This window comes from Saccostrea cucullata, unplaced genomic scaffold (assembly GCF_032062105.1).
Source record: "Saccostrea cucullata isolate Sc308-1 unplaced genomic scaffold, CSIRO_AGI_Scuc_v1 ctg1500, whole genome shotgun sequence".
In the NCBI taxonomy this organism is placed as follows: Eukaryota; Metazoa; Mollusca; class Bivalvia; order Ostreida; family Ostreidae; genus Saccostrea; species Saccostrea cuccullata.
Genome location: NW_026941724.1, coordinates 5443 through 134512, shown reverse-complemented (window position 1 = coordinate 134512; position 129070 = coordinate 5443). Strand labels below are relative to the sequence as shown.

The 129070-nt window shown below is 33.7% G+C and overlaps 4 protein-coding genes and 1 pseudogene across 6 annotated transcripts; 4 read left to right on the top strand and 1 right to left on the bottom strand.

The window, feature by feature from the left end:
• Positions 1-8672: 8672 nt before the first annotated feature.
• On the top strand, positions 8673-98015 carry LOC134258298 (multiple epidermal growth factor-like domains protein 10). 3 transcript variants are annotated; one of them, XR_009990137.1, is made up of 10 exons: positions 8673-9020; positions 11351-11614; positions 12234-12371; positions 12484-12624; positions 13405-13545; positions 15385-15513; positions 15654-15772; positions 15879-16019; positions 16197-16328; positions 16461-16611. XR_009990137.1 is itself a non-coding variant. In XM_062740827.1 (8 exons), exons 1-8 carry the CDS (start codon positions 8903-8905, stop codon positions 97991-97993), a joined length of 1245 nt encoding a protein of 414 aa, XP_062596811.1. In that variant the 5' UTR covers positions 8673-8902; the 3' UTR covers positions 97994-98015. The 3 variants fall into 3 exon arrangements, 1 of the variants encoding a protein (XP_062596811.1); XR_009990136.1 differs by having other exon boundaries at positions 15373-15513; XM_062740827.1 differs by lacking the exons at positions 12234-12371; positions 12484-12624; positions 13405-13545; ... (3 more) ...; positions 16197-16328; positions 16461-16611 and adding exons at positions 95582-95719; positions 95807-95947; positions 96604-96744; ... (1 more) ...; positions 97574-97705; positions 97824-98015.
• Positions 56560-57297, bottom strand: LOC134258301 (uncharacterized; annotated as a pseudogene).
• LOC134258300 (multiple epidermal growth factor-like domains protein 10) lies at positions 60993-72673 on the top strand. Its single transcript, XM_062740829.1, has 7 exons — positions 60993-61026; positions 62054-62194; positions 66992-67132; positions 69692-69832; positions 71496-71627; positions 72296-72401; positions 72496-72673. The coding sequence occupies exons 1-7, from the start codon at positions 60993-60995 to the stop codon at positions 72671-72673; spliced, it is 873 nt and encodes a 290-aa protein (XP_062596813.1).
• Positions 87723-95514, top strand: LOC134258299 (uncharacterized). The gene is made up of 3 exons (XM_062740828.1): positions 87723-87900; positions 93342-93572; positions 95222-95514. Exons 1-3 carry the CDS (start codon positions 87846-87848, stop codon positions 95512-95514), a joined length of 579 nt encoding a protein of 192 aa, XP_062596812.1. The 5' UTR covers positions 87723-87845.
• A 9721-nt stretch (positions 98016-107736) lies between the features above and the next one.
• On the top strand, positions 107737-109869 carry LOC134258303 (multiple epidermal growth factor-like domains protein 10; the record flags this gene model as incomplete). Its single annotated transcript, XM_062740830.1, has 5 exons — positions 107737-107800; positions 108842-109018; positions 109124-109261; positions 109345-109485; positions 109729-109869. Coding segments are annotated over exons 1-5 (661 nt in total), but the record flags the coding sequence as incomplete, so codon positions are not given.
• Positions 109870-129070: the final 19201 nt, after the last annotated feature.

Sequence of the window (129070 nt, the reverse complement as noted above, 5' to 3'; positions counted from 1 at the left end):
GGTGGACTGCGAAGTACAAATACAGAGGGGGGCCCATGATTCTGAAGCTTTTATTATAAGGGTTTTTGTTTTGTTATCTGCTGACAATTTGTTGATATCATTATTCTTATCAATGTAAATTAGATCCCCGACCTTGGTAACAGCGTGTGCACCTCTACCACTGTCATAATCCGTCAGAGAGTCCAACGTATCACCCGAGGTATTCGTCAAAAGAAGTTTTTCAAAATAATCACTGACCCATACTCGATTTCCACCTGAACATGAAATGTGATGACCGTTACGAATACCTTTTACTGTGACAGACTTCTGAAACACCGCCTTTGACAACATTTTTAAGAACTGTGTCCAGCTTTTTTTTTTGTATTTTCATGAGTCTGTAAATATTCAGAAATTTGAATATCTTATGTCTGGAATTTTTTTGATCTGCTAAATTTATCAAAAGTTTGTGTCTTTGTTTTCATGCTTTAGAGGATTGTAAGGGCATATTTCTGTATGACACAAATCAAGTAGTTATATTAGGGGCGGAAAAGGATATATCAGATGCAAAATCTCACTATCTGAAAAGAAAATAAATATGAATTAGCACTATAAAACTTACTGTACAAACCTGTTGCATATCGTAAAAAGATATGTAGGGAGATAAAACAAACTTCGTTTTATTAGCAATACGTTAGATTAATCTATTAAAAGTAATTTTGCTATGTTACTGTATAATATCTGACAAAATAAATATATTCCTAAATTGTATGTTTCATTTCAAAGGCCTATAATTTGTCAGTTACATGTAAGAAATATTCATTAAAAATTTTCAACCCACTTAAAAAAGTTTATCCTGCAACTACCCCTTGCACTGACCTAATAAATGTAACCTAGTAAACTAAAGTTTTATTTGGTCAATGTCCTAAGAAAGCTCGTGCATTTCCTTAACAAAAATACTCTTGTTTAACTTTTGTTAACCATAGTTAGATAAATTATAGTTAACTATAGCGAACACTTTAAACTATAAAAACTTTAATTTACTATAGTTAACACTTTGTATTATTATAGTGGATACTTTGATTTACTATCGTGAATACTTTGACACTTTGATTTACTATAGTGATAATCATGAAAACTTTAATTTGATTAAGCATGGTGATCACTATGGAAACTTTGATTTACTATGAACAAACTTTTATTTACTATGGTGATAACTTTAAAAACTTTGATTTATTTCTGTGATAACTTTGACACTATAGTGATCACTTTGATTTACTATAGTGACCACTTTGACACTTTAGTGAAAACTTTGAAAACTTTGATTTACAACAGCTTACTATAGTTAACTATAGTAAACTGTAGTATTTTTGGTACGGTTATTCCGACGTTCTAAAAGCATGGTGACGTCACGTTTTTTGCAATGTTTACACTATGGCGTCTTAGTTTTTTAGTTTGTGTTGAAAATAGTTCATTTGGGAGGGCAGATGTAAATATATTTTGCAGGATAAACAAAATACATGGTCATTGTCTAGAAATATAAGCAGTATTTGGGATCGGGTCAAAAACGTTTTCTTACCCTCACTCAAATATCGCAAATATTTCAAGACAGTAACCATGCATTTTATATACATTTTTGCATTGGAATACTATGTGTTTTTGAATAAATACATGTGTAAGCTTATTGTTTATGCCATGGAAAAAAAGCCATGAAAAAAGGAAATGGAGTTCATGATTATTAGCAGCATTACATACGAGGGACGTTCAATAAATAATGTCATTAGCTCGATGACATACAACATAGAAATCATATGACATTAACCTAGACTTTCTCTCATTATTGAATCTTTAATGAATTGATAACAGTTTATGTGACCACTTTTCATCACATAGTTTAATCGTGAGAAGCTGTGGGAAACATGGGCTATTCGAGACACTGCATTATAAATGAATGGTAAAGAATCAGTAAACTAGAGTGAAAATAAAAGCTACATTAAAGCTGCTGTAAAAAGTGTTAAAAATCCACACAAAAAAATTCACTGAAATATGTGACATTTACAGCAACCAATGCCTGTTTTATAGACAAAGGAGCAGGTGGATTTCAATGATAAAAAATTATATAATGGGCATCAAAAATGGGAACCCTCCTTGCCAACAAAAATTATAACAACTTATGTACTATTTGCCCAATTTCAACAAATAATATCTGATGATGTATGACTGACTTTAAGACACATATCAAATTTGATATACATCGTATCGGGAGTAGTTTACAATGTTTTTAAGAAACGTTTGATGGTAAAAAAGCTTGGTACTCAAAGATCACCCTATATTTTGAAAAATGAGTGAAAACGACAGCGTGTAGGAATGTCTTAACAATTATTTTAAAATATCAGTAACTGTTTTTATCCAAGTTTGTTTCATATTCAAACAGATAATGGAACATGAATCTATTGCTTAAACACTCAATACAACATTTACAATAAGATGTACTTGATAAAAACATCAATGGTCCGACAAGAGCAAAGGTATGCAAGAACACAAAGACAGATTTATATGCAATTTTCTTAAATATTAGTGGTTCTGTTGTTCAATTTCGTGTTCGGGGAGACAGTTTAATTTTTGGAGGAGTCTAGAAAGCAATCTTTTTGCAAAAAAATCGAAAGGTTTATTAGAGGTAGGACCTAAAATCAGGAATCCACTACATTAAATTTCTTCATGACAGCGTCCAAACCCTGCATCCCTGAAAAGTAAAGGGGTTTTCGGGATAAAAAGAAAGTTAATATTTTTTTACATTAACAATATTCGCTAGATCTTTTACCTTTTGACTTGTTTCTATTTCCAAACTTGAAAAACCACCTTTCAGAAAGAAAAAAAAAACAAGTCCAGGAAATCATTGGATCTGATATTTTCCAGTATACCAAGGGTCATGCCCAAAAATGTGTTCTAAATACAATCAGAAATGAAATAAAAACTTTAACGGACATCTATTTTAATCAAAAGAGATTAATAAGTAAAATCATGAAGACTAAATCATTAAAAGACGTCTTTTGCTTCTTTCCGAGCCCCGATGACATTATTTATTGAACGTCCCTCGTAGAAGGGCAGCCTGTCGAATGGGCTTGGAAACCAAGGAGATGTGGCTAATATGGCTAATATGCGTGGATATAACATACGGATATATAAAATTTACAAGTTTAAGAAATTTTTCCCTTTTACAAAATCTTAACAAAATCCAGATTAAGAATTCAATCTTTCGAATAATGAAGAGAAATGCTAATAATCCAAATACTACTTTCAATTTTAATAATCATCTAACGTTAATTTTGCAGCTTTGATGATTTTTAAGATAACTTAATAATTAAATTCTGGTTGTAACACAGCATTTAATTGGATGAAAATTTTACTTTTTATCATATTAACCGTGTTGCCTTCATCACAATGGCCTGAGTCAAAAACGTATCGATCAACGTAACCTTTGGTACGATTTGACGTTATTTCTTTTAGGTTAGAAATATCATTTTATTACATATGATTAAGAAAGATTTAATTATAAGGAATAAATTTAATAGCTACCCACTTTTTACATTATTAGCTGAATGTGAACAGATTGTGTATTTTTTTTTAATTCCATGGTTTATACCGTGTTAGGTTCTACAACCTTGTCAATACTGTTAAAATTGAGTGTCAATTAAATCAATGAAATGAATTTGATGATCACAATATTTTTGAAAATTTTCATCCTAGCTTCATTCAAACAGTCAAAAACGTCAATAAAGTTTTTAGTATACAATGTTTTTTTTTTTGATTATTTAGATAAATCATAAGTTATAATGTAATTCTAGGTCACCACTCCCTGCATAGTATGCATTGTATACAATCATTATACATTTTATGCCAAAATTTCATTAGTAAACAATTCTAGTTTTCATTTTTAAATTCAGGTTAAAACAGAAAATCTCCGAAAAAATGAAGTATTTTTTGCCCATTTCAATCCCTAAATTACAAAAACCCTTTATTAGGGTACATGTACGCCATTTAAACATGTTCTATATTTAGTATGATTACGAGACAAAATGCTGCCAAACACATAGATATTGTTTTTATTTATGTATCTAATGTACCGTTATCTTTACAAATAAAATACTGATTAAAGTTTTTACTTACCACTATGACTCGACTGCGTGCTAAAGATCTCAAAGTTAGCACAAAAATACCATAATGCATAACGTAAATTCTTTTTCAAACTTCCTTGTTCAAATTGTTGTTTAACCACAACCGTTCAAGCAAAACTTCGCCATGTTCTGGAATAATCGTTCAATTATTCAAACTAGAGATTTAAATATATTTTCTGCCTTAAAGACGTGTAACATTGTTTTCTTAGCTAATAGAAGGAGTCATTACAACACTCTTATACATGTACGAGGACTGTTCGGAAATTATTGAGACATTTGCCTTAATTTTATAAATAGCTGAGATAGATTCTGGAAAATTCGTCAACATTTGAGAAAGAAAGAATAAAACAAATATGCAAAATTTCTAATTTGAAGGATAATTAGATAAGTTTTGGTAATATTATAAACATGCATATGTCCATCGACCTGGAGCAGCATCGCTACGTCATTTTCACGCCACGTCAGCCGGAGATGTTTTCGCATGTGAAACGATCGGGAAATGTTTTTTTTTCCTTCATCATATATAACATTAGAAAAATGGAACTTTCTCTTTTCTGAAATGATTCGTTAAAAAATGTGTGCTGTTACTTTTCGAGTGCAAAATCTTCAGTTGTCATGTATACGGGATGAATTTGCATCATGCGGTGCCGATTTACGCAACGCGGGTCAACGTTATCGATTCCATTAGGTCAAAATTGATGGTCGTCCGGAGCTTTTGATTTTACTCTGGTTGAATAATTGGTCAGAAAAAAATATAAACCAATAAAATAGAAACCCTATAACATGTTTTGCAATCTTGTTGCTATTGTTTTAACAGGTTGGTCAGTCTGGAAAAGAGTTTTAAATAGCGCTGCACAAAATTATAAATCCTTCGCAGCTCAGCCTTAACGTCAAATTGCATTTTTTTGTCGTTATCGGAATTTTTACTACGCTTAATATTTTTTTAATGATCTTCAAATTTCTAATCAGAATTTTAACAAACTTACATAACATGCAGTCAAAGTAAAATTGAAAAATTATAAACAATAAATTGAATTATTATCGCCTTTATTATGGGTCCACCAGGGGCCTGAACATTGTTGTACATGTAACGTATTTTTGATATATATACACAGTGTCTCAATAATTTCCGAACAGCCCCCGTATACAGTGCTATTCATAAACAAGAGATCAGTCTACGAAGATTAAAATAGCAGAAATATTTGTATCAAAAGAAATTATTTATTATTTATTAATTTATTATTTATTAATTATTTATTATTTATTAATTGACTGGTTACGCATTTACATTTATTTCTCTTTCAAGACTAGGAGCACACGGCGTGTGTGACCGATTGGCAGGGGATGCTCACTTCCCCATGGCACCTGTTCCCACCTCTGATGTTTTTGAGGTCCGTGTTTGCTCTGCTCTTATTTTGTATTGTTTATTGGACTTTTGATCCTGAAAACTGATCGTTATCTCACTTTTTTTGTTTCATTACATGTATGGGGCTCATGCAAGTTGGAAATTACGCATATAAAAGGATGTTTTTGAAGTGCGCTATCGTTTGGTAAGTAATGTAAAATGAATCTAAAAATAAGAAAAGCAAAGTCTGTTGAAGTCATATATCAATTAAATAATCCCCCCAAAAATTATAATAAATGCATGTATGTGAAAAGGGAAAAAATACGGACCCCTGCAAAGTTCAGAGGTGGAAGAGATGTCTAGGAGAAATCAAAAATATCCCCGTATTCAGGCTATACCCGCTTCAGGTCATTGGCAACGCAGAGTTTCCGGAGAGAAAAAGGCTTATACCAGGGTTGTTCGAAAAGTTCTTGGACAACTATCCTATCTTTTTTATTTGATGTCATATGTTGTCCAAAGGTTGAAATATTTTTACACTACATTTAAATGATTTGAATCAAATTTTTCCAAAATAGTGCGATTTATGCAAAACTTATACATGTACAGATTTTACAAATGCAAAAATCGGATCGTGGAGCATGTCAAAATTTAGTTAAGTCATAGACCATACACTATATAATGTCTGTAGTCACATTCTCTTTAAAATGGAGCAATAACGAAAAGCAACCTAGAGATTAAAATTAAGAATTGTGACATCGATCCGTATACCAAGTTATGCCTTCATATTTTGCTTTGTTGAAAAGAAATAAACTAGACAAGATAGCTAGTCCTTATTGAAAACTACAAAAACGATGACGTTTAAGAACGTCACTGAGCAGCAGATAACGATGCAATTTTGTGATTAACTCAGGAAAAACCCTGAATAAACTCCAAAAGATATTGGAGGAATCAAGAAAATATGTCAAAGTCGAGTTGTGCATGCGTGAACAAATACTGTTGTTCACTTATTTTTCACGACACCTTATTTTCGCGAGATAGTCATTGACTCTTTATTAGCGAAACAAAATTTTCACGATTTGTTGTCATTTCTCTATATAATCTTTCGGGATTCTATTATTCGCGAGAATGAAATTTTCGCGAACATACCTTCTCGCGTAATTACGCGAAAATAAAGTTCTTGCGAATAAAAGGTGATTTACAGTAGTACAGGCAGTATTTGAGTGACAGAGACTCTGTATCGGATGAGGACAATTTGTGAAGCTACGCTTTAAGTGTAAAAATCTGAACAAAAATTTTTAAAAAGTTGGAACGTCATGGAAAGACATAGGTGCATCAGAGTTGCGTATCCTATAAAAGCAGAGTTGAGTGATAGAAGAAATGAAAACCTTAAAAAAAGAAATTATACAATGAGATCAATTCTTTAAAAAACTGCCAATTATTAGAAAAAGGTTTTAATGAGTGGACATGGATTAAACTGTGTGAATTAAACAGGGATAGTATTTCTTAGAAATTCTTGACGCTATAATTTTGACGTTACATCCCCGTTAAGTGTACTCCGCGGGTAGAAAACATATTGATTTTAAAATGAAATAAAATGATTTCTGTTGAATCGAATGGAATAAAACTTAAAACATAGACAAATCAAATATTTTTACATTTTATATCGTGCTTATCTTTAATTTCGAATGAGTAATACAACGAAGATTGGCATCGTCCACGAACTTTTCGAACAACCCTCGTACATACTAGGTTTTTTTCCACTTATGAAAACAGTCATTGAGAGTGATCTTTTCCTTTTTATTCTTTTCTTGTTCGAGACAGCGTGGTCAAAATAAATTTTTTGATTGATTGATTGTTTAATGTACCATCCGAGAATTTCAAATAAAGACGTCAACTTATGTTGATTAAGACCTCAAATATAGACCCATGCTCGACACTCAGGGTCATTGAGCAATGAGGGTTCTTGATCGTACCATAACCCGGGAACTCAATGTTTAAGATCGCTCGTCAGGACTCTATTCACTAAGAAAATGAAATGTTTGGTATCTTCCCCAAAGATTTTATTGTAAATCTGACATTTACAGATAACTGGTCTCACATACAGAGTTTTTTAAAAGTATCTCTACAGATTTTGATCGTCCATTTCAACTGCAATGATGCAATACTCCTTTTCTTCTTTTTGTTAGTCCATCTGAAAACTGTCAAACGTGAAATGTTTAATGTTCGCACTTGAATTTTAAAACCACATATTTCAAATTGTTTCTTCACGTTTGGTCATGTTTGGTTATGAAGTGCAGATTCTTACAATATTTCCATCTTCTTTGCATGGACATACAGTTTTCAACATAATATAGTGACAATGCTTAATTTAAAGTAAATTTCTTTGCAAATACTTTAGTAAGAAAGTTTTATGAATGTGATTTCCACAATAGTTCTAGATTAAAAAAATAAAATAATGCAATTCTATGCATGTATGAAGATCATTAGCATGTATATTGACTTTTGTGAGAAGCACTAACTTTTACATTTGACAATGTACTTTGACCTTTTGAACTATCAAGTACGGAGGTACGAAAAACGAAAGTAGTTTGAGATAAATAAAAAAACATGTATAATTGTATGACTTCATATTGACTTTATCTAACTCGTTGAAACGGTGTATATTTACTCGATAAGCCTTGCGAATATATACATCATTTATAACTCGTTGGATAAAGCCAAAATCAAATTACAAAATATAGATATCCTCTGTATCTTTTGTATCAGCTTCTCCTTTATTTTGAAATGTCGTTCGTTACAATCTTCACAGGGTCAGTCATGTAGTTATACTCTTTATGAAATTAGAGCAGGAATTTTTTAAAAAACAAATTCACGGTAATAAATAAATTTCATAAAGCCCGAAAGAAAATAAAATTTCCGTATGCAAATAGTATACAGAAGGTAAAATGTCAAATACATCACTTAAGATGTTTTTAAGCGGACATGTTTCTAAGATGTTTGATTCTGATAGTCGGAATTCTTAAATGTTCAGCATATGGTATGTATGTTGAGTTCTCAAACATGTTACGTAGCCTTAAAAATCCAGAATTCTAGGACTATGCTGATTTTCATCGTATTGATAATAAAGGGTCTAAATGTTATGTATTCAAAATTGATTAAATCACTGATTACTTAGAGCTAGCTTTTAGTACAAATATGAAATCACTTTTTTAATGAAATTCAAAGATGAAAATTGAAAATAAAAAATGCATATGAAGAAAATCAGTGCCAATGTGTTTTTTTTTTTACAGAATCTTTATCGCAAGGAAAACCAACAAAGCAACACAAGACATGGACGTGTCCAAGCGTAGATATCTGTCGGCAGTGGGAATCACAAAATGTCGTTGATGGAAACACTGAGAGTTGCATGAGAACAAATACAATTAACGCAAATAGTTACAGATTGACGTGGTGGTATGTGGACCTTGGTGGAATAAAAAGCATATACAACATTAGAGTATTGTTTAAATCGTATAAAACAGATGGTAATACATTACATTATAAACTTTTGCTCACCTTCTCTGTTTGAATTAAACCGTCAACCATTGCTCTTCGTTATGGCTAAAATATGTCACATTAAGGTATTAAAAGAAGGATTGAATTGAATTTTTAAAAAAATTAAGAAGATAAATGAAATATATTGAGATGACAAACGGAATCCACGTTCAATAGTCCATTAAAAATACAAAATTTGAGCTGAGCACACAGTGAACGCTTAAAAGAGGTAGGACCATTTACCATTGAGGAGTTAGCTTCTGCCAACAAGTCACATCTGCCAGTTGCTCTTTGTCAAGATCGCAAATCAACAGAAAAATCCATCGGCAATTCGATGTGTATATATTGACCCAACAATAAGTATGAAAAATATCAGTCAGCATTTGACATAATAATAAATTGTATATGCTGACAAGGTCATTGTATCGACAATAGTACTGAATTACGAAATGATAACGAAATACGAAATGAAATAATCGAGATTGCTGATATTCTTGTTTCAGCATAAACGACACAATAAAAAATACATATAAAGAAAATTTTATTTAAAGAAAATTATTAACTAAAACATGCTTTTTTCCTTTCTAATAAAAATATTAATTGTTAAACGACCCACTCGAGAATTTTTCACTCAAATGGAGACGCCACCACTTGCCGATGGAAAGCTGCAAATTCTGTCCTACACTCGGCACTAAGGGCCATTGAGCAGGGAGCGTTGTTTTTGTGCCAGCACCTACTGTGTCAAGGGACCTTTGCTTTTACGTATGGATCAACTCCTTACTTCGCGAGTCTAGAGCAGACGCTCTAACCACTGTGCCACGCGGGCGATGGTGAGGATAAAGAAAAGGATATCCTAAATCCTACATTTAAAATATTTATTTAAATGATGTCTAAATGACTTTTGTAAATTGTCTGCTCATTTGTAAATTTAAAAAGATTTAATTACTAACACTCTAATTGATAGAATGTCAGTAATGCTCTCTATTTAAACTTAGTATTTTATTACTTCTAATTTTTTTCCTAAATATATATATATATATATATATATATATATATATATATATATATATATATATATATATATATATATATATATATATATATATATATATATATATATATATATATATATATATATATATATATATATATATATATATATATATATATATATATATATATATATATATATATATATATATATATATATATATATATATATATATATACTGAAAGGAAAAAGAAACGCAGGGTAAACTTTTGAGGTGAATTAAATTTGTTTTTCTTAAAATACTTTTTAGTTTTCCTATCTACCTTTTAAAATCATCTTTCAAAAAGATATAACCAAATTCTCATATGATTTTGTCTAATCATTCATAAGTTATTGAAGCTCAAATGACGATACCCCCCAAAAGTGAAAATCGAAAACTCTCATTATCTTCAATGTCTGTCTCATGCATTTGTCAGAGCGTTATTTCTCCTTTGCATGGAATTTCATCAGAGTGTTTATCTGTCAAATCCTGGCTATATTAAGCATGGGTAACCATGCAAAAAATTAAGTCAAACGGCGCGCGCATGCGCCAGTGAGAGGAATACAACCGTAAGTTGACTGGCACAAAAAACCAAATTGCAGAAATGTTTTCTTTCAAATTTCGTACGAATGTATTGATTATAATCATCTACTCTATAAATGGCTGTTTTTGTGGTAGTAAGGTGGCGATTTAAGAGACAGCAGGACGAATAACTCGCTCGTAACATGACTCTGTTTCGCGTTACCGTCATCGTCACGGTTGATTGAAAACCACTCCAGACCCTCTCTGACAACGGCTAAAACGTTTTATGGGGGAAAATTTACAAGAGACTGCTTAGTAAACCGTTGTTGCCTTTTTCATTAATTAGGCAATTCGAAAACAAGACCCCATTGAACTTCCGTAAACTGTGCCAAGATTGCAATAAATTCATAATGTCTCTTAATAATGAAAAACGATGTGCATACCTCATATGCATCAAATAATGCAACAAGATTTGTTTACAAACTCATCGTTATCAAATTGCACGTGTTTTGGGCTTTTTAGCGTTTTCCCTACGTGACGTCATAAATTTAATGGTTGAATAGTTCTGAATACTGATTTTAATGCACAGTAACTAAATTTCCCTTCCGACCAATTTTCGTAATTTTCGGTCATATGGTCAAATTTTTATCGAAATTTATGCTACCCTGCGTTTCTTTTTCCTTTCAGTATATATATATATATATATATATATATATATATATATATATATATATATATATATATATATAATGTATAATTTTTTAAAGATAGACGAAAAAATGGACGCTTTGCTGGATTTTCTCCTTATTTCTCAAACACCACAAATAAAGAGGAAGGTTTTCGTTGCTACATCAACGGCCCAGAGTTACCACCCCTGGACTTTAATACAACATTTATAGGTCATGCGCGGTACGTTATCTACTTTAACGAGAAACTTCCTGAAGGGCAATATCTAGAAGGATATCCAGATGGTTATCCTGAAGGTTTCCAACCATACTCTACTACAGAGTTATGTGAAATTGAAGTACAAGGTATACATAAACATTTTATAGTTTTTTTTTTATTTGATTCTTTGTTATTTATTTATTGAATAAAAGTGGTATTCTGTTGCAGCGTGAAAGTATATCAAATTGATTGTTTTTGGAGAATACTAAAAGTTTTGGAAATCTCCAGATTTTTTTTCTTAAAAAAGAGTGTTGTAAAAATACTCCCTGATGTGTTAGAAGATAAAAAAAGAGTAACAGAAACTAATACCGACAAAGTTTCTCCAGATAAGCTTTTGAAATCCATGTATACATGTACTAGGTTTCTCATCTCGCAATCTATTGTCTATTATTACCTCTTTATTGCTCAACTATAACGACAAGGTTTGTTACTAACAAAGTATTTCAAAAAGACAGAAGAAAAGGGAAAACAAAGAGAAATGCATAAAAGAGAAACTTCATTATTTTATACTCGAATAATTGTTTTCCAATCATGTGAAAGAATTTTTTTAACATTTTTTTTTGCTTCGCACGTTTGAAAATATCTAATAATCCTGTATCATTCGTGTCATATTTTCCACATGCAACCACAAGATATTGAAAATATTCTGATTACTTTTTTCTGTGAAACATGAATTATCTTACTTTCCCCCTTTTGATTCATAAGGCTGTACTGAAAGTGGAACATACGGTCCAAATTGCAATATTAAATGCCCAGAAAAATGTCAAGAACAAAGTTGCAATATTTTGGACGGAACTTGTGTTGGATGTAGGCCAGGATGGATTGGGGATCGATGTGATAATGGTATATATCAACAATTCTTAGTTTATTCCACGAAGTTGTCAAAGAAACTCATTTTTACTAATGATCCGATTTTTTTTTTTTTTTTTACAAATCATTTTATATTCATGATTAGTGTGTCCAGTCGGGGAGTATGGACTTGAATGTAGGCAGATTTGTGAGGGACATTGTGAAGGCAATACCCACTGTAATCATGTAACAGGTCAATGTGACGATGGTTGTGCCGCTGGTTGGAGAGGACCTCTCTGTGAAAAGAGTAAGATATAAATACGTGGAATCATAAAATATGGAACCGTTCAAATAATATTTTCACCATTTTAGAATTCTTAATTATTTTTTTTTCAAAAGGGAAATCAAATCTGTTTTCTACGGAAGGAAGGAAAGGAAGGAAAAGAAGGAAAAGATTAAAATCTTTGTGCAATTTGTTTTTAAATCCAGGGGTTATCTGAGCAGGATTAATTTTGACAGAGATTCTCAACAAAAACAGCACCTTAAACAAACTAATTACCTGTTTGCCGAAAAGTTATTTGAAAAAGCAAACAAATTCCCATTATCAAGAATACAAATAAGGAGGTCCATGGGCAATCTGCGGGGAAAAATAGTATAAATTGGGAATAAAATATAAACACATTTGAATAAATATAAAAGACTTCCATAAGAATAAATATTCTCTATTTTAGAGAAATTTTCTCGTAGTACATTACTTTTCAAATGTTAAAATGCTGGATTGACAATGTGTTAGTAAGTATACATTGTATTATTATCTCAGTTTAAAAGACTTTTCAGTTAAACAGTGTATGTTTAGTCTATACTTCACCTTTTCAAACTCTTTTTTTTTTCTAAAGATAAACAATTTCCTTACTTGAGTTTTTTATTTTTAGCCTTGAGTTGTATTCATATAAGTTTTTTTTTTCTTATAAAAGGGGTTACGTATACACGTCTAAAAATATTCTTGATAACCTTTGAAACATAATCGTAAAAAAATTTCAATTGACATTAAAAAAACAATATGTAATAGGATATAAAATTTTGAAAGGTTGCCTTAATGGGACATATGGTGACAATTGCATGTTTAACTGCAGTGGACACTGTCTACATGAAAAACCCTGCAATAAAATAACTGGGAAATGTGATGAAGGCTGCCAACTGGGATTCACCAATGACAAATGTGATCAAGGTACATGTAGGGCATTTATTAAACGGATATTACAAATTGCTTATTCTAATTAATATTATAAGCGTTTTCTAACTTATTAATAGTTTCTTTTACTGGTTCATTGTGATTCACATATAACATTTAAAAATAGATTTTCCGTAAATACTGCTAAAGTCTACGTAATTGTGATTCTTTAGAAGTATCTGATTTTGGTGATCTAGCTCATTTAAATATGCGTGTTGTAATTTTTTTCATTTAATATTAGATATCTTGATCTTCCTGCGTAGACAATTTATTGGTTGACATTCATTTAAATCAGATGTTATCATTTCAATCAATTTCAAGTCACAATATAAAGGGGTCTGAACACCGTAGTTAGAACACTGGGTTTAACGTATAATACAATTGGATCATTTTCTTGTATAAGCAACTTGTTAATATCTCTTTCCAGCATTATCACATTTTGTAAGTTTTCAATGAAACAAAATAGATAGTAATATTTAAATCAAAATATGTAATAAAGAGCTTGATTTACTTTATGCATAAAACAGCCATGTAGATTTACCAGTTTATTGACTAACACTTTATGTTCCATTTTAAACATCAGAATAAAGTAGAGACCTAGTACTTTCATTTCCTATTAAAATTTATTCCCCTTAAACTCCAGGTCTTAGAACACAGGTTTTATTTGCAATGTTCTTGAATTTTAATGTAAACAGGCATATTTGAGTACTTTCAGAGAAGAAATATAATATGAGCGCACCCTCTGATCTAAAAAGTATCAATCATGTCTTGTGCTGCTCAGAAAAAGTTCTATCATTGACTGGTTGCATATTTTAGATCAGAGGTTGCGCTCTTTGAATATTTGGAAAAATCTTAAAAACTGGCTGTTTTGTAAACTTTTTTCAGAATATGAGGAAATTGACGCATTTCGTGACGTCATAATGCATTGACTAGCCAGAAAATTACGTCATTTTTTGGTAGACATGCAATCACCAACGGTCTAAATGATAATTGATGCATTGTTCACTGAAATTGAACAGTTCCAGTTTTTCAGAAATTCACAGGTGCAAAAAAGCCAGAAGTGAACCTTGTTCTTCTACGTTTACAATCTTGACAATTTTAAGACAGCAAACACACGTCCTGGGTGTATTGTATAAGCAACATACATCAACCATATACATGTAAAATGGTATTTATCAGAGAATGTACTTCCTCCCCAATCTTCAGACTAATGACTGTAGAATCAAGGGCTACTCCCTGGAACATTTGCTTCTTAATATATTCAAAATATTTTAGAACAATCGAAAGTTCAGACAGCAGAGCTTTAAGAAATCTAGAGTCTATGACGTCAAATCATTCCGACATGCGATGTCAAACACCATGCTGGAAGTAAATCAGTCTGAAAAGCACGATAATTGTGAAATCTGAGATTATTTTACTTTTTATATATGTAACTGTTTTCCTAAATATTAATGAATTAAGAATAAAATATGTTTAATTGGATGAATTTGCATTTACTCGAATGGCCCTATATAATGAATTATTTAAAACGTTCTTAAGTAAATCTGGTTTTATAAATCTCCTTAAAATGGTTCTGTTTACAAACTGTATAATAAAACGTTCGGGATATAGCAAATATATGTTTCCCCTCGACAGGAAACAATTTTCTTAACTGATTCTCCGCCTCGAGAAATAGTTTCCTCTCTCGAGAATCATAAATTTCCAATTTTCCTCATACATATGTCTTAACTATTGTATATATTAGAACAATTTGTCAAGATACAGTTTTTTTTTTCAACATTAACAATACTCTTAATCAAACTTGTTCATATTGTCAATTTACAGTTTGTGCGTCAGGATATTTTGGGAACGAATGCGCAGAAAAGTGTAGTCAATATTGCCATAATGAGAACGAGTGCAATCATATTAGTGGAATATGTTATTCAGGATGCAAAGATGGATATGTCGGCGGAAAATGTCAAAAGGGTAAAACTAACAGAAAATGCCATTGATATCAAAAGTAATTTGAATTCCTGCTATTAATCCATTCAATTAACCTATTGAAAAAAAAGTTTGGATTTTACTTATCGTTATTAAATTAACTTTTTATTTTCTTTATAAAAAAGTATGCGATAAAGGGCACTATGGACCAAATTGCTCGAAGCAATGCAGTAGCACATGTTCCAACATTTCCGTTGCATTTTTGGGTGCGAACCAGGTTTCCTGGGCTTAAACTGTTCAAAAAGTAATGCCTAAAGATTATGAATTCCTCTTACTTTGGAATAGAGTGAAACCTCTGATAAAAAATCAGACTTTAAAAACCAGTGCATGATATGTTATTTTATCTGCAGAGTGTACAGCATTAACATTTGGAAAAGACTGTGCAAGGCAATGTAGTAGACATTGTATCAATAACGAGACTTGTCATCACATCACTGGGATTTGTGCTAATGGCTGCTCAGATGGATTCACAGGACCATTGTGTGACTTAGGTTCTTTTTCAATATACATAAAAAACAATTGTGATACTTTTTAATGTCATTTTTCAGCCGAGTATTCCAATGTTTTATACTTATTAAACTCTGTCAAAGATATATTCATTTAACAATTCTCGTTATAAATTAAGTCATGTCAAACATTCGATCATTATTTTTCCTCTTTAATAATAGCATGTCCGTCTGGTCATTTTGGTAAAAATTGTTCCGGGATATGTTCACAAAAGTGTATCAACCCTTGTGATCATGTTGATGGATTCTGTGAATGTACACCAGGATGGAAAGGGACTCCAAACTGTGATAAAGGTAAATGTTTAATCTTTAATTAAAAGAGAAATAAAAGGTAAAAGTGTCAAATATAATTTTTATAAATCTTTTGATTTTAGTTTTGGAATTATATGGTGTTGTTCGAAAATGATATTATTTTGAAATGTACAGAATGTCTGTCAGGATATTTTGGAGTGAATTGCGATCACCAATGCAGTAGACATTGTGCTTATAATGAAACATGTAACAAAGTCAATGGAAAATGTCCACGTGGATGTCAGAAAAACTATATGGGAGACAGATGTCAGAGTAATGCTTTAGAATGTGAGTTTGTGTAATATTGTTAGGAAGTTGCATAAAGATGTAGAGGTGCTATTGTAAACACATTGTCCATCTTACTGCCTTCCTTTTACATGTACTTAAATTCGTCTTTAATTTTTGCGTCATCAAAATCAAAGTTTTCGTTTTATTTGGTCATTATCAAAGGTATAAGTTTTTATCATTCATTTAATGACCACAATATAATATGAGTTACATACTGTGATATGCAGTGTATCACAGATTTTTGTGGGGGGTAAATTTTCGTGTTTTGAGACATATGAAGAGACCTTCGATTTTACGTATACCATAGAATGTAATTTTTAATAAATATTACTATATACGAGGGTCATTTCGTAGACTTTTGTCCTAACTTTTTTATTTAACGTCATATTATATCAAAATGTGATACAAATATTTTAACAACAGATTCAAATAATTTGAGTAAAAAAATTGGAATGTATCTTCATATTTATTAAAATTACCAAGGATTTAAAACAGCAAAAATGGGGTCAAGGAGCACAGTCAAAATTGAGTATTTTTCTAATTTTCACTTTATAGTATTTACAGCTATACCTCTAATAAATGGAGCTGAAACGAAATAAAATTTACATGTTTAAATAAAGTATTGTTGTATTAATTAAAATGAAATCAGGTTATGTAATACCTCGCTCCATTTAAAAGATATCAGCTTCTAAATACATAAGGACTTGATTGAAAAAGGCAAAAAACCATGACGTTGGAGGACGTCACGGAGCAGCAAGTAGCAATAAAATTAGACTTTATAATCGGGAAACTTTTTCTACAAGCTTAAAAAATCCTTTTAAACCAGGATCTGTATGAAAAATAATCTGTGTATTTGTATAAAATTAAAAATACAATTTTGAGTGGTAGCGAGTTTGAATCGGACGATGGATTGTCTGCAAAGAAACAGGTTAAAGATAAAAATATTGTCAAAAGAGTTAGGAATGTCATTGAACGTAATGTGCGCTTCAATGTTGCAGAAATAATAGAGTTGCATAGTAATTTAAAGAATTTGAAAACAATAACATTCTGATTCAAGCTATATTTACAATTGTTAGCAAACTAGGTGTTAAGTGTTGTGGATATGTGTTTTGAATGGAGAAGACACTACAAACCGTGTTTGAAATTAAAAAAAATGAGTATACTTTTGACAAACTTTCTCAGCGTTGATGTTGACGTTACAATATAAGATAACCGTGCTCCATGGTAACAAAACATGTTGCTTTAAAATATGGCTAACATGAGTTCTATTTAATCAAATGGAATGAAACTTCACACTTCGCCAAATAAATGTTTCATTTATCTTTCAGAAATTGTCTATGCATTAAAATGTATCTATTTTTTATTCAGAACACTTCTCATCAAGAGAAAATTCCACAAAGGCACAAAAGCAATCCTTGACACAGAAATCTATCAGACTGTTAAAGATGTCGATCAACAATACCAAGATCTTGAAACAACAAATCAAACTTCCAGTTACCAGGAACTGCGTGCCACGGATAATGAATTTGTTTATCAGAACTTATCGATTAAATAGACTGTGTAAGGATTAATTAAGTCTCTGATTTTATACTTTGAAAGATTAGATTCATAGATAATGTCAATTTTATTGAATATTCCTGTTTGAAAAAATATCTTCCTCTACAATACAACAAATATTAAGTATTTAAACAAGAGGCCCCTGGGCCTTATAGGTCACCTGAGCATTATTCAACAACTTCCCAGTGACTGAATTTGATCCATTTTTTAAGCCAGATGCAAGAGCATTTACAATCTGGTCATCATAACTATACACTTAGCAGTTCCTTAGTTTGGTTACTTTATACCCATAGGCAGGGTAGGGGAACAAAAAATGCATTTCAACTAATCAGTAATATTCAGCAATAATCAGTAATGCCGCTACCACACATGAACCCTTGACTCTTAGGCCTAGATCCACACATTGCACTATTTTTGGAAAGGCATACTTGCTTTTCAAAAATATTTGATTAATACCAAGGAGCACATTTCAAACAATTCATTCATTTTCAGTACATAAGTACAGCCTCCCCCCCCCCCCCACTATGATACAACTGACCCTGGGGCCTTGAATTTTACAATTCTTGAAGATTAGGGATTGCTCATAACTATATGGGTAAATCATCTGCTTAAAACCTAGGAGCAAAGAAGAAAATATTCAAAGATTTAATGTTTTTTCACTATACATGTATACCGGTAATCAATACAGCCCCGCCCTAACACCAGAATCCCTGAATCTGGGGCCATAAAATTCACAATCTTGGCAGAGGCACTCTTGTTCATCATAACTTTGTACTTAGTTAGTTTATTTAATACCCAGGAGTAAAGAAGAAGATTTTCAAAGAATTCATGTATTTCCTCTATATAATCAATAGAGCCCTACCCTGACACCAGAACCCCTGACCCTGGGGCCATAAAATTCACAATTTTGGTAGTGGCACTCTTGCTCATCATAACTATGTACTTAGTTAGTTTATATAAAACCTAGGAGCAGAGAAGAAGATTTTCAAAGAATTCATGTATTTTCACTATATAATCAATAGAGCCCCGTCCTAAAACCAGAACCCCTGATCCTGGGGCCATAAAATTCACAATGTTGGTAGAGGCACTCTTGCTCATCATAACTATATACTTAGTGAAATTATATAAAATCTAGGAGCAGAGAAGAAGATTTTCAAAGAATTCATGTATTTTCACTACATAATCAATAGAGCCCCACCCTAACACCAGAACCCCTGACCCTGGGGCCATAAAATTCACAATTTTGGCAGAGGCACTCTTGCTCATCATAACTATGTACTTAGTTAGTTTATTTAATACCCAGGAGCAGAGAAGAAGATTTTCAAAGAAATAATGCATTTTCACTATATACTTATTTAGCCCCGCCCTAGTACAAGAACCCCTGACCCCAGGGCCATGAATTTCACAATTTTGGTAAAGGACTCAACGCTCATTACAATCATGCAAACAGTTTGACTGCTTGATGTCCAGGAGTAAAGAAGAAGATTTTTGAAGATTGCATTAATTTTAGTGGTTTTGGCCCCACCCCCCAGGCCCCAGGGGGGCAGGGATCATGAAATTCACAATTTTTGTTCCCCTTCACCCATAGATGCTTTGTGCCAAATTTGGTTGAAATTGGTTCAGTGATTGCAGAGAAGAAGCTGAAAATGTTCAAAAGTTTACGACCGATTGACGACGAACGACGTACGACGTACGACGAACGACGGACGACGACGGACAAAAACAGATAGCAATAGGTCACCTGAGTGACTCAGGTGACCTAAAAATATATTATTTTTACATTGTCTTAACCAATGTTATTTTTTAACAGAGTGGAAAAAATGCAAGCTTAGTCGTAAGATTTTGTTGTAAAAAGGGCCACAACTTAAGTATTTTTAATTAAATGAGTACTCACCTATGTATAACTGCATTGGAACTGCTTTGCAATAAAAACAGTTATTTTCTTTAAAACATCCTGCAAACGATTGGGTTACAGTTCTAAGGATTTACTGCATGGTGATCGTTGAATAGTGGGGTATCGAAAACAAGTTTCAAAAATGTGGTTCAGTTTTAAATTTGTGCATTTTGTTTTTATTAAGGACAGAAGCAGAGCAAGGTAAATTCCTTTTTATATCTATATTAGCGGTAACAATAATTCAATTTCCCGCATATGCGAGAGATTTCATCTACACCTGTAGTATTGTTTTTATATACACAGCATAAAACACCACAATTTTAACTTATTTGCGGAATGCCTTTCTTCCTTTGTTTAAAACTTTGTCCAATGTTGTTGTCCAATGGTCCAATCCAGAGTAAATAAATTTTGAAAATATATTTCAAGCTATGAAATTTAACTTTATCATGGTCACTTGTCAGTGTATATTTGAAAAGAAAATATCCTTCCTTATTCATAATGAGCATTCCTACCATGCAGTGTGTTTTCTTTCTTTACGCTTTAAACACAGACGTGTTGTCGTCCAAAGATCTAACCCAAAGAAGGTCATTTTTGTAATTGTAAATTCAGTTATTCCATTTTCAGTCGTCAGTAAATATTGAAGAAAATACCCGTCCTTATCCAGCATGCGGACAGTGTACGTGGTCGTATTACAAATAAGGATATGTAAAAGAGAGTCTGTGCAAATACCTCAAGGAGAAAGCTCTTCATGTCGATTATCTGGGTAGCAGAAGCGAATCTCTCTCTCCCGATCCGTCACTACCTTACGGTTCCAATCCGACTCTATGACATATCCATTAAGATTCTCTGCTATATACACAGGATATGTGGAGAGTTTCTTATGTACCTTGTGTACTGGAAACTTTGGGTTTCCTGACCCTCAACGCTGAAATTATAATGAACCACCACTGCACCTTTTTCTTCTACAGACCAGGACAATTTTCAAACATTCTAGGGATGTCAAGGAGAGGGTGTACATAGGTCTTGCCTGTTGCCAAATCCTCATTGTATTATTCAATAAAATATGTTAAAAGTAAACTTACAGTCTAACCAGCACTTATCTGGCAGAGTGGGATACACAAATACACCGAGCGGTCCATGGCTCTGATGCTAATGTGAATTGAATTTTTGTTTTATTGTGAAGCAGAAAGTTTGTTGATGTTACAGTCCTCCTCAATATAAATTAAATCACCCACCCGGGTAACTGCATGTACATGTATACCTCTATTGCTATTTACATCTGTAAGACAATCTAACTTTTCTCCTGATTCGTCTGTTAGTATAAGATTTCTAGATGATCCTGTTACCCAATAGCAAGCACTTTCTGCATCCACATGAAATGTGAAATCCTTTTAAATTTCTTTTACTTTGAAAGATTTCTGTAAGTCCTCTTTACATGACATCTCAAGATCTGTATAAATTTGTTTTAGTTTGAAGGTCATTTACGAAATGCAGACTTTAACCCCCTTCCCCATTTAAGGCATATACCATTTCTTATTTCTAATGCAAAATCACGCATATACTATTTCCCCGCAATCACGCATTTTCACGCTCTTTAAAAGGTCAGTTTAATCTGCAATTTAATGCCAATTTCTCTTTTCTATGTTTGCTAAAATCTCATTAAATAAAGAAGAGTTATTTTTTTTATTTACGCCACTAAACTTTAGAGAAATTTGTACCACGCTATAAAGTGCTTGCGGGGAAATGGTAACATCGTTTCTTTTATGACAGGAACGTTAATTGTATGTTGCATAACAGTTTAGTAAGTTGTAAAGAGTTAAAAGCCAACTACCTTTATTTCGTTTACAATTAATTTAACACCTTAACTCTCGTTTTTGGTCCATTAAAAGTATTATATTTGTCTTCACCATATAATCAAAAATAAAATAGCTATTAAAATATTACAGTGAAACCTGTCAAATCCGAAATGCACTGAGAGACAAATTTCTTTGTCGGAAAAGACAGGGAGTCGGATTGAACAATGTTAAAAAGATGGAAAATAGTAAAATGGGAAAGAAATTCAGTGTCCGAATTCACAGTGTGTAGGATTATTCAGGTTTTGGATCAGATAGTTTTCACTGAATCAACTGCATTTTTATTTGTGAGGAATTTTATTTTTACATAGGTTCTGTATTTGACCTACTAGCAAGGATTACATTGAAAAGTCAACGATGGAAAAACAAATTATTGCAAAGTTCACCTATAACTTATTCATTTTTACTGAAGAATTTTTCTTTTCCTGGTCCATTCTAACAATGCAGGTAACAATATTGTCTTTGTTTGAAAGGATCTTTATTTCTGTATAGTAGCGGGTAGTTTGCTCTAAGAGTCGGAAGTAAGGAGAAATACAACCTGGGTCATATTTGGATATTTTACTAGAAAAAGTCGGTAATGGTTATCAGGAATCTACGCTTTATTATAAACGTGATGGCTTTAACTTTTCAAACGCCAACTTCCCTTACGTATGGAACAATAAACATGTACCATTGACACCTGCATATAGAGTTTGTATCTCTCAGTTGATTCGATACCAAAGAGCATGTTCTCTGCATGACCAATTTCGAAAACAAGAAAAGTTGATGAACCAAAAATATAAACTGTCCCTTTTAAAGTCATCATTTCGTATGATCTCTGGCTGATATAATGACATTGTTGTCAGCAAATATAATGAATCATTAAGACAAGTACTGACGAACTTTTTTTTCATTCTGATTGCAAAGGTTTTTTACACACAGAGTTGTCAACAGATTTTTCCGTTTCCCCCCTGAACATGATAAGATACACACGACAGGTGTGACCGCTAGACTAAAGATGCTCACTACTGTATAGCGTCTGATTGCACCTCCAAGTTTTCGGATGTACGTGTTTGCTCCGATCCTATTTTGTAATGATGACTTTAACTTTTCTATATTCAACTTACTTATGCAGCTATATACACGGTTATTTACTGCACATGTTGATTGCAATTGATTGATTGTATATCTGTTAACGTCCCTCTCGAGAATTCTTTACTCATATGGAGTCGCCACCACTTGCCGGTGGAGAGCTGCAAATTTTGTCCTATACTCGCCACTCAGGGCCATTGAGCACGGAGGGATCTTTTTCGTGCCAGCACCTACTGCAACACGGGACCTCGGTTTATACGGTTGGCAAGCAATGATTTACATGTATATTTTTTCAATTGATTAGGTTGGCAAACGCGTGCTCAAAGTGTGAGCAATTTCTAAATAGAGTAAAATTTTGAAACAAATTGCTGAAACAAGAATGTCATCATTAATGTTTCTGAAGTTTATTATGGCCGATACAATGACCTCATCATCAAAAATATTCTAGCTTGAAATCAAATTCTGACATTTTTCATAATCATTGAAACAATTAAGTGCCGAGAATGTTTTTACGACAAAGAAACACGGTGGATATGGCCGGTGGACTGGGGATGCTCATTTCTCCATGGCAACTGATCCCACCTCTGATGATAAGAGGTCCGAGTTTGCTCTGCTCCTGAATTGAATTGTTTTATGGTCTTTGAGCTAAAATACTGTTCGTTATCTCCTTACATTTCCTAACAACAATTCTAGATTTTATAAATTAAAATTTCGACCGTGTGAAAAAGCGCATTCCAAAAGGAAGAATGAATAAGAAAGTCCCAGTTGACAATGTACATGTTTTGATTGATTGATTGTATACTGTTTAACGTTCCTCTCCATAATATTTCACTGATATGGAGACGTCACCATTGCCGGTGAAGGGCTGCAAATTTAGGCCTATGCTCGGCACTTACGGTCTTTGAGCAGGGAGGGATCTTTATCGTGCCACACCTGCTGTGACACGGGGCCTCGGTTTATACGGTCTCATCCGAAGTACCGCCCCATTAAGTCGCCTTTTACGACAAGCAAGGGGGTAGTGAGGACCTATTCTAACCCGGATCCCCACGGGGTTGTACATGTTTTGATGTACATATTCTACACTGCAAATCAATTGCTTTCAAATAAGATAAGCTGGTAAAGTTATATAAGTATAAATAATGCGTGCTAACCAGCTTAATTTATAATACACAATGACAAGCTGGAAAATTTTTACCGACCCAAGTTAAATCTGGAATATAGAAAAAGGAAAATGCAACCAAAGTAAGGCGCCCAAGGTTTATTTTTTTAAAACGGGGCAATAATCAGCTAAAATACCTGACAAGAACGACAATTACTACTGAAAAGCCAAAAAAAAAAAACACCTATGAAAAACTTTATTTTCCTTATATTTGTTGACATATGACAATTTGTTATATGATAAAGTTGCCAATAAGAGTTTAAACCAACAAATTTTATAAATCATTACTTGGCTTTAATTTAGTTTTTTTATGATGGAAAGAGTGTTTATATTTTCACAAGTCAATTTTCCCATTGACAATTCAGTAAAGTTTTTTTTTGTTTTATCTGTGATTATGTCTCCCTTAAACTAACTATTTACACGTACGTAGATGAATACAAAGGTTGAATACTGTTAAAAATTTGTTCCTTACAAACACGAACTTCCTCATGTAAATATATACCCCGGTAATGATCATTTGCAACATTTATAATACCAAACTAATATTCAAGGATCATGTTTTTCACAGTTTTGATTATTTTACTGAGAGCGCATTTTTGCAGATGTTACGGTATATATATATATATATATTTTTAAATCTATTGACTGTCTTGTAGAATATATTTTGTCTACTTTTGCTTTTATATCAACACGATATGTATTGTTTCATTTACTAAATGATATCATAATCAAGGAAAACAACATGTAAGTGTTTTTTATTGGAAGGAAGGTCTTTTTAAATTTTACTTTTGAGAAGTGAAATCAATGTTTATGTTTTATAAAATACAATCATTAAGAATGGATAGTAGACTACCTGGATATGCAAGTCATTTTAGATTAAGAGTTCTTTTATTAAGTTCATTTTTTTTACTTCATGAAAGGCATTTTTTCTCAAGGATAAATGATACAAAAAATGGTTGGCTGGATAGGTATATATTCTTTGGCCTATTTCTGTTGTAAATGATGCACATACATGTAATAAAGAGCAAGAGCCATTTAGGCCTAGTTTTGTCTTGACAATTTCTGAAATAATCAAAACTGCTCAGTTGGGGTCAAAAATGCAATGTTTTTCACTTGGAATGTTAGTGACGTTGTATCCATTGAACATAAAATATTTTTCCCCCTAGTCAATGCATTATGGCGTCATGAATTACGTCATTTTTACCAAATCCTGTCAATTCCTTTAAAAATAGTCGAAAATTAAAGCATTTAAAAGAAAAATTATATAGAGCACAACATCTGATCTAAATTATGGAATTTCATTATGAAGATCTATTTCTGAAAATAAAAAAAAGATGTTTAAAATTTTGGATCGTGGGTTGCGCATGTTTTCTGCAAAATTCAAAAACACTGCATTTTCTAAAAGCCTGTTTTCCAATAACTAGATTCTCAAAAAGAAATTTTTGTCAAATCCCTTTGCTCTCATTTATTTTGGCTCTGTTTGATTTTCATAAATCACTCAGACACAAATTAGAATTGAAAATGGTCATTTATTAATTAGATGACGTAATATTGGAACAAAACACTAACTACAAAAATTATAAATAAAAACATAACCCGGATGTATATTAAAAAACATATATTATCACATCCGGGTCAAAAACATCTCTGCCTTGTGAAAATCATTATGCCAACATGAACAAAGAGTATTATATAAGATATTCATCGTTATGTTCTTGAAAATCAAAGGTGGGGGACCAAAAATTGCCCCAAACCACATTATGACAAACCAAAAATAATAACACAGAAAAATATAAAATGATTGACTAGAGCAAATTTTCAAAAATAAACAAATATTACAACTGATGCCTAAACGATATTATGAATAAGAGCTATAATTAACACAAAAATAATTAAAAGATACTAGTTTACACATTGCGTAGCGTGGTTAGGGAGGGTGGTGGGCTGTAAAACACTTTCAAGCTACAAACAGCGTGACTCTTGATCTTTTGTTTGTGTTTGCAATGCCCCCTAGCGGTGAGCAAGATTGGATAACTCTTTCCAATTAATTCTAAAGTAGGAGATAACTCTCTTTTAACAATGCCCTAACAAAAAAATACTATAGTAAACTATAGTTAACTATAGTAAACTATAGTAAACTATAGTTTACTATAGTAAATCAAAGTTCCAAAGTTTTCACCATAGTAAATCAAAGTTCCAAAGTTTTCACCATAGTAAATCAAAGTTCCAAAGTTTTCACCATAGTAAATCAAAGTTCCAAAGTTTTCACCATAGTAAATCAAAGTTCCAAAGTTTTTACCATAGTAAATCAAACTTCCAAAGTTTTCACCATAGTAAATCAAAGTTCCAAATTTTTTACTATAGTAAATCAAAGTTCCAAAGTTTTCACCATAGTAAATCAAAGTTCCAAAGTTTTTACCATAGTAAACCAAAGTTCCAAAGTTTTCGCCATAGTTAATCAAAGTTCCAATGTTTTTTTGTAGATACTTTAACAACTTATATATTTTAATTAAGTTTTTGTTAATAATTAAACTGTTTTAAGGGGGATTATATTGGGTTTGTTGGGGCTGATTTTTATTGTTCATCTTAATTTAAATATGAAAAGTGATTAATTTAAATGCAATTTGTTTATTTAACATTAGAAAAAACATGTTGACTGAAGTAAATGAAACAAATATTTTGATTCTAAACGACTCAATTTTTATCTTCTAGTAATTTTTTTCTCCATAAATAAAAATATTAAGTTTTATCCGCACAAATTAAAATTGAATAATTTAAATAAATACTGCAAATTAAAATTGAATAAATTAAATAAATACTGCTTATTTATCGGTGCAAGAGACATTTTTAAAATTAAAACCATTTCTTGTACTTTGTTCTATTTGGGGGACGATTCGGGTTTTTGAAAAAAAAATATTCTGAAGCTTTAATGCCTCTTAACCTTGAAATTGATATATGTACAGAATGGGGAGCAAAACCATAATCCCATGGGTTTATAGTGCTTAATCAAAGTCTCAAAGTTTTCTCTAAAGTAAATCAAAGTTTCAAAGTTTTCACCATAGTAAATCAAAGTTCTAAAGTTTTCACCACAGTAAATCAAAGTTCTAAAGTTTTCACTATAGTAAATCAAAGTTCCAAAGTTTTCGCCATAGTAAATCAAAGTTCCAAAGTTTTCACCATAGTAAATCAAAGTTCCAAAGTTTTTACTATAGTAAATCAAAGTTCCAAAGTTTTCAGCATAGTAAATCAAAGTTCCAAAGTTTTCAGCATAGTAAATCAAAGTTCCAAAGTTATAACTTTGGTACTATAGTTAACTATAGTAAACTATAGTTAACTATAGTTTACTATAGTATTTTTTTGTTAGGGTGATTGCCAAAAACACATTTATGTTCATAAATGTTATTTTTTGTCAAATCTCTTTGCTCTCATTTATTTTGGCTCTGTTTGATTTTCATAAATCACTCAAACACAAATTAGAATTGAAAATGGTCATTCATTAATTAAATGACGTAATATTGGAACAAAACACTAACTACAAAAATTATAAATAAAAACATAACCCGGATGTATATTAAAAAACATATATTATCACATCCGGGTCAAAAACATCTCTGCCTTGTAAAAATCATTATGCCAACATGAACAAAGAGTATTACATAATATATTCATCGTTATGTTCTTGAAAATCAAAGGTGGGGGACTAAAAATTGCCACAGTATTACTTGTAAGGCGTATTGCAAAGTAATACCCCCACCCCAAAATAAAAGAAATTTTATTACAGAAAATGTAAGTACTAAGTTTCCACTTTATTTTGGTAGCTGAAATTAAAAGGAGGGTGAAAGTCAGTTAATTGATATTAGGACAAGGCCATTTTATGCATAAAGTGAACTTAGCTCTTTCTAAAATATTAAGAACTGTAAAGCTTCTAGGATGATCAAAATAGTATCTTTTGCCAACCATCCTTCATAATCTATCCAAATTTTTGTCTCCGTCAATCCCATTTTTTGTGAAACTTAGAATGAAAATTAAAAACTATATGGCTATTTTCTTTTGTTCAGTTTTCTTATGCAAACATGATTCGAGTTGTTATTTCAATTTTTTAAATAAACACGTGTTAATATACTTTGTATCATATGTCCTTAATGACTATCTTTAATACTACTTAACGTTAGCGACTATTCCTTTAATAATGAAAATCCCCCCTTCTGGATTTGCTATACTCATGAGCTGTACAATTCTAAGAGCCATATATTTCAAACCAAGTGTTGTTCAACTTAGGATGTATATAAAAAGTACACTCTGTAAAGTATGAAATGGGATGGTGTACATGTATCATATAGTTCTGGAGAAAATCGATCGAAAGACTACTAATTGTGCAAGAAGAAACGCATTTATTCTTTGTGTGGTCTTTTTTGCTCTGGAGTCGCGTAGTAAGGGGTTGACCCTTAAGTCGCGGGCTGGAATTTCACCGTGGGAGGTGGAGACTGGTCCTTCAGCTGATACTTTACGGCCCGAGGTCCTGTGTCGCAGTAGGTACTGCATGAAAAAGATTCTTCACTGCTCAATGGTTCTAAGTGCCGAATATAGGACAGGAAACGCATAATAATTGATTTACATGTCATTTTAATTTTCACATTGTTTTAATGAAATCGTTCGATACTGAAAATATAATGGGAGTCATTCACAGGGAATAATGCAGTTGGAGAAAGTACGGGGAACATCTTGTAACGAAACCGAGGATATCGTGTAATAATTAACCTGTGGGCCGCTATTGGTTTTCTGGGTCAAATCTTGCTGATAGTGCGGACAGAAGGTGATAAAAATTATTCCGATATTCTGGTTGTAAGTCACTTAAAACGCTTAGTGCCGGGCTGCGTAGACTGGTAGCCAATTCTAATACCTTTGTTTCTTAATTCCAGTAGTATAATTGGGCGATCATGTCGAATTGCACTACGTGTATATAGTCGTTCCAGTTCATTGTACCATAGAATGTTGCGCTGGTTTTCTCTCTTTAGGTTCCGGGGTACGCCTTGATCCATGGTCATGGGCTTGTCTTGTGTGACCATAATTTGGTACATCATAATCGAAGCTGTACATGATCGGCTGAAATTCTTTGGTCCTAGCATTGGTAGTATAACTGCGTGATATTGTCGGGTTTGACCAACTTCTCCTTGAATGTTCATAATCATGAAAGTCGTCTTACGAATTTTGTAGAGATGTATTTCTGTTTGGTCTATGTTCACTGCGTATTACTTAGGTCATCTTCAGAAGCAGTACTGGTACCGAATTGCACGCCGTTTTGGTCAACATATTGGTTGTTTGCACTTGTTGGTCTCACTTGAGATTGTAATTGGTTGATTTGGGTCTTCAAAGTTTTTAGTTCTTGTAGAATTACGTGTAGACTGTCGTTGATACATGCGTTGACTCCGCTGCCGTCTCCTATCTGGTCGTTGTTATTAACCCGAAAATAACTTTTTTGCTTGGAGTACCGTCCAAAAACTGTAGTTCTTTTGGTTCTGTATTATGGTCATCTTCCTCAACCACTTTTTCGTTCCTCGACATCTTTGAAAAGGTTTTAGGTTCACACTTTACAGTCTTATTTGAATAGCGGATCCCACCGTTGCCAACAATGTAACGAAACTGAGGGTATCGTGTAATAATTAACTCAAATCGCATCATCTCGGGTCTTTCCGTCAGAGGTCTGAAAAACAACCTCAAATGTATTAAGATCACCGGATATCAAAAATTTGTACATTTCCTGTTTATTCAAATATAGGATATACGGAGTTAGAGATCCCTTCTATAGTATATTTTAGGTAATATCATTACATTGAATAAAGTTAAACTCCATATTCCACAGATAAAAGGTCTCCATGCATTTACTTCAAAGATCGTGAAAAGGTAGGGTTGTCATGGCGTCTACCATATGCATTTGAGGTCGTTTTTCGCCTAGTCTGAAAGGCCCGAGAAGTCATAATTAACTCGTGGCCTGCTATTTGTTTTCCGTTTCACGAAATGTACCTGTAAATTCGGGTTAACGGTTGTTTACAAGTTCGGAATAGGTGGACCTTGAACCCGCTGTTTATAAACTACGGTAATATTTGTCACTGAACAGTTAACGAAATTGATGTAATTTTTTTAAATTTTACATGTATAATTTAATGACAAATTGGTGCATTTTGTATGTTTTATATGGGTACAACGTTATTAATTTAGTAGGTAATTTTAATGGTCAAAACCTGCTTACTTATTGATTGTATTGATTGATGATAGATACATGTATCTGACGTCGAAGGGTGGGGGGTGGGGGATGAGGGGGGGGGGCTCGGAGCACACAGCCTATCCTGGTGAGGATTAAGTGACTTGAGTGGACAGTTGTGGGAGCGACTCCGTATACCTCGGTTATAAGAGAGTGGTTTGAGCAATCCTTACCATGTCTATTTATACGAAATCATTAAGGGGACCAATTAAGTTTGCTGGAATCCTGGATTGACCATTAAATGCTCACCTTTTTATTAGCTAAATAACGTTGTACCAACCAAGTTACACATGTTACAGTGTACCATTTTATGTGTTTACAAGTGAACCATTTTATCGTTAAATAAATGTTATACATTTTCAACAAGTTTTATTCTTAACAAATCTGATAAAAACATTATTTAAAGGTGACCGTAAGTTCGTCATTACGTCAACCCATTAAGTGACCGAAAATTGGTCAATAAGTGACCAAAAATTGGTCAGTAACGTCAAGCAAATAAGTAACCAAAAATTAGACATTACGTCAGCCAACTAAGGGAACAAAAATTGGTCATTCCGTGAGGCAATTTAGTGACCATAATTTAGACATTATGTCAACCAGTTAAGTGAACAAATATTGCTCATTATCCATTACATATATGTAAACTGTAACCAGCGTAACCATCAAATTTCGACCAGTGAACAGAACACCAATATCGGCCCACGAGTTAATTATTACACGATATCCTTCGTTTCGTTAAAATCCGTAATGGTCCCTTTTACAAAAATAAGCACGATTCATTGTGGTTTTATCTTATCAATGATTTGTAAGACAGATATGTATTCTTATAATAAACAGTACACATAATATTTAGCTCACCTGAGCCGAAGGTTCAAGTGAGCTTTTCTGATCAAAAATTCGCCGTTGTCTGGCGTTGTCGTCGTTGCATTTGTCTTTGTCGTCGTCGTTAGCTTTTTACATTTTCAAATTCTTCTTAAGAACCACTGGACCGCAATTTCATTCAAACTTGGCACAACGTATCCTTAGGTAAAAGGGATTCAAGTTTGTTCAAATGAAGGGCCATGCCCATATCAAAGGGGAGATAATTCAGAAATAGTGAAAATTTGGTGATATGTTTTAAAAATCTTCTCAGGAACCACTGAACCAGGAAAAAATGAAACTTATAGGGAAGCATCCTCTGGTAGTGTAGATTAACTTTTGTTCAAATCATGACCCCCCAGGGTTAGGGTGGAGCCACAATGGCCGATCAAAGTTTTACATAGAAATATATAGGAAAACTCTTTAAAATTCTTCTTCTGAAGAACCATTGTGCCAGGAAAGATGAAACATATAGGCCAGCATCCTCAGCTGGTAGTGTAGATTCGAGTTTGTTCAAATCATGACCCCCAGGGGTAGGGCGGGACCACACAGAGGAAGAAACAAGACCTTTCAGTTAAAACTGAGAGGCGGCTTTCATTGACTTTTTAGTGGCCATTCAGCCACTGAATGGCACATACATTTCAGTGATCTTTCAGTTGCCCTTCAGTAACATTTCAGGTACCTTTCAGTCACCATTCAGTGGACACATTTCCGTCAACATTCAGTGACCTTTCCGTAGACTTTCAGTGACGTTTTCGTCAACTTTCAGCGACCTTTCCGTCGACTTTCAGTGACCTTTCTGTCGTCTTTCAGTGACATTTCCGCCACCTTTCAGTGACATTTTAGTCTCAATTGAGCGATTTTTTTTCACTAGCTTATTAATTTACAATCAGATATTTTCCTTGACAATTAACGAGGCCCGATCTAGTTGAAAATTACGAAAAGGAATGATAAAAAATTTTAGTTCTTGGAAATATACTTGTATGTTTTTTGCTTAGAAAAATTAGAATGAAATTTTGTTACCTTGCCTTTATTGTAGTGAAATGGGGGCACTGTCAAGATATGGACCATTTTTCGTGTTTTTATACACAATTACATACTAAAACTATTCAATAAACAAAGAAATTTACAAATTAAAAAAAAATACATGATGAAATTCTTTGTTTTTCATACATATCATGCAATTTTCATTCTTCTTATAAAAAATGAAAAGAAAATTGGAGGTAGCCTTTATTGCAGTGAAAAGGGGGCATGTCAAAACACAAACTTTGGATTTATTCTATCCAACTTCATATTTTAAAGGTCGCAATGGGTTTACATAACGCCAACAAACGATTACAGTCATGTATTAGTTTCTAAAGAAATAAATAATTCTTACATTATGAAATAATTTTCTTGCCATACTTTATTTTTCTCTTAACACGCGACGTTGTTTTACGTGCAAAAAAGGGGTAGAGGGATGTGGGGGGGGGGGGGGTAAGGGCGACAAAATTGCAATTTTTACTAATATCATAGAATATATAGAAAAATAAAATATTTCGGCGGTTCAATTTAAATGGTTTATAGACATATTTTACTTTTTAAAACTGAAGATAATCCATACATATTTAAGTCCGCAATAAAAAGAGTGTGTATAAACATGTTTAAAGAGAAAGACTAAAATCGTTTACTTTTAGTTGCAGTGTTTGTTTTTTAAACTCACAAATTGAAATAAAACAGAATAAAATTAATGAATCTGTACCAAAAAATTATTTCCTCAAAATTAATTAGGTTCCTAAGTTGTTTATTAATTTGAATATTTTAAAAAAAATAATAGAAATGCCAGCTTTCAATTAGGGAATAACTATCTTCTAATTTGGTATTTGCGACCGTTAATGCTGATTTAACGGTCGCAAACTGAGTTTTACCGGCGACGCGTAAGCGGAGCCGGTAAAACGGATGTTTGCGACCGTTAAATCACCAGTAATGGTCGCAAACACCAAATTAGAAGATTAGTTATTTCCATTCTAATGCAATCCGTGCATTTTGTTTGTTGTTTACGTCTTATTTTGATGAATTTTGTTACATGAAATACGTCACGGAGCATTGTGTTTTTGCGTCGCTCTATTATGACGTCACAATGAAAAAGCTTTCACGCTCGTTAATGCTCATTTTACTGCTTCAAACATCAGTGCATTAGCCAATCAAAAAGTGTTTTACAAAACAAAATTGCATTAGAATGCATATTCTATAGAGCTACCAGGTAAGCAAGATCAGCGAAACATTTAAGCGCAATTTGACGTCATTTTAACTGTGACGTTATTGTGTTCAATTGTGACGGTGTTGTAGCATAGACTTTCCCCCCGCATAGACTTTCCCCCCGGAAAAACGGGCCCGGGTTAGAGTTTCCCCCCAGAAAAACGGGCCTAGCACAGAATTTCCCCCCCCGGAAGAAACAACCCGGGCCCGATTTTCCCCCCTAGGAAAAACCGCCCCAGTATAGAATTTCCCCCTGAATGCCAGTACGCTTTTTCCCCCTCCTTGCATTTTTTTACTTTAAAAACCGTGTTTGGTTCGGCTATTAGATTTCTGTATTGTCCGTATTCTTAATAACTTATCAAATGTGCAGCATCAAATCACATATTTTCATTACTAGCATTGTTAATTTATAGTATAAAAAATAAATGAGTGTCATAAAAAGGAATGTTTGAACACTATATGAATTCATATTAGATTCTATTTCCATGACTAAAGCAAACATTTTGGATTATGCATGCACTTAAAGGGGCATAGACACAGATTCAACTGAATTTTCAAAACTAATTTAAATGCTCACAATTTCAAATTAAGGCATCGTCTAATGATTAGCAAAAATTTGAACATCCTTTTTTGATTAACAAATGAGATACAAAACTAAAAGTTCTTCAAAACGTAAACAAGGTTAGCGCCCCGTTATTGTTTACATATTGGAAATGTCATATTAATAACAAAATGAAATTCATTAAATTACTAGAAACTGTCTGAAAGTATTTATAATTGACCTCTTTATTGAAATTATCTACTTTAAACAAATATATTTTAGTATTTTAATCCATGTAATCAAAACATGACACAGGCCCTGTTTACATAACATATTTTTGGAGCTCTAAATCTTGTATTTTTACAACTGATTTTTAAAATTTAATGATCACTAAAATTACCTTATTCAAATAATCATAAAAATTATGAGAGATAATTTTTTTTATTTTTTTTCCCTGAAACTGTGTCTATGCCCATTTAAACTAGAAATGTTTAAAAGCAAGCAGTGCATCCATAATATACTGGGTTTTTTGTTTAACTTTACGATTTTATTGGTAACCTTTGTTATATAAAATTGATATTTGTTTGATTTTGTTTTGTTGATTGTTTTTTTTTTTTTTTTTTGCAAATCATATATTATATATATGATATCCTAAAACGATGAAAAACAAATCTGTATTACATTTATTTTTGGCATAAAAAAAATTTGGTATATTAATTGTTAGAAATTAATTGGTCTTTCAAAGAACACGCACTTAAACGCACGTACAAGTACACCATGTTTTTACGTTGATTTTTGTTTCCGTTAAACAAAGCAACTATATAGTTTTCACAACAAGGCCAGTTTTTATAAATTATGCTCTTGATTCTTTTATTTTTAATTAAACGCAATGCTTGAAGATTGTAACATCATCTGCCTTAACTGAATTTAAACTAAAGCTTAAAAAATTAAGAGGAAGCAGATTAATTTATGATTTTTTTTCTCGCAAATAAAACAATGTTAAAGTCGGTTAATCATATCATTTGTAAAAAAAAAATGACAGAAATAAAGGAATATCAAAATTTATTAGATTACTGATTACTTATCAGCATCGCAAATACAATTCACAGCAAGTAAAGCATTTTTAACACACTTGCTAGATCAAAACTGTAATAAAATGCAAAGTCCAAACAGTGCAAAACTGATAACAAAAACCATCAAATTCAATTGCCATATATGTATTAAAAGAAACATAAATTGATATTCATAGTTCTTCAATTCTGAAAATAATTCAGCCACTTTTATGTGTGTCTGTGTTCTCAACTAAATTCTATGTCTTTGTCGGGAATTTTAATTGTTATTTAAATATCTTCTACATAGTTGAAATGAACTCCACTTTCGTTGGTTAAGTATATACACATATTTGTGAATTTGAAGTTTCCAAGGGTTTCGCTTGAATATTTTACCCATCGCATAGATTTGCCGTACTGACAATAGATTTGAATGTCAGTATTCAACAAAGCTGCTGTCGCTAGAATTTCGGCTTCTGTTGCCCATGTTCCGTTTATAATCATGTTAGAGCAGTCAATATAGCGGGTACCAAAGTGCCGTTCCACTTTCTCCGAATTGGTTTTCATCCATTTCACGACAGAGTTTCGTATGGCTTTATGCTGGGCCTGGCATCCTGTAAGAGGGCCTGGCATTCTGTAAGAGCATAACTAATACATCTGAAAAAACAGTTGCCGTCTCCTCTGACTTCCATAACTTTTAATGGACAATGATTTGCTAAAGGTTTTTTTTATTTTTCCACGGTGTCTTTTTCTCAAAGACACATTAACGTTATGCTTTGAAATTTGGTTTTCTTGCCAAGTAGCATCAACTGGAAAAAACGTATTTTTTAATTCAAAGCTTCCAGATACAAGTACCTCCTCCTCAACCCTTTTGCCATTCCCAGAAACATCATCAGAAGCAACATCAGCATCTGCTTCCTTGACACTTTCGTCATCCTTAGAAACCTCTTCGTCATCATCATCTGTTTTCTCTTCCTCTTCCTCCTCCTCATAGTCATCAACTCTTTCGTCATCCCTAGGAACCTCATCATCATTCCATGACACTGTCGTCATCCCCAGAAGCCTCTTTGTCACCATCATCTGTTTTCTTTTCATCAACATCAACGATTTCTTCAACATCATTTGTGACTTTGTCATTAGCGTCACGTTCTATCCCTCCGATACTGTTTGATATCTTCTGATCAATGTCTGCATGGTTGTTAGCATTAAGACGAAGTTTTTCTTTTCTGTCAACACACTTCTTCAGAAGTTTCACATTGTAAGAACGCTTAATGAGAGAACCTTTAAGATTTCTCAATTTAACGCACCCTTTGCTTAGAACACTGGTAACAATGTACGGTCCTAACCATTTTTTTTCCTTTTTACCACCCTTTCTTGTTGATTTGTGGGTGTTAAATACAAATACCTTTGTTCCTTCATGGAATTGTCTGAGCGGTACTCGTTTGTCTTTGTAGTACTTTTTTTGCTTTGCTTGGGATAGTTCAACATTTTCTTTTATCTGTTCGTTAATGCTGTCTCTTGTGTTTTGGAGCTTTTCGATCACCTCTTCAAAAGCTGGTTCTGTATTATCCGTAGTATACTCGCTTTCAGATTGTTGTTCTCTTTGTGGAAACGCATTCCGTCCAAATATTGCCTCAAATGGCGAATATTTTGTCGTTTTGTGCTATAAACAATAAAATAAAATATGTAGATTAATTTGCTTTAATATTGTTAAAAAGCACAGTTCCAAAGCTTAAATCAAAGTACTGAAAGTACTGACAGTTGGTAAAATTATTTAAACATTCTGAAAGTAAACAGTCTTCTAAAATTTGTCGCCCCCTAGGTTTAAGCCGAAATTACATTAAAAGCATATTTGACTTTGGAGTGCTTATAAGTGCAGCCGAACAAATTATAGGAAACCATTTTGTTCCATGTATTCTTTGATCTTCATCTATTTGAATGAGTTATATCACTAGTCTAGTAAAATTATAAACAAAATTTAAATGTAAATTTAAAATGATACCTTGGTTGATCTGTAGGCAAACAAAACATCATCAATATGTTCGTCCCAATCACACAGATCTGCGCTGCTTATTTTAACTAGCGACTCCTGCAGAGTCCTGTTGAATTTCTCAACTAAACCATTAGTCTGGGGATGGTAAGCCGACGACAATCTTTGTGATCCAGAGTACTGGTTGATTAGTTTTTGTAATGTTAGATTAACAAATTCTCTCCCCTGGTCACTAGAGTAGACTGTGGGAAACCCCATTCTTTTGCAAATCTTTAAGAGTTCAAATGCTATAGTTTCTGCTCGTTTATTTGAAATTGCAGCTGCTTCGGGCCATTTTGTAAAATAGTCCATTAATGTTAGGATGTAACAATTTCCGGATGACGACTTTGGCATGGTTATGAGGTCCATTCCTACGTGATACCAAGGTTTAACAATCGAAATGGGGAAAAGTTCTGCATCCGACTTTTTAAAAGCTCCTCCCTCTTGATATTTCAAGCATGAATTGACATATTCTTCAACGTCTCCTGACAAATTTTTCCAAAAGTACATCTCTGATATGGCCCACAGTGTTTTTTCCCGGCCAAAATGGCCGTTTTTGTCATGCTTGTCTTCCAAGATCCTTTTTCTCTCTGACAAATTAATGACCACTTGTCTTAACTCCCCCTTCTGGTTTTTCCAGTACAATATTTCATTTTTTATTTCGTATGCTTTACTCCTCGATCTGATTTTTCGTTTTGTGTCCTTACATACATTTGGAGGGTATACTTTACATTTTAGGTAATTGAAGACATTTGTCATGTCTTCGTCCATTTCTACTCCGTTGAGGGGGCATCCGAAAAACGTCCGAGGTTTCCTAGTCCATATAAACCATGTAGGAGTCGAAACTTTGACACACAGATAAAATATTCAGTTGGAATATATATTTGATCAATTGTGTAGTCTAAAAGTTTTTCTTCTACCTCACTGAACAAGTCAAGCAAAAAATCTGGGGCATCAACACATTCTACTGACCCTACCAATAACGTCTGTACAACATCTTGGAGTATAACACTAAAATGAATGTTAGTTTTCAGAATATCTTCAATTTCATACACACACTCCTTTATCTGTAACTTATACTGATCAGTTCCCGTAATGCGCAAAATATTATTCAATACTTGTATCAAGGCGTTACTTTTTGGGAGCAAACCTGCAATTTCTCGCTTTTGAATTATGTTGAAAAGCATGGTTTTATCAGAACTGGAAGTTTTCGTTTAAAAAGAAAACCAAAACCAAAATGCATAACAAAACGAATTCCGGAAAAACGCAATCCGGAATTATAAGGGGGGAAAGTCTATACTGGGGCGGTTTTTCCCCCCAAGGGGGAAAGTCTTTACTGATTTTGTTCAAAGGGGGAAATTCTATACTGGGGCGCTTTTTCCGCCAAGGGGGGAAAGTCTAACCCGGGCCCGTTTTTCCGGGGGGAAAGTCTATGCGGGGGGAAAGTCTATGCTACAACAACGGCAGTAAAGGGTATTGTGACTTGCCTGAGTCGACGCTGCGTTAAAACGTATGCGCAGATCAAGCAAATCGGGCCTCGTTTAGCAATATTTTGAATAAAGATTTATTATTCAATCTTAATTGTGTTTTTTTTTTTCTTATCGTGATTAAATTCGGATACCTTAAAAATATGTCTAAATAATAATTATAAAGAACAAGGTTCACTTTTGCCTTATTTGGCCCTGTGAATTTCTGAAAGACTGAAACTGCATAGTTTTAGTTAATAATGCATTAAATTTCACTTAGATCTTTGGTGATTGCGTATCTATAAAAATGACGTAATTTTCTGGCTAGTCAATGCATTACGACGTCACGAAATGCGTCAATTTCCTAATATTCTGAAAAAAGTCTACAAAAATGACAAATTTTTAACGCTATTTTTTGATATTTAATATAGAGCGCAACCTCTGATCTAAAAATGCAACTAGTAAATGATAGAACTGTTTCTGAGGATTAATGGACTTTGTTTTAATTTTTAGATCAGAGAGTGCTCTCATATTATTTTTCTTCACTGAAAGTACTCAATTATACCTGTTTACCTAAAAATTCAAGAACATTGCAATTTCATAAAGCCAGTTCTCCTAGACCTGGACATTAAGAAGAAATTTTTTAATAGGATATGAAAGCACCAAGTCTCTATTTTACTTTAATGCTTCAAATAGAAAATTAAGTGTTGATTAATTAATTGGTATATCTACAGGGCCATTTTATGCATAAAGTGAACCGACTTCTTTATAAAATAAATGGTACTAATTCAAAATGATTTTTTAATTTTTTAATTAGATTTAGAAAACAAAAATTCTTCAAGTGATAAAAAAAGATGATCCGATAGTCGAATCAAAATTTAAGTAAATCATTATAAAAGCCGTGTAACTTATTCTATAGTGCTTATACGCGTATTTTTCATGGAAATATCTATTTACACCTTTTTTTGGAAGAACACAAATATCATAAATTTCGTTTCTTAATTGTCAAAACCGCAGGATATTTTAGCTTTCGAAAGACATCATTTTACATGATTAGAATAAATCATTTATACATGCCTCTTGTAGAAAAAACTAAATATTGTAGATTTAAGCTTTTAAATAATATTGTTTTATAATAATTCTACTGTTTCTAGATAAGGAATTTACCACGATCTCAAATCTCTGACACAGGAACAGGTGCCCGTCGCTGATAATTGTCATCATCCCGAAAGGAAATGTGTAATTAAACAGTCTGTCCCCAAAATCCGCGCAATTAACATAGAATATAATAAAGATATATACACATCGCAGCTCCTCGACATAGGGGCTTGTCTTCCGGATTGTGTAAAATTATTTTTAAAAAAATTAATCTAATTTATATGCCATTAAAAGTTGTTAAAGTAAAGATTCTGACACTTTCAGTCAAGAAAAACTACGTTTAAAAAGGACGTACCACACCTATACAAAAACGCCGATCAAAGTTTTACAATGAAATATGTAGGAAAATTCTTTAAAAATCTTCTCAATAATAACAAAGGCATGATAGATCATATTTATATGGAAGAATCCTCAGGTAGTGGAGATTCAGGTTTGTTTAAATCATGATCCCTGAGGGTAGGGCGGGGCCACAACATGGAATCAAAGTTTTACATAGAAACATGTAGAAAAAATCTTAGTCATATTCATTTTGAAGCATTCTCAGGTAGTGTATATTCAAGCTTATTCAAGTGATGACTCTTGGGGGTAGGGCGGGACCACAATATAAGTACAAATGTTAAGGGCAATAAAGTCACAGGTAGTCAAAGAAATATGCAAGCATCCTTAGTAAGTGTACATTCAAGTTTGTTCAAATCATACCCTCTCCCCTTTAAGGATTGGTTGGCACCACTATTGTGTTTATACTTTTCAATACTATACAGATTTCTGCTTTTTGTTCAGGTGAGCGATGTGGCCCATTGGCCTCTTGTTTGATTTTCTTTTCAACTTATCTATCAACAGCCTTTTTGATTTAGATAATTTGTCCTTGAATCTGGCTGCAGAAGAACACGTTATATATGACTGTATCTCGGAAGTTTCCTGCAATTTCTATAAAGCAGATAATGCAGTCGATGGAAATATAGCAACGTGTGCCAGAACAAGAGGTATTTCACCTACCGGTCCTGATCAGGTGACTTGGTGGCGTGTAGACCTCGGTAGCGTAGTCAGTATTTTTAGCGTCAGGATACAATTTAAAGACTATGGAGAACAATATGGTATGGTTACAATGTAGTTAACAAGTAACAAGACATTGAAATATTTTGATCAAATATCTTTTATTCATATTAAAGAATCACTTAAGATCTCAAATATTTAAGAAAATTCTTATGCATTCTATGAATTATACATTTATATAAGAAATAAATAACAAGTTTATAAACTTCAATGGGAATTGAAGTAGGTCGGTCACGTGATCAAATCCTGTGAAGGCCGAAGGCCTTCTCAGAAGATTTGATCATGTACCGACCCACTTCAATTCCCATTGAAGTTTATAAACTTGTTATTTATTACTTATATATACATTTGAAACAGACGATTGAATACTTTCAAATTTAAATTATTGCACTAACCGTCCGTCGTAGATTTTGAAAAATGACGCAAGGTGTAAATCGGCTTGCATGGCGGTTACGCTTCGAATTCATTAGGCTAAGGAATCTATTTCGAAGGGAATATTTTGTGAAAGGCTACTTGTGATCAGTAATAGTGAACAGATTGTTGTCTGGGAATATTTTATTCGTGAAAAATGATAATCGATCCTGAAAAGACACAAGAAACACGTCCGAAGTTTGATGATAAAAAGTTGGAGGAATTTCGGTCGCTGGAAAGGGATGGATGGATCCGATGGATTGAGACACTTGTCCGAGCCAGTTAATTTGCAGTTTGATCAAAAACATTCCACGGTTTCAGTAACAAAAGGCATACTTATAGTAAAACACTGATAAACACGGAGACACTGGTGACAGCTTTACATTGAACTACGAAAACGCCGAGGTGTTTGGCAGCTGTTCATGGCATGATTGCAAAGATATTTTCCAACAGATTTACACATTTATCGTGAGTAAAATTTAAAGATAAAATAAAAGTTTATCATGAAAACTTAACCAAAGGTCTTTCCAAAAAATAAGGATGAACGTTAGAGACTGTGCAGCTGATAAAAGTGAAGAAAAATGTAAACAAATGCTAGGCTCCTAGTTTTCTCTATGTACACGGGTTGAATCGATAGCCCCAAAACTGTATGAAATACTTGTTTACATTTAAAATAAAATAATTATCATTATACTTGCTTTTTTTATTCATTTTTGTACATGAAAAGCAAGTAGAGCAGGTCATTTTATAATTTATGTACCGGTAGATATTATTGCGCCGTGTGATTAGGTCACGTATTGACCTCTGACCTCTGACAAACTTCATACAGAATTGAAGATATTTTCTCTCTGTATGTTTATATAATGGAGAGATACCACAAATGTATATATTTATTTATAGATAATTAAGAAAAATACTGAAAGTATTTCATTAGTAAATACTGAAACAAAACTAGGAATCGAAATGATAAATTCCATTCTGTCCTCCGGAAGCTTTGTGTGTAATAAATACTTCCTGTTTAGTTTACCCTTTCGATCCTCGGAGATCACGTGATAGTTTAGGGTATATAAGAAGCGATATCAGAGCTCTAAGTCAGTTCCAGACTGAAGTCGACACCAGTCAGTTGTTTCTAGTGAAGGTGAGAAACGTAAACTTGCTTAACAGGTCTTATGTGCCTGAATAAGGCTTTCGAGACTGTTGTATTTTTGCTGCAAGTTGGTAACTATTGTTGTTTTGTCTGCTTAGCTAGGAAGCGCACGCGCTCCAGGACAGAATAGGATATTGTATATATTGATAATTAAAATCTTTGATTGAGAAATTTATACTATTGATTCATTCCTTTAATTGCTCAGGCAGAGCAACCGAATCTTCGAACCCAGAAACGTTACATAAATTTGGTGGCAGCGCGTTGGATTCGGTGAGGAATATTTTTTTATAATCAATTGTTAAATTACATTGAAATCATTATGGACAAGATGGTAGATGAGGAAATTTCATTCCTGGAAAAGAGCTGCGAACAACTGCGCAAAGAAATAGAGAGGTACTCAACACCTCTAGATAAACGTATGCAAGCGCGCGATTCGGGGATTGCGACCATGGTAGGTGCAAGTGGAGGCCACGGTCATCCAAATTCATCTTCAACAGATGAAACGGTAATACAACAGAGTAATGAGCAGAGTGGATCCGCCACCGCGGAAAGTACAAACACCAATCATGTTACCATGAGGTCTGCGAAGGCGCAAAAGAAAAGGGACAGAGATGATACTGAACTTGCGGATGCGATGTTTAATTACTCTCTAGGTGATGATGAACATAGAGTAATGGAAGATGCACAGCAGACAGCGCATGCGCCGTCAGTAGCGATTGCGCCACGACCTAGCAGTGAAACGCCGCGCCTTTCATCAAAAGCACATCTTCATCCAGTTCATTTGCTGAATAACACTCTTGCGCATTCTCCTTTTGAATTTCCACGGGGTGTGCAATCGCGAGTACCACCGGAAGAACAAAATAAAATTAATCCTCCTGCGCAAATTAGAAATGATGAATTACCTCATGGGGGTCGGGCGCAAAGGAAAGCAAGCGTTCACTTCAGAGACAACCCTTTCTTGATACAAGAGGAAAATATCAGAGAGGAAAAGGTTGCAAAATGTAACATCAAACCTGCAACGTTTGACGGTAGTCATTCCTGGCTGGACTATAAGTCCCATTTTGAAGCATGCGCTACCATTAACAACTGGTCAGAGAAAGAAAAAGGTCTTTACTTAGCTGTTTCGCTAAGAGGAACCACGCAGGGTGTGCTTGGAAATGTTTCAAAAGAAACAGGACAGCAATATAATTTGTTGGTTAAGGCCCTTGAAGAACGCTTTGCGCCGCCAAATCAGACTGAACTTTACCGTGCGCAGTTGAAGGAAAGAAAACAAAGAACGTCTGAGACATTGTCTGAACTGGGACAGGCCATCCGTAGATTAACTTGTTTAGCTTATCCTACAGCACCCTCAGAAGTAAGAGAAACACTGGGGAAGGACGCATTCATTGATGCATTAGTCAACTCAGATATGCGCTTACGTATCAAGCAGAGTAGACCTGGAAGTCTTAATGATGCTATTCGGCTTGCGGTAGAGTTAGACGCTTACTATAAAACAGAGAGGCGAGGAGATTTGCGACTGATTGAGGGTGTAGAACGCGACCATGTAAAACCCGTACCGCCATTAGAACTAGTAGACCTGATGACAAAGATGCAAACCCAGTTGGATAGATTGGAAAAACAGGTACAAGATCAAAACTGGAGACCAAGAAAATACACATCGCAGTTGACAGACAAGAAAACAAGAGATGGAGTGATTTGTTATTATTGCAAGAAAAGGGGACATATTCGTCGGAATTGTCCTAAACTTAAAAATAAAGACACAGACAAAAACACCAATCCCTCATCAAAGAGCTCAACTAGTGGGAATGCGCGGCGAATCCGTAGTAAGCGCCGGAGAAATCAACGTAGGATGCAAGGACACGTAGGTGGAAGCACCATGAGTACTGAGGCTGGAATTTTTATTGAGGCAGAGGTTAATGGTACACCTGCAAAACTGTTAATCGATACAGGGGCTTCATTGACATTAGTCTCAAGAAGGGTGCATGATATGATAACGCAAGAAAAGCGACCTGAATTGGAAAACAGTGCACAGAAAGTTTTAAACGCAAGTGGGAATGCACTTTCACATTTTGGAAAAGCAGATTTTCAGATCAGAGTAGGGCAATTTGAAACAATTATTCCAGCTATGGTAACAGATATCACAGTAAATAGTATCCTTGGCCTAGACTTTTTGAAGAAAGGTAGTGGTATTATAGATCTCAACAATAAAACGCTGAGACTAAACAATAAGGACTACCGCATTTTTTGTGAAGGAACCATAGGTTGTTACCGTGTCATTGCAGCTGATGACATTTGTATACCCCCTAGGAGTGAAGTAGTTACTGTCGCTAAAATTCCAGGGCAGAATACATTTGGAGGCTCAGATTACATAGTCGAGCCAGAGGCAAAATTTCTGGAGAAGGGTCGTGCGCTGGTTGGCCGAACATTTGTAAAAGGTAGCGAAACTGTGCCTGTGCGACTTATGAATATTACAGATGTTGCCCAACAGATATATAAAGGAACAATGATTGCGAAAATGACAGCTGCTGATGAAGAGAAAACACAAGGGACATCGAGAGAAACAAACGTAGGACTCCGATCTGACGTTCAAGAGTTACTTGACAGATGTAAGAAAACTCTTTCAAATGCACAAGCCTTGCAAGCTGAAAAATTCTTGCTTAGATATCAGCATTTGTTTGCAAATTCAAATTTTGATCTGGGTCGAACTACAGTTGTTAAACACAGAATCCAAACTAACCCTACAGAGAGACCAATTAAGCAAGGAGCACGGAGAATCCCGTTACATATGTTACAAGAAGTTGATAAACAGGTGAGTGAAATGATTGAAAAAGACGTTATAGAACCCTCAAATAGCCCTTGGGCTTCGCCTGTAGTTCTAGTGCGTAAGAAAGATGGGTCGATGCGCTTCTGTATTGATTATAGGCGACTAAATGCAATAACAGTAAAGGACGCATATCCCCTCCCAAATATAGAAGAAGCTTTTGATCACTTGTCCGGACATGCCTTATTCTCTACACTAGACCTCAATAGCGGATACTGGCAAGTTGCTATGGAGGATGAAGACATGAGTAAAACAGCTTTTGTAACACGCAAAGGTCTTTATCAGTTTAAGGTGATGCCTTTTGGTCTTACCTGTGCGCCTGCGACCTTTGAACGTTTGATGGAGACGGTTCTTGCAGGTCTCTAGTGGGATATATGCCTGGTATATCTCGATGATATAATAGTAATTGGAAAATCATTCGAAGATATGCTCAGCAATCTTGAAAAGGTTTTCGATAGACTGTAAGGGGCAGGTCTAAAGTTGAAAGCAAGAAAGTGTCACCTTTTTGCCACGAAAGTCTCATACTTAGGTCACATCATTTCGAAAGAAGGCATTGCGACAGACCCAGAAAAGATTAAAGCTGTTACTGAATGGCCTGTACCTTCAAGCGTATCCGATGTTCGTTCCTTCCTCGGGTTATGCAGTTATTATAGACATTTTATTAAAGATTTTGCTATGGAAGCAAAACCTTTGCACCGTCTTACAGAGAAAGGGCGTAAGTTTCAATGGACTAAAGAGGCACAGGATGCTTTTGAAACTCTTCGGAACAGATTGATCTCTGCGCCGATATTGGCACTACCAGACGTATCTTTACCTTTCATTCTGGACACAGATGCGAGCAATCACTCCATAGGTGCTGTGCTTTCCCAAGAAATATGTGGAAAAGAACGAGTGATAGCTTATGCCAGCCGCACATTAACAAAAGCAGAGAAACGATACTGTGTGACAAGGAAAGAGTTATTGGCTGTCGTTCACTTTATAAAGCACTTTCGCCATTATCTGTACGGAAGACAATTCCTTCTTAGAACAGACCACGGATCTCCTAGTAGGCTACTCAACTTCAAGAACCCAGAGGGCCAATTGGCTAGATGGCTTGAGGTAATTAGCACCTATGACATAAAAATAGAGCATCGCCCAGGACGAAAGCATGGGAATGCGGATGCTCTTAGTAGAAATCCGTGCACACAGTGTGGATTTGAACCTAACTGGGAAGAAGAAAAATCTAACCTATCAGTGAGATCTGTGCAGTCATCCATGAAAGTAACAAACAAAGAATTTGATAAGGAAAATAAAAGTCTTGTAGAAGCACAAAAGGCCAACAAAGATATTCAGCTAGTGCGCCAGTGGGTGGAAAAAGGCAAACGACCATTATTTGCTGATGTCTCACAGTATGGTTACGTGGTCAAATCACTATGGAATCAGTTTGAGAGGTTGAGCATTCGAGATGACTTCCTAGTGCGACAATGGATTTTACTCCCCTCAAATCGAGAAACATTTCAGGTTATAATACCAGATTCAGAGAGGAGAAATGTATTAAAGATGTGCCACGATAATAAAACATCAGGACATCTTGGTGTAACAAAGACGTTAGCCAGAATAAGACAGAGATATTACTGGCCGGGATTACAAAGGGATGTCCATCAGTATATTGCAGGATGGGATACTTGTACAAGAAGAAAGAATCCCATTCCTAAAAGACGGGCTCCAATGCAGATCGTTGCATCTGGCGTGCCTATGGAGAGAATAGCTTCAGACATTTTGTGTGAATTACCGGAAACCGACAGAGGGAATTGTCATATTCTCGTCGTGTCGGATTATTTCACAAAATGGACGGAAGCGTTTGCTCTTCCAAATATGGAAGCAGGAACTATCGCCCGAACGATTATGGAACAAGTAATAGTAAGATTTGGCGTTCCTTCCGTTCTCCATTCAGATCAAGGGCGTCAGTATGAAAGCAAAGTATTTTTGGAGATGTGTCGGTTGCTGGGAATCACTAAAACAAGGACTACTCCGTACCATCCGAAATCGGATGGTATGGTTGAACGCTTCAACCGTACACTAATATCAATGCTGAGTGCTTATGTCCTGGAAAATCAAAAAGATTGGGATTTACACCTGCCCTACATTTTAATGGCTTATCGCTCCACAGTACATGAAAGTACGGGATTCTCTCCCAACATGTTAATGCTGGGAAGAGAGGCAACAACGCCTCTAGATTTGATGTATGAAATGCCGTCAGAGATGAAAGACATTCCAGCGCATCAGTGGGTATGGATATTGCGCGAACGTTTAGAGAAAGCACATGCAGTTGTGAGAGAAAATATGCCTGGAGAGATGTTGCGACAAAAGAAGTATCATGATACCAAATTATCTTGGTCGTCGTTTAAGCCAGGGGATATGGCATATGTATACTTTCCAGTGAGAAAAAGTGGCTGCTCCCCAAAACTGACATCGTTTTGGAGGGGACCATTCAAAGTTGAGAAGAAACTGTCTGATGTATTGTATGAAGTTGCTTGTGATTCTAGAGGGAAAAGCACCGTCATACATTGTGATCGGATGAGAAAAAGTCATGCACAAATACTACAAGGAGAAACCGAGGAAGACATATGTGATAGGAATGATACTCCAGCTGGAGATCATATGTCTCCCATAGATGTTCCTGTGGCTGAATTTGATGAACCTTGGGCTTTAAGTGAAGAAGCTGGTGTAAGCGAAAGCAGTAGACCGCGCCGAGCTAAATACATACCCAAATGGCTTCAGGACTATGAAGTGGATTACAGCGCTTAGAGCTTTAAGATTAGCTATTGCTTATGTGTAAATATGTAGATAACCTGTTGTGATAATATTGAAATATGGGTAATTGAAGTTTTTGTCTTATTTTGATAGATCATGGTTAATACAAAGATTACTCCCAGGAAGGAAGGTCATCGATGTCCGATGTGTAATCTGAGATATCTAGACGAGGTTGAGTGGGAGAGACATGTGGTGGAATGCGGTAGACAGCGTAGACAGAAGAAATTCGAATGCGCCGAATGTGATTATGCTACTAATAAGAAAAGTGACATGGGGAGACATCGCCGCACTCGACATAGTGAAGTAGTTTCCGCTGCAGCTGATAGCGGCACAGATGACTGGGAACAGTTGGACCCAGGAAATCTGTCTGATGTGGTCGGGAGCACATCACAGAGTCGTCCTGCGGAAGCCGTCTGTCAGAGGAAGCCTACCAGACCAGCTCCAGTCTCTGCGCCGATATCCAAGTCCATAGCAAGCCAGGACCCCTTGACGCCACGTGCCCCATCACCATTCCGACATCCAATGACAACTCCCAGAAAACGGTCCTCTGTTCATTTGGATGCACCTCCCGTGCAGTTGTTATCTCTAACTCGGGAAGCCAGTACGCAGACAGACATGTATCATCAATTAGTTGATGCGAGTACCCTGACGGATAAAGACTGTGAAGAGAAAGGCACCCAAACAGAGAAAGGCAAACGGCGAAGACTAGACAGGGTACAGGAGACATACCATAGAGACGGGAAAACAGTCGTTGAAGTGCATGAGGAGGAAAGCTGGTTTTGAAAAGAATATTCTCAGTTGTTATTTTTCTGACGTTGATATTGGATAACGATTTTATGTTATATTGGATATGTTTGCACATTTATGAATCATTGGTTGATTGTTTTCTTATTTTATCAATGACAGTGTTTGATGATATTTGGTTACTTTGTGTGTGCAACATTTGTTAAATCTTATGAACAATGAAAGCCAGGTAGCTTTAAAATTTGTAGTTATTTTGTTTTATACCACGTTATATCTTAAGCCCAGGTAGTTATTGATTTAATGCGGGACGCATTCCTGGAGGCGTGGGTACTGAAACAAAACTAGGAATCGAAATGATAAATTCCATTCTGTCCTCCGGAAGCTTTGTGTGTAATAAATACTTCCTGTTTAGTTTACCCTTTCGATCCTCGGAGATCACGTGATAGTTTAGGGTATATAAGAAGCGATATCAGAGCTCTAAGTCAGTTCCAGACTGAAGTCGACACCAGTCAGTTGTTTCTAGTGAAGGTGAGAAACGTAAACTTGCTTAACAGGTCTTATGTGCCTGAATAAGGCTTTCGAGACTGTTGTATTTTTGCTGCAAGTTGGTAACTATTGTTGTTTTGTCTGCTTAGCTAGGAAGCGCACGCGCTCCAGGACAGAATAGGATATTGTATGTATTGATAATTAAAATCTTTGATTGAGAAATTTATACTATTGATTCATTCCTTTAATTGCTCAGGCAGAGCAACCGAATCTTCGAACCCAGAAACGTTACAATACTAGTCCCTACCGGCGAGTGTAAATTCAATTTACAAATAAAATTGCCGTAGTTCTGTAGAAAATAACATTGTGACGGGACGTAAAACATATGTGATCATATCAAGGTTAGATTTGCGTTAAAAGAACCGACTCAGTATCTATTTACGAGCATTCTGAGAAAACAATAACTATCAAAAAGATTGTTTTTACCTGAAATTCATTGAAATAAAAACCTGATTTGTAACTCATCAAGAAAGACTTTCATACTAAATATCAACTCAATACCTGCATGCATTTGACAAAAAGAAAAAAAGAGCGAAAAACACTTGAAAATATAAAGGCCATTATCCTCTCAAATATCATTGAAGCAAAATGTGATATTCAACTCATCAACATATACTTACATACCACAAATCACTATACAATCTCCACACAGTTAGGGAAAAAGCAGAAAAAAGTGGGATAGACTTTAATATAGACGAGGGGATAGGAAAACAGACAGGCATTCAGACAGATAGACAGACGAACATACCAGCAAAAAACCTACAGTCTTCGTCTTCTAGGTGCTTCGTTGGATTTTCTTTATCAATATCAAACACAACCAAAAGATGATAACACTTAAGATGGAATATGCATCTTTTCGGTCGCCTCTGCTGCTTTTTATTCTTAATCTTATTTTAAGGGTGAATACCTACTATAGTGGATCTCTGTCAATTTGGAACCAAATTTAATTGTTTTAAATAAAATTTAGGCTACAATAAATTCCATGTTTGTTGTCTTTTATGTTTTCAAACAAACGGATAATTCGGATAATTTACATTTACTGGGCTTTGATTGAACATTTTTTATGACTGAGTGGAGCTTACAGTGTAGAAATGGGTGTAAAATAAGACTAGATAAATAACAATGACATATACGTGTATTAAAATATCACTATTTTCCATCTCTCTATTCATTCTGCATTACACCAGCATATTATTTTACGAAGGTTTAAACCGTAATCAATAATATGAGCTCGTCCATGTAGGTAAAACAGTTTGTAAATCAATGCCTCACAATTTCAAGTGTTCGAACATTTAGTGCCATAGTTAGAACAAAATGCACAGGTCACGCGAAGGAATTTTGTATTCACAAAGTAAACTGTGGCCTGTTCAACTGAACAAGTACTCGCGGATCATGATTATTTCTGTTGGGGGTACGAGGGTTGTTCGAAAAGTTCGTAGACTTCTGTCATATCTTTTTTATTTGACGTCATATGTTATCAAAATTTGATAGAAGTATTTCCACAATAAATTCAGATGATTTGAATTATTTTGTTATAAAAAATTTTTTGCTAAATATTTTGCTTCGTTTAAAAGAAATTCACTTGAGAAGTTAGGTAGTCCTCATTGAAAGCGACAAAAACGATGACGTTTTAGAACGTCACAGAGCAGAAGATAACGATGCAATTTTGTGTTTTACTCGGGAAAAATCCTGAATAAACTCGTAAAATATTGGAGGAACCAAGAAAATATGTCACAAGCGAGTTGTGCATATGAGTACAAATATGAGAGGCAGTATTTGAATGACAGAGACTCTGTATCGGATGAGGACAATCTGTGAAGAAACAGTTAAACTGTAAGAATCTGAACAAAAAAATTAACAAGTTGGAACGTCAAGGAAATATGTAGGTGCTTCAGAGTTGCTTATCCTTTGAAAGCAGCGTTAAGTACTAAAAGAAATTAAGTGCTTAAAAAAAGGACTTATTGAAAAAGCGATTCTAAAAAAAATAAACGTTAAGTATTAGAAAAGGTATTAATGAGTGGGCGATCATACTGTGTGAACTGTATAGGGATAGTATTTTTTCTTGATGCTATGTTTTGACGTCATATTGCCGTTAAGTGTGCTTCGCGGGTACCAAACATGTTGATTGTAAAATGAAATAAATTGATTTTCTATAAAATGGATTGAAATGAAATTTTACATATCAACTACACAAATAGTTTGCATATTATGTTATGTTTATTTTATATTTCTAGTGAGTAATAAGTATTTTTTCGAGTGCGCGCTAACTTTCCCTCTATTGAACAGGCCCCCGAGGTAAGAAACCACGTGATGACGTATACTATTCAGCGTATTGCAGCCCTTGGTTACATCAGATAGAGCAAGTGAAAAACAAGCAGTTTTTTTTAAATCGTGTTTCTTACATGTACAGTGAAACCCAGTTAAAACAAAGTCACTAGGACCTATGAAATTACTTTATCCCAATTAAAGGGGATCCAAGATAACTTTGCTACATCCATGAATTCGCAATATCCATGTTAGAAATAAACGATTATACTGTAGTCTTTATTTGTTACAAATTAAATTATGATCAGATTTTGCGAAAACCTGACATCATACCTTAAACATAAACGTTATCGAATATTTCTGTTATACAATTCAAGTAAAACGACAAAGGGGACGGGTTGCTGGATTCTCCTTGTACGCATCCAACACAACCAAAAAAGAGGATTGGTTCCTGTGTTTTAAAAACGGACCTGATTTGCCACCTTTGGATGTTACCATAAACTGCTCTAAACATGGCCGATACATCGTGTATTACAACGAGAGACTCCCGAACATAGACTATCCTGACGACTATGAACAACAGTCGTATAATGAATTATGCGAAGTAACAGTTAAAGGTATGAAATTCTGTATAGATACATTTATGACTTTTTGTGTCTTCTTTATAGATTCATATTTTTTTAAAAACAATTTTCCACCTCAAGGTTGCAGAACAATCGGGCGTTATGGTACTAACTGTTCTCTTCAATGTCCAAATAATTGCCAGAATCAGAGATGTGATATTGTGAACGGATCCTGTCTTGGGTGTAGGCCTGGATGGACAGGGACATTCTGTGATCAGCGTGAGTATATATAACGATTTTCAAAATACATTAAGTCTCTAATAAATTGCTACAAATACACAATTTTCTTTAAAATATTAAATAATGATGTCTTAATAGAATACTAAACCACGCCATTAGAAAAAAAGGCTTTTATATTCATTTAAGTAATCTTTGAAGAATGCCTGCGTTGAAAAGTTTTGGACGTAATAATTGACATGTTTTGTTTGTTATCTTGATGTTAGTTTAATGAATTGAAAAACTTTAATTTCCTTCATCTTTGAAATAAACCGCACTGAATACAATAACTGGGAAATATTTAGTTATCGTTGTACATAAATATAAAGGTGTCAAGGCACTTCGAGATAATTGTCTTTTTTATTAGATATTTACAAAGCATTTTGTTAAACTTTAGTTTTAATGAAAGCGTTTTCAGTCACTGTTATACATCAGGGTTATTTGTACTTTTATCTCATGATAATAGACAATGCCATCAGAAGGGGAGATAGCATTTAATTCCACAACTTTAGTTTTGTTTTTTTTTATGATGTACAATTGCATAATTTTAAACACTCATGTTTATCAGACCTACGCTAACATTGCATCATGTTTTAAACAAGTAAATGATTATAAAAATTATCCTTTCCAAACGAGAACCAGACATCCATAATCTAAATTATGATGAGGAATAGAAAATTTTCTTTAGATACGCGGGTTAACGGTCTCTCTCTTAAACCTGTTAATATTTAAATTTCCAATAATACTATATCGTTTTCCAAGCACTTTTCTCGTACAAAGTTATGCAATGAGTTCATTTAGTAAAGAAAGTTTTAATCTTGGCGATCACCGATTTATGTGATTCGAAATTGTAACGTGATTACAAATGTAATCAAATTCTGATATCACTGCATATAATTATTTTGTCTAAATATATACCTGAGAGAATGCTCAATGCAAAATCTCTGCATTTGTATATGTTCTATATTATCTTAGATGTCAGAAAGAATTAACAATACTCTTTTTGTAAAGATGGAATTTATTGAATATTGGCGGATCTGGTCGTGGTGAATCTTTGGGGCGGTCGCCGGGTCGTCCCCCAACAATGAACAATACAAGTGGCGACCCGAAATGGGCTGAGTTGAACACTGGGTATAGTAAGTTCACAAATGCACAACACCACGAAAATAAAATGCAGTACAGGTATATACAATGAACCAATATCCCATCGACAAAGTTATCAAATATAAATGTACAATATAGGCCAATATCCCATCAAATGTGATAAATTTTAAGTCCGAAAGTTTTTTAACGGGAAAATCCCATTAACATTAGATATAAACTGAATTAGCGATACATTACACAATTGTTCAAATATATGTTGAAATCTATAAGATACAATAAATTGCGCAAATAGCGCCACAACAAATTGCACAAACAGCGCCACAACAAATTGCGCAAATACGCCACAAATTGACACATCCATTTGAGGTGGGTTCCGACGATAACGACGACCAGACCTCGTGCCTTTAGGACCACGTCTGACGATACATCGCGACAAGGGATGCTATGGTTCTGGCAAAATGCTACCTCAAGATATAAAATATAGCACAGCAGTATCATGGTTATAACGCAAGTAAACATAGTTCAAGTCTGTACAGTTGAGGAGGGAGGGTGGGTTTTTTCGGTTTAAGCTCAAATACTTCAAAATTTTACAACATCAATTTCAACCTACCAAATTGTTCGGCTGCTGGATTAGAAAGAGAGATATGACGTCACGTCATCTATTATATACCCAGTGATAATTCTACTAAAAAAAAGTATGCGCAACCCGAATTATTCCGGGAAGTACAGCCGTAATTAAAAGTACAAAATGTTCACAAAGATAATTGCGCATAATTTTAGACTGCGCTTGAATATGCGTCATTATCTTAGAAGTCAGAAAGAATTAACAACACCCTTTTTGTAAAGATGGAATTTATTGAATATTGGCGGATCTGGTCGCGTTGAATCTTTGGGGCGGCCGCCGGGTCGTCCCCCAACAATGAACAATACAAGGCGACCCTAAATGGCCTGAATTGTACACTTGGTAGTAAGTTAACAAATGCACAACGCCACGAAAATAAAATGCAATACAGATATATACAATTTGCCAATATCCCAACAACAAAGTTATAGAAAAATATCGTAAATGTACAGTATGGGCCAATATCCCATCAAATGTGATAAATTTTAAGTCCTAAAGTTGTTTAACGGGAAATCCCATTAACATTAGATATAAACTGAATTAGCGATACATTACACAATTGTTCAAATATATGTTGAAATCTATAAGATGCAATAAATTGCGCAAATAGCGCCACAAATTGACACATCCATTTGAGGTGGGTTCCGACGACCACATGCATGCTAATGAATCCACCACCAATGAGTGATCCACATATTGGTGACGGCGTCGCCAACCTACCTCAAACTGTCACCGCTGACCAGTGCCTTTCCGAGAAAATCAATATGGCCCCTACTTATTGTCCCCCACTTTCGCGAAAGCGAGGGGACATTAAATCTCATTCGTCTGTCCGTCTGTCAGTCTGTCCGTCAGTCTGTCAGTCACAAAAACTTTAACCTTGCCCATAACTTTTGATTTAGTGGAAATATGACTTTCATATTTCACATGTGTATTCCTTGTGACAAGACCTTTCTCTGGGTACCACCAAATTTGACCTTTTGACCTTGACCTTGGAGTTTGACCCACTTTTACACAAAAATTCCAAACTTTTACTTTGGTCACAACTTTTGAACGGTAGATACTAGGACTTTTATATCTCATATATGTATTTTTTGTAGCAAGACCTTTCATTGGATACCAACAACCTTGACCTTTTGACCTTGACCTTTGAGATTTACGTACATTTGAAAAAACTTTAACTTTGACCATAACTTTTGAACGGTGAGGGCTAGGGCATTCGTTCTTCAAATATGTAATCCTTGTGAGAAGACCTTTCATTGGATACCAAGAACTTTGACCCTTTGACCTTGACCTTGGAGTTTTAACTAGTTCAGACCTTTAATTGGATATCAACAACTTTGAACTTTTGACCTTGACCTTAAATATTTACGTACTTATGAAAAAACTTTAACCTTGATCATAACTTTTGAACGGTAAGGACTAGGGATTTCATACTCCACATATGTAATCCTTGTGAGAAGACCTTTCATTGGATATCAACAACTTTGACCCTTTGATCTTGACCTTGGAGTTGATCTACTTTTAAAAAGCTTTAACTTTGGCCATAACTTTTTAACGGTCAGGATAAGGGTTTTCATCCTTGAAAACAATCGACTTCTAATTTCTAAATAAATGACATATGATAGGGTGTTCATATTAGACACAATATGTCATAAAAATAACATCTCACCCAGAAAGACACCGAAAGCGGGGGACCACAATTCTTTGAATTTGCTTGTTAACATTACAAACTAACAGGAACAAACAGGTGTTTAATAAATGACCCCCCAATGCAGCTATTGTTCTAATCTTGTTCTGGCTTTATTCATAGAGCGCATATTTGAAGAAAAGCGCCACATTCTTTTCGGAAGGGTGCAAGACCATACTAGTTTAGCATCAGGAAATAAAACTTTACATTCAGACAGTATGTGTTTGATTAAACGCAGCAGGCGCCTTAACTGTGTTGAACCTATATTTTTAATCCCACAATGAATAATGATAATTCCCGGGGAGTTTTCTATATTTAAATTCTTTAAATACTCGAGCTTAGGAAGGAGATTCAAAGGTTTCATGCCACTGTAACCCTCCACCAAATGTTTGCTTGCGGTATGGAAAGGTTCATACCACCCCTCCTTCAGGTGGCAGCGACTGCAGCCCTCTTGATGATGGAAGATCCTAGGATCCACACGTTAACTGGCTCTGAAGCCACTTGATCTATATCAGCTTTATGTAGATAAGCACCCAAATAAACACCGTAAAATTATCTCTCAATACAGGTAAAATGTTAAATAACCAATGTGGGGGGGGGGTTACTTATTAAGCCTTACCTGATGTAAGATTTATAAGTCCGCGAGCGCCAACAACCTGAAGCTTGTATAGCGTCTTCCGATGTACCCTGTTGGGCTAACATTGTTGCGGCCCCTATTCTGAAGGAATGGGATTTATAATGCTTACTATCTATGCCCAAAATGTTTAAAAATTTTTGATAATTCAGCGGAAAACTGATAACGAGTTAAGATTTGGCCAGAAATGACAGAACAGCGGGCCTGGGACGCTTGGACGTACCTGTAGATATCTACTCATTGCTTTAACTGGGCAGGATAATTGCTTAGTAGCATTAATGGACAGTGATGTTCCCACACCATATTGGTCAGTTTTTGAATACCTGATAAGCAAATGAATTACCGAATCTTGAATAACCAGATGCTGGACTTGAATAATTTTACTACTTGAATTTCCTTTAGAGAAAGTAAATTCCCCTACTCTTAACAAGACTTGGAAAGCCAGTGAAAAAGCAGCTGCAAATAGGTTAGTTTCGTAAGAATCGTGATACGAGTGTCTCTTTCACAGTTTGCCCTTTTAAAACCCTCCAAAAGTTTACCTACCAAGAAATGCTTGGTGGGATCACTACACCCTAAAATTTGCACTGAAAGGCGATTGCGGATATATATGCCCTTGCTGTGGCTTGCTTATACCCTTTAATTGATAAATATGCTATAAACATGAAGATATGTCGGTTTGGAGGTGGCAACAAAATGCACAATTCTTGTGCTAATCTAAATTGATTAAAAGCTTGCAAACCCACTGAATAAGATTGGGCTGTGTTGCTTGCTAATGATGAGGTGAAGAGGCTGTTATTTCATCTGTGAAAGCACACTGTAGAAGGAAGCTGGAATTGTCCGGGGTTGGTGTTCTGCTGTTGGGGCTAGGCACCTGAGTCTGTGCCATTGTTGACTAGATATTGCATCAGCTATAACATTACGTTTGCCAGGAATGTGGTGAGCCTTAAACTGTATATTGTTTTTTAAGATGACAAGCATAAGTAGTCTAATGAGGCACATGACTATCACATGACGACGATTGTTTATTAATAATGTGAACAAGAGCTAGGTTGTCTATGTGTCAAATTATTTTCTTATTTTGAGGCCCTTCAGCCCAGATTGTAAAAGCCAAGACAATCGGTACCAATTCCAAACAAGTTATGTCTGTGAGAATCGATGTACCAGCCCAACATGTTGGCCATTGAAAATAAGCCCATTGTCCCCTGAAGTAGGAGCCACATCCTAATGAGGCAGCCCCTGAACTATCCATGAAAAGCTGGAGCTAGGGTGTCTTGCGAAATCCATTCAGTATCAGGGAAATAAACTACCCCATGGAAGTTGCTTAAAAAATCTAACCACATCTGCGTGTCAAGTTTCATTGGTTTGGTGATATTAAAGAGGCTGGGGGATGGCAGCCATTTTCAGACTATTTCGATCTCCTTTAAAAGAAGAGATCCATATAAAGATATACAAAAATGATCAAAATTTAAAACTAAAATATATAATTTTTATCTTTGCCAAATGATAGTTGACAGCTTAAAATACCATATCTAAAAAAAATTAAGATAAATCTGATGGTTACTTTGTGGTTAATTTGTTGACCCCCCAGCCTCCTTAATATGGTGATAAGGTTTGTATGTGCGCTTGCCTATCATCGCATTATAAAAACGCCTATTAAAAGCTCGACTACCTGGAATGGCTTTAGCAAAGAAATTCAGTTTCCCCACTATGCTCTGAAGAGATGCTATTGTAATTGTTCTTTTTACAATATTATATTCTAGTATTTCTGAAATTTCTTGGACTTTAGCAGATGGAATGTGGATTTGCATTTTGACTGTATCTATTTCAAAACTCAAAATTATCAGGCATGTAGTGGGCCCCTGTGATTTATCTTGATTGAGGGGGATGCCCATTTCCCAACACAGACTTTGGAATGTATTTAGCTGAATCATGCAGACATTGACTAGTGCCTGCCCTTCCCGCAAAAATAAAGTCGTCTAAATAATGGTTTGCCATATTCAATCCCGATTGTTTCCTAACCAGCCATTCCAGGAACATTGAAAATGTTTCAAAGATTTTACATGATATTGAGCAACCGAAGGGCAACATTTTGTCAATATAATAAGCTCCCCTAAAAAACAAGCCCAGTAATTCATAATCCCCTGGATGCACAGGTATTAGGCGGAATGCGCTTTTGATGTCTGCTTTTGCTATTAGGGCCCCCTTCCCAACTTGCTAATTGTCTGTACCACCGTGTCAAAAGATGTGTATTTAACAGTTGAATTGCTAGGGTCTATGTACGAATTAATGCTGGATGACGGTGGATAAGATAAATACGTAATCATACGCCAACCTCCGTCTCTTTTAGGTACAACACCGATGGGAGATATATGAAGATTTGGCAATGGGGGATTTAGAAATGGACCCACCATTCGACCCTCGAGCACTTCCTTAAGTATCATATCCTCTAAAATATCCCCATGTTTATTAGCAGACACCAAGTTATTTAAAAAAAAAACGGGGGTTCTGGGCCCTCTGTATAACAACTTAAAACCTTGTTTAAAACCAATATCTAGCATTGTTGCAGATTGCTTATCCGGATATTCATAGAGATTATTTGAAAGTGCATTAGCTATGATTGAGGTACTTCCCAGGGAGCACAGTTGTTTGTTGTTGTTTGCCATACTAGTATCTATTGAACTTTGTTGGAAAGCATTGGGCTTTGTTGTGAAAGCGGTATTTGACTGTTGGGTTTGACCTTTTCTACTTGAGGGGGAACGAAAAGGCTGAAAGGAACTGTCTCGCGTTGTTGCTGAATTAACAAGACAAGTGTTGGATGGGTGGACATTGTTACATTTAAAGCACCTATGAAGATAGGGACAATTTAGCTGATGACATGAGCCTTTGTACAGTGTTGTAGTTATAGTCAAAACATTTTTGAAATTGAACCTCTCTTAATTTCTGAATCTGGAGTGTAGTGGGTGTCATGTAAAGCATCCAGAGCTCAGCATCAACCACACCCCAATCATGAGTCGTATTGATCGATATCCTAAGACGGTATTGCTCGTCATAAGTGAGCCAGCCCTGTGATTTCTGTGCACCTAGCCCAATGTCTTGCATATATTTAAGAAATTGCTTAACTTTCTCGGGGTGAGCAGCTGTATAAACACTCTTATGAATAATAAAGGCGTCAGTCCAGCGATCAATTGTTTGAATTTTATACATTCGTTTGGGTCGTGCAATTAATTGCCCATTGGGGTCTATTGCTATGGTGGAGGAAACCTGAGTTTTATTTGGGTCTCTTACCAATAATATCCCCAAATTAACAAATTTGCCAGATATTTTTTTTTGCCTGATACTGGCCTCGACATAGTAGAAAAGGGAAAACTCTGTAGACGCAATTGCTTGGGACATAGGTGCTTCAAATGAATTAATACAAGATAAATTCAACAATGTAGACTGGGTTTAATAACCTGCATTATGAGTATTGCTTGTCACAGTAGCAGTTGTGGAGGTAATACCTGGTGATACCTCTGAGATATTTGGGACGTGCAACACGTGGGGGGGGGGGGGGCAATCTGAATGGGCTGCAGAGTGAGACTTGCGTAGTCTGTAATGGCTGTGGTGGAGTCGACGCTTGCAAAATCTGTAATGACTGGGATCCTACTTGCGTCTCAACACTTTCGGAGGTAGACTGTGTCCGCTTGGGTTTATTTGCCATGGACCTTGTAGACCGCCTATTAGCGACCGTTTTGACCTTCGGCATCGTGTCCCAGAAATTTCAGAAAAATATAAAACGAAATAAAAAAAAAAATTAGACTTATAATACGATAAGCAGTAGTTACTTAATTATTATACCCCCCCGCTTGAAAAGTGGGAGGGTAAATAGTAATCGGGTTTTCCGTCCGTCCGTCCGTCTGTTACGCTTTATCTCTTATCCGCAACTCCTCTTATACTACTGAGTAAAATTTAATGAAACTTTCACAAAATCTTTATTACATATTGCCATTGTGCACCTCTTATTTTACTTTTTTTATTTGACTCGTATTTTAGGTTTCCCATAGCAAAACATGGACATTGCCATTATATGTTTACCTATGACGTCACAAATAGAAGCTTCTGGATAACATTTGATAGGACGAGTTGTTCCTCTTTACACATTACCGTAAAACAATATATAGCAACACATGGATATTACGGGAGGGGGGGGGGGGTTTCATTTAGTGAGCTCATTGCTCACAGTATCTTTAGTTTGTAGATGTTGTAAGCGAGAGACTTAATCGTAACAATAAAATTTCTTGCACCACGTGCTTCGATGCTAAGAAATCAAAATGGCGCTAGGCCGACGATTGTATACTTGGAAACCGAATAAAATATGTAGGCCTAATAATCGACACCTGAAGTATTCAACTATCTATGAGTAAACGTTATTGATGCGCAAATGCGCCAGGAATATCCACGATATCTTTTTTTTCGGTTTAAGCCCAAATACTTCAAAATTTTACTACAGTTTGAACCTACCAAATTGTTCGGCTGCTAGATTAGAAAGAGAGATATGACGTTACGTTAAATCCAGTGATAATCGTACTAAAAAAAACCCGTATGCGCAACCCGGATCATTCCGGGAAGTACAGCCGTAATTAAAAGTACAAATGTTCACAAAGATAATTGTGCATATTTTTAGACTGCGCTTAAATATGCGTCATTATTAATAATGTTTAATTTTAAATCCATATTTTTATTCCAATCTAGTGGTTTGTTCAGAATATTTTTTTTCGTTGCAGGCAGGCATACAATATTTGAGTGCATATTTTATTTAGTACAATATTATGAGGCCAAATAATTCTTTGAGACAAGTTCTGCTCCTAAATTGAATTAGATGATCTGTTTTCTATATTTTTTTATGCAACAGATCTAGATCTGAAAAAAAAAAATAAATCGGCTTCCAAATATATTGATGACGTTTTATTTAGTAAAAATAATACGGAAAAAGTTTGACATTTCAAAGTAAAAATATTTAGAATTTAACGCAGCGGTTTGCCATAAACAATTTTAAAAGAAATCAAGAAAGCAACAGTTCTCCTTACATTAAAGTTAAAAACGTTCCAATTGATTTTGACTCAATAAATGTCTGTTTTAATTTAAGAGGGTTGGTTTTGAGAGTATTTATATCACATTTTTCGGTTCCTGCTACTGTACCATGTAAATGTACGGAAAATCTTGAAATATTTCTTTGACCGCTCGACAGTAAATGCATATTCCCATTAGGAACCTCATTTTTCAGTTCACTTTTCAAGGAATTAATGTTTCATACCCTGTTTATAGGTTTATTAATTAATTGTGCTCGTTATTTTTGCGTTAACATTTTTCGTTCAAAATGGTCTCAAGCACATCTCTCAATTAAGGCTCAAAAGCGTTTTGTTCAGTATGATGTAAAATATGTTAATACTGTGAACAAACTTTATTCATGTTATTTGCAGGAAAGTAATTTTCGAGATACACAGCAAGTCTATTATAATTCTATTGTGTATTTATGTATTCATGTATTTTCACTTGCAGTCAGTGCAGTCATGGATGGAATCTACGCAAATAAAAGATGACCGGAATAATAGTTTCGTTAAAGTATTATGTTGTTAATCGCAATTTAATATTTGTTTTCTAAGAATGTGAGGTTGGTTTGTATGGACTTGAGTGCAATCAGACTTGTTCTAGGCAATGTTTGGATAATACGACTTGCAGTAATGTTAATGGAAACTGCAAAAGTGGGTGTGAAGAGGGATTTGGAGGGATGAAATGTGAAGAAGGTAAATGTATTCATTGAAGCTATTTCATGGAAGGGTTACCATTTTATTTTTTTTTATTTTGTCAGCATACCTTTGCTAGAGAGCTTATGGGGCAAAAAAAAGGATCCAACGTTTTCATTATCCCTTGATAATCGCTCATTTACACGTGGATACATTTAACATAATATCAACTTCATAGTAATGCAGTCGCCCGTGTGGTGCAGTGGCTCAGCGTCTGCTATTGAGTTGCGGAAAATGAAGTTAATCCATACGCCACTGGTTCGAATCCCACTGTGGGACGTGGAGACCTGTCTTTCTGATGAGAACGTACAAACCGAGGTCCCGTGTTAAGGATTAATCAGTGCCTACTCAGAGGCATAAAATTCAGCCCCATTTTCAATTGAAAATAAGATAAGTTTCTCCCAAAATGTCAGTTTTTCTTCCAATTGGTAAACAATGCTTTTGTATTTAATTATCTTAAAAAAATCAAAGTACTGAGACAGTACTGAAAGACGGGGTCACAATTAATTTGAAGTAGAAATTTCAATAATTGCTAAGTCTAGAAACCTTTTTGAATTGTCCGAATTTCATCTGGTCTGAATTAATATTTTTCGGAAGTAAACAATGTATGATGCGTATGCAGTCGTAATACTACGCAGGAGAGTACTTTGTTAACTAGTGTGTTTTCAATTAATATTTTGAGTTTACACTTACAAAATGCTTCATTAATATGATTTAGAAAAAAGTTTATATCACTTTCTTCAGTTTGATACAAAAATTTTATATTTTGATCAAAACAATTTCTGCACTCTTTCATGTAGCGTAGATTTAATTCATGTGTTATCACCACGGCTTCCTTTTTGAGGGGCTCTGACAGTAAACTAATAGACGGGGTCACGTGACCCCGTCTAAAAACAAAGTGGAATTTCGCTCTGTTTAACCCATTTAGCAAAGTTACAGTCATAACACATGTTTAAAAAAACTAAATTATTTTTCTTATATATTCCAAGCTCTCTGATTGGCTCATACTTGATCACATGATCAAGTATATAACAGCATATAGACTTGAGTTACTATTTATAGATTCTGAAATGCATATTGACTTAATGCTTCTAAATATGAAAATTATTTTCTGTAAAACAACAATGGTAATGAAATCTAAACACGTGATTTTTTAAAATTAAACTTCAACTCCAATTTTTTACATGATGTTCTGTAATGGTAATGTCTTGAAGAAGGATCTGCTTCATACTGAACCATAATAAATATGTTTTTTTTTTCAAAAATCGATACAAAACTTAATTAAACAAGTTTAGCACTTTTACATTCGCTTAAAAAAGGAAATCCACTAAATCACTGTATCAGTAAAAAAAATTAAAATACATTACATGAAACAGATTTTTTTATCACTAGTCTTTCGGTGTTAAAAAAAGAGACGAGAAAACTTGTGGAGATTTTGTCAATCTTTGAAAAAAAATATAACAAATGTAGCCCTTTGATGAGGTCAATTCATAGATATATCGACTTCACAGAAAAGCATATCGACATCGCACTTCAAGCTCGGTTGATATGCTTTTCTGTGAAGTCGATATATCTATGGATTTGTGCGAGGTCGATATGCTTTTCTGTGAAGTCGATATATCTATGGATCGACCTCATCAAAGGGCTATATTAATATAGTAAACATCACCGACTTTTAATCCGAATTCCCTCCTTATTTAATGTTGATATCATATAATTATTAGATTAATTAAGAAAATTCAATCTACTCATTTAATCCCAAAGTGAATGGTAAGAACTGTAGGCGTTATTTTAGATACAAAAATATAATTTTAATGCATTTTTATGCATTAAATTTGACTTTAAGAAAATGTCTTCTAAGTATATTTTTGCATTATTATATTTTTTAGAAGCAGATTATAAATACATGTACCGAAGGCTCGTAGTAACGGGGGAGGGGGAGCATTACTCTTACTTTTGGAAGTGTTCATTGAAAGACTGGTTGCCCCCCCCCCCCCCCCCCCACAAACCCACTACATACTACAGGTAATTGATATCTGGGAAATGTAGTATTGAATACCAAAAAACGGTATTCAAAGAAGTTGGCCTTGAGAAACAGTAGGCCTCTAACCCCCCCCAACTCATCCCCTCACCCCCCCCCCCCCCTGCTTGTCAACTTTTTCAGGTAAGTCAAAAAAAATTTCTGGCTTTCCCCCCGTCACTTTCAAAAAGGATGCTACGTGGCTGGTACATAAATTGAAATCTCATTGGAATCTTATACACATATACAATAAGTTGTATAAATTCTTTATACTTATCGAGATATTTTATCATTCCTTTATTCATAACTGATCTTGTATGATGACGTTGGATCATATTTAATTTTTCTTGATGGTTGCCCAAATTTGAGTTGATAATGTTGTTTCGAAAAAAAATAGGCCGATAAATCCCTGCCGTGTCCCAGTGGATGCTGGCACGAGGAAAGACGCCTCACTGCTCAATGGGTATGAATGCCATGAATGGGTCAAAGGATGTATTCGCTTTGACAAAAGAATTGACCTATAGGAGAGAACAATTTCCCGGAAAAAGTGACATTTAAATATTTAACTTCATTTGTTGTTTTCTACCGTATATATGTCTAAATTTTTTCAAATTTGTATTTTGTTCCTAAAATATATTATTTATAACTTTACAATAAACCTCCAAAGTTGACCAAAACACCATTTTGTCCGTTAAAGCGTTGATTTTTACATGTATTCTGGCCTAGAAGTCCTTCAGGGCAGGCCTACCCCTAAATAAAACTGTGATATTTTGATAGGTTGGGATGTAAAGAATAATTTAAGATGGGATTTTTTTATTGGCACCCCTGCCCTAGGGTCGAAATTCCCCAAAAAACCACAAAAAATAAGGAAACCTGATTTTGATAATCTGCTTAAAATTTATGCCATTCAAGTTTATAGTCAGACTAGCTCAGTTGATATATGGGCTATCTTTTACACTATCGATACTTTCTTTTTAAAGTCGGGGGTTCGAATCCACCTGGTATCACACTTTTAAAGTTTAAATTTTTCGCCTTTTCAAAGATTATTTTATTTTTTTATTGACTTGTAGATTTTCTTTCAATTATCTATCCTTTATGCATGCCCATTCTTGATATAAGAACACTTAAGAGAAATCAAATCGTAACAATCCAATGTACAGTCTTCAGTCAGGCGGAACAATATAAGCACATTTTCTCCGAGGACAAGAATAAGTCACTTTGTGTTACTCGATACAGGTATTCTTGGCAGTATTGACATGCGATGAATTTCAATTGTATATATTCTTTAGAATTTAATCAAATTGACTTTGGCTACATATCTCAGTAACTGTTTCCCCTTGGATTTCATTTAGGCCTATATAATTTGCACACATTAATGGCATGCTTTATTATATCCACGGATAAATAGCCTAGACATAAAGAAAAGAATTTCAGAGACAGTAGACATTAACATTATGCACAATGAGAAGTAAAGAAAAATATCAGTTATTACATTTGGAGATAAAAAAAAATCAGAAAATCAATGAAAGGGTTCCTCTGTACTCTACTCACTGAAATAAAGATTTAGGAAAAACAAATTGTTATATGTATTCAGCCTAATGTCATTAACCAGAACGGATATCGACAAGTTTTTTGTAGAGAATAAAACCAAGCCCGGTCCTATAGGTCAGATCCCTATTTATAATGTAGTGATCCTTTGCCGCTCTCCATCGATAAGTGGTAGCGTCTTCATATGAGCGAAACATTCTCGAGAGGAACTCTAGAGAAATATGAGCTGCAACTTTGAAGTCGGAATTTTTGTTGCCAAATTTTTAATAACTATTTCAATGACGGAATCAACTTCTGTTGTTCATGTATGCGATATGGAAGAACCATACAAGACGTCCTGTACAATAACGGTTTTTTTTATATATATAAACTGTATATTGGATTGTATGTAGAAGTCTTTCTTCTCCTTTATATAGAGAATAATACATACCCTTTTTCATATCACATCCTGTATCAGCCCGAGACACCAATATCAGCCAGAGTGCCGAAGGCCCGAGGGCTGATATTGGTCGAGGGCTGATACAGGATATGATATGGAAAAGGGTATGTATTAATATGTTTATTACATACTTAGTAATAAAATACAGCATACATTAGGTTGAGAAGAAAATAAGTAAATAATTATGCATGGACTTCTTACATAAATGTATATGGTCTATCGCTCATACGATTTGCGTTTGTTTCTACTTCTATTTCAATGCACTCGATCCGTAATTTGAAAATAATCTATTACATGTATTTGTAAATTAAGATAACCTTATTTTAAAAAAAGTAAAAATTAAGAGAATATAAACCTACCAAAATTTGTGTATGATCACAAGTACTGTTTTTGTGGTTTAATTTACAGAGGGTGTGATTTTGACGTCACAATAGCCGCATCAGCCCTGCAGGGCTGATATGGATTTGCGGGGCTGATATAGGTTATCAGCCCTGCAAATCCATATCAGCCCTGCAGGGCTGATACGGCTATTGTGACGTCAGCCATATCGCATATGCAAAAAACCTGTATTTATTACTAAGTGTGTAATAATTTATTCTAATTGATCATAAAGGTTTAATTAAGTTACATACAAATTTATCATAATAATTTATCATAATAAAACATTTTAACAACAATAAACTTTTCAAGTGTGCGTGAGTTGGCTCATTTAGTATATTTGGGTTTTGAATTCAGATATTGCGTTTTTGTTTCAAATAATAAGAATATGCAGTCTCGCTTAACATTGTAGAATGTGAACTTGGAAATTATGGGATGAATTGTGCCTTTAGCTGCAGTGGAAACTGTTTACGTAATCTAACCTGCAATCGATTTTCCGGTAAATGTGAAGAAGGCTGCATTGCAGGATATACTGGTGTTCGTTGTGATGAAGGTAAATTAATATTTGCTTCAAAATCCTCAACATCCTTATTTTAATGTCTTAAAATATACCGGAATTTGAAGTAAAAATATTTATATAGATTATTAAAATTGGCTGGAGAGAGGTTTAATTTTTAACATCAGAGAAGGTTTACAATTGTTTGATATTTTTTAAATCTATTAGATGCTTTCTTTATTTGCAACAAAAAGAGACTTAGAAATACATGTACTATAGTATATAGCAATCCATGCGTCCATTTTCTTGTTTGTATCATCTGTCCTTAATGTGCATCAAATCGCTTTGATTGTAAAATGATGATAATTCAAATCGAGTTTTGAGGCATGTAAAATACTTATAGAACATGGGAAATGCAGGAGGTGAAGTGCATTGTTACAATGCACTTTGAAAAATGACGCACTTTGAAAAAAATTTTCAAAGTGCGTTAATTTTGGGACCAAATCAACTCACTTTGAAAAAAATAAAATTTCTTTTCAAAGTACGTTAACATGGACCATATCAACGCACTTTGAAAAAAATGTGTATGGCTTGGTCAATATTTTGCAAATATTAGGTATTACACCTGTATATATAATTGAACCTGTTGGATAATTTTTCGATGATAAGGTCACTTCAGGATGTAATTTCATTAAAGTGAGCGATTTTGATTTTTCTATATTTTGAAAATTCTTCTCTCTCTTAAATGTTGTACTGTACTTACATTTTTATGGTTTGCATGTTTTTCATGCAAACTGTTTTTTTATTGAAAATTTTAACGTCATACCAGTTATGCAAACAATGTTTTGCAAAGATATACATGATATAGGCATTGACAATTGGGGCTTACCTTTGGAGGGGGGGGGCACTTTCAATTTGTACCGAATACTATGCATAAGAAAATAAAAAGTTTGGCTGAGAGACCCTCTGTTCTTCTTCGCCTTGTTCTCAATATATGTAAATTTAAGTTTTTCGAAAGATATAATAATTACAAATTGATTTCAAATCAATTACTAAAATCTAAGTGTAGAATTTTTGTTTTATTTTTTCAAAGTGCGTTGCCACAGTGCATGTTTCTATGGTATTTTTGAAAATAATAATAAAAAAAAAACAAAGGGTCCATCACTAATAGTGAGCAGACACCATGGCATAATGTCTAATGAAGAATATGGAGATAACGAAAAGTATACAATATCAAAGTTCATCAAACAATACAAAATAAGAGCAGGGCAAACACGGACCTGCGAAACATAAGAGGTGATTGAAGGTGTCATCAGAGGTGTCTAATCTAAATCTGCCATATATAAAATGATGATGCATTTACCCGGTATAAGAAAATATAAGAAATAAAATGTTCATTCTTTGCATTAATTTGCTGCTAATTTGTGTAAAGGGCATATATTTTGTTTCTTTAGAATGTCCCTTCGGATCTTTTGGTCAGAACTGTTCAAAAAAGTGTAGTTTCACCTGCAAAAGTGGTTGCAATCATGTGACAGGAAACTGTAATGCTGGGTGTAAAGCTGGTTACCATGGGGAAAAATGTGATAAACGTAAGATGCCTTACAAAATTATATATATATCCACAAAAAATTATTTATCTATTTGTTTATTTATTGGTGTTTATTATTAATTTTTCTTTTACATTTTTTTCTAAGTATGCCGCTTTGGACGATACGGGAATAATTGTTCCAAGGATTGCAGCTTAAATTGTGTAAACCAGTCTTGTGACCACGAAATGGGCACATGTAAATATGGATGTATTCCAGGTTGGAAAGATTCTAAGTGTTCTGAAGGTACGGTTCGTTCTTTGTCTGTTTGATATCTGTTTCTCTTGTTCAAAGTAAATACGTATTGCACATGCAAGCAATTTTTACTTATCCCTAGCTTGAATCAAACAAACATAAAGCTTTTTTCTGTCCAGCGTACATTTGTCGCGTGTCATATGTCGCCAATGCCATCGTCCGAAAACTTCATACCTTTTTAAGGCACTTGAATAAACTCAATTGACCTATTCTTCTCCGTTTTCGTCCGTCATTGTGAGTCGTTAACATTAAAACATTTTCAGTTTCCCCTCTGCAAACACTCAACCAAATTTCAACCAAATTTGGTATGAAGTATCTAAGGGTAAAAGTGAATCAAACTTCTTAATTCTATGTTCCCTGCACCCTGAGGGCCTGAGGATAGGGCCAAAACCACTAAAATTAATGCAATATTTAAAAATCTCTTTTCTTTACTACTAGACATCAGTAGTCAAACTGGTTGCATGATTATAATAAGCATTGAGTCATCTACCAAACTTGTGAAATCCATGGCCCCATTTAATTAGAGTTCTAATCTTAGGGAAGGTGTCGAGTTTTCAAATTATGTAGTGAAACTGCCTTATTTTTCATTTTGGAAATTCTACTTCTCTGCTCCTAGATATTATATAAAGTAACAGTGTTCATAGTCATGTTAAAATTGCTGCCTTTTCCAAAATTGTGTAAACCGTATCCTGCATAGTTTATTAAAGTTATCGCAAAAAAAGTTATTCATTGAGTCATGCTTATACATTTTAGCTTATATAACATGAATTTTCAGAATGTTCACCAATGACTTTTGGACCAAAATGTAAACACATATGTAGTGGTCATTGTGCAGAATCGCATACCTGTAATCACGTGACTGGAATTTGTGCAAATGGATGCGCAGACGGATATAATGGATCACTTTGCGACGCAAGTACGTAAGACATAACTTAAGAAATGGCATATCATATCTAGAATTTCAATGAAATATTGTAAATTTATTTATAATATAGGTGGCAACGCAGCTAGGATAAGGCTGCCCGTAAAATATCAAACTGTTTAAAATGTAGTAACTTCTCTGAACTACATAGATATGATAGAATATGACCTCAAGTCACTGCAGACTTGAGCTGACATAACGGGGAAAGTGTCATAATAATTACATAGCATGTAGATTTATTTTTGGGACTTGTTTAATTCAAGTGTAAGGATTTTTTTTAAAGCTCGAGTGTGCTGTTATGATGTTTTTAAAACATTTGAATTTTAAATATCCCTATTATTTTTGCTTGTCCGATATGGACATATTCAAACAATAGCAAAAAATGAAGTTTGAAACGCTCCCCTTACACGTCCGTAGACAGAGTTAGAATTTATGAATCGTGTTTATATTGGACTGACACAAGTGATAAACAAGGACAAATTGAAGGTATTCTGTGTGAATCAACAATAGAAGTATGTCCTCTAACTGAATTTTGTTGGGGGATTGTGGTTAGTTTATCCATTTTGAATAAATCACAATAAAGAGTAGAAAATACCCCTTCTTATGTTGGTAAGTTGAATTTCGCGTAAAATATTTTCTAAGCGAGTAAACATTAAACCTGCCCCAGCACTTTCTATGTACCAGAGATCACGATGAATTTATCTATGTAACAAACTTTGCATAATATTTTTGTTTTGCACTTGTGCCGAAGCGATTTTTGTTTTTTTTTTTGGAAAATCATGAATCTCCGTCACGTGATCAACACAGTCATGTAACATCACAAAAATGCTTTAAAATAAAACCTGATTAAACTATTATCTCATATTGACTGCAATTTCAAACAAGGATTACATATTAAAATAAAAATCTAGTTAAAATAAAATGTATATTTTCAAGGCATTTTAAGCCTTCGGACAGCTTTATCATAACTGCGAACACAACATAACGTTAATGACGACGTCACGTGACGCCACAGTCTATGGCTAAACTTCGAATATCGTTATCTAGTTTGCTTCAATCATGCAAGTTTAATCACGTGATCAATTTATGACAATAAACGTTGAAACTTAATTTAATTAGTATTCCTATATAAGGAAAATATTGTTTCTCTTTCGAGAATGTGTCACTAAAGAAAGAATTGGCAAATGAAATTGTTTTACATGGAGTTGCATTTCTCATAATTGTTTTTACCTTTACTCTAGCTGACCTTTCTACTCTGCTTATCTTATTTTTGATCGCTTGTAAAATATATCATTGTATTGGTAAAAAATAGGATCCATCTGTTGTAGGTCATATTTTAAATATCTTAAGAAATATAAACAACATAAACAACATAAACATGCGACGAAATATTACATAAATTCCACCATCCTTGAAATATTCATACTGTCTTTGGAATGAATGTTTTTTTTTCAAATAAGACTTCAGAATATTAAGAATATTAAGCTCATTCCCGTAGTGACCACTATACATAATTTTGCATCATAATTACTATGTCGATGATAAAAATGTTTATGATATATTATATATACAAACTATCTTTTAATATATTTTGCTTGAGTAGATTTCTGAAATTAATACAAATATTTCCTAAAATATGCATTTTAAATTATATCAGAATGTGTGGAAGGATACTTTGGTACAAATTGCATTCGTCGGTGGTCGCAAAACTGCAAGAACACATGTAACCATGTTAGTGGAATATGTTTCTGTTCAACAGGTTTCTCAAGTGATCCTTATTGCATGAAAGGTTAGTATTTTTAGCTCTTCGATAATTTGAGTATTCTTTTTTTTTAATAAACCCAGAGAGGAAAAAGCAATCCTTAATGTCCTAGTAATATTGATTACTACCCATAGTTAGAATAACGTATTTTTGGTTAAGAAAATGCCATGATGAAAAGGCTAAGTATGTTTGTAGCAAACAGATAAATATCATTAAATGAAATGCATCATGTTATAAAGAGATTAAAGAGCAATGACTAAATATCTTTGTTTTTCAATTTTCAGAGAAAAAAACAACAACAAAAATTTGTTAAGATATATTGATTATAGGTTTCCCATATAGGGTTCTGAATGTGGGTAGAAAGATTAAAGCCATTACAAGAGTTTATTATTGTTTGTTTCTGTATGCTACATGTCTAGGTGCGATTTCGTTCGCACTTAAATACATGTAAATGAAAAAAAAATGAACATTTGGGATTAAACTTGAAAAATTATATTGCTCCAACCATGCAGCATAAAGGGAGAATATGACTGATTTTATTTACTAAGGGGAATAATGAGCTTCTAACTAAAAAGACACCCACCAGCACAATTGCAGTCTTTCAATAACAGCATGCTATTCCTGCAAACATAAGAAATGCCTACAAAATTATAGGCATATATATTATTCATATTACATACCTTGTGTATTTTTAGTACTCAAGGGGGAACAGACCAGCGAAACAAATAGCAAACCAGTCGCACTGATTTTCTCTGTTGGGTTAAATGTCCTACTGCTTTGCTCTGTAGTCTTCTTGATCAGGTTAGACGGGAAAATTTTCTTATTATTATGAAAGAAGTTTTTAGACACTACTTTTTATTTCATAAGCATCAAATTCGTTATTTTTCCTATTTAGAACGATTCAAATCAAGAGAAAAACAGAATCAAGGAAAAGAGTACAAAATGTGGAGCCACTTACTATTGAAAATTCTATGGATGTACACTATCAGGATTTGGAAACAGTAGATCAATCTTTCTGCTACCAGGAGCTACAGACGAAAGAAAATAAATCCTTCTATCAAAATTATTCATAAAAACAACAAAGCTTATATAACAAGCGTTGCAGAAATATTATTTTTTATATATTTGAACTAAAGACTAGTGTTAAGGGTAAGGTAGGACTAGCTTATTTATTTTATATGCAGATATTTTATAGTTCTAATGTAGATTTAGGCATTAAAATTGTCATATATGATTTCAACAACCGTAGTCTAAAATACTAGCATTGCTTTCAATTTCACATTTAGAGCTAACACGGACATATTAAATCACTATCCTCTTTGAAAAGATAAAATTCTTTAAAATCCCATGATGATTTTAAATACGTTTAAATGTCCAATCATTAGAATTAATTTCTGTTATCAATAGCTGTAGTGAAATTAAAAACTTTACGAAAACTTTTAAAACTGTTATAATGATTTTTAACTTGTTAAGATGCGGTATTTTGTTTTGCAGCTAAGCCATTTTCCTTTACCTTTTAAATTATTGTGATAAGAAAAATGACACAAGTAGATATGTTTCAAAATATATAAATAATGAAAATCATTATTTCCTATGTTTCATGGTCGTTTTGCTTGTCAGCAAATACAAAATACTATTGAGTCAATTGCTGACTGACGTTTTTTATACGAATTGCCAGGCCATTATTCTCAAAATACTTCACACAATGCATTGTTGACGGATTTTTCATCATCTCCCGATCATAATAGGAAGTACACAGTCGGTTGGCAGGACATTCAACCTCGTCTTTGGTACCTAATCCCACTTTTTCCCATGCTTTTTCCCATGATCCTTGATCCCATGTTTTGGAGGTCCATTTTGCTTAACATAGAACCTAAACCGTATGACATCATACCTCTTGAATGTATTTAGCCTGTGCTGTATCCATTATGACGGCAGAATTAATTTAATATTACTTTTTCCCGTACTTTACAGCGTCAATAAAAATTGTAAAAAATAAAGTATTTTAAAACTCTTGGAATTCAATATACCCCGTGTATCCATATTTCGACAGTCTTTCAATGTGTTGCAATATTTTATTTTTTGTAAACAAGAATCCATTAAAAAAAAATTGAGCGGTAAATACATCATTCAAATTGTATTCTTTCCTGTGTAAAGATTTATCCAAGTCTTATCTACTTCCATTGGTGATGAGTTCAAAAGTGACACATAAACAATGGGCGCCGCCATTACCGGGTCTTAATTTCGACGGTTACGTCATCGATTGATATGCAAGCAATCAGGAAGGCCAAGAAAAACAAATTTTAGTAGAAATGAAATTAGATTATTTTTGCAATATAAGGTTAATTAATGGTAACAATTGTAAATTTAAACTTCGATTTCAGCCTTTTGTCACTCCTCAATGCAATGAGGACAGAGGAATTTGTCATACTAGGCAGACAACCTGCTTGCTGCAACAGTATTTCAGGTGACTCAATATTGACAAGGCACCCCCAATCTTCATTCTATCATACTGGGCCCATTTTGTGAATATAATTATGTCACTGTTGAACATTTCTTGTTGCGTAAACTTCCAATATACACACCAATATGGCGTGTACAACATGAACTTTGACGTCTTTTTATAGGATCAGCCAACAAATATAAACAATAGGTAAGCTAATATTTAACCTTACTTTTTGCAAACCGCATTTTATTTTTCATTATTTTTTTTTACATATAATATCAAATAGAGTTATTAAATATTATTTCTAGTACTTTTTAATATAAGTAGTAAGAGAATGAAATAATTTTGTTTTAAAAAGTAAAAATGGTGGAAGAGATGAAAAGAAACAAAACATAATATTCTAAGCATTGAAATAATTCTATGTGAAGATTCATTGTAGTACTTAATTAAAAGGGAAAAAAAATGTATTTAAAAACTAGATGCTGTCATGAGACAGTAATACCCGCACTAAGGTGTTTGCCTCGAAATGCACACTCCTTCAAATTGGGCTTTACCAAGGAAAAAGTCAATATAATTCAATAAATTACATAATACATGTTACTGTTTTCATCAAATTGAGCATAATATTCTCAGGTGACCATGTGACCCATGGGCCTCGATCTTATAGGTATTTCATATTCTTAATTCATTACTAGTCTGAAATTAAACAATAGAATTTGATTAATGATGTAAATTAGGTTTGATAAAGGGGGGATATAAATTTTTGGCCCATAATTGGAACTTTTTAAATCTATTTTCTCATATAGATCAACAACAAATAATATTATTCAAATTAGTGTAAAGCGTTTTTGATGATTTTTTTCAAAATGTACTTTGATTAGGCAGAAACACCTTGAAAGCTGCCATATACCCAATCAATCTAGTCAACCCCCCACCCCTCTCCTATCAACACACACACACACACACACACAAACACACCCTATTTGCCTGTTTTGGAAATAGGCCTAGATGACAAAGTTAAGATAAAACATCTTTTGTAAATGATAATTTTAAATTTGTTCTTGTACTATAAATATATCTGAACATCTGCATCACATTGGGCTTGCGTCACGTACCTAACTTAAGTACTAGTTTTACCATAATCATTTTTAGATAGCACTGCACGTGCAGTACTAGTGTGGTGTAACATCATTGCATGTATGTCAGTTGGAATTATTTTGTGTTTTAATTGGATTATATTTCGTGAAGTTGAAGGGACTTATGACAGTCGGTAAGTTCAAGTTTTGGTATAGATTTGGGTTAAATAGTCTGAAATGCAACTGGTTAGGTTAAAGTTTAAAGGATCAAAGGTCATCCGATGCTCCAATAAGACGCATTTCACATTCTGAAGAGTTATCGCCCGTTATCGACGTTACATTCAGTTACAAGATACAGAATTTTTTTTCTGGGAGGGAGGGGGAATTTCCAGACCAGAATTTCCTGAGAAGCAACAAAAAAGAGAAGTTGTGGTGGGGTCTGTTTTCTAGGGTGGAGGGCATCCAAAGTCATTTTTATTTGCTTCAGTATATATTATAGTCCTGCAAATTCCGAAGGGGGGGGGGGGTCTCCCAATCCACTCCCTTTCCCTGTAATGACAAATGATCATATCATGTGACTCCTAAATAGTAGGAAACTTTTTCCATTTGACTATACATAATTTTGTTTTTTGTGTTATTATGTTATGTAAATTTAATTGTATAAAGGTTATGAACCCCAGGCGGTCATCCCCACTCTCCTATAATGAACTGGAAATGTTCACAATATGACTGCATTAAATTAAATAAAAGTGCATCAATGATAAGATTGCTTGACATTATATTCATCAACCTATCCTCCTAGAATTAGGAAAATCATTCAAAGAGATGGACCACATTAAAGTATTTGTATATATTAACATTTTTTTTTAAATGTAAAACAGGTCGTAGTTTGCATACATAAATAAACAGGGGACTGGGAAGGGATGAGGGGAAGGATTGAGGTCATATCTCTTTACGACTTAATGGATGAAAACTCCTAAAATGAATGTTGACCTCAAATCTGACTTGTCCTCATTATTTTTCAAGTGGTGGTGTCTCTATTTGAGTGAAAAATTCCTGAGAGGGATGTTTAACAACAAACAAACAAATGACATAAAAACACAATATTGATTTGCGTTAAGAAAAATGCAGGGGATTTTTTTCCATCATAAATCTTCTTCTCGAGAACAGCAAGGGCATTATTGTCTCCCGTTTTTGGGAAAGGGAGGGAACATTAAATCTTATTTGTCTGTCAGTCTGTCCATCTTTGACAGTATGTGCATCTGTCACAATAAATTAAACCTTGGTCATAACTTTTGAATAATAAGAGATAGGGCTTTCATATTTCACATGTACATTTCCACAAAACTTTCTAAATGTACTATGATTTTTTAACCCAAGTGAGACCTTGACCTAAAAGTTTCACCTACTTTCCAAAAAATATCATTTTAAATTAATCATTTTGAAAGAGAAAAGATAGGGCATTTAAATTATACATGTATATTACATGTGAAAAGACTTTTCTAAATATATCATGACTTTTGACTCTATGACCTGGACTTAGAAGTTTAACCTACTTTTCAAAAATATTATATTATATATTTATATATATATATAACTTTTGATTGAAAAGAGATGGGACTTTCATATTTGACATGTACATTAACTGCAACAAAATATTTCCGAGCATGCTATGATTTTTTCCCCTTTTACCTAATTTTCATAAATTGACATATGATATGGGTGCATATTTGACGCACAATCTGCCATAAATAATGGCATCCCATTCATTAAAACACAGAAAGCAGAGGACCACAATTCTTTGAATTTGCTTGTATAATCTTGATATGGAAACATCCTCATATAATGTAGATTCAAGTTTTTTTTATGCCACGTCATGATTAGGAATACATGTATAGTTTTTGTCATGTCCATCCTCCACCCTTCCATCTGTCTTTCCATCGAGCTCAAAGAAACTTTCTAGATATTTTTATCAAAGTTCATATGTTGATGCACATACTGATGTAAACTATCCAACTGCAGCAATATTTTTTGACCTTGACTTTTCCTTTGACCTTCACTTAACTTTTCTTAAAATTAGTGTTTAGCTTTATTTTAAAGAAACCATTCAAGTTGTGTAATTAAACTTCACATGATGATACATACTGATGTAAGCCTTACAATGCTTCACTTTTTTTTACCTTGACATTTCCTGTGACCTTGACCTCACTTTTCTAAAATTAATGTATAGATTAGTTTTGAATAAACAATTCAAGATATATTTATCAAACTTCATATACTAATACATACTGCTGAGAGGTATTAATGCATCAACTTATTTTGACCTTGAATTTTCTTTTGACCTTGACCTCACTTTTTAAAATATGTGTTTATCTAAGTTTTAAAGAAACCATTAATTATATTTTTTTCAAACTTCATATGCTAATAGTAAATTCACACTGATGTAAGCTTTTCAACTGCAACAACATTTTGACCCCAACCTTTCCTTTGATCTCTCTTTTCTTAAAAAAAGTGTTAAGCTCAGTTTCATTAAATCATTCAAGATATTTTTATCAAACATAATATGCTGATATGTATTAGTGAGAGCTATTCAACTGCATCAAAATCTTTACCTTGCACATTCCTGTGACCTTGACCTCTCTCCTCTTTAATTTGAATTTCGCTTAGTTTTAAAGAAATAATTTAAGACATTTTTTTTATGTTTAGCATGCACTTATACATAATTTGGTGAGAATTTATTATCTATATCCAATTTATTTAGATTTTAGTTTCAATTCTAAAGAAACTGTTCAAGATATTTTCATCAAACTTTATACACTAATACAAATTTTCATGTAGCATTAGTAATACATATTTGGCGGGACATTCATGTCCTATAGACATATTTCTAGTTTTTTCAAATCATCACCTCAAAGGCTAGGGTCAGGCCACAAATAGGGATCAAAGTTTTATTTAAAAATAGAAGGAAACACATGTATCTTCAAAATTCTTCTTTTCAAGAACAACAAGAGCATGATTGAAATAAAAACATTCTCAAGAGGTGTAGATTCAAGTTTGTACAAATCATGATCCCCCCCCCCCGGGTTATGGAGGGGTCATCTTTTTCCTGCCCCTTTTTGCCATCCACATGAAAATTCAGATGTTGAAACCATTTTACACATACGCAAAACAAACCAATCATTTTCCAAATGATCATGGTTTAAAGCTATTGCATAAAATATTAGGGAAGTTCTTGAAAGCAGGGTGATTAAAAATATCAAATATATATATATATATATATATATATATATATATATATATATATATATATATATATATATATATATATATATATATATATATATTCTATATATTTGACCCCCCCCCCGGGCAGAATGAAAATTCAAAAATCTACATGACATCATCAACCATCTCTTAATAGATGATTAGGCTACTGAGTAAAATGTAGAATGAGTTCAGGAAAGACGGGGCTTTTAGCATAAAAAACGTCATTTTTCGACCCCCATTTGACCCCCCAGGGCAAAATCAAAATTCCGAAACCTTAAATTACTGCACATCAACATAACACCACCAACCATCTCCCGAAAGATGATAAGGCTGCTAAGTAAAATGTAGAAGGAGTTCAGGGAAGACGGGGCTTTTAGCATAAAAAAACGTCATTTTTCGACCCCCATTTGACCCCCCAGGGCAAAATCAAAATTCCGAAACCTTACTGCACATCTACATGACACCACCAACCATCTCCCAAAAGATGATTAGGCTGCTGAGTAAAATGTAGAAGGAGTTCAGGAAAGACGGGGCTTTTAGCATAAAAAAAACGTCATTTTTCGACCCCCATTTGACCCCCCAGGGCAAAATCAAAATTCCAAAACCTTATTACACATCTACATAACAACACCAACCATCTCCTAAAAGATAATTAGGCTGCTGAGTAAAATGTAGGAGGAGTTCAGGGAAGAAAAGTGTGACAGACGGACGGACGGACATGAGTAACAACTATATACCCGAACTTTCTTTAGAAAGTGCGGGTATAAAAAGAAAATACATTACATTTTCAGGAAATTGCAAATGATTACCAACAAATCTAAGTATAACAACACATTTAGTCATTGTGTTTTTAATTCAAAATATGATGAATCCATTATTTTCTTTTTTTAAAAATATACATGTAGTTCTGAGAAACTCAAAATAAAATTAGCTTGGCCTTGTTCTCCATAACTTTGTCACGCGAATTTCATTACTGAATTGGCAGTCTATTCAGACGGCATTTTGTCAAGTTATTTGTAGCAAACATATACAGGTAATCAGATTTCATATTTGTATCAAAAAGTGATTTAACGCAAGGCAGACATTTTTTGCGCCTAAAACTATATGAAATGAATGCTTTCCAGTTTGAAATGCATTTTCATCCATCATAAAGGTAATATGATCTCGCGAGAACGAACCAGATATAAACAAAATAACAAAACCGTCGAAATTCGGACCCTGTCGAATTTAGGACCTTCGACCATAATTATAATCATGCTAAAAGTAATCGTAATACCAATATTCAAACTGTATATTTTTGTTAATAAATTTCTTAAATTAGAGAAACCTGTAAGCACCTTTTACTAAATCTTGATCATAAGTGGACAAATCCGACACTATCTCATGTAATGAATTACACAGTTCTGATAATGTGAATGGCATGCAATTTTTTAGGGAATGCAGAAATCTAAGAAAGTCAACTAAGTTGAATAATACTTAAAATGTGTACGAGTCAAAGATATGCTGAAGATTGTGTGTAAATTTTGTGATGTCTAATATGAAATGATTTGCATCCCTGTCCATAAATAATTGTTGATTATGTTAATTATTTATGTGTATTTTTTAGGTTTATTTTTGATAACTAATTTTTCTATCAATCATGATCTTTTGAAATAAAAAAACGTATACGATTTTTGATAAATATCCCCATTGTAAATCTGAAAGTAACCCTAAACAGTCATCTAATAAGAAGTAGCATTGATAAGTAACCTATCTCTTATCAGTTTGAGGGGAAAGTTATATATTTTGATCAATTTCTGTAATTATTTAGGTGTATTCATATTCATATCAAAGGTTGGAAACATTCTGACAAGGATTTCTTGACAAGGAAAATATTCACAAATTTAGGGTAGAGAAATTATTCTAAAAAATATATTTCATTTTCCTATATGTTAAAAAATAAAGGTTTATCTATAATGTTAATTGCATAAAAAGAGAATTCATTTTTGAGAAATATTGCTTAATACAGTTCAGTAAATGAGGTTTATAAATGAATACAAAGATGTTTAAAGATACTTTTTTGGTGATTTTTTAAATTCTTTTAATGGCGAGTAACCCAAAACCGGACTGAAAATGTGTAGTCGCAGCATATAAGTTTCATAGGTCGCGCTACATTTATTAACAAGGAAACATATAATGTACTTTTGATTGATAAGTGAATGCTACTTTTTTATTTTGAAAAGTTTGAAACCCTAGTGACAAAGACTTTGCCGACACTATACGAATTTATCGTTTTACACAAGCAGTGGTTACAATTTTTTTGAGAATTCACTAATAAAGACAGCATCCCTTCCGGTCGCTTGAAACGTAAAAAAATTGCCACTTAAATAGTGCATAAAACGTATGTAACAATGAGAATGTGTCAATTTGTGTACAATGATGGAAAAAATACTTCAAAACACAAATCAAAACTTAAAAGAGAAAAAAAAAAACTTTTTTGATAAATATATCAATTGAAAGAAAAGGATGCAAATGAAGAAAATAATTCCCTCCATCCACGTCAAAATGTCTAAATGAACCCCACCTTTTGCCCCAACGACAATCTGTTGGAAATCTAATGGTCGCTACATTTGTAATTGAGCTTCTTTATTAGTCACGCATTTTTTTTATTATGCAGAATTGGTTCGCACTTACTACATACGATTATGACCAAGTACATGTAACGGCTGAAGAAAGCGAAAACAGGATGGGTTTTTCATCATTTTTCTTTATTAATTTTTAATTATATTAACATGACCAGTTGACATAATATTAAGTGTTTTTATGTTCATTAGCAACATCTCCATGCAAAGTCATCCTTTAGAAAAATCTACAGTTGTTCTAGTGAACTCTGTATTGGATATATGCTGAATACAGTTCTGTATTAAAAATATGACAGTTTGAGGCCTTTAGGGCCGAAAACTGTCTGATATTTATTAATACAGAAATGTATGAGGCATATATCGTACTTAAAACATTGCTTTTGATTTACCTGATTTAGTCCGATATTAGAACAAAAGACAGTGGTGTTAATGACCACTGAAGCAATTCTTTCAAGAATGTAGGCTTAAATGAAAAGTACTCAGTATTTAGGGATTTGGCTACACTGAAGAAGGAATTTGAAAGAATTTGATAGGAGAGTGGGGACAAAATATTTCTTAATTAAAACACGCACGGAGATTAAAGCAGTGCAACGAATTATCATACAGACAATCTAGTGAATGATGAATTTGAAATGGAATGGAAAATGTAGAAATGAAGAATTGCCACAGAAAATTAAGCGGATGCTGAAGGTACATTAGTCCATTTCATTTTTTCATGTTAAGCATCTACATATACCTTTGTTTTTGATGTTCAATTACAGAAAAACAAACATAATCAATAATCCAAGAGTTTGAAGGAAACGTTGAAAATATTCAATTTTCTATCAAAATTTGTTGCATATCTTTTAAATTAAGTCTAATTAAATTATCAAATGCCAGGCCTAGTTACCTTGATTTTGCAGAGGCATTTTTCTTTCTATGAGAAAAATGAAATCAAATTGTTCGAATGTTGTTCTTTATAATGGTGTATAAAGTTTTTGTGCTTCTCTGGTGACTCACAGTGCGCCCCCTCTATTTCAAAAATCAGAGAAAGGGGTTTAAACACTTCTAAAATTTTGATAAGTTTATTAGAAGTTTACCCGTTTTTGTGTTGTAGTTTTTTTTTTATTTATTTGCATTATCTGGTCTGCCGCATATTCTTCTTTCTGTTACAGTATATTCAGTGTAATTGAAAGTTTTTTTTTTTTTTTTAAATTTTGCAATTATGGGTAAGATCAATGTTTCCTAAATCATCATTCTATGTAAGAAATTTAAATTGCTGTTTGTTAAATTATCACACTTTTTATTTCTTTTGTTCAGTAGCAGTCCTATTTTGAAGGATATCAGTACTGAGACAGTCTGATATTAATATCAGACTGCTCACTAATATTCGACTGCCACAGGTAAATTTTAGACTGTGAGAACAAAGGAATGACATCACAGCAATGTTTTAATTCATGATATGACTTTTCTTTGGTGTTTTTTTTTTTTCTTGAATTCAATTTCCATTTGTTTAGTCATAGATCTTCATCATAGAAATTGTTTGCAGAGACTGCATTTTGAAAATTATTTTTTACACCATGCTTGCAAAATATAATGACCTGGAAACATGTCACATTTTGTGATATTTTCAGACAAATTACTATGGTAGTGAATGTAGTTATGTGTATCATCTTTTTAATGGAAAAACAATCGCAAAAACGCCAATTACAAGTGGCGATAACCACGTATACATACAATGTGAGGAGTGTCAGAAACCGCACCAAAATTGTGGCTGCTTTTTTCCTTTTTGTGTGTGTGTGTGTGTGTATGTATCTGTTTATTGATTTTGTTGTATGCTGTTAAATGCCGAATATTTTAACGCGATAATTAGGGTCTTCCGTCTCCAGCGGAAGACCCTTCTATTATTCTACTGTTTCTTTTTCACTTTTATTAAGGTCTTCCGTCTTCAGCGGAAGACCTTGTTATTCGTTGGTTTTTTTTCCACTGTTTTTAAGGTCTACCGTTTCCAATGGAAGACCTTATTTTTTCGTTCGGTTTCTTTTTCCCTATTATTATTTTTTTTTCTTACCGATTTTTGTGCACGCGAGTTCTCGGAAACGTCTCGGTCGATTTTCACGAAACTTTCAGATCTCATAGATATCGATCTGAACCGCTCATCACAGGAAGATGAAATCTTTTCAGGAAGATAGAGCAACAAATGTAGATTTGCATTGTGTTGTTAACTTTCACCGGAATACTGCACGTTACCGCTCGGTATGGTCTGAAAGAAGTCATATTGAGCGTTTCAAAATTTCTAACACTTTTCCTATTATATCGTTTTACTAGTAAATATTTTGTTAAAACACAGAGAATAAAAATTGTGAAGAATTCTGAGATCTTTCAAATGATGTCTCGAAAAAAGGGCTGACCCCCAAAATTGTTCACGGGCAATCAAAATATCACTTGTTCATGGGATTTATATCCATGGTTTACTCGTTTATTGAGTAATCTTAATAAACCAATAAGTCATCGATCATCAACGCCCTCAAAAATAAGGATCCAGCTACAATATGCAATATTTGGCCTCCTTTTACAAACTCAGTTTTACTGTCTTCAGTAAGTTTACACCATACATGTACCAATGCAACAAAATTGTACTGAAACTGTACAAATAAGGACCAGCATCGTCTCACAAAACCTTTGATTTACATTTCCATTTATAAAAGGAAAGAAAATGACTAGGGGAATATTCCATTTGTCTAATAGTAATAATAAGATGTTCAATGTGAATTTATACACAAGAGTTTTTTTTTCAAATTAAGCCAAAAAATGTGAACATGGTGTAAAAAATGTGTACACACACAATAATCAATTATATATTTATGAATTATTTCACCATGAAACAATACTGTTTTGAAAATTGTAAATATATGCAATTAAATTATTAATGAAAATATTTAACTCCATCAATGGTAAATTTATTTTTCTTAGTAAGTCATAAAATTTGATGCATTTCATTTATATTCATAATGCTGAAGGTGCTTTTTTCATTATATGTATGAGTTCGTCAATAAACGATATATATAAAACATGAATTTTCACTAGTAGAATTAAAGATGCTTAAATCAAACTAGCAAACATTCCTCAAAGTATTTTGGTACAACTAAATATACATACATGTATATTTTTAATTATGAGGAAGTCCACTGAAAATCAGGCAATGGGTGGCACATCGCATGTCATGGATTTTTATTATTTTTTGCATATAGACTTATTTAAGCAAGTGTTTACACATGACAACATCAAAAAAAATTTTAGTGCTCCACTAGTCCTATTTTTGGTAATTGCTCAATTTTAAGTGCAAAAAGGTCAAAATGGGGGTAAAAAAAATTACTACGTTTTTATTTTGTTTTATATGTACCAGATACGCAAAACCTGGATGTGTCTATCAATATTATTTATACCATAGACTCTTATCTTTAATTTTAGTAATGAATAAGACTCCAGTTTATATTTCTTTAGAAAAAAATATGTGGTCCAAAATTGAGTTTAGCAAGTAACTTTTTGAATTCATTATCCAATTTTCAGTACGTTATAAAACCCAATACATTTCAATGACAGATTTTTTTTCTCATGTTATTATGAATACAAAGTACAAACTTTTGAGTCACTCAATAAAATCAGTGGGCATCCTTATATTGAGAGAAATAAAAGGAGTCAAATTTACCTATGTTTTACAATTTTTCACAATTAAACCGATCCCGACCGGAATTATATAAAGAAGGAAATACTATAATTGTAATGTTAAATTTGGCTCTTTTGTTGTAATATGGCCAAAAAATTACTTGATGTATTTTGATACATGTCTTATGGGTGGCAGTTGTTTTTAGTGTTATAACTTTACACATTTTGCATTATTTTCAATCGGGATCGGTTTTTACCGTAAAACTAGAAATATTCTGCATTTAATGTATCAGAAAAAAATATGCTTGTCTTTTATTTCTGTTCAGTTAGTCAACTGTTTTAAAATTATTTTATCCATGGATTCAAATGTTTATACAATTTATTTAAAATACTAATGTCTTTTACGTACATGAAGATTACAATCATGACTTTTATCATGTATAACATCTGTACGATTTCTTGATACTCGGTATTAAAAAACAAGTATTTGTACATGCATTATGCAACAACTGAGAGTAGACAGCTTATCTTTATTAAATATCTTATTTCCAACTAAAGTATTTTTTAATTATCTCGTGAATTTCTATCATTGGCGAAAATATTCTTGCACTACCTAAATGCAGAAAATATTTAAATGTGCACAGTCTCGACTTGATCCAAATTTTTTAAACCTGTCATCTATAAAAGCCGTTTCCCCTATATTTTCATCCTACAAAATTTAATTTTATATTAATAAGAAAATAAGTTATTTCATATATAGTATTATTATGTAAGAGCCTAGAAATCGCAAGCAAAAAGCCGGGACGGGGAGGGGGGGGGGCAAGGCGGCATATTAAAAAAAACTTTCATTAATGGGAAAACATTTTAGAATTGGCCAACATGGTCACGTTTTTTAACTTCATATTGAATGTGAGTATGTGATTGTTTCAATCACCAAATTTAACCAAAAAAAACAAAAAAAAAAGACCAAACAAAAACAATACAAAACAAAAAATACGCCCACGAAATCTTCCGTTTTAGTGGCAAATTGAAGTGGGGAGTTCAACAGTAATTTTCCTCAATAAATATTTTTTAAATCTTATTTTTCACTTTTTTAATAAAATATTTTTAATCGTACCGCGGATCGTTTACTGTGGTTTGACTGCATAGATAAATATAATCAAGTGTTTGTGTGTGTGTGTGTGTGTGTGTACAAATATCATGAAATAAACATCTCAACTCCGTTGACTTGAATTAAATGTTGCGTAAATCTAAAATATTCATCTTTCCTTGATAATCAGAAGAAAATAAAATCTCTTCACATCCCAATTTTATAAGAAATATTCAATATAAACAATTAATTATTTGTACGCATAGCCTAGTAAATCAGTTTAAAAAATTAGTAATCGGACATGTACAAAATTACTTTTAGCTGCGACGTCGCCCGTGAAAAAATACATTTTATATAAAATCATATATTTTTATATAAAATGTATTTTTTTCACGGGCGACGTCCAGTTTAAAAACATGTAGGATAATGCACTCTGAAAAGTAATTGAACAGAAAAAGAGAAATTATTTATTTTTAATCGTTTTATTTGCGCTTTTATGCAAAGAATTTACAAACTTCTTTGGAAAACTTGTTACTATTTAATTGTGACGCAATATTAGTCAGGTATATGACGTCACTGATACATCAATGGAAACGTGGATTCAACCTGAATAATACTGCCAATCTTAATCTAAATATTACGTTTGGAGGCGAAAATGAATTTTATTTTGAAAATAAAGTAGTAATTTTTGGTTAAATAATTTTATTTTGTGTATATATTCTAAATATTTCACTAGGATTTCGATAGTAAGGTGTTTAGCAGATTTACCGATGCCACGGGAGATAACTCTTACATCGCAAAATTTCATAAAAAAACGTCTCTATATTTTGACAGAAAACTACTATCAAAAGTGTTTTGCCCACCAATTTTATTTTTGAAACTGAAATACGAAATATTTCTAGATTTAGTTCAGCATGAATTATATTCCTGTTAAATAAGTATTGGAAATTACAGTTCGTTGTTTCTGACCTAAATTCAATGGTTTATATAGGGGAATTCAAGAACACGAAACAAAAGGATATTTTACTAAATAAGCAATTTCAAAACAAATCTTCGATTACATTATTCCATTTGGACTACATTGATATTATTTTCAATAAAATTTCAAATATTCGTCACATTCGATGTGCCGCCTATTAATACAAACCTGCCTGGTTTTTCGGCGGACTGCCTCTTAATATTTGTCTGTATGATAATACATCTGTACAGGCATAAAAATGATACAAGCATTCCACAGTACATGTATATCAATTTATATTGGTACAACTGAATAAATCATGAAGCAGAAAAGAATATATTTATACATATATATGTAATATCATATCTCTATAACTGTATGATTGTACATCTATACAGAAACGAAAATGATGTAAGCATATCAACTTACAGGGAATTGTACAACTGAATAAATCATGTTGAAGCAAAAAATTCACATAACTTAGTGATGACAGTTTGTAACACTTTAGATGTACCTTAAGGTATCTGATGTACAACTGAGCACGAGAACTCGGCATTTTCCGGAATGACCGCGGTAGATTACGGGGAAAAGTAAAAAAAATCATAAAATGAATTTATTTTTTTTTTATTCAACTAGATTAATAGTCATATATAGCAATGTAATGGCAAAGTTGATACTCGTAAATTATTTTTTGAGTTTAAAGACTCCTTGTTCTTCGAGTCGTGTGTGCTGTTGCGTTCTCCTGCTGGAATGTTAAACCAGGACCATTGGTGGGTAGACATGGCAGTACAAATGGAAAGAGAAATTCATCTCTGTATCTTTGAGCTGTCAGGTTACCGTTCACTATAACAAGTCTTGTGCGGTTTCCTCCAAAAAATTCCTCCCCAAACCATTACACTACCACCCCCAAAAATGTCTACTTCCGTCACACAACAACCAGCAAAATGCTTTCCACGTCTCCCACAGACACGGGTTCTTCCATCGGCAAATTTCAAACTAAAAAGAGAGCAGGAAGTTTTTCAAGATAAATAGACGGTTATAAATGAACTTAGTTTAAATGGATTTAAAACTTCCGCATCTACAAAATATACAGAAGCTAAGGCCAAATTTGAAATATAACGATTAAGATTTGTTTAGCGGATATGCTTTCGATATGTTTGATTCTGATTGTTGGAATTCTTTATTGTTCAGCATACGGTTTGTATATCTGGTGCACATTGCTTTTTCTATTTGATTAAACTTTGTATGCTTCCTTAAAATAATCCAAAATGTGAGGGATGCTCATCTTCATTGTATTTAAATTAAAGATTCTGTAAAGTTAATAAGCCAAAGCTTACTTGAATCTTGCTTTTGGTTCATAATACATGTATATCATTTCTTTAAAATAAAAATTTAAATCTGAAAATAATAAACCAAAGTACTGAAAGTACTCATGGAAGTTAAAAACTGTAATTTGGGAGGGGAGCGAAGTTTAAAGTGTATTAAGTGTATTAAATTCCCATAAATAACAAGATGTGTTTGTGAAACACTATGCGCCCGGCGGTATCAAAGTTCAGAAAAAAGCTATTTTTAGCATATCATTGACCTTGGTATAATTGAAAGAACTTGATTAGTGGAGAATGCATACCAAATATGCATTTTCAATTTCTAATGGTTCAAAAGTTATGGTTTAGGTTCAAAAAAGCTATTTTTAGCATAAAAGTCACAGTAAATGTCACAAGGTCATTGACATTGTCATTTGAAAGAACTTAATTAGTGGAGTATGCATACCAATTATAAAGTCTTTATCTCCAATGGTTCAAAAGTTATGGTGAAAGATCAAAAAAGCTATAGTTTAGCATAAAAGTCACAGTCAAGGTCACAAGGTCATTGACCTTGGTATCATTTGAAAGAGTGTAATTAGTAGAGTATGCATACAAAATATGAAGTCTCTATCTTTCATGGTTCAAAAGTTACGGTGAAGGTTAAAGTTCGCAGAAAAAAAAATATTTTTAGCATATAGGTCGCAGTCAAGGTCACAAGGTCATTGTCCTTGGTGTCATTTGAAAGAGTTTTATTTGTGAAGTATGCCTACTAAATATGAAGTCTCTATCTTTCATGGTTCAAAAGTTATGGCGAAGGTTAAAGTTTGCAAACAAACAAACAAACAGACAAACAGACAGACAGGACAAAAGCAATACACGCCCCGGATCTATCGATCCTGGCGCATAAAAATTGCTTCAAATAAACTAACATGGCGATATCTTGATTCTCGAGGTGTCCCTAAATCTTACAAATGCCTACTTATTACATGTAGCTGATATGTATGACCTAGACATCGATGTTGTTTACTCATACACTACATTTACCCACCTTAATCCTGTTGTCTACAATTCAATTCTAACTTAATGTTAGAAATATGAGAATTATGATTCGGACATTTCATTTTATATTTATATATTCATATTCATTTTATAATACATTTGCATGTTAATTTCTTTACTATCTTAAACTACTAGGCTATTTATAGAATGTTTTCTACACAAAATTTGAAAATCTTGAAACCTTGGCCTCACATGCTCCAGTCATGCAGTAAAATCCGGAGCCACTCCAATTCGTTTTCCTGGTACTGTCTAATGTTGAGCAATCGTCCGCTTCTTTCGCTTTTCATGCGTTATTTAAAGCCAAGGAAGATAAGATGTGTTTGTGAAACACTTTGCGCCCTGCGGCAACAAAGTAACAAAAATATTTTTAAAATAAAGGTCACATTCAAGGTCATAAGGTCATTGATCTTAATGTTATTTGAAAGAACTTGAGTGGAGTATGCATACCAAATATGAAGTTTTTACCACCTATGGTTCAAAAGTTATGGCAAAGGTTCGAAAATAGTTATTTTTAGCATTAAGGTCACAGTCAAGGTCACAAGGTCAATTACTTTGGTGTCATTTGTATGAGCTCAATTAGTGAAGTATGCATACCAAATATGAAGTCCCTATCTCTTATGGTTCAGAAGTTATGGCAAAAGTTCGAAAAAGCTATTTTTAGCATGAAGGTCACAGTCAATGTCACAAGGTCGTTGACCTTGGTGTCTTTTAAAAGAATTTCATTAGTGGAGTATGCATACCAAATACGAAGTCTCTATATCTCAAGGTTCAAAAGTTATGGCGAAGGTCAAAGTTTTCAACAGACAGACAGACAAACAGATAAACAGACAAACAGACAGGACAAAAACAATATACGCCTCGGATCTATCGATCCGAGAGCATAAAAATTATACTGAAGTCTAACCATATGGTGATAACGAACAGTATCCAAGATCAAGGTCTATAAAACAATATACAAAATAGGAGCATAGCAAACAAGGACCTCCAAAATATTGGAATTGGGATCAGGTGCCGTGTAGGAGTGAGCATCACCTGTCAACCGGTCACATCCGTCGTGTGCTCCTTGACACAACGGAAAAATCCGTTGTCAATTCAGTGTATAAGTAAGGACTAACAATTAGTATGAAAATGTCAGTTAGCATAAAATGTATATAAGTTGTATTTGCTGACAAAGACTATTTTCACGTTCCGTTGAGGCCATTCGCTTCTTTGCAAATCGCTTTTAGGGCAAAGGTGCGAGAGTGCGAAGTTGCGAAGGCGAAAGCTCGGAGGAAGGAGCAAAAGTGTGAAGTAGCGAGCACGGGGCTTCTTCATCTTTGCAACCTCGCATTTTCGCCATCAATAGGACAAACACCGCCAAATGTTTTCCAATAGACTTCCATACAAAGTTAAGCCCCTGTCACTGATACATTATTATTTTGAATTATGGGCAAATGACTTTCTGGCCGTGAAAGGTCGAGATCTTGCAAAACAAAATATGCCAGATAAAATGTACCATGCCGTTGCACTTTTACTTTCAAATTTCACTTGTTTACAACTAGGTGCGTTCAGCACCAAATGAAAATCTCGAACCAAAGTGCATCCATACTTTCAAATTTTTACCTGTAAGTTCTATATATCTCAAAGAAGATTAGGTCTTGATATGAGATTTTTATCACCTTTATTTCACTTGCAAATACATAACAAGTCTTTTCTCTTAATCAAAAATCACGTGCCACGTAGCATTTTCTTCTCCGCATAACTTTGGGTCTCCAAAATGTCTGTGCCTATGTATTTGTTTATATAGGAGTTTTTCAAAAATTTCGCACTTTCGCCTTTGCCTTATTTTGTTAGGTTCTCTTTCGTTTGATAATAAGTTTTTGGGTATCTGCAGAAGAAGATGAACTGTTTAGTCTGTTACGAATATATTTCAAGAAAGGATTTTGGCATTATGAAATTCGAAAGTTATTGTATTTAAAGTACGGTATTTAATTAAGGTGTGCATTTTTTCAGAAAAATGACCTTGCACAAGCTACAACAATCACTTACTATTATCCTATTATTTAATCTACATTTGTATATAAAATTAGAATGTCCAGTGATCAATTGCACTTTTTCTCGTTTTTATGAAATTGCGAGTGTAAATTCTTTATTAAAAACGTGACTGTACAATTAAACATTGCTTACAATCCATTACGCCGCTAAAATAACATCCACTAAAAGAACCCGCTTAAATTAACTTATGCCGATAATTAGCTCCACAGAAGTAAATGCGAAGGCAAAAGCACGGAGTTACAAAGGCGAAAGATCGATATAAGTATCGCTCTTTCGCCTTTACACCTTTGCATCTTCGTGCTTCGCCGTCTTATCATCACTCTTTCTCTCCTTCGCCTTCGCACTTCGCACTATCGCATTACCTCCCAAAAGGCAAGAGTGCGAAGGTGCGAGTGGCCCCATCGGATCACCATTCGTACAACAATGTGTCTACGTACGACAATGTGTCTATCTTACAACCACTCAAAAACTGTTGTTTCAGGGTTATCATAAGTTTAAGTCGTAAACGTAATCAACTGAAAGAAATAAACTCCCGTGTGCAGGCGGTGAAGGTATATTGCTGCAAATGTGAAAGAAGCTCACGTTTGAAAAGTTAAATTCATCTTGTTTGTCTTGAAGCTTGGTTGTTAGAAAACCAATAACGTCTTTCCCAAGTAAAATATCTAGATATAAAACAGATGTGTCTGACTCTGTGGTATCTTTTATTTAAAGTTCATCGGGATATATCCTATGTCAAGTTGAAGGCCACAGCAAGTGAACTATCTTGCACATATAAGATTTTGTGGACAAATTCTGCTTCATATGATACAAGAGTAGGTCTTTAGGTCTTCTTATAAGGGGACGCAATCACTACTTGCTTCCTCAATGCTTCACGTATATTCAAGCGTTTCCCATATATTCAAGAAGCATCGTCTATTGAAATATTGATTGTGCATATCGAATTTAATATTTCTCCATGTATAAATGCACTCATCTGTTTTGGAAACATCATCAATTTTTTTCCAGAATTTCTCATGCTTTAGTAATAATTGGAATACGCAGCACAATTAAGGTTACAAATGGAAACATCGGTGATTTCTTTCAGATAAAAAATGCATTACTTTATAAGGATGGGAGATTCATTTAGGACTTCACTGATATCAGAAAAATGTAATGTGGTTCCAATCTACATGTTGAGGACATTTAGATTTTTTATTGAGACTTAAGGCTTGTCACGTATTGAAAAAGTCACATGATTTTAGCAATTATACTTGCAGTTTAAAGGTCATTTATAAATTCCAATATTGCAAGAGCATAACCAAGTTAAAAATCTTAGTTTAATTTTTTATCCTTTTCAACACTATCTGTAGTTTTGTTTTTTTTTTAATAAAAAAAGTGCTATGAACCTATATAAGTTCCCTTATTTCATTGCTAAAATTTAATTTGTTTCACGGCAGGTTGAATATTTTGCTGGTCAACTACATTAAATATAGATATAATTAATTTATTTGCAAGATTTCATGAGATTTGTAGCACTTTTCAAAAATCTTAATACTTCTTGAGTTTATGTGTAAAAACGTGGCAAGATACATAGAGGGTATGCCCTTACAATAAATCGATTTATTAGGGCTCTTCTATTATTTTTTCAATGAATCTGCATACAAACACACGGCAGTATCACTTGTCTGGAGAATATTCGGGCAGTTTATAAATAAAATAGTAAAATAAACATCGCATCCAAGTTAACGGCCTTTTATTTAACTACAAATATATTTTATTTGAGAACAGAAGACATTATTCAATGTACAAAATGTGACATGATCAGCCTTTCTCTGTGTACAAACTGTCATTTTTGGGAGATGACGTCACATTGACAAGTGCATTGCGATCGATCCATCATTTATATATTGTTGTATGGGATTTAACAAACGTCAAAACTGCATGTAATAGTAAGTTTTTATGTAGTCTGCACCTATTCCGAGAGTTTGAATTAGCAAATAATTTTATTTTTTGGTATTTTGCAGACCATATATTTTGTGTGACGTCACAAACATTTCCCGTATGAATTAGGCCCTCACTCCTTAGTGTAACCTTCACTGTGCTGCGTAACTGAATCAGAAGTACTCTTACACATACATGTATTAATTAAATCTTAAGATGGACAAAAATTATAAACACTCATGTCTTGCATTACTACATGTATTAAAATGAGACATTCTAATATTGTAAAAAAGAACTAATTATTTATCGTGTATTTTACAGACAATTTATCGAGGAGAAAATATACAAATCAACATAGGCATTGGACATGTGTACCATCATCTTGTCAACAATATGCCTCCCATAACGCCATTGATGAAAACACTAATACTTGCACGAGAACAGATACAATAATGGCATATGCTGGTTCATATACTTGGTGGTACGTGGACTTTGGTGAAGTGAAAAGCATTTCCTACATTAGGATAAAATTTAAATCATATAGCGGACATGGTAAGGCATTTATTGTAGTAAAAGAGGGTTAAAACTGCATTTTAATCATGTTGGAACTGCATTTACAGCCTCGACCAATTTAAAAATCTTACAAGAGGCAAAATTTGTCATTTGATCTCTACTATGTAATTATATAATGTTGGATTTTTTGAAATTTAGTTTTAGTGCAAGTTGAAAAACAAATGTTTAAATAGAGGTTTTGAAAATTTCACCCTGATACGTTGATTATTAAATAGAAAAGAAATTCGCTGATCGCGCGAGAATAAGGACTGTTCTTGTGTAGGTTACACATGTCGTGCACATTCTATGTAGTAATGGCTTCTGTCTTCCTAGTCACTTCTTTGGTTAATGGAAAAGTCATGTTTACTGAGAATTAACAACCATTGGATAGTATAAAATACTGAGCTCTGAAGGTTTCATTGCCCTTTTCCTCATTTTAACCATATTCCAAATTCCAATTACTTCAGTCGCGCTAGTGGAAGACTTATCTTGCATCCCTAAATCTCCAACAACTCTACAGTCCATGAAGGAAATACCTTTCTCATTTGCATGTAATGTACGTTTGCAATTCAGCGAATAAAAAATTTGCATTTAAAATTCCATGCTAAACACAACAGCACATCGGAAACTCTGCGATTCCATACCATTTTGTAGTGTATGTTAATTTTTTCAAGACATGACCCCGCCCGATCAAAATTTTACACGGATATTCTAAAATCTTTGAATTTGTTTTCTTCTCAAGAATAGCAGAGCCGTGATCCGCCTTATTGATAAGAAAGTTTGAAATTGTTTTGATTCATATATGTACCTAAAAAAACAAAAATAGTCAGATAAGGATAAAAGGACCCTCATTTATATAGATTTAATTTGATTCAAATCAACCCCGGAGTCATGGTATGGTCACTATGGGCAATCATAGCTTTACATAGCTTTAGGTAAGAATATGAAAAAAACTTTTAAAATCGGCATCTCAAGAAAAAGTAAATGTATGCCACGATTAATTTTATTTATAGAATATGTGAACATTCTCAGGTTGTCAAGATTCAAGTTTATTCAAAAAGTGAAACCTGGGGGTGGGGTTGCAGGGCAGGGCATTGCTAAAATGAGGATCAAGGTTTTCATAGAATACATAGAAAAATCCCTTACCTCTGTCAATAAGCTGGGGCTATAACGAGTGATAATTTTTGTCACATGAGAACATATACGAAAAGGAGTATCCATGATAACCAGGAGGCGCCACTGTTACCTAGTTGGGCGATGTGGTCCTTTGGCCTCTTGCTTTTATATGATGAGATAATGCACTGAAACAAATTATCTGAGATGTAAATAACGTTAATTGGTAAACTCATGTTTGCACAACTTTCTTCAGAGACTAGGAGGTATTTTTTTTTATCTTTGTTGAGCGTTCCTCTGGTGGTTTTCCACTGATTTTAGACGTCATCACTTGTTTCTTTCGAGCTGCAAATTTAGACTTATATTCCGCACTCAGGGCCGTTGAGAAGTGAAGGATCCTTTTTTGTACCCTCATTTCCTGTGACAATTAACCTTTGTTGATACGGTCTCATGCAAATCATTTTATTTAGGTTCTAACTTGACTGGAGGACAGAAATACATTATTTAGTGCATAATGATTGAAAGATATATTGTAGAGATCCGACAAAGAGGTCGCTTTGCGGGATTTTCTCTTTATCTCTCAAACACCACAGATAAAGAGGATGGCTACCGTTGTTACATTGACGGTCCAGAGTTACCGCCCCTGGACTTTAATACAACATGTATAGGTCATGCGCGATACGTCATCTACTATAACGAGAGACTTCCTGAAGGACAATATCTAGAGGGATACGCAGATGGCTATCCGGAAGGATTCCAACTCTCTTCTATTACAGAGTTATGTGATGTAGACGTACAAGGTAATTATGAATTGATAATATTATTCTAAAAATATTTTTTTTTTCTCATGGAAAGCACGAGACAAAATTGATGGTCTTTGTCTATACATTTTTAAGGCTGTAATGAGAGTGGAATGTATGGTCCAAATTGCAGTATTGAATGCCCAGAAAATTGTCAAGAAAATAGATGCCATATCTTGTACGGAACATGTCTTGGGTGTAAACCTGGATGGGGTGGGGATCTTTGTGAAAATGGTACAAATTTAGAATTCTCAGTGTATTCATTGCACCGAAAGATGGATTTCGAGATACTAAAATCTTTTTTGATGCATGTTTAACTAGTGTGTCCGTTTGGGAAGTATGGACTCGAATGTAAGCAGGCATGTGCTGGACATTGTGGGGGTAATGCCAACTGTGATCGTGTAACAGGTCATTGCATTGGTGGATGTGCTTCTGGTTGGACAGGAACTTTATGTGATAAGGGTGAGAAAAAGATATGATATTAAGGACACACGCAACGTAGTCATGCACTTAAACTTCCTTTTTCCTGTTTAATCTACATTTTCAATTATTGAAGGATGTTTTTGCAATTTTATATTGTTTGATTAAGCTACACACTTTTATACACTCATATTTATGAATGATTGTTTTGGAAATATTAGCTAAAACTTTATCTATAAAATTTTTTGTATAAGAAATACTAACATTTTCATCATCTTATGTCTGGTCAAAACTCTTGGAAATGTATGCTGAATTTTGTGTATGAAAGTTAAAAAAATAGAGATACACTGTATAGAACATTTATTGACAGACAAGTCACAACTGTTGCGTGCTTCTTAACTTGTTATGATCGGAACAACCCTTGGATAATTCTGTGTGTAACATGTGAACCTGAGTTTAGAAAACATTAGTCAGTATATAAAACGAGGTCTTGTAAGTCTTAAATGCCTAATTGAAGTAACAGTCTAAATTCACATTCCTCTACACACAAAAGCTTTTCACAATGAAACTAAGATGAAAAGAAAAGTGGTAAAACCTGAATACTATTTTTTCTTTTACACAATTTAATGATTGCTTTCTTACTTATGTCACTTACGTATCGTTTCATATCAACTATGTATTCTGAAATAATTTCAAAGAATGCCTAAATGGGTCATATAGTGAAAACTGTATGTTCAACTGTAGTGGACAATGCCTACTTCAAGAACCTTGTGACAAAATTTCGGGAAAATGTGTCAATGGCTGCCGATCGGGTTATACTAACGAAAAATGTGACCAAGGTAAGCAATTATTATATTCTTCATTTAATTCAGTGTACATCCATTTTATTTTCAGCATGTAAGTTTTATTTATTATATTATTTTTTTTCAAGCATTGTCTTTAAAAGGATTATACCCTAAAACAATGGAGGTAGAATTTAAAAAAAAAATTAAATTGACCTTTTACTTTGTGTTTTTCATGTCTAACAAAACAGTAAAACCCAAAATAATAACAAATAAAGAAAAAGAAACCAACAATTTGTATCTACATTGTTTGCTCTAAAGTAAGTATTTTGAGGACGTACCTCATTAGCTACACGTTTAGTCTACGTGGAGAACAAAACCGTCTAGATGGGGAATTTTGATACAGTGCGCCGAATATTGCATTCAATTCCCCCTACTTCTTTACTTTTAACTTTTTCTACGCTTATCTTTGCTTTACATAAAAAGAATGCTCGGTTAATGTTACACGTGCGTCTTTATGTAGTTTTTTTTGCAGAGTGTGTATCACAAACGTTTGGTAAAGAATGTAGAAAGTATTGTAGTGGACATTGTATAAACAACGTAAAGTGTAACCACATCACTGGGCTTTGTGATAATGGCTGTGCAGATGGATACACAGGACTATTGTGTGACTCAGGTTATCTTCCAATATACGTCGAAAATTCGTTTTGATGTATTTTGAATATTATTATTTTTTTCAGCTTAGTATTTCAGTGTATTATACTTCTGAATCTCTGTCTAAGATTAGTGTTAGATTAATGTTAAAATTCTTGCTAAAAATTCAAAGTCATTTGATTGTTATTTTTTAGTCCAACAAATGATCATTATTTATTACCCTTTATCAAAGTATGTCCGTCTGGTCAATTTGGTAAAAACTGCTCTGGATTTTGTTCGCAAAAGTGTATCAGTGCTTGTCACCATGTAGACGGATCCTGTGACTGTACACCAGGATGGAAAGGAATTCCAAACTGTGACGAAGGTAGAAGTTTAATTTATTCAAAAGGAAAGTAAAAACTGAAGTCGTAAAAGGTAGGGTTTTTATTACATTTTTTGCATCTTATTTTCAAAGCTTGTAATGCTGATACTTATATTTGCAGAATGTCTATCAGGGTATTTTGGTGTGAATTGCGATCACCAATGCAGTAGACACTGTGTTTCTAATGACACGTGTAATAAAGTCAATGGGAGTTGTCCACGGGGATGTCATAAAAACTATGTGGGAGAAACATGTCAGTGTAAAGCTTTAGAATGTGAGTTAGTGGAGTGATATTGCTAGTACGTTGCATAAAAATATAGAGGTGCTATTGTAAACACTTTGTCAATCTTATTGCCTGTCGTTTGTTTAAATTCTTTGTCAACTTTTGCATTATCAACATACACAGACCAAAGAAAAAAATCAAAGTTTTCCATTCATTTGATCATTCTCAAAGGTATAAAAAAAGCAGTGAATTTATGTAATTATTTAAACCAACTAGTTTTCATGTTAATAAAAAGTTAACAAACTGTTTTAGAAACGCTTTGTTTACGTTTTTAGTTATGAAAAATTCAGAACATTTAAATAATTGTAAATTATAACAGCACATGAGTTATGAAGCAATTTATAACATAGGTTTTCATCATTTATTTAATTGCTATAAAATATTTCATTTTGCATACATGAATCTTTTTAAATTAAAAAGAGTATACATTTTTTAAATAGCCGATGTTACTGGACAACAAACGGACTTAACGGGTGGCATGATTATTGGACTGATTCTTTCAATTGCACTGAATATTATTTTCCTTTTTGTTGTGTTATTGCCTCAGATAAGGTAAGAAATATTAATTGCTTAACTAAATGTATGATTTTTTTCATCTTTCAAAAAATTATTGACTTATTCATTTTTTTTTAGAAATTTATTCGTGAACTGTAAATGTTTCCATTTTTCTTTCTTAATTCAGATCACTTATTCTCAAAAGAAAATCCCATAACGGGTCAAAAGCAATTCTTGATTCAGAAACCTATCAAACTGTGAAAGAGGCCAATCAACAGTACCAAGATCTAGAAACAACCAATCAGTCTTCCAATTACCAAGAACTACGTGCCATGGATAATAAATATATTTATCAGAATTAATAGATCGAATAGATTGTGTAAGGATTAACTACAGATCATTTTCAAGAAATATTTGTTAAAAAAAAAAACACTTTTCTTCTTAAATTGCCCATTCATTCTCTGATTGTATACTTCGAAATGTAAGATTTATAAATGATGTTAATTTTATGGAATATTCCTGTTTGAAAAAATCTTTCCCTTCAAAACAATAAAACAAGTATATGTATTTGTGAATTATTTTATTTTTTCAATGTCTTAACCAATGGAATCGTTGTTTAAAAAACACAGATGGTAAAATTTAAGACTGAATCGTAAATGTAAGATTTTGTTGTGAAAAGGGCCAATTGTTTTTTAATTAAATGAGTCCATACCATAAATATGGCAATTCTTTAAATCGTAACTCAAACTTCTAAATTCTGTTATTCCATCTTCAGTGGTCCGTAAATACTGAAGAAAATATCCATCTTTATCCAGCAAAGTGTAAGTGGTCGTATCACAAACAAGGATATGTAACAGAGACTCTTCGCACATTTCCCAAGGAAAAAAATCTTCACGTGTATTTTCTGGGTAGCAGAAGCGAAACTCCCGATCCGTTACCATCACACCGTTCCAGTCCGACTTTTGGACATCTCCATTAAGATTCTCTGTTATATACACAGAATATGTAAAGAGATTCTTTCCGGACCGGGTGCACTGGATAGTTTGGGTTTCCTGACCCACTGCGTTGTAACGAGCTATCATCGCTCCCTTTTCTTCTGCAGGACCAGGGACTCTTATAGTCCCCTGCTCTCGCAAAAGTGACGTTAAATCTCATTTATCTGTCAGTCTATCAGTCTGTCAGTCGGGCTGTCCGTCCGCCACAAAAACTTCAACCTCTAGTGACAAGACTTTTCCTTTGGTACCACCAAATTTGACCTTTTCACCTTGACCTTCGAGTTTGACCCACTTTTACACAAAAATTCCAAACTTCTAATTTGACCATAACTTTTGAATGGTAGAAACCAGGGCATTTGTATTTTACATTTGTATTTTTTCAGGAAAGATACCAACAACTTTAACCTTTAGACCTTGACGTTTGAGATTTCCGTACTTATGAAAAAACTTTAACCTTGGCCATAACTTTTGAACGGTAAGGACTATGGCTTTCATACTTCACATATGTAATCCTTGTGAGGAGACCTTTTATTAGATACCAACAGCTTTGACTCTTTGACCTTGGAGTTTGACCTACTTATTAAAAACTTTAACATCGGCCATAACTTTTGAAAGGGTTGGGCAAGGGCTTTCATACTTCACATAAGTAATACGTGTGGCAAGACCTTTCATTGAACATAAAGAACCTTGACCTCGGAGTTTGACCTACTTTTTAAAAACTTTAACCATGGCCATAACTTTTGAACGGTGGTTCGGGCAAGGGCTTTCATTCTTCACATATGTAATACTTTTGGCACGACCTTTCTTAAGAAACTACCAATATATATTTGATTTGACAAAAAAAGTTGAAGCTTCGCTATTTTGCCATACTGGGTCATCAGGTTCATTTCCTTATAATTTTTGATTGACAAAATCAATCAAAAGGGCTTTCATATCTGACATGTGCATTATCTATGACAAGATTTGACACAATATGTCATTAAAAAAATGACATCCCGCCCAAATAGACACCGCCCTGAGTTTGTTTGTTAACATTCCAACCAGAAGATCTCCAGAAGCAAAGAATATACAAATATATCGAAGCGTCCATGATTCTAGTGCCTTAATGAATTGAATCTTTGTTTTATTATGTACAGAAAGTTTCCTGATGTTATAGTTCTCGTCCATATAAAACAAGATCACTGACTTGGGTGACTGCAAGCATACCTCTAGTACTATCTTTATCTGTTAGACGCTATAATGTTTCTCCTAACTCGTCTGTTAATATAAAATTTCCAGTCGATCCAGATACCCAAGCATGGTACGCACCCACAAAGAAATCTCCTTTTTAATACCCTTTAAACTGATAGATTTATGAAGCACCGCTTTAGACGACATTTCAACAGCTGTTTTTCTTTCTTCCTTATTTTGTTGTTATTTTGAATATGAGAACATCACATCAACTTAATGTTATGTATTCATAGAAATATTGTTAAAATCCGCCTGTACTGTCCTGTATCAGAAGGCAATTTTTTTTATTTCTATTTGAATAAAAGGATGGAAACAATAAAACTAGAAATGAAAAAAGTCAACATCATCATCGTGTATGAAATAGAAAAATAAGACTTTAAGGATTTTTTACATTCACTCATAGACAAAGTTTATTATTTGTAGACAATAATTTTACTTTCAGAAGAATACATTACACCATACTTTGTACATAGAACACTATCTCTATACATATAATAATACACCTATTCTTTTACTTGTAGTATTTACATTGAGAGAATACTTCTTTGAATCTAACTTAGGAAGGAAAATACATGTAAAGAACAAAGTTTTGTGGCAATTTCAGGAATACAAACCATCAAGAAAACATAAAAATGTAATAATAATAATAATAGATAAAATACACTAGTCCAGAAAAGACCTTGTGGGATCTTTGGTCGTGAAAACATCTATAAACATCTAGGAAAAACACTTAATTACACTGCATAACCCAGGACTGCTTTGGTCAATTGCTACGCCCAGTCTGATTTGTTTATAAATAGCAGCGATTGAACTCGCCGGGATATACCTGCTCAACAAGCTAAAATAAATGGAAATCATATTATGCAATTATTATTAGTTATACTGTAATCTTATATAAATATATGGAAATGGTCATAAATTGAGAAAGTAACCAAATCACACGTAAAAGTATGGTGCATTCTATGTGATTTAAAATGTGGGTTCGATTCTTGTTTTCGTTTTGACTTTAATTTAAAACCTTTTACAAAAAAGATCTCCCTAAAAATATGATATTGATAAGCCAACAATATTCCAAAGGGGTTGTTTTAGAAATAACACATCTTGGTATAATGCATCAATGCCTGATAGGATAACTCGTTTTTAAAGGGGGCATGGACACAATTTCAAGTGACTTTTTAAAACCAATTTTCATTTTTACAATTCCTACCTAAGGCATAATCTAATGATTAGCAAATATTTGAACATCATTTGTTGATTAACAAACGAGATACAGAACTTAAAGTTGTTTATAAGGTAAACAAGGCTCGTGCCTTGTTATTGTTTACATATAGAAAACATTTATAACAAAATGAAGTTCTGCAATAGAAACTGTCGAATTGTATTCAAAATTAACTTTTTTTTTATTGAAATTATCTACTCTGAACAAACATACATTTGTATGTTAACCTATGTAAACAAAAACATGACACAGACCTTGATTACATAACAAAGGTTTAGAGCTCTAAATATGTCCTGTATCTCGGCAATTGACGTTCAAACTTTGATAATCATTAGAAAGGTCCTTGTTAAATATTTGTAAAAATGAAAAAAAAATGAAAATTTACTTGAAACTGTGTCCATGCCCCTTTAAAGGAAATTTGTTCAAGTGGAAACAATTTAATTTACATTATGACGTCATTCATATTATTTATGTAAAGTAATGGAGACATATATATTATATGAAAAAAAAATATATAACAAAATAATTTGAAATAAATTTCTTTTCACGGTTTAGTTTTTGTTCAAACAACTCTATGAAATATTGTTCTTTGGCTTTTACTTTGTAAAAAGGAAATATATATAAAAATACCCTTTGTTGCAGAGTCAGAGTGATTCAAAGTGTTCACTGCTTGGAGCGTTTCCTATGGTCGGATCCTTAATCTGTTGCTTTTCACGCGAACATGGTCGGCTCAATTGATTCCAGTTTGTCCTACCGGTATATAATTATCCTCAAATGTAGGGCACGTCAAACAATATATAAGGTTTTAAAATTTACACGTCATAGATGATTTTACGTCAAACCATTCCTTTTTTAAGAATCATGGATTGGCCGAAGTGAAAAATAAACAGGTTAAACATCGTGAATCTTTGCATTTTGAAACTATGGAATTTTCAGTATTTGATGTAAAAGTGGCTGCAGTAAGGTTTTTTTTTACAAATTAGGAAATTGACGCCTTCTGTGTAGTGCATCAATTGGTTTAATAATGTCCCATACTGTTTCTTATTGTTGGGGAATATGGAAAATGATTTGGCAGATTTACGATTTTGTGATTTCCTGGGTTGTGAGTAAGGACAAAAGGGACGATTTTGACGTTTTCCTTCTCGTAATGTCTAATAGTTCATAATATTTGTGAGCAATTTTGTTCGAATTTTGAAGCAGCTATACTTAGTGAATGGATCAAATAGAAACATATTAATATTACTAGAGGTAATATTTTATCGTTCTGTTTACTTGCATAGGGCTTACATTGAGGAGATATGATGAAAAAAATACTCACCCTAATACTGTTTAATCACTCGGAATGTCTTGGTGTTAACCAATTCTGCAATTGATTGCCAAGCTTTAATTTTTTTCGTCTGACTGAAAAGTGTTGCCAAATCAACATTATGGAACAACAGTCAGCATTAAAGGGTCAAGGCGTTAAAAAAAATAATGTATCACAAATGGTTAGAACGATTAATAGGAGATGCTTAAGACAACTGATCCAAGCATTTAAATGCCTTAACTATATGTATTGTATTTTGAACTGAGTTTAGAAGATTTGTAAGATTGGTTTATGTGTTTGTTATCTTCATCTTATTATTATGATTATGACATAATTGTTTTTATCTTAATTTTTTAATTCTTTACATAAATATGTCCAAATCACCTAAATGCTGCTGATATAGTTTAATTATCATAATTATCAATTTTTATTATACCTCTACTGAATTTTTTCCTGTGTAAAAGGAAGGTAGTAATATACACTTATCCACTGGCTGTGAGTGGGATAGCTCTTTTATCAAACCTACGACAGGAACTATTCCCTGAGGGCTTGCTCGAGGGGTATAGTTTCTGTCAAGGGTTTGATAAAAGAGCTATCCCACTCACAGCCAGTGGATAAGCGTTTTATTATACTGATGTATAATATAATTTTTGAGGTTTGAATTTTTTTGGAGTAAGATAATACTGCAAGAATAATCTGAAATCCTGATGACGTCACAATGCTACTGAAGTCATTATGACATCATCATGTCTATAGATTTGTCGCTGGAAATCAAAATTGCATGAAAATTTTCCGAGGGTTGATAGCAAAAACTATACCCCGAGGTATAGCTCTGCTATGCGTGGACTATAAAAGATAGCTATTTTACCTTCTGAACTTTAGATAAGAAACATTTTAACAGAAGTATAATAAATTGTGAATAACTCCCTAGAAATCTCAGTGAGTTGACTAATTTCCCGTGTGATAGGTATACACTGTATGAGCTAATCCCTGCTTCGGAACCTAATTCCCCGGTTATCTGTATAATCCTCTAGATTTTACTTTTGTATCGGTCTAATTAATGCATAAATACAGAATCCCCACCATTCGTAATCCTCTATTTGTATCAATTTAAAAAAAACAGTTAAAAAGTATATCATTGAGGGAGTTGGCAAGATTCCAGTTTCCCTCGAACAAGACAATTTCTCGCGGCGGATAATTGGTCCTGATCTTAGGGAATTTTACTGGAATATTGCTAACTTCCTCAACGATATACTTTAACTGTATAGTAATTAAAAAAATAAAAAAATATATATTATTTCAAAGAAGGTTTACATATGATATTTAAAAAATTCTGTAAAAAAAGGGGAAATATTTTCACCTAAATTAACAGGGATGAAATATAGTAACAACAATTTTATTCATACTTCCGCATGTGCTGCATTAATATAGTAAAGATTATTTCATGTGCAAGGCTAATGCTTCCTGAACAGACATGTTTTTAAAAGTTTTCATGATACTGTTAGGAATAATTAATTGCATAGCGTACGGTATGTACATAATTATCTGCCTGCTAAATTGTGTTTCATTGTTTGTTAAATCCCGTCATGGCATCAAATACAATTCCATCTTCGGAAAATAGATTAAACTAAATCGTATTTCATTGTTTGTTAAATCCCTCATTAAAATAGATTAAAATAAACGACAGTTTTAGTTTCTAATTGTATTGATCAACTTCGAAAAACCCTTTCCTGGAAGATAAAAACTGATGACTGGCTGTTAAAATGAATGTCATTTCAAAGAATTGCCGGGATTTTTGTACTTATTTTCAAAATGCATTTCAACGGAAGTCGCTCATGAAACTGGTATACTAAAGATTCTGACCTTTATAAGACATATTTTTAATTACATAATTTTTTTCGTCCTTGTGTTTGAAATCTGTGCTACTTTTATGCCTAGGTCACATTTCCCGGCTGGTGGCAGTAGACCGGTTGTAATCGGTGGTAATCCTTGGTGTGAGCGATGCCTAAACATCGGTCCACATCGGAATAGTAGTCCTTAAAGTACGAGGGTTGTCCCATAAAATCGTGGACAAAGCGTTTTTCTCGAAAAGTAATGGGCGCACTAAGCTGAAATTTTCAGTAAATGTTTATTCATTCTATTTAAGTGAATCTTAATGTTTTTGATAATATATATTCAAAAATAAAGATTTTATTCTGCTTGAATGTGCACAAGGTACGGTCCTACGGCGCACGGTAAAAATAGCAAGGTTATATTAGTGAAGACATAAAAATTAATTCGTAATAAAAGTTTTCAATACATAAGATTAGGATGAAAATTATCCTAATTCCATTCCTTAATCAATTCTGTCGTCTTTTTAAAAAATTCAAGGCATTTGGTTAATTTTTGGCAGTTTCCCGAGCGTTTGAAATGGGAAAGTAATAAACACAATACACGAAAAATGGCGACTTTTTATGACGTTACGGCGCACCGGAGAGCAGTTCAGATAGATTAGGATGTTGTAATGACGCCTTAAGAGACTTTAAATGAATACAGAAGAAAGAAAATATGAAAAATATCACCAGATCTTTAGTATATAAATGATATGAAAGTTTTCTTAGTGAAGCTTTCGTGGTCGAGTCTCCAGATATTACAAAACATATGGACAGACTGCCATTTGTAATAGCAAAGGACGCTGTCACTGTCGACCGTCGATGTGAGATTCTCTTTTAGTTGAATGATGGTGAGAATACTGTCTGTAACTTGCTAATAAATATTCAGAAGATCGCATGAGTGTGCCACAGTGGTTTCTTAACTGGTTATAGATACTCACATATGTAAATCAATAAAACTTCTAAATTTAAGTGGGGCTTATCCAACTTTAAGTTTAGCAAAAATGAAACGTGACGCTGTTTTAGACACTTTGACGTTATCATCCGTGCGCCATAGGGCGATACAATACATAACATAAAATATCACAATTTGTTTACCTATGCATATATCTATTTGAAATTTGCTATGTATATTTATAATTTATCTACTAAAAAGTGGTGAAAATTTCAGAACGCAGTGATGATTATTTTTCAAACTAGACAACTTGTCCACGATTTTACGGGACAACCCTCGTATAAGTCACATTATCCAGTGATGGGCTATACGATGGGCAACCAATGCGATTTTTAATAAAAATGGCGTGGTTCCCGGCCGGACTTACAAGGGCCCAGCGATGCATTGCTAATCATAAAACGATGTTCAAGGATAATCGGCCGATGTATATTACATCGCTAATACATTGGTGAACATCGTTCGTACATCGGTCGACTACGGTCCAATGTTTGATCGAACATCGACCGATGATTGGCCGTTGCCTGTTGCCCACCACTCAATCCCCCCGACGAACTCAGATTCAACGAATATTGGACGATGCTCGGCCATACATCGGCCGTTCCTTGAAAGATTTGTTAATTTTGGGTTGCCGATGAGGAGCGATGTGAGGCATCGTTAGAGACATCGCTGAATTTTAACTACGAATTATTTCCTACCGATGACCCCAACGATTCGCAAAATTGCCTCAGACACCGTCCGATCACTAGTGGCGTCCGGCCGGCAACCACGCCATTTTCATCAAAAAACGCATCGGTTTCTCATAATAAAACCCATCGCTGGATAATGTGACTTATACTTAATCGGTGGTAAATCCGTAGTGTTAACGATGCCCCAACATCGGTCCACATCGGCCTAGTAGTCCTTAAAGAATCAGTCACATTATCCAGCGATGGATATACGATGGGCAACCAATGCGTTTTATGATAAAAATAGCGTGGTTGCCGGCCGGACTTACAAAGGCCCAGCGAAGCATTGCTAATCATAAAACGATGCTCTAGGATAATTGGCCGATGTAATTACATCGCTCACACATTGGTAAGCATCGTTCGAACATCGGTTGACTACGGGCCAATGTTTGGTCGAACATCGACCGATGATCGGCCGTTATCTGTTGAACACCACCCAACCCCCGATGACCTCAGATTCAACGGACAATTGACGATGCTCGGCCATACATCAGCCGATCCGTGTAAGATGTGTTAATGATGGGTTGCCGATGAGGAGCGATGTGAGGCATCGTTGGAGACATCGCTTAATTTTAACTACGAATTATTTCCTACCGATGACCCCACCGATTCGCAAAATGGCCCAAGTCACCGTCCGATCATTAGTGGTGCCCGGCCGGCAACCACGCCATTTTCACCAAAAACGCATCAGTTTCTCATCGTATACCCCATCGTTGGATAATGTGACTGATACTTTACTGATATACATGAAAAAACATTCATAATTATTTCCATATTCATTTGTTAGGCTCTTGTCAATCATTCATGGTAGCTCAAATAAAGGATTATTTTTTCTAGTGAATTAAAATTTATGCAATTCAAAATAATGTTGATTACATGCAAGTTTTAAATTGCCTAATGTCGTATGAAAACACACCAAAGTTGCAAGTAACGGATTCTTTAAGATGATAATTAGATGGTAGCAATGTTTGATAAGGTATCACAAATTAGGTCGCAGGCTACAAGACATTCCTTGGAAGGTAAGAAGTAATAAATTTTGGTATATGCACGTAGAAAATTATCTCATTGCATTACATAAGCGCACTTCATGCGTCTTTGTGTTATTCTGAGAAAAAAAATGTTTCAATCATGTTGAAGAGCCAACACAAGAAATTAAAAATATGTAACTTAAGAAAAACCTTTGCCAAGGTTTATATAATTTGAAGATTGATTGAATACTAATTTGAAAAGAAATATATGTCAGTGTATACTTTTCTGCTTATTTCAATGTTTTTAGAAACAAAGTAAGGACACTCATTGGTTGAATACACATTTTTATGTAACAACAGTTGATGGAAGTAATTTATTCTAATTCGTGTTCATGAATCATATTTCTGTAAGTACAAATTGGAATTTATTTTGTGATATATGTAAACTATTTGGTATAAATTTTGGTTTTAACAGACAATTTGTCTAGAGGAAAGTCAACTCAGCAGTATGAAACCTGGTACTGTATGGCAGAAAATTGCATTTTATATACATCACAAAACGCCGTCGATGATAACAGGGATAGTTGCATGCGTACAAGAACAATAAACAAACATAGTTTACCATATACTTGGTGGAATGTGGACCTTGGTGAAATGAAGAGCATATACAGCATTAGAATACTGTTCAAATCTTATGATGGATATAGTACGAATTTTACATAAACTTTTGCCTTTTGAAATAATGTTAGCTGTATAACATAGCTATTTTGTACATCTTAAGAGAAAAAGAACGGAAACATTTCCATTTTAAACATTCTACGAGAAAAAGAATGGAATGATATTTTATCAACATTTAATTAGCTATAAGAAAACCCTATAAATAATTTATAAAGGTCAATTAGATTAACTTACATGTGTAACTACATGTATGTTTTGTCATCAACAAAAACACCACTATGTTGTTCAGATCTAACCTTATACGTATGTTTCTTCAATATATTATAGTTACACGTCAAAGAGGCCGATTTGCAGGGTTTTCATTATATCTTTCAAACTCAACAAGAAAAGAGAATGGTTATCGTTGTTATATAGATGGTCCAGAGTTACCACCCTTGGATTTTAATACCAGGTGTATAGGTCATGCGCGATACGTAATCTACTTTAACGAAAGACTTTCGGATGGAGCAGTTTCTACTGGATATCCAGGTGGCTACCCTGAAGGTTTTGAACAATCCGCTGTTACTGAATTATGTGACGTAGAGGTTCAAGGTATATATAAGTTTATGTCAGTTCTTTAATTTTACTTTCTTGTGAAATATTTACAGAACTATTGAAGATTTATTTTAATTAAGTTTTTGGTTTACTTTTTGTCAGGCTGTAAAGAACGTGGTATGTTTGGTAAAAACTGTAGTCTACGATGTCCTGAAGCATGTCAAGAAAATAGATGTCATATCCTGGACGGAACTTGTCTAGGATGTAAGCCTGGATGGGTAGGGGATCACTGTGATAAAGGTATTTAATCAAAATCATTGGTATCTGGATTTATGTATTTTTTGAAAAAAAAATTTGATTTCTATGTACTGTTTGATTTATAGCTTGTCCGATTAAGCAGTATGGACTTGATTGCAATAAGACCTTTGCTGGATATTGTAAAGACAATAACACCTATGATCACGCAACAGGTCAATGCAAGGACGGATGTGCTTATGGATGGACAGGAGCGCATTGTGATGAGAGTAAGATGAAATTAAAAAACACAATTATATATTTTAAAAAAAAAAAATTGCGCTCTAGCGTGTTCTGCAAAATTTTTTCGTAAATATGTTTTATAAAGCATTTTAATCATGGAAATCTCTGATATTTTTGTTTTTATTTGCTTCAAATATGATTTTTAACCTTCTCTTTGGGAAAAATAAAAACTAAGAAAATTGAAATGAAATATTTGAATATGAAGTCATATAATCAAACATGTTTTAAAGGATGCCTTGATGGGGCATATGGTAGTAACTGCATTTATAACTGCACGGGGAATTGTCTAAATGAAATTCCGTGCAACAAAATCTCAGGAAAGTGTGATACTGGGTGCAAACCGGGCTATACCAATGATAAATGCGACAAAGGTAAGTTATTGAACACACAGAAAAAAATATTGCTCTGTCACGTTTATCTGCAGTTTTCATGTGCAAGAAATCCGCTATTTGACTTTCGAAAGAAGCACTGACTTTTACGGAGTACTTACACTGACATTTTGACATTTAGACCCGTGCCATATACGGAGTTCGGTATTGAAAATATATATTAAATAGATTAGAAAACCTTTCTAGTGGCGTGGTTGCTTGATTTACAGGTATGCAATCAACACAAGAGATTATGAAAGACAGAACAACGTAATTAAAATATATTTGAGAAATAAAGTCCGCGTTTTCGTGAATGTTGCAGGATAACCTCCGGGGTCGAGAAATGTTGTTTGAAAGATAAAAGCCGAGGCTTTTATATTTCAAACAACATTTTGAGACCGATGAGGTTATTCTGCATCATTACATAACAGCGACTTTATTTCTATTCCACCATGTCTACTAAATTGCTAAAATACGGCTGATCGTTTCCTCTATAAAGAAACGAATAAGGCTACAATGTCTCGATTACGCTGTTCCATTTAACATCAGAGGGAAAATTTGTTTGTTTTCCTTTGTATAAAATCCAGAAGATTTGAACTTTCGTTGCATTAAAAAAAACCTTTTTGAACTACAAATTTGATCGTACATGTAATATGTAAATATGTATTGATTAAATTTAATGAATAAACAATAACAAAACCATGTTCATGTTTTACTGCTCTATATATTAGGACTAAAATCCAATATTTGACATAAACGAATTAAATGTGTTGGGAGGTCCATGGAATATATGATTAGTTTTAATGAATATACAAGAACAAAATCATGTTCCTATTTTACTGCTCTATTGGGACTAAAATCATGTGTTTAAATGTGTAGGGAGGTCTGTGGAATAGCCCCGCTTAGCTATAACAACCGACATTCATCAACTTGATGCAATTTACAGTGTTTATACTACAAAAGACGACACTTCGATGTGGTGTAAACATTTATTAAGTATATCATGCTACAGCCAAATATGCATTTGCATTGTTCAGGTTTGATACGTGTTTCTGATCTGATAATTTTTCGTTCGTGATTTATTGGAGAATGATGTCTGTGGCTTTTTTTATCTTGGCAAAAATTGTGGTGAAATTATTAATAATTCATTTTGTTATTTCGAATAAGTGATATCACCTTTTCGAATAGGTGATATCACGAATTCAAATCACATAGGTGATATCAACTATTTGAAAAGGTGATATCACTTATTCGAATAGGTGATATCACCTATTCAAAATCTGAATAGGTGATATCACGTGTTCGAATAGATGATATCACCAACTAAATATATGATACATGTATCATTTATTCGAATGGGAGATATCACTTTTGGTAGTAAATACCAAAACGGCGCCCCATACTTTTTATTTTGAAACTAGAGGTACTTTGAGCAATGAGCTCACTAAATGATACCCCCGCCTCCCATATGGTTATAATTAGAAAGACAGACGGACGGACATACCGATTACAATATACCCTCCAAGGGAGTATAATTATTTAAAAATTTAAATATAGATACAGGCTCGGTCGCTATCACTTTCTGTGTTTTCGGTCAATATCAATTGCCATGAGTCCTTATAGCCATATATCGACCTACACTGAAGTCCATAATTGTCCATATGCAAAAGTTATGACCGAGGTTAAACTGTTTGATTTTGAGGTTGTGAATGCCTTTATCCAAATAAAATAATCCACATAAAGACGAAAATTCAACTCATTTTTTAAATGTCTATTTCTGGCATTAATACCTAATTAAAATGAAGAATTAAAAGATTAAATGATCATTTTAATTTTCTTTTCTGCATTCGGAAGTAAATATGAAACTAGATGCTGTCATGAGACAGTAATACCCGCACTAAGGTGTTTGCCTCTAAATGCACACTCCTTCAAATTGGGCTTTACCAAGGAAAAGCTTAAGTCAATATAATTCAATTACATGTATTTACATAAAACAATGTATTCATCAAATTGAGCATAATATGCTCAGGTGACCATGTGACCCATGGGCCTCGATCTTAATACAGTACATGTAGGTATTTCATATTCTTAATTCCTTACCAGTTTGAATTAAACAACAGAATTTAAGGCCAAAAAAAAATTAATAAATTGTTTCTCAGGCACCGCCGCATCAGTTCAAAAACGGCCGCATTGATCAATTCTATTGACATATGGAAAAGGGAAATAACCCAATTTTCTATTTTTCCAAGTTGAAAAAGAAAATCGAGTTATTGCCCTTTTCATAAATGCTAAGATAGACATTTTTATTAGAAAAACTATATCTTTCTTCTAAATCTACAGTATTTTATAAGTTAACTTTTAAATAAATGTTTGGAATAACATTATTTAAAGTTGAATACATATTATAACTAATTTTAGAGAACAAAAGTTGAGAAATACTAGATATTATCATTTTATTGAACAAATTACTTTAAAAAAAAGGTGTAGACTAAATCCTGCTTCAAAAAAAAAAAAAAAAAAAAAAAAAAAAAGCCTGCCTGCCGCATTGAATTTAGATTTTTTGGCCTGAGAAACAATTTATTAATTTTTTTTTGCCTAATTAATGATGTAAATTAGGTTTGATAAAGGAAAGATATAATTTTTTGGCCCATAATTGGGATTTTTTAAATCTATATTCTCATACAAATCAACAACAAATAATATTTTTTCAAATTAGTATAAAGCGTTTTTGATGAATTTTTAAAAATGTACAAACTTTTTTTTTATATTTGATTAGGCAGAAACTCCTTGATAGCTGCCATATACCGAATTAATTTAGTCAAACCCCACCCCTCTCCCATCAACACACAAACACATCCTATTTGCCTGTTTTTGGAAATAGGCCTAGATGGCAAAGTTAAGATAAAACATCTTTTGTAAATGATAATTTTAAATTTGTTCTTGTACTATACATGAATCTGAACACCTGCATCACATTGAGCTTGCGTCACATACCAACCTTAAGTACTAGTTTTACCATTATCATTTTTAGATTGCACTGCACGTGCAGTACTAGTGTGGTGTACATGTATTTCAGTAGGAATTATTTCATTTTGTGTTTTAATTGGATTATATTTCATGAAGTAGACAGGACCTATGACAGTCGGTAAGTACAAGTTTAAGTATAGATTTGGGTAAAATAGTCTGAAATGCAACTGGTTAGGTTAAGTTTAAAGGATCAAAGGTCATCCTATGCTGCAATGAGACGAAATTCACATTCTGAAGAGTTATCCCTCGTTATCGATATTACATTCAATTACAAGATACAGATTTTTTTGGGGGGTGGGGGGTGGGGGTGGGGAAGGGGATTTTTAACCTGTTAAGACCTTATTTTTTCCTGTTTTCTAGAGTGGATGGCATTCAAAGTCATTTTTATTTGCTTCAGTATATATATTATAGTCCTGCAAATTCCGGAGGGGGGGGGGGGGAGGGGGATCTCCCAATCCACTCCCTGTCCCTGTAATGACAAATTGACAAATGATCATGTGCCTCCTAAATAGTAGGAAACATTTTTCCATTTAACTTTACATAATTTTGTTTCCTGTATTATTATGTTATGTAAATTTAATGGTATAAAGGTTATGAACCCTTGGAGGTCATCCCCACTCTCCTAATGAACTGGAAATGTTCACAATATGACTGCATTAAATTTAGTAAAAGTGCATCAATGATAAGATTGCTTGACATTTTATTCATGAATTTGTGTCAACCTGTCCTCCTAGAATTAGAAATGAAAATCATTCAAAGAGATGGACCACGTTGTACACTGTTGTATATATTAACATTTTTTTAAAATGTAAAAACAAGTAGTAGTTTGCATACATGAATAAACAGGGTCTGGGAAGGAGTGAGGGGAAGGATCGAGTTCATATCTCTTTACAGCTTAATGTCCTCATTATATTTCTAGTGGTGGTGGCTCCATATGAGTGAAAAATTCCTGAGAGGGATGTTTAAACACAAACAAACAATTGACATAAAAACACAATATTGATTTGCATTATGAGATATGCAGGGGATTTTTTCCATCATCAATCTTCTTTTCAAGAACAGCAAGAGCATTATTGTCCCCCGTTTTTGGGAAAGGGAGGGGACATTAAATCGCATTTGTCTGTCAGTCTGTCCATTTTATTGACAGTATGTGCATCTGTCACAATAAATTTAAACTTGGTCATAACTTTTGAATAATAAGAGATGGGGCTTTCATATTTCACATGTACATTACCACAAAACTTTCTAATTATACTATGATTTTTAACCCAAGTGAGACCTTGACCTTAAAGTTTTACCTACTTTCCAAAAAATAACATTTTAAATTGATCATTTTGAAAGAGAGAAGACAGGGCATTCAAATTATAGACGTATATTACATGTGAAAAGCTTTTGATTGAAAAGAGACAGAACATTCATATTTGACATGTACATTACCTGCAACAACATATTTCCTACCATGCTATGACTTTTCCCCTTTGACCTAATTTTCATAAATTGACATATGATAGGGGTGCATATTTGACACACAATCTGCTATAAAATATGGCATCCCATTCACTAAAATACAGAAAGTAGAGGATCACAATTCTTTGAATTTGCTTGTATAATCTTGATATGGAAACATCCTCATATAATGTAGATTCAAGTTTTTTATGCCACGCCATGATTAGGAATACATGTATAGTTTTTGTCATGTCTGTCCTCCACCCTTTCATCTGTCTTTCCATGGGGCTCAAAGAAACTTTCTTGATATTTTTATCAAAGTTCATATGTTGATGCATACTGATGTAAACTATCCAATTGCAGCAATATGTTTTGACCTTGACTTTTCCTTTGACTTTCACTTAACTTTTCTTTAAATTAGTGTTAAGCTTTATTTTAAAGAAACCATTCAAGTTCTGTAATGAAACTTCATATGATGATACACAGATCTACTGATGTAAGCTTTACAATGCTTCACTCTTCTTTACTATGACATTTCCTGTGACCTTGACCTCACTTTTCTAAAATTAATGTCTAGATCAGTTTTGAAAAAGCAATTCAAGATATATTTATTAAATTTCATATGTTCATACATACTGCTGAGAGCTATTAATGCATCAACTTATTTTGACCTTGAATTTTCCTTTGACCTTGACCTCACTTTTAAAATATGTGTTTATCTAAGTATTAAATAAACCATTAATTATATTTTTATCAAACTTCATATGCTAATAGTAAATTCATACTGATGTAAGCTTTTCAACTGCAACAGCATTTTGACCCCAACCTTTCCTTTGACCTCTCTTTTCTTTTCTTTAAAAAAAGTTTTAAGCTCAGTTTCGTTAAATCAATCAAGATATTTTTATGCTGATATGCATTATTGAGAGCTTTTCAACTGCATCAAAAACTTTACCTTGCACATTCCTGTGACCTTGACCTCCCTCCTCTTTAATTTGTATTTTGCTTAGTATTAAAGAAATAATTTAAGACATTTTTATAGGCGCACTTTCTAAAGAAAGTTCGCTTATATTGTTGTCACTCATGTCCGTCGGTCCGTTCGTTCGTCTGTCCATCCGTCCGTCCGTCCGTATGTCACACTTTTCTTCCCTGAACTCCTCCTACATTTTACACAGTAGCTAAATCATCTTTAGGGAGATGGTTGGTAGGGTCATGTAGACGTGCAGTAAGGTTTTGGAATTTTGATTTTGCCCCGGGGGGTCAAATGGGCGTCGAAAAATGACGTTTTTATGCAAAAAACCCTATCTACCCTGAACTCCTCTTACATTTTACTAAGCAGCCTAATCATCTTTTGTGAGATGGTTGGTGGTGTCATATAGATGTGCAGTAAGGTTTCTGAATTTTGATTTTGCCCCGGTTGGTCAAATGGGGGTCGAAAAATGACGTTTTATGTAAAAAGCCCTATCTTCCCTGAACTCCTCTTACATTTAACTCAGCAGCCTGATCATCTTTTGGGAGATGGTTGGTGGTGTCATGTAGATGTGCAGTAAGGTTTCTGAATTTTGATTTTGCCCCGGGGGGGGGGGGGGTCAAATTGGGGTCCAAAAATAACGTTTTTTATGCAAAAATCTCCTTCTTCCGTCAACTTCTCTTACATTTTACTCAGCAGCCTAATCATCTTTTGGGAGATGGTTGGTGGTGTCATGTAGATGTGCAGTAAGGTTTCTGAATTTTGATTTTGCCCCGGGGGTCAAATTGGGGTCGAAAAATGACGTTTTTTAATGCAAAAATCCCCTTCTTCCCTAAACTCCTCTTACATTTTACTCAGCAGCCTAATCATCTTTTGGGAGATGGTTGGTGGTGTCATGTAGATGTGCATTAAGGTTTCTGAATTTTGATTTTGCCCCCGGGGGGGGGGGGTCAAATTTGGGTCGAAAAATGACGTTTTTTAATGCAAAAATCCCCTTCTTCCCTAAACTTCTCTTACATTTTACTCAGCAGCCTAATCATCTTTTGGGAGATGGTTGGTGGTGTCATGTAGATGTGCAGTAAGGTTTCTGAATTTTGATTTTGCCCCGGGGGGTCAAATGGGGGTCGAAAAATGACGTTTTTTATGTAAAAAACCCCATCTTACCTGAACTCCTCTTACATTTTACTCAGCAGCCTAATCATCTTTTGGAAGATGGTTGGTGGTGTCATGTAGATGTGAAGTAAGGTTTCTGAATTTTGATTTTGCCCCGAGGGGGTCAAATGGGTGTCGAAAAATGACGTTTTTTATGCAAAAAGCCCCATCTTCCCTGAACTCCTCTTACATTTTACTCAGCAGCCTAATCATCTTTTGGGAGATGGTTGGTGGTGTCATGTAGATGTGCATTAAGGTTTCTGAATTTTGATTTTGCCCCGGGGGGTCAGATTGGGGTTGAAAAATGACGTTTTTTTAATGCAAAATGCCCCTTCTTCCCTAAACTCCTCTTACATTTAACTAAGCATCTTTTTGGAGATGGTTGGTGGTGTCTTGTAGATGTGCAGTAAGGTTTCGGAATGTTGATTTTGCCTGGGGGGTCAAATGGAGGTAAGAAAATGATGTTTTTTTTTATGCAAAGAGCCCTATCTTCCCTGAACTCCTCCTATATTTTACACAGAAGCCTAATCATCTTTTATGAGAGTTAAATATTTTAAAAATTTGGTAAAACATCAATGTCAAGGGGTTAAAAAGCATCGTATGCTGGGAATCATCTTGAATTCTAATGAGTAATTAATGTGCATGTCAAATGTGAAAGTCATATCTCTTCTCAATCAAAAGTTATAATTAAATGCAACATTTCTGAAAAGCAGGTTAGGCTTCAAAGTCAAGGTCACAGAGTCAAAAGTCATGATTTATTTGGAAAGGCTTATCACAGGTAATAATATACATGCAAGTATAATATGAATGCCTTAACTTCTCCCTTTCAACATGATCAAAATGATGAATTGAAAACAATGCAATTTTGTGCAAGAAGATCAAACTTCTAGGTCACATGTAAAACAAATCATGCCATTCTTACATGTAAAAACTAATACATATGTTTAATATGAATGCCTTGTCACTTCTCATTCAGTAGATATGACCGTGATGACCAAGGTTAAATATACTGAGACAGATGAACAGACTGACATACAAATATACATATTTCTATGTGAATTGGGTAAAATTGGCCTAGTAGTTCTATAGAAGTTAAAAATGTAAAAAAGTTTTCAGACAAACAGATGGACAACAAACGATATATGATAAAGAAACCAGAAAAGCTCAAATGAGTGTTTTGAAAGGGTTACAATGGTTACAATATTTGAAAGGCTGTTTTTTTTCATGCAGAGATATGACCCACATATTCATGTTTTACATTTTCTTTAGTAATTTGTTTGATCTCTCTCGGGAATTTTTCCCTAATATAGAGACACCACCAAATAATAATGAACACAAGATGTGTTTGTGAAACAGTGATCCCCCCCCCGTATGGAAGCCTATGGCGAAGGTTGAAGTTTCTAAAATATATGTCAAACTCAAAGGTAAAGGTCAAAGGGTTCAAATTGTTGATATCTGAAGAAAGTCTTGTCACAAGGAATACACATGTGAAATAAGTAATCACTAGTACTTCCTGTTCAAAAGTTAATTGCCAAGGTTAAAGTTTTTTTAAGTGGATCAAACTCTATTGTCAAGGTCAAACATATTATACCTGTTGAAAGTTCACAATGAATACATATGTTAAGCATGAAAGTCCTAGCACCTACTGATCAAATTTAGACCAAGTTTAAAGTTTGGTATTTTTCTTGTAAAAATGTCAAAAAATCCAATGTCAAGCGATCAAGAGGTCAAAATTCATGGTACCCAAATAAAAGGTCTTTTCACAAGGAATTAACCTATGAAATGTGGAAGCCATATGTGTATAGCCAAACCCACTTAAAACTTAAATTATGGGCAAGGTTAAAAACTACTATTTTGGAGTTTCAAGATCGATTGTTATTTCAGGGACAGGGAGTGGTTACGGAGATTGGACCCCCATCCCCACCCCCACCCCTTGGAATTTGCTTTGTTATTTAAATAAAACTATATACTGAAGCGGATAAAAAGTGACTTTGGACATCCTCCTCTTTACTTAGAAAACATTGACCCCACTATCATTGTTTTTATTTTGTTTATTTGTTTTCAGTTTTTTTATTCTGCTTGTCAGGAAATTCTGGCTCGAATTTTTTGACTGAGATGTGAACCCCCCTCCCCACTCCCGGAAAAAAAATCTGGATCTGCACCAGTATTGGCAGTAACTGAATGTCACATCCACAACGGGAGATAACTTCACAATATGAAATTCGTCTAGTATGGCATGCGATGATTTTTGACCCTTTTTGAACTTTAACCTAATCATTTTAGTTTATTTTACCCCAATCTATACTTAAACTTGTACTTACCAACTGTCATAGGTCCTAGCTGTCAACTTTATGAAATATAATCCAATATTATAACACAAAACGAATTAATCCAATGCACACCAGACTGCAGCATGTGCTCTATTCCATTCGGCAAACCTTGGTCGATTCCGTCGCCTTATCAGATGAAGTGGAAATCGGCCGAGGTGTGCCGAGTGGTGCTTAATCTAAAAATATGAATAATGGGTGACGCAACACAGTGTGATGTAGAAATTTTCCAAAAGGTGTTTACATGTAAACATGTATCGTACAAGAATAAATTCTAAATTGATTAATAACAAACGATGTTTTAACAAAAATTATCTATCTAGCCTATAAAAAAACAAAAAAATAACACATCCGTGCCATGTGTTTGTGATGTCGGGGGCGGGAGGGGGGCATTAGAAAAATTAAAAAGGTCTTATTATGAGCAAAACATTTATCAGATTCTAATTAAAATCATTAATTGAATTCAAACTGGTAATGAGGATCTGAGTCATATCGGTTACATGGTCACAGGGTCTGAGAATTTCATACTCAATTTGACGAATACATGTTTAGTGTAAATTATAGAATTATTTGGACTTTTTACTTGGAATTAAAGTCCAATATGTAGGAGTGTACATTTAGAGGCAAACACGTTAGTGCGGGTATTACTGTCTCATGACAGCATCTAGTTATGTTTAGAATGCACTTATACATAATTTGGTGAGAATTTGTTATCTATATCTAATTTATATAGATTTCAATTTCACTTCTAAAGAAACTGTTCAAGATATTTTCATCCAACTTTATACACTAATACAAATTTTTATGTAGCCTTAATAATATACATCTGGCGGGACATTCATGTCCTAAAGACATATTTCTAGTTTTTAGCTCACCTGAGCCGAAGGCTCAAGTGAGCTTTTCTGATCACATTTTATCCGGCGTCCGCTGGACCAATTTCTACCAAACATGCCACAAAGTATCCTCGGGTGAAGGGAATTCAAGTTTGTTCAAATGAAGTGCCACGCCCTCATTCAAGGGGAGATAATTGGGAATTAATGGAAATTTGGTGGTATATTTTAAAAAAATATAAAAAAAATCTTCTTCTCAAGAACCACTGTGCCAGGAAAGATGAAAGTTATGGGGAAACATCCTCAGGTAGTGAAGATTCAAGTGTGTTCAAATCATGACCCCCAGGGGTAGGGCGGGGCCAAATGGCCGACCAAAGTTTTACATAGAAATATATTGGAAAATTCTTTAAAAATCTTGTTCCCAGGAATGACAAAGCCATAGTTCATCATATTTATATGGAAGCATACTCATCAGGTAGTGTAGATTCAAGTTTGTTCAAATCATGACTCCCGGGGGTAGGGCGGGGCCAAATTGGCCGACCAAACTTTTACATAGAAATATATAGAAAAATTCTTTAAAACTCTTCATCTCAAGAATGACAAAGCCATAATTCATCATATTTATATGGAAGCATGTTCAGGTAGTGTAAATTCAAGTTTGTTCAAATCATGACCCCCGGGGGTAGAGCGGGACCAAAATTGCCGACCAAAGTTTTTCAAGATACATACAGGAAAATTCTTTAAAAATCATTTTCTAAAAAATAGCAATTACATGATTGGTCATGGGACTACTTTTGGATTTAAACTTTACAGTAAAAAGCCATTTTCTACTTTTTCCTACCCTTAGTGCTCAGGTGAGCGATGTGGCCCATGGGCCTCTTGTATAAATTATGACCTCAAAGACTAGGCTCAGGCAACAATTAGGGATCAAAGTTTTAATTAGGAATAAAAAGGAAACAAATCTTCAAAATATGGAAACATTCTCAAGAGGTGTAGATTCAAGTTTGTACAAATCATCATCCCCTGGGTTAGGGAGGGGCCATTTTTTCCCGCCCCTTTTTGCCATCCACTTGAAAATGCAAATTTTGAAACCATTTTACACATACACAAAACAAACCAATCATTTTCCAAATAATCATGGTTTAAATCTAATGCATAAAATATTAGGGAAGTTCTTGAAAGCAGGGTGATTAAACATATCTAATATTTAAAAACAAAACAAAAAAAAATTATTCCCATTTGACCCCCCGGGCAAAATCAAAATTCCTAAACCTTACTGCACATCTACATGACACCACCAAGCATCTCTTAAAAGATGATTGGGCTTCTGAGTCAAATGTAAGAGGAGCTCAGGGAAGACAGGACTTTTTGCATAAAATATCATTTTCGACCCCCATTTGACTCCCTGGGGCATAATTAAAATTCCTAAACCGTACTGCACATCTACATTACAACAACCATCTCTTAAAAGATGATTAGGCTACTGAGTCAAATGTAAGAAGAGTTCAGGGAAGATGGGGCTTTTTGCAGAAAAAAAATCATTTTTTGAACCCCATTTGAACCCCCGGGGCAAAATCAAACTTCCGAAAACTTACTGCACATCTATATTACACCACCATTCATCTCATAAAAGATGATTAGGCTTCTGAGTCAAATGTAAGAGGAGTTCAGGAAAACGGGGCTTTTTGCATAAAAAAACATCATTTTTTGACCCCCATTTGACCCCCCGGGGCAAAATCAAAATTCCGAAACCTTACTGCACATCTACATGACACCAACAAACATCTCATAAAAGATGATTAGGCTAATGAGTCAAATGTAAGAAGAGTTCAGGGAAGACGGGGCTTTTTGCATAAAAACACCATTTTTCGACCCTCATTTGACCCCCCGGGGTAAAATCAAAATTCCAAAACTTTACCGCACATCTACATGACACCACCAACCATCTCCCAAAAGATGATTAGGCTACTGTGTGAAATGTAGAAGGAGTTCAGGGGAAGTGGGGCTTTTTGCATAAAAATCGTCATTTTCCGACCCCCATTCGACCCCCCGGGGCAAAATGAAAATTCCGAAACCTTACTACACATCTACATGACACCACCAGCCATCTCCTAAAAGATGAATAGGCTACTTTGTAAAATGTAGGAGGAGTTCAGGAAAGGAGAGTGTGACAAACGAACGGACGGACATTAGAACAACAATATACCCGAATATTTTTTAGAAAGTGCGAGTATAATGAAATTTTATTGCTTGTTTTGTAGAAATAAAAAAAAATCACAAGTTAACCATACCTCGTCAAAAGTAGAATCTTTGACCTACGTGAGGTAATCAAATACAGTAAAAAAGAAATAAACATTACCATTAAAAATCTCTGGTTGCAAAGGGGGGTAAGTTTAACAATAGAATACAATTTCAGTAGGTTAAAAAAAAGAGATTTCAAAATATTTACACATTTAGTTAATAAAGCGTGTAATATTCACATGACCCTTGTAAACATGTCTCCTAAATTTTAGTTGGCGAGCAACTTTGATCCAGCAGAACATGTGAAAAAATATTTTCTTATGTCGTGCATGTTAGAACATGTATTTTAAAAATTAATTAATATTTCATCTAATTACATATACGGTAAAACTATTATACAACAATTTCAACGAATTTTTATAGAAAATTGATTTTACTGATAAACATTATAAAGGCAATGTCACAAACCAGATTAAGGTCTGTCTTGGGAAACACGAACACCCAAGTGGTGCGTAACTGAAAATGCACGGACACACTCTAAAAGGTAACTTCCGCTCATATTGGAGTTGTCGTTCGTTGCTCCTTTTTCTCGCTTCATATTTGCCATGTTGACCATTGAAATTCAACGCAACACAAACGTGATCTTAACCCATTATGAAAAATTAAAAATTCCATAATTCTGTCCAAAATCATTTAAGCGAAAGGAAACTTAAACTTGATCTGTAACCCATCACATACCAGAATTTAGCTCAATATCTGCAAGCTATAAAGAAAAATGTGCGGAAAACCAAGTCGGACAGAATGTCAGATAGACGAGTTCAGCTAGACGGACGGACGGACAGACGCAGAGGAAGTTAAATCTATAGTCCCCTCCGGTTTCACCGGTAGGCGACTAAAAAAATCTTGATGCCACCACGCAGTACCGTAAAGGTGACAAGTGGAAATATCGGTGAACTTTTTCAGATAAAAAAATACATTCTGAACAAGGATGGGCGATTCTTTTTAAAACTTATTTGATATAAAAAGAATGTAATATGATTTATACGATTAAAATCTAAGTTGTATTTATAATTTTTTTCAACACTGTTTGCAAACTTATATAGATTCTGTTACCTAATTGCTACAAGTGCATCAGCTAGATCGCAAGCTGAAGATTTTGCTTATCAACTACATTCATTACATATGTGCTCTTGCAATGAATCAATTTATTAGGACCATTACATTACTTTTTCAACAAATCTGCATACAAGTTTGAACACTATCTCTTAATGAATACCAAATGACCAAGTGGTATTTTATACCCCCGCTTGAAAAGTGGGTGGGTATACTGTAATCCGTATGTATATCCGTCCGTCCGTCTTTCCGTCCGTAATCGGTATGTACGTCCGTACGTCTGTCCGTCCGTCCGTCTGTTACACTTTCTGGTACCCATCTCTTATCCGCAACTCCTCTTATACCACTTAGTGAAATTTAATGAAACTTTCACAGAATCTTCATTACATATTGCCATTGTCCACCTTCTATTTTACTTTTTGATCAGACACATATTTTGGGTTTACCATAGCAAAAAATGAACACTGTCATTTTATACATATGGGAGGCGGGGTATCATTTAGTGAGCTCATTGCTCACAATACCTCTAGTTTTCCTTAAGATTCTTTGCAAACAGGAAGACTGTCCATTTTCTCTCATGAACTACTATGGCTAAGCATGAATATCTCCATTGTAACTTTATAATACTGCACTTGACGTCAAAACTACAGTGCAAACTGTTTTGATTTTAACAAGGCCGAGTATAATTATTCCTACCATAGGGATATTGATAATTATGGGTTTATCAATTTTTACTGTTATATTCAATGTTTTAAGATTATAAGATCCAATGTTTACCACCCCGATTTCTTAGGGGGCCATCTCCAAAGTTGTCAAATTTTACTATTGTACACCATGGGAATTTGTTGGTAAAGCGCAAAATTATCACTTTTTCCCATATTTTTGTATTTCTGACCTAGAATTCCTTCTTCAGTCAAGCAGATGAAAGTCATGGTAAAAAGTCACCAAATTCTGAATTTTCTAATTCAAAAAAGTTGACAATCTATGTTGATTTTTGCGATGCCCAATATCTCTAATATTCCCATAAATACATCAGTCCAGATGAGTTATCGGTGCAGGTGCAGATAAATTTTGGTAAAAAAGAGTAATATTTAGATTGCTAGTATGTTTATTTCGAAGTTTTGTGATCTTTTTGTAGTATAATATCTATGGACGTCTACAAAAATTTAAACGAGTCATGTATCATTCTTCAGCTTTGTGCATTGCCTACAAAATCAGAAAACAGTGGCGTCGTTCGGGCAATTTCAGCATTTTTTCCTAATTATTATCGTAAGATCACATTTTCAGACCAAGAGTTCCAGTAGCAGATAACGTATATATACTTAATATTAAAATCACAATCTCTGGGAAAGGTGTGCTGAAGCAATAATGACTGCACGAAATTAAAAAGCTGCGCAAAGTCCTGCGCACTCAAATTACACTCGTTCTCGATAAAAATGACAGTTGAATGTAATTAATTTTGTGGGAACAGATCAGAAAAAATAATGTATTAAAAGAAATGAATTTATTTTTTAAGAGATCATGATTCATTTATATATGACTTCCATACGGGAAGTAAATATTTTAAAATATATTCGGACATCATGTGAAAGGTCGAACTTAAGTAGAATTGTCCAAAAATGTCTTGGAATATCTGAGTATCCACATCTGATTCACAACCTTCTTGAATATATTGTTGCAAAGAACTCCCTTTACTACTGTCAATTTACAAGTTAGGAGTACTGGGACCTGCAATATATCTTTGTTTGTAAGGATTCTTATGAAGTTTTGGAATCCAATACATATTTGGTTGTTCAAATTCAGTTTTGTTCTTTGGAATATTAAAAATATTCAAAACTTACATATGATTTTAAAGAATTTCTTCCTTAGAAAGGAAACTATACGTAAAAGTTGAATTACCATTTCTAGGATTTAATTCAGGTTCTTCTAAAATACTATTTATTTAATGAGCCTTACAAACGAAGACAATTTTGTTTCCTTCTTTGTCAGCAGAGACCAGTACGTACTGATTATGTAATCTAACTAATTTTTTTTTTTGCAATTCGGAATAATTGAATACAGAAGGAGAGATGGTTTTCAAATTGCCCGCAATATATTTATTTCTTAAATAGATACCCATCTCTCATATAGTGTTATATGAAAGAAAACATTTGCATATATTAATATATCCATTTAAACATTCGTTTAGTTTCGCTTCAAATTTCAACTCTTACTGATTATGAAAATTTTATGATTTTATGTAACTTAACTTGTAGAGTGTGCAACAGGATCATTTGGAAACAATTGTACAAATCTATGTAGTGGGCATTGTATTCATAATGAGACCTGTAATCACATAACTGGAATTTGTGAGAATGGTTGTGCTAATGGATACAGTGGGTCAATGTGTGAATCAGGTTTTTTTCCCCCAATTTATTTCAACGATAAGCATACATAATTATATATCTTTTAACATACTTCTCAAGTAAATGCATATTCTAACATACTTACCGATGAAACTTGTGATTGTTTTACCTAAGGAAATTTTTGATTGTAAATTTACTTGTATACGATTGAATCTCATATGGGTAATGATATATAAAACTAGTACACCAAACAGTCAATGTTCATTTTGTCATATAAAAAGAATGCCTTGCTGGTCATTTTGGTGAAAACTGTTCTCGAGTTTGTTCACAAAGGTGCCTAAGTATCTGCCAAAATGTGGATGGCTTTTGTGAATGTACACCAGGATGGAGGGGGATTCCAAATTGTAATGAAGGTAGACTTCTTATGTGTATGGATCTTTTTTTTAAGTAAAAATATAACATAAGAAATAAAATAATATCCCAAAGATTTACAGAATATGAAATATTTCTCGTTTTGCCCATCTATATTTTTGTAATGCACTTACAGACATATTTTAGGGGGGTCTGTGCAAAATAATTGCAAAACTTTATCTTAGAAGCTCACAACTTAAAAGAGTCATACATACATGTAAATGGCAGGATATAATGGATTTATCAAAAGTGACCAGGGAATATAATGCCGTTTCTTACAGCTTCTGTGCAATTATGGTCGGTTAAAAACACCACTTATCTTAAACTTAAACAAATGGGTATATATAAGAGATATCATGTTTTTTTTCAGAGTGTCCATTAGGATATTTTGGAGTCAACTGTAATCGCAAATGTAGTAAGCATTGTGCTTATAATGAAACGTGTAATAAAGTCGATGGGAGTTGTCCGCAAGGGTGCCAGAAAACTTATATTGGATATCAATGTCAGTGTAAAGATCTAAATGGTAAGTGTGTTTAATATCTACATGTATAAGGACTCTGCACGGAGATGCAGATGAATCATGTAATCGCTGAATTCAGACTAGTACCCACATTTTATTCCATTATTTTTTTTTAATTTTATCTTTCACTCAGTTTTACATTGATTGATCTGGTTAATTGGTATATATATATATATATATATATATATATATATATATATATATATATATATATATATATATATATATATATATATATATATATATATATATAAAGCACTAAAAATGACCAACGACACGAACAATCAAAAAATTCGGGACGCCCTGTCCCTTCCTCGGGACAAAGAAAAAAGTTAAAAAGTCATAAGAACAAAGGAAAAAGAGAAACAAAAACAACTAGCACTACTACTAAACTACTAAACACTAGATATTTACATACTTAATTACATGTTGAATTAAACATTTTTAAGAACACTAATAAAGAAAGAAATCCGGACCGCTATGAAATGCGTCCGGTCTATCGGGTGTACTCGGGTGAAGTGACCTTGTATCTACTTGGTAGATCCGACATTTAGGATATACAGTGTTGTTGGTTTTTTAGTGCTTTATATATATATATATATATATATATATATATATATATATATATATATATATATATATATATATATATACCAATTAGTCTTTAATGAATACATGTATCTACTTGTTGATTCGATTCGAGAGAACATAAAGTACGTCAGACTCAATTCAATATTTAATACGAGGAAAGCCATTAACAAAACATCGATTGTAATTAAACACATAGATTATCCTTGTCCTTGTTAGCAAAATGATTTATATGAAGTGGAATGCCAATTGCCGTTTCCATACTAATTATTAGGCGACATTTTTTAAACCCGTTTTTGTACAAATTTTCCCCCATTTCCATATATGATAAACAGTACATGGCAAGTGTGACCAGTCGTCGAGGAAAACTTACTACTTGATGGCACCTGATCTCAACTCCGATCATTTAAGAGCATGTCTACGAGAAAACCATGCAAAAGGTTATCGGAGCAAGGTTCTCTAATCAACTTCATGTTTTGTGTGTAAATTTTATCTATAATATGAAATATTTTGCCACAATTTTTTTTCCATGTGGTCTCACTTAAGGGTGTAAATCGGCATTGTTACTAAAAATAGAATTCTTGGTCCTTATACAGGTTGAAAACAGGAATTTTATAGGATTTTATATTCCAAAATTCAGCATTTTATTTAATAATGATAGAAAATATCCATATATGGTTGAAAGTAACAAGAATACTTGTTTCGGAAAAATTTTCATAATCACAAACTGTGCCCCCGTTTAAGTGCAAAAAGGTCACAAATCTGGCATATTTCCAGATTTTTGAAAATTGGTGAAAATACTCACTTTTCAAAAACCTATAACTCAGAAAGTGACGCTTAGAATCAACTCAATCATATACCAATTATTAGGCAACATGTCTTTCTACATTATATAAAAAATCTGTCTTTGGACTCTCAAATTTTTGGCTGTACTTTTTACTTATATTCGGACATTTTTTTTTTTTCAATTTTCAAATTATCTCATCCTTTAAAGCCATATATGGCGTATGTGCAATGAAAATTATTAGACAAAAATTATAAGAACTTATTATTTGTATCATTACTTTATATAAAGATAGAACTTTTCCGTAAATTACAAAATCTAAGTCAGTTGCGTTCTAAAGATATCACAATTTAAATTTGATTCTCGGAATTTTCTCCGACTCGGAAGAAAATACAAAAGATTTAAATAACACATTACAGAGAAGATAAACTTGTATATTTAGATGAGACGAGGTGTTCTCCGTGTTCAGAATTATATGAAAAGCTTTAATTTGAATGTATTAACTATATTTATCACTTAATTTTGTATTTTTCAAAAATATATTATTTTGATCAGTTACGCCAAATATGGCTTTAACTTCAGCAAGGAGTTTTTTGCTTAGTTAAATATTTTTTAAAAGTTTAAATTTTGCTGTTGAAAAATACCAGTATGTTGTACATTTTTGTTCTTAATCAATTTAATTATTTCTTAGGGATTAAATGGGGTTAATGGGGGGGGGGGTACCTGAATTGTATTACTTTACATTGTCTTTGAAAAGGGTGATATTCACATACTGCTTAGCACCTATTTGTCAGTCAATAGATCGAGTGTGTTCTCTCTTATCTTAGAGAAAAAAATATGCTCGATAGATAATAAACAAACATAGTACACTGGTACCTACAAATAAGTAGATGGCCCCTTTTAGTTTGGAGTTCACAAGGTCAAAGGTCAAGGGTTACAATTCTCTAGATATACCAGAATGTATACTTTAATCATTCAAAATCTTGAGGACCCATTGCTTCACAGACAGACAGAGTATACTGGTTTCTTGAAAAGTAGAGGACCCCTCTAGATTTTGAGGTCACAATGTCAAAGTTCAAGGGTAAAACTGAACAAAAAGGAATATCAGAGCCATTTTCTTGACATACATTTTGTCATGGCAACAAACTCAAAATGAATGAACACCAAGTTTTTAAAATTAACAAATTAGGACATTTCTAATTTTTAATTTCATTGCAGATTAAAATTTGAAGATTACTCAATAACTAAGTACATTCAACAACAACAAAAATTACAATGCTTGACTGCTTCCTGATATTTTATATTCACTTCAAAAATTAAAATGATTTTGAAATTTTGTATGCTAGAAAAAATTCTACTTGCTTAAGTATACATCATGATTCTAAATTAAGATAAGATTTAAAAGAAAAAATCACAGCTTCCCAAGTCATATTCTGAATTATTTGCTATACCT

Excerpts from the sequence above, each read along its gene's own strand:
- LOC134258300 (XM_062740829.1), top strand. The coding sequence starts at position 60,993 with ATGCGCAACCCGGATCATTCCGGGAAGTACAGCC. Across the intron at positions 62,195-66,991 it reads AGGGATGAAATGTGAAGAAG|AATGTGAACTTGGAAATTAT; the intron begins GTAAATGTATTC and ends TTAACATTGTAG. Across the intron at positions 72,402-72,495 it reads TCTGTAGTCTTCTTGATCAG|AACGATTCAAATCAAGAGAA; the intron begins GTTAGACGGGAA and ends TTTCCTATTTAG.
- LOC134258299 (XM_062740828.1), top strand. The coding sequence starts at position 87,846 with ATGCTTTCGATATGTTTGATTCTGATTGTTGGAATTCTTTATTGTTCA. Across the intron at positions 87,901-93,341 it reads TCTTTATTGTTCAGCATACG|ACAATTTATCGAGGAGAAAA; the intron begins GTTTGTATATCT and ends TGTATTTTACAG. Across the intron at positions 93,573-95,221 it reads TAAATCATATAGCGGACATG|AGATCCGACAAAGAGGTCGC; the intron begins GTAAGGCATTTA and ends GATATATTGTAG.
- LOC134258298 (XM_062740827.1), top strand. The coding sequence starts at position 8,903 with ATGAGAACAAATACAATTAACGCAAATAGTTACAGATTGACGTGGTGG. Across the intron at positions 96,745-97,222 it reads TAACGAAAAATGTGACCAAG|AGTGTGTATCACAAACGTTT; the intron begins GTAAGCAATTAT and ends TTTTTTTTGCAG. Across the intron at positions 97,364-97,573 it reads AGGACTATTGTGTGACTCAG|TATGTCCGTCTGGTCAATTT; the intron begins GTTATCTTCCAA and ends CCTTTATCAAAG.